Here is a 144,179-nt window from a genome sequence, read left to right on the forward strand (position 1 = left end):
CATAAGTAGCCAGTCCCAGAAGCATCTAAATGCCAATCTTGCATTTGCATTGTTGGTTTATATATGTATATAAATGCAACAAATAATGGTCCAGAGTAGTCACCATTATTATTTTAAGTTTTTACATACACTAGCAATCTTAATAATTGTCACTTTCATTATACAAATCAGATATTTTTGTGTCTTTTCATAGAAAGTTGTGCCTTTCATAGTTCCTACACCTGGGTTAGAAGAAAACCTGATTACAACGAGGAGGGAGGGGGGAAAGAGAAAAAAGACCCTTTTAAAAGGAAGGAACCTCCAGCAGGTCCAGGCTCAGGGAGGTCGGCCATCTGCCGCCACTGGTTGGGGGTGGTGAGGGGAGAGCAAAGAGAGCAAAGAAGAGAACAGACACACAACAGACAATAAAACACTGGGTAAACTGGTGGAGGACCAGTAACAACAGATCAGGAACCAGCTGGAGACACATGCAGAAAACAAAGGTAAGAGGGGGAAAAGATGCAAGCTTAAAAAGGTATAAATCCACAGAGAGTGAAGGATCATAGATAATCATCACCTTGGGTTTGTAGCAGCATAAAAGGAAAAGGTAAAAGACTGGACCAGTATGATGTAGCAGTCCTATTTCACAAGCACTTTATAGATGAAGCATAACACAATAACTATAAACTTTATCCAAAAAACACTTCCAAGCTGGTTTCACAGAAGAGTAGTCTGACAACTAAAGGCTATGCCTCCCATTCTGCTTTTAAAAGCTCTATGAAGCACAAGTAAACCTGCAGTCTAAGAGCACGGGGATAAAATGTTTTGGACACGAGGCTTGACTTTGCATCCAACCAGAAGGATTCTAAATTCAATTCTGGATTTAACAGGGAGCGAATGAAGGAGCTTTCATTCTTGTTCCTGTTAGTGCTCACAGTGCAGCATTCTGAATCAACTGAAGGCTTTTTCAATTCGTTTTTAGAACGACCTGTTAATAAAGGATTAAAGTAGTCCAGCCAAAAACTAACAAATGCATGAATTTGTTTTTTAGCACCACTCTGAGACATCTTGTTTCTAATGTTAGGCATTTTATCGATATTGTGCAGATGAATGAAAGCCGGCTTACTGATCTAACTATAATATGTCAAACCTGTTTATTTGTTTGTCAGCAAACTCCTCCTACAGCATCAGGAATTGAGCAATCTGCCTTGGTACAGTAGCATTGCTACTGTAGCATGTTGTAGCATGTTATAGGATTTATGCACCTATAAAACCTTTTGAATGCACTGTTTCATTTTGATTTCACAGTAGTAGCATCTAAAGCATGTGTTGAGTCACCATGTTTCTAAATACAGGAACCTCAATTTTGTCTAACATTAGGAGTAGAAAACTTAATGTCATTGGCCTTTGTGTCTCATATAACATCTGTAGTTAACTAAATTATTTGAGTCTGGGTATCATCTGAAAAGCAATGAAAATCTATGTTTTCTGATAATATTGCCAAAGGGAAGCATACCTAACATAAAAATTATAGGTCCCGGTACAAAACCCTGCAGAACTCCATGACTAACTTATATGTTTGAGGATATTTGCTTATTTACATGAATCAACTGGAATATATTGGATAATAATGGCTTAAACCAGCCTAATGTGTTTAATAAAGAGTTGTGATTTATTTGTTAAGGTTTGGGGATGTTTTCTGAGACTTTTGTCTCCACTCAAATATAGGAGGTGAATGGGTGTCATCACAGTGGGGTTTTTTCAGGGGACTTTTTAAAAAAGAAGTAAATAAAATAACTTTTCTGTCATCAAAATAATCAATGGCCAGTTAAATATTTATATTAAAAAAGTAAACAGAGCGATACCCTCTTACCTACATATTGAGAAATTAAAAATAAATAAATCAACCATGTCTGTATTTACATACAGACCACCCCTGTATTTACATACCAGGGTGGACCACTTTGTTTTGCATTCACTGTAAGACAACTGGACCCCGCCCTCATTATCATAAATTAGAATGAAAAAGCAGACCACACGTCCTGTGCATACTTAATGATGCATATTGATGAAAGAGTCACATTTTGACATTAAAACAAAAACAAACAGGTCACGTCCTCGTTTCAGTGTCAGATAGCCTGCTGGATGTTATTCTACACTAAAAACCAGGTTGTGACATCATTTAAAAATGACAGTTTTATCCAATCAAAACTTTATAAAGACACAGTTATGGTAAAGTGGTTTAAAAGCTACTTGATGTTACATAAAGTACCCATAACAGAAATAAGAAAAAAAAAAAGTATATATAAAAATAAAGGACATGTACATAACATTAGATGTAAATAAGCAAAATACATTAAAAATGACACAAAAATGCATACATTTACAAAAAGATTACAGAAATTGCTGGTATAAATGACAAAATAATTGAAACTAAAAAAATTAAGGTTTATTTCCTGTTTGCAAGAGCGAAATCTCAGAAGTGGAATTAACAGTTGATTTATTAATGCACTTATGTGCAGAAATACGCATCTTGCGCTTTATTTTGTTGTTTTGATTCTCTGCATTATTGTGAAGCCCTTTGGTGTGCCTTTGGCTTTTTCAATATGCTATATAAATAAAACTGTATTGTATTGTATTGATTTGTATTATATGGATAAAAAAAAGTAAGTAACAAATCATTAAATATGACATACATACTAGAAATGAGTATAACCCACAAATGTTATTAGAATACATGTATTATTAAAATGTCATCACACCAACATTATTAGCTCATCGACACATTTCTGACACATAGAATTAATTAATTTATGTCCCCAAGTGGAAGAATAAAGTTACTGTCCATTAAAATTCTGATTTTTTTCTAAATTATTACAAACTAGAAAGCTGAATAAAAGCGAAATATTTCACTTTGCAGTGCAGTGGAATTCGAGAGACGATTCAAACTGGAAGACAAAGGCTTTAAAATTAAGAACAATAGGTTACTTGAATATTTGGTTTCTTTCCACCGCCACTCTACCCCAACTTAAGTCTGCAGCTGCATCCCATTTCAGAAACTGCCTCCATGCTCGACCACATTTCAAGCCCAAACATGTCAGAACGGGTCGATGCAGCTGTCCCATTCCAAACATTCCTCCTAATGAGGCCATGAAATCCAGCCTTTCTTTGCTTCACATTTCTGCTCCAAAAGAATTCACCAAGCTGCACTTAAACTTCTGAACGATCAACTGAGACAGTGGTTCATAAAGCTCTCCATGTTTCCAGGTAAAATAATTCTGATGCTTCACCTAAAGACGACAGAAAATAGGCAAACATCTCTCTGGATTCATGAAATTTCTCTGTCTCTACATGTGTGAGTGTAAAACAACAGTAAGAGTATCAGTTTGTTCACAAACCCACGAGCAGAGAACAGAAGGTTGGTTTAACAGACCACATGCGGTGTTGAGCAACGTGTTCAGGCTGCTAACAGGAACAAACAGGGGAGTGTATGCCTGGCTTTTCTTTTCTTTCTTTCTTTTTTTTTTTTAAAATGGTGGCTTTTTCTGTGGAGCAGTTCATGTTTCAGTACAAAAGTCAGGCAGCTCAGTATTATTGCTATAAATCATTTTCAGTAAGGGCCATACTTTCTATGTCTGCCCCACTGGGAGAGGGCCAGGCACAGAGTTTATTAACATGCTTAAAACTCTGGGTTATACTGGCACGTATGACCTTTTTCACATAGACTGTATATAAAGGATGGTCAAAGCGACTGCATCATCAGCAGAGTCCAAAGTTGTTTCTGTAGCAGGCTGTAAAAATGGTTATTTCTCCTGTAAAGTTGGACTTTTTAATAAAATGTCAAAGGCCTCAGTCAGGAGAGGGCCCCAGTTTGTCACTTATGGGTGAGATTCTTGAGCTCTGAATCTTCACTGGGGTTTCCTGAATCACTCTTTATCTGTCGATTTTACATGTCGAAAGGAGCCAGTTGAGGTGGTTAGGATGCCTCCAGAGGTTTTCTGGGCACACCTAACTGAGATAGACCCTGAACCCAGTGGAGAGATTATATATCTCATCTCTGTCTGGAAATCCGTTGGGATCCTCCAGCAGAAATTGGAAAGTGTGGCTGGGGAGAAGGACATCTGGAACATCTTGCGTAGCTGGCTGCTACCACAACCCAACTTCGGATAAGTGGAAGACAATGTATGAATGCAATATAATACCTTTTTAATTTTCTGCTTGCACATATTTCTAAAGTCTTGAAGTTACAACTCAAAAGCTATATGAGAAGTTTAATTTAATATAATGCAGGAACCATCATGTAGTTTTACTGTAAAGTACAGGATGTAACGCATAAAATCCTACAAATCACAAATTACATTTCAGGTCATGTGACCAGCTTTATAGAGACTGTGGAGCATTTTCAAAAGTTTTTATCGTCATTTAGTTTTCATAGTTTGATCAATGGCCACTATGTTAGGTACACCTATTCGACTGATTGTTAGTGCAAATATCTAATCATCCAATCACATGACAGTAACCTAGGTTTATAGACATGGTGACGATGACCTGTTGAAGTTCAAACTGAGCATCCGAAAGGTGATTGAAGTGACGTTGAACATGGCACGGTTGTTGGTGCCAGACAGGCTGGTCTGAGTATTTCACAAAGTGCTGACCTGCTGAGATTTGCCCACATAAACATCTCTCGGGTTTATAGAGAACACTTCAGAAAGGAGAAAATATCCAGTTAGCAGCAGGTCTGAGTGAAAATGCCTTGCTGGTGTGTGAGGTCAGAGGAGAAAGGCTAGACTGCTTTAAGTTGATAAGAAGGCAGCAATAACTTAGATAACTTAGATAGATTGACTCACTCCGTGTTAATAGACCTCTCTGCATTGAATCATATCTGTTATTACCCTCCGTCTCTCTTCCACAGCATGTCTTTTATCCTGTCTTCCTTCTCTCACCCCAACCGGTCGCAGCAGATGCCGCCCCTCCCTGGGCCTGGTTCTACCGGAGGTTTCTTCCTGTTAAAAGGGAGTTTTTCCTTCCCACTGTCGCCAAAGTGCTTGCTCATAGGGGGTCATATGATTGTTGGGTCTTTCTCTGTATCTATGAAGCGCCTTGAGGCGACTTTTGTTGTGATTTGGCGCTATATAAATAAAATTGAATTGAATTGAATAACCAGTCATGACAACTAAGGCATGCAGAAGACCATCTCTCAATGTGCAATATGTCAAACCTTGTTCTGGCAGCAGAGGACCACACTGGTCCTTTAAAAACAGAAAACTGAGTCTATGATTCACAGAGGCTCACAAAACACTGGACAACAAAAGACTGAAAAAATGTTGTCTGGTCTGATGAGTAATGGTGTGGCATACTTTGGACTCCTCACTAATGACTGAGCATCATTGAAACCCTGCAGTCTGCCTGAGTATTGTTGCTGACCATGTCCATGACCACAGCGTACCATCTTCTGAAGCCTGACGAACCTAATAAAGTGTCAAGTGAACACTGATTTCTTCTCAAATCTTCAGTGTCCCACACAAACATCACTCTTTACCACACATTTATTTTTGGGGCTTTAGTTCTTAGCCCCACCAGGGAGGGACAAAATTTACTGAGAACCTGAAGAGACAGATGAAAGGGCAGATTTTCAAATACGAGTCTAATAAAGAAGAGCAAATAAAAACCAAACCAGGTTGTTGTTGTTGTTGTTGTTGTTGTACAACGGACTGTTTTTTTCTGAGAATGTAGGAAAACTTGGCACATTTCTTCCACCTCTTCACGTCATCCCAGGCCAGCTCGACGATGTTGCATCAGTTGCAGATGTTCTCCAAAAGTTCCGGGAACATTCAGCCCCTTTGTTGACTGTGTTTACACTCTGATCAGAGGCCTGTACTACGTAGCAAGATACTTCTATGTAGTGATCAACAAATATAAAAATAACCCTCACACCTCAGACTGCAGATACTTGAGAGTCTAAAGACAGAGGAATGCCCAAAGTCTTACTTCAATTGGAAATATACCCCTGCTGTATGCAGAGGTCGTAACGCTGGGGAGAAATCTGAGAAATGTTCAGAACTATAATCTCAAAAAGTCCTGAACCTTTCTCTAGCACCTAAAGTTCTCAAACTAAGTCAACACAAAGACCTGGGACTCGTGTGTTAGAGGGAGTTTATGACTGTGAGTCAGGGAGCAGGGCTCGTCATACTACACTGACTCATGTGTGGAGCTTTTAGCTTACGGCAGTTGAACAAATGTGAAAGGAGAGCTGCTTTTCTGGTTGAACAGCATTTAGTCTGAAGCCGCTGCTTCGCCTTTAGACTTGTCGTGTTTTACTCTCAGCTCTGCAGTCCTGGAAGTCAGGGGATTTCCAGGACTTTGCTTTTTTTCCCACTTTTCTCAAATAAAGGACCTTCACAGTTGTCAGAGCTCTCTTTTACTCCTGATAGCCACATCTGAAAACTAAAAATCTTCGCCTGCATGAAGGAGCAGTGTAAAGTAGACCGACTCATGCAATATTCAACACTTTCCCCCCTCGTTTCAGAATCCATCTGCCTCACTGCTCAGTTCATCTGTGGGTCACAAGCAGGACGTGTAAAACTCACACAGGAACCGCTCGCACCAGCAGACCGCGCCTTCGGTCACGTGAACGAGCGATTTAAGAGAATTTGTGACCTCTCACTCCTCCTGCTTTATGACTCGCACTGTACGAGAAGTCAATATCTGAGTCAGCGAGACTCGGCCTCTCTCCGCAGAGGGGAGAAACACTCGTTTGATTCAAATGTCTTGGAACAGAAAATAATCAAATGTAAAAGTACCACGGTGACTGATAACAGCCAAAACAAAGAATAAAAAGAGGTGTAAAATAACTACAAAAAAAAGTCCACAAAGATGTAAAATGTTCAAAAGCAGAGACATCAAAGAAGTGAAAGGACATGTAAAAAAAACTAAACTAAGACTAAAATTCACGAAAATGACTACAGAGAGATGTTAAATGACAACGCAGATGAGGAGTAAAACAATTCAGAGATACAAAAGAAAAAGAGCCAGAAGACAACCACGAAGAAAAAGAAAATAGCCAAAAAAATAGCCTTGGATGACTGAGGAGTGATGCGAAATAATCCACAAAGACAGCTGCAAAATGAGGGAAAACAACTGCAAAAGACAAAGAAAGTCTGAAAAGAGACAATAAACAAAAAACAACTATCAGAAATTAACTACAGTTTTTTTAAAAATTGAAGCGAGAAGGATAAAACAACCAGAAAGAAACAGAAAACTACAAAAATAAAACTACAAAATGACAAACACAGAGATGCAAAGAATGACTGACATGACATAAAGCTAAAAATACTGCAAAGACACATAAAAACCACTGGGAAGGAAAACAAGCACAGGCATAAAACAACTAAAATAAGATATGAAATGACATAAGAGAAAAAAATGATCTCAGTGAGATTTAAAATTACAAAAAAAGACATCGAACCACAAAAACACAGATGACAAACAGCTGGAGAAAAACATAAATGAACCAGAAGCAGACATAAAGAATCCACAGAGAGAAGTCAAATCACTGAGATGAGGTTTAAGAAGAATCTCAGAGACATAAAATAGCTGGAAATGAAAGAGACAATAATAAATCACTGCACAGAGAAGACAAAATGACTCTAAAGAGATATTAAATGACACTGAAGATGCTGAAATCACCACAAAAATGTAAGATAAACAATTTAGACATAAAATGATGACAAAAAAGATGTAAAAACACCCCAAAATTGACATATGATGGTCATAATGAGAGGTGTAGTGTCTGTGAAGATGTGCACTCTCCTGAAGAGACACAAATAAAAACAAGCAAAGAAAGGAGTGAAGTGGAGCAATAGATGACGAGATGTTTTAAGGGAAGTAAAACGACTACAAGGAGATGCAAAATGATGCGGCAGGGATAAAAGAATTAAAAGAGATATAAAACTACCAAAACAGACATGAACAGAGATTCAAATGAAAACATCCCAATCTGAAACAGTTGTAGACACATCAAATGGAGCAAACCAACTGCAAAGACGACAAAAAAAGACCCAAGCAGATGCAGAAATGACTAAAAAGAGATTAAAAGATCCACAAAGCTGTATGATGAGCAAATGACAGCAAACTGACATAAACTAATGAAGGGAGACACAAAACAATAAAAAATTAACATAAAATAATCACAAAAACATTTAAAATTACTGAGATGAAGGGTAAAATCATTCCAAACACACAAAAATGATTACAAAGATAAAATCAACAGCAAAAAGCCAGAAAACAAAATCTAAAAAAAGAGCAATAAATGACAAAAAGATGCAAAGTGACCACAGTGAAGCACCTGAAAGAAGACCTGAAACAAGAAGTTATAAAACTAGCTGGAAAAAGTTTTTTTTAGTCCCTCAAAACCCACCTGCTCAACATAGCCTACTCTATATAACTTCTCCATGCTCTTAAACTTTCTTCTATTATTGTGTTTATTTCCTGTTTTTATGCCTGGAGTATTTGCTCTGTACAGTGTCCTTGGGTGTTTTGAAAGCCACTTTTTAATAAAATTTATTATTGAAAACGTCAACTTCAACAACTAAATGAGGGGAAAGAAAAGAGATTAAAACGAGTGAAAGCAGACATAAAACTAAAAAACTAAAAAAAAGATGTAGTAATGAAAAAATGAAAAACATTTCTTGCTCCTGAGACGTACCTCTCAACATTTAGGTTCCAAAAGCACATGCATACATGTGTCTGTCGACCTCATCGTCTAATAACACGTCCCTTGAACTCACCGTACTCTATAAAAGGTGGGCGTATTTTTTCATCAACAAGGCGATTCCCAAAGAGCTAGTAGTAGAAAACTTGGTCTACTTTGACATGGAACGCATTCTGGAGCTTCAGTTGATCCATCTACCATTCACTGAACCCTCGTCAGAAATGGTCCCAGTGGAAGAATGGCCACCAAGAAGCCATTACTGAGAAAGGGAGACAGGGCTGAGATATGAGCCACATCACATAATAACTGGACTGAAAATCAGTGAAAACCGGTCTGATGGAGTGATGAATCCAAATTTCAGTTTTGGTTCAAATCACCGTCAGTATGCACTGAAGTACAACAGTGACTAACTACAGCCATCTGTAAAACACAGTGGAGGCTCTGTCATGGTTTGGACTGCATTTCAGCCAATGTTGTTGGAGAGCTTGTCAAAATTGATAGCAGACAAGTACAGTCAGATTTTGATACAAAATGTAATACCACCTGGAAAGCATCTGATTGGCCGCACCTTCGTTTGTCAGCATGACAGTGATCCCAAACACACTGCCAATGCAGCAAAAGCATACGCTGACAGAAAAACACAGTGGGAAATGATCAGTCATTGACTGATCTCCTCAGAGCACAGACCTTCGCAGAGGTAGGGCGGGATCATAGTCACAGAAAGTGTCAGCCAGCATCCCACAAAGACCTTGGAACGTCCTTGAAAAAGAACTATTTCTGAAGATTACCTAGTGCAATTATGGGCAGCTTGATTAAGAGAGTTAAGGGTGTTTGCACGTTTCAATAAAATGGTAAATGGCACGTTTCAATAAATGCATTTCATACTTTCCCCCCAGAAATTAAGAAATGAAGGGTGGCTGAAGACTTGTGCACAGGACTTTATATAGTGGCTTTAATGTTACACTAAAAATATGAAGACAAATCAAGTGCACAGAGAGGTGAAATGTATGAAATCAAGTTTTGGGGGTCACAAAAATAGCTTCTCTTTTATTAAATTAAAACGGCTTTAGAACACGTAAAATGTAAAGCAGGAGAGAGAAATCATAAATCTTTTGTTTGTGGTGAGTGTTTTCAGGAAAAAGCTGCACAGAACAACCACAGGAATTTATTCATGGTTTGTCAATTTACAGTATTTACTATTGGAGCTGATGTCAGATGAAATAAATGGATTCAGACTGGGCCGGGATTGGAAGAAGACACCGGTTTACACTACTGACGGTGACAGCGAGGGACAGAAAACTAATGAAAAAGAAAGCTTTCATGCAAAGACAGTCAAATCTAATCCGTTACTTTTCCCACAATACATTTCTTAAAGTATAAAATATAGAGTACATTTTTCATGTCAAATTATGAATGAGAAGTTTGGGCAAAATGGGAAATTTAATTATTGGTACATCTGCAAAAAAGAAAACAAATGCAAACATTTGGTTGAAAAAGCAGTAAAACCGAAGATGGAACTATGGCAGAAGATTATGAAGAAGTCATATTTTTATCCACTCCAGTGTCAAATTTAAATATAAAGCACCAATGAGCAAACCTGATAACAAAACAAAAGTCCCTCAAACTCTATCCATCACTTAAATAACATGACAAAAATGTGATGCTCCAGATTCACAAAGCTCTTCTTCCACCTTTGCATTAAAGTTATGGATATCTGCAAGCTTTCATGACCACACGCGTGCCCATGAGGGGATGAGGTGTCACACTACATGTGGTTGTCTTTTGCTACTGTCGGATTTGCACGTGAGGACGCCAGAGGAAGGGAAACTGCAGGTTCCAACGAGTTGGGATTTTGGTCTTTTCCATCGTGTTTCCTCGCATGAGAGTCAAGGCTTTGCCGGCTGGATGGACAGCAAGCTACCGAACTTGAAGTGCTGGATCACGGGGAACTTTTCCAAACACTGAAAACAAAGGGGAAACAGGCAGGAAAAAAGACTTAATATCTCAGTTTGCTTCAGAGAAGTAGCAAGCTAACTGTGATCTGAAATATAATATCAAAAGTATCTAAATTTGTCCATTTGAACATTTTTTGTGACAGCTGAAACAACAAAAGAACAAAAGTGTAGATGAATCGTATGGCAGACGTAAATGAAAACAAATAATCTAAAAGGGGATAATAAGGTCCAGGTGAACTCAAGATAATATCACAAGTGGAACTACTGTGGGAAGAAAATATACAAAATATATTTGAGAAACTAAGACAAAGATGTATATGACAGGTTAAGGGGAAGAGAAACACGAGTCAGCAAACAGATGTAAAAAAAGTAAAATGGCTAACTGTGATCTCAGGGTTACTCTGAAATACTGTCAGAATGTGTACTTTCTGTGTGACAGCGAACACACATTTGAAACTAATACACAAGTGCAGAGAAACTGGAGAACAAGTGTGAATGAAAAACATGATTTAAAGGGGACAATAAAGTACAGGCGAACTCAAGACGATGAGAAAGTGAGGAAAGAGTACGCATGTAAAGGAAATGTAAAGGAAATATGAACCACGCGAGGACCAAAAACTTGTAAAATTAATGTCAGCAGATATCAGAAATAGAGAACTACGTAATTAAGTGGCTGACTGCCATTTTTTAGCTAATTTGAAACAGTGTTTAGTAGGGCTGGGTATCGTCACTGATTTCTAGAATCAATTTGATTCCGATTCACAAGGTCCTGAATCGATTCGATCCACGATTCGATTCAATTCGATTTGAATCTGGGAAATTTTGCCTCAGACAGTCAGAAATATTATAATTCAGATCAGTACAATTACATATTTTTGTATCTATAAAAAGGAAGCTGACACACGCAAGACTTTATCAAAGGTGTGAGCATCACAGCAGATGCCTTTGTGTCAAAGTAGCTGAAGATAAAACACAGAAAAGCATGAAGGTGGTTTTCCTGGCCTGGGATTTTATAAAAATAATCTGCAGTACATCAAAAACGAAAGAAAACCATTAATCAACATATGAACGTTAACTCTGAAGTTACAGAGGTTTTATTAGAGACACAGCTGAGCGTTTTGCATTTTGTATAATTTTAAAAAGTTTAAATTTGTTCAGAAGCCTATTGAATGGCAGAAATTAGGTTTTCTTTTTGGAAGTGAGTAAAAGGAAAAAAAACATTGGCCAACAGCGCTGTAAACACCATAGGCTTGTGCGTAACAAGCAAGCGAATAATGCAGAAAACAGATTTCGGGGATAGACAGGAAACTGTTCTTGAAGTACACTGAGAAAGAGAGAGAGAGAGAGAGAGAGCTGTGCATGAAGTGTGATTTTATTGTGGTGGAAGCAAAACAGCAAAAGTCAGAGGGAGTCCATGACGATGTTTATGTGAAGCTTAGTTTGGATCTTCTTTTGCTGCTGGTTCGGTCAATATTGTTTGGAGAGAGATAAAACTAACAGCTTTAGAATCAGCGCAAAAAGGGCGTAAACACAAAGCGTGGACCCGCCGAAACATCAGAATCAGCAAGCTGTCGGCTTTCAGCCCCGACCGTGTCCGTGCTGTCGGGTGAGAAAGCCACATCTCACCGATTCTGATCCGCGGTCCGTGCTTTGTGTTTATGTCTTTGTGCAGAAGCCGTGTACCTGCTCTCATTTACTGTTTAAAATGTTTGGTGGTTCTCAAAATTTTGAGACGTTTCACCTGAGATTCTGGAATTTTGGGCAAAATACATTTATATAAAAAAATCGATTCAGGATTTTAATGAATCGATATCACGTTATCCAAGCCAGAATCGATTTTAATCGATGATTTGCCGTGTTGTGGCATTAACGTCGTTTCAGATTGTACCTTTACGCCGACATCATCCTAGTGCAAAGACAAGTGAAAGCAGACAAAAACAACAAGCACGCATGCTACAAACTACCCAAGTCATTTAGACAGCTGTTAGCACAGGATTCTCCTTATGGGGACCTGATATGTTTAATATGCTGCTGAGAATATAGCCCAGAAGAAGCGTATAGTATAGCTTTTATTTTGGAAAGAGACATTTCTCTGTAATAAACTCTCTTTTCCAAAGATGAGTGATTTCTCGATCAGACAGATTTATTATTTTATCCCTTTGTTGTTTCAGCAACAGTAAATTTAAAAACTGTGCTTTTGAGTTAAAATATATATTTATAATTTTAATAAATGACAAATTAAAAAGGCATGAACATTTTTTTTGTATTGAAAGAATATCGAACCGTGACACCAAAGTATTGAACTGAACCGAACCGTGAATTTTGTGTATCGTTGCACCCCTAAAATTTTTATTTATACATATATACATATATACATATATACACACACACACACACACACACACACACACACACACACACACACACACACACACACACACACACACACACACACACACACACACACACACAGCAAATGGCTCGCCCCGACCTGAACTCTTTCCACCGGTCTTTCATGCCGACTCTGTTCAGAACAGTTGTGGAGGAGCCCAGAGGAGGCTCTTTGTGTGCACACACGGACCTGTTTTTTGGGGGGGGAGCGGCGGTGGGGGGATGGGAGGAGCGTTCGGGCTGTCTGTGCCGTGACACTATCGGTCACGATCATGTGGGCAGAACTGGGGTGGAAAAACACGCCTCACAGACCTTTTGTCTAAACAGATATTCAATCAATGTTCAACTTGTAAAAGCATCAAACGGTCATTGATCACAGCCCAACTCTTCACACACAGCATTAAAAGCCTGTGTAGGTTATCTGTCACAGACCGTTAGCAGGACAATAACACACATGCAATTAACGCTACTGAGAAGTTACTTTGATAAACCATCACAGCAGTTAACCTACAGTGGTTCATTTTGTTCTCTAATTAACTGCTGACCATTTTATGTGGTGATAACTTCTATTTTTCCTGCTATCAAGGGCTGTTTACGTTTCTTTTCCCAATCTTCACAGAGCTCCGCTGTCCTCCAGGAACGATTAAAAACACATCAGCGAGCCGCACCGCTGCTCAAGAACACTCGCCAGAGTCGCTTACTCACCCACCCACCGTCTAATTTAATCAGAGAGCAATTTAACAGCACCCTGATCGCTTTATAATAACCCAGGCAGTAAACTCCAGACCTGAAACATCAAGTGCCAAAGGCTGCAGTTCCTCTAACATCCACCAGAGGCTGGCTTTACTGGTCACTCAGTCCTCATAGACTCCCATGTTAAAAGGGACAACTTTACAGCAGAAATAAAAGAGTTTTGGCCTCTATGGATAGTTTAACCTGTCATAAATGTACAGGGGGTGGATTTTTTAAAATAACTTACCTGTTTACATTTCATTAAGGCTTAAAGTTACGTATGTTTCAGGTCACAGCGGCTTTGACTAGCACGTGGGTGCTGTGTGAGCATTGCTGGAATTTCCATTGTTAGCATCACATACACCAATACAGCTATTTTTTTTATTGTGGACTCATTTTTGAACAGTGAGTGGTAGCATTTAGCCATTTTAGCTTTTTATTGGCTGGTCCTAGTAATCAGAAGGGCCTGGGTCTTTTGTGCTCAAGTTGCCCATATAAGGGTATATGGGCAACCTCCTCTCTCTGTGACAGCATAGAGGTCCACTGGGTGAAAACGAGTGTCTGAGTAGCCTATTTTAATATCAATGTGACAGCAAAGGTAGAATAGTTGCTCTTTAACATGTTTATTAATCACCTTCAGGAAACACTCCTCAGCAAATGCATGACCTTCCTTCAGTTTGACTTGAAAGTACCTCTTTTAGCAAATTACACACTCACTGTGATCTAACAAAAAGTATGGCCTGTGTTTTTTAAAGCGTTTTCTACCTTCCAGACTTAATTTTTTGCCTGATTTCAGAAGATTATGGGGAAAAATAAATATGTCACTTGTAAAAGGGCTAAAAATCACTGGCAACTAGGATCCTGGCAGTTTCTTTATTTAAACTATTACAATACACACTCCTCTAGTCCCTCTAGCATTGTTTTTCCTGTGTTTGTGTTTTATTTCACAAATTCAGATGCTTCAAAACAGCCAGCGAGGCCCCAGAATGAACTCCTCTCAGACTAAAAATGGTGAATTCGGCTCTTTCTAGGTCTACTCCGGCTCTCTGCTCGAAACCCTGTGTGGGGCCAGGAAAAGGGAGAGAGGAATGCAAGTCTGCTGATGGTTGCTCCAGGCTCGGAGGAAGGTCGGGACAGAGGGAGGGGAGGATTTAATGAAGGGAACGGCAGAGGAGGAGGAGGAGGAGGGGAAGGCAGACAGCTTGGCCCCTCAGCTCTTTGGGAAGACTCACAGGCTGCTCTGGAAAACACAGGATGTGGGCATGCAGGCGGGGAGAACGGGCTTAGACAACCCCCCCAACCGCCCACACACACACACACACACACACACACACACACACACACACACACACACACACACACGTAATTCCATTCTCTCTTAACCCTTTCCTGCCTCGCTCCTCCGCTCCCTAAAAGCACAGCCAGTCTGGGCATTTTCTGGTCTCAGTCGGCGTTAACTTGACTTTTTAAATGTCACATAAACAAGAAAACGCAGTTTCCTGAGTCCGGGTGAAGAATTACAAGAAATCCAGTTTACAGAAGAATGTTTTTTTTGTGTGCATTTCAGTTTTTTGACTGCATGTTGCCTAACTGGGTTCACGAAACCACAAAAGCTACAGCAGTGCAGCAGGAGAAAAGAAAAGAGCTTCAGACGTCACTTAAATCTTTCAAGAAATCAGCCGTGACTTTCAGTTTGGAAGACCACACATTCAAAAAGATCCCACTTGGGAAGAAACAAACATGGCGGCTGCAGTTCCTCTAAAATCCACTTGAGGCTCCCACAGCGAGTCCATACCCATAGACTCCCAATTTAAAATGTCCAACTGCACACCAGAAATAAACATTTTTACAGTCTGCTGCAAAAAACACTTTAGATCTTTATAACTTATTTCCATCTTTCCTAATAACTATACAGTTATATATTTTTTTTATAGTTCACTTATTTAAAAAGCATTATAAGGTCTATGCCCACTATTTTCACCAATAATATGGCTGCTGTGGGGTTAAATGTATTGACAGGCAACCTAAGATGTTTGAGAGCTAGTATTTGTGTATTATTGCTTTATTACAACCAAAATTACTGCAACTGCGTGTATGAATGTGTTACAATTAGGATTCAAAATGTGGAAAAAATTGAAACAGTAGATGTGATCTGTTAGCATGGCTGCAGATTTTCAGTTCAACACCACACAGCAGTTAATTCTGCTTCCACAGTGAAGACTTTAAACTGGAGGAATATACCCTGCAGTATACCTGTCACACCATCCATTTCACATAAACTGGTCCACCTGAGAGATACAGCTCCCTTTGCAGTATAAAAAAAGACAGGTATGAGTGGTACAAACACACTAGAATAAATGAAGTAAAGTGCTTTACATGGATTGACGAGTTTAGACCCTTTTGGCAGGGCTCGAGCAACCCTAACTTTGATAACATCACCCCTGAAAAAACAAAACAAAGCATTGCCCAACTTCTCTACTGGAGACAGGTTACAGGTTATAGCAACTCTAGTATTCGTTTGTATTTTGTCCAGATGTTTAATGTGGCATTATGAGCTTTTTTAATTGCTTGGAGTACAAGGGACTGAAAAAAAGCTATTATTCGCTTTCCTACAAATTGTTCTTTTACTTAGTTTGGAAAATTATGGTCAAAGTTATTGAGCTTTTGCTTCAGGTTCACAACTAAAATTCTCACGTTAAAACCAGTAAATTATATTAAGAACTGTGATTATTTATTCCCAGTCATTCTTAGACACTACATTTTAAGACAAACATTTAAATGTTTATCTAGTTCAATTTAGGTTTGCAAAGGTGAAAAGGACTGAATGTGTTTGCAAGAAGCATATTACATTAATATTAATTGCAAGGCACCACGTGCATGAAAATATGAGGTTTGATCCTAGAATTGCCCCTGTTTATCTGATCTGTAAACTTCTGATTTGAATTGTTCTCTCTGTGTTTTGGATTTGGATTCTACAGCAAGCTGTTTGTCAGACTGATGAATGGTCAGTGAGACTGGGGGGTGGGGGATGGGGGGGAGAGCAGGCGTACCTCAGCTTTGTACATTCTGATCAGGCCCTGGTTGACTTTGGACCAGGAGGGAACGGCACTGATGTTCCACAGCTGGTTGGAGTGTTCAGCAAACGGACCCGTCTTCATCTGCACACAAAGAGAGAGACAGTTTAAATTCTATATCTCCTTAATCCACTTCATCGCAATGCCTAAATACTTTTTTAAAAGATAGTATTTCAACCTTTTTACTCCAAAATCTGTCTTAGAGCTTCAAACAGCCCCCCTGTGGGTGGTAAAGGTAGCTTTTATAAGGCTAGAGTTTCTCCACTGATGGAGCTTTGGCCATTTTAAACTGAATCAGATGCAGAGGATTCCAAATATAACCCATTTACTTGGTAGGAAAGGTTTCCACGGCCATTACTTCTTTTCTTTTACACAGTGAAAACTCTAAATGTGTAAACTCCTGCAGACCTTAAAAGACTAAAAAGTCAACATTTGCCCAAAATTATTTATAGACCTGTAAAGGCGAGATAGGGACAACACATGATGTGTATGGTACAAACAGACTGGCGTAAGAGGCTTTGGTGAGTGTTCAATCACTTTGACCAGATGATGGCACATCTTTAAAACCACAGGGGTTGTTGGGGGCGTGGCCATTTTGAAGCAATGTCAAAAGAAAGGTGATTGGTCAGTTCCATTAACGATCTAGGAACAACACTCATTATGAAGTTGGAGGAACACTTTGCATATAGCTAAGGAGGTAGAGCAGGTCATCTATTAATCAGAAGGTTTGTGGTTCGATCCCTTGCGTACCAAAGTATCCTTGAGCAAAATACTGAAGTTTTCCAGAGTGTGAATGTTTGACAGAAAGTATTAAGGTGTAGAAAAGTGCTTGATGATGATATCATATCATGTGCTGGGAGTCACTAAACTGGACATACAGTCCTTTACTGACAATAAATATGTAAACAATGTGAAAAAGATCAAATAATTAAAGTTTAAAAGTCTTAAGTTAGCTAATATCTTAGCATGTCACCATCTCATCTAACTACAATCAGTTCTGGCTCTAAACACAAAGACGCAAACAACAAGGTTGCCAAAATGCTAACACCAAGGCTCCAAAACATGGATTCCAGAAACCAAAGGGTCATGTCCACCTTTTGCAGACAGTCTATGGTTGGCAGTCACGTGAAGCTACTGACAGCATTCCAAAGAGTGACAAGCTATGAACAAAGGATCGAGTTAGGGAGAAAAAGAAAAAGCTCAAATTAGCTGAACATCCGCCTTAAAGAAACTGATGCAATCTCTTGATGCCAAAAAGAAAATTCTACTTTCCATTTCTAATGAAGAACTGTTCTGATTGGATGTATAGAACCAACGACATGTGATTAACTGTTTAAGGTACGAAAGACTCCGATCAGATGAGTAAAAGCGCACACAACTTCAACAGGTGATAAGACATCAGTTAAATGTTTATTGGCTGAAAATCAGCAGCTGATAAAGCTGTAAAGACTACGCTGCAAACCTTACAACCAAAACAATGAGCTGAAAGACACAAACAACTGCAGGGTCTTCTTCCATGACACACAGTCATGTGATCCACTGCTAACACCAAAAGGTTAGTAATTAGAGTTTCAAATGTGACATTTCAGAGTTTGAAGAGAAACTGTTTTGCAATTATAAATAACTGATTAACCTCTAATCAGGGTTTCATGAGACTTTTTTTAAGCTGTCACCCTCCTTTCTTAATTCCATGCAGAGAAACATGAAGATAATGTTTGAATTCATAAAATGCTGATTTAAGATAGAAACTGTGGAGTCCAAAACATGACAACAAACTGTTTCATTATAAATGGTATCATCTTAACAAATATCAGCAGTCAAAGGCTGAATCTGTGAGTTTTTGTTTCTCTCGCTTTAGCTTCAATGGCAGCACCACTCGAGTTGTTTGGACTCCACGGAAGATCCTAAAGCTCCTGTGATATCAGTCTCGATTAGGGTCCAGTAGGGTCAAGGTCATGGGACTTGAGAGGAAGTGTGACAACCTCTCGGTCTTCTTTAGTCTTTGAGTCATTTTTGAGTCAAGTTGGGAGGTGTGGTTGAGCACGTTATCTTGCTGCATGTTGAATCGTTCTACACAGAGATGCAAACCAGAGCAGGCACCTAAGGAATGGAGTGATACCATTTGGTAGGTTTTCTGCCAGATCCAATTTACACAATTCGTTTAATCCTCATTTTCAAGTCTGTGCCAAAGCCTAATCTAGAACCAAGTCTAAGATTTGAGGCCTGTGAAAAAAGACTCCCAAAAAACTCCAAACGAGAGAGGGCTACTACAAGAAACTGACCAACGGCTGGCAGGCTGAGAGCCCACAGTTTCTATTTGCCATGATTTCCTGATTTCCAACATTTTGTTGACCAAAACACTGCAAACCCATGATTTGTAGCTACACTGTGAATTATTAAAAACTGAGCTTAAAAGATGTGCTGCACATGAATGGTGCTAAAAAGAAGCCAGAGACTGGGAATGAGCCGGAAACAGAGCTGATATGTCATCACTTAACAGGTGGATTGTTCCTTTTCAGCTATGATACCAAACATTACATGAGATATAAATCATAATATAATTAGTTTTCATTTCACAGTTAACTTTTATGTCTCTCTGTTACACGAATGAATAATGAGCTTTCAGTCACACTTTTAACAATAAAGACATGCAGAAAGCTTCTGATTACAAGCTTTTTTTTTAATAATAATAATAATTATTGCTACATTGATTATGGGGCTTTTAGTGATTTGATGAATGTTAAAAAGAACAAAAGGCTGATTGTTCATCCAGCAATCACCTCAAAATTAATACATTCTGCATAAGCTCAGAAACACACAAACAAAAACAAATGTATGAATTTCTAAATGCATAAATTAAAAAGTGAGGCGCATCAACGGCTTTCCCACCATTTTCTCCCAGGAGGGCCGAGGAACCCAAACCCAGACCCTGAGGGGAATCAATCTAACAACCCCCTCCTTTTTTTCTTTTTTTCCTTCTTTCCATCCCCCTCATCCAACCCCCGGCTCCTCACACAGCTCCAGACACTTTCCAGGGCCTCGCATGAGAACACATGGGGGGGGAAGGGCATGGAGGAGGGGGTGGAGACAGCCCGTATTCCCTGGAGGAAGGAGTGATTCACAAGAGCATGTGGGGAAGGAAGTGACTCATGTTTAGGACGCACACACACACACACTCTCACACACACGAGAGCCTTGTGTTTAAATGAAAAAAAAAAAAAAAAAAAAAAAAAAAAAAAGAGTCTGAAGTATCCACATGTGTGTGAATGGGAGGAAAATCCTCGGGTATGGAGTGGAGTGTATGCTTACAGGCAACAGTAAACAAATGAGGACAAACACGCCGGCAGTCGAGACTGAATTAGGCCAGTAACACATCCAAGAAAGGAAAGGGCGCTGAAGATGTGTGTTATCGTGTGTATCTCAGACTGTTTACAAAGAAAAACAAAGTGTGTTTAAAGTGTATTTATAGACACAAAGAGTAAGCTGGAAAGAAACCTTGCATTATTTTATGGACACACAGGCAATCCCAAGCTAATCCTGTCTTAAATCTAATGGAAAGTGTTTACTTTGAAGGGTTTTACTGAATATTTCCTTTCAAAATAAAAGTTTTTGACCCGCATAATGGTGCAACTTCAAAACAAAGGTGGATAAAGACACTGTGACTTCTCTCATTGGTTTTTGGGCATATTTTGAAGGTTCAACATTAACTTCCTGTTCTTGAGTATAACCGGTGGTTTGCTCTTTGTTGTAAACCTTGGGTTTACACTCCTTATTAGGGTGTCTCTCGAGTGTAGACGCCGACCTCTTCGATACCAATCTTGAGTTGGTAGATGCTGTGAAGTTGTTTTTACTAACAATGAAAACGATTCTGTGATCATCAGCTTTAAATCATCTTGTGACTTGGACTAAATGAAGACATGAATAGGCTCAATACAGCGGGAACTCAGCGTAATTGGCAATCCATAAATATAATCAAACTGTATATGAGCGACTTTGGTCTTTGCGATGCATGGCGCTCCCTTCACCCCACCAGTAAGGAATATACTTTTTTCTCACATGTCCATCACTCCTACTCTCGTCTGGATTATTTTTTGGTCAGCAGCTCACTGCTGAACCACATTTCAGACACTGAGATTCACCCTATAGCTGTCAGCGATCATGGTCCTGTATCTTTAACACTAATGCACAAGAATAATACTATGCCAAGAAAAAACTGGAGATTTAATATATCACTACTTAAAGATGAAGACTTTATTAAATATTTTAAAAAAGAGTGGACTTCATATTTGGACTATAATGACACTCCCGAAACATCAGCTTCTGTTCTATGGGAAGCAGGGAAAGCTGTGATGAGAGGTAAAATAAGTTCTTTCTCATCACATAAAAAGAAAAAAGAAAACAAAAATATTCAGGAATTAGAAAAAAAACATCAAATCACTAGAAGAAGCCTACGCGTCCCACCAAGATCAGGAAACATTGAACAAAATACGCAAAACAAAACTAGAATTAAATGAGATAATTGATAAAAAAACAAAATTCTTAGTACAAAGACTACGCCTACAAAATTATGAACAAGGTAATAAATCCGGTCAATTTCTAGCAAACCAGCTAAAAATAAATAAATAAATAAAAACAACTATATGTGCTGTTCAAGATTCATCTGGGAACACAATATATGATCCAATACAAATAAACAACATTTTCAGGGATTTCTATAAAACGTTGTATTCACCACAAATAAACCCATCTAAAAAAGAAATTGATCAGTTTTTGGACAACATAACTCTTCCAAAATTATTAGACACTCAAGCAATGGCACTGGATTCACCACTGACACCAGGTGAACTCCAGGAAGCCCTGATAAGTATGCCCAATAATAAGGCTCCAGGTCCAGATGGCTTCGCTGCAGAATTCTACAAAGAATTCTGGTCGATTCTAGCACCAGTTTTCTACAGAACGTTGTTGGAAATTAAAGAAAAGGGCAGACTTCCATCAAATATGAATTCTGCAAACATTAATCTCCTGCTAAAACCAGGCAAAGACCCTGTATATCCCTCAAGCTATCGTCCAATATCCCTTATAAATGTAGACCTTAAAATAATCTGCAAAGCTCTCTCAAAGAGACTGGAGAAAATAACCCCCCTCTTAATTCATCCTGACCAAACTGGTTTCATAAAAGGTAGGCACTCATCAACAAATACACGTAGATTACTTAATTTGATAGACTGCTCATACAGTAAAAACATCGAAAATACAATATTCTCTTTAGACGCAGAAAAAGCATTTGACAGAGTTAACTGGAAATTTCTATTTGCAACTTTACACAAATTTGGTTTTGGATCCTCTTTCATAAACTGGTTAAAAATATTATATAATTCCCCAACAGCTTGTGTTAGAACAAATGACCAGACATCCTCCAGCTTCTGTCTCTTGAGGGGCACCAGGCAGGGATGCCCACTCTCCCCTTCACTGTTTGCAATTTTTATTGAACCACTAGCAGCAGCAATTAGACAGAATTCAGTAATTAAGGGCATAAAATGCAAGAACGTGGAACATAAAATCAGCCTTTATGCGGATGATGTGTTACTCTTTCTCCAAAATTCACAAACCAATATCTCTGGGGTGATTGAATTGATAAACTCTTTTGCAAGAATATCAGATTACTCAATTAACTGGTCAAAATCTACAGTTCTACCGATTAATTGCTCCCTCCATAATTCCTCTTCTACACCACTGCAATCGGGAAATATAAAATATTTAGGTATTAATGTTTCTCCCAAGCTTGCAGATCTAACTAAATTAAACCATATCCCACTTTTAAAGAAGGTAGAAGATGATCTGGCTAGATGGAAATGTCTACCCATATCACTCATGGGAAGGGTTGCCGCTATAAAAATGATGGTCTTACCAAAAATAAATTATTTATTCTCAATGATCCCAACTAAACCGCCACAAGATTGGTTCAGATCTCTAGATTCATGTATGTCCAAATTCCTTTGGAAAAATAAACCCCCACGTATAAGCTTAAAAACACTACAAAAGACCAAGGATAAAGGAGGACTAGAACTGCCTAACTTTCAGCACTACTTCTTAGCCAACAGGCTTCAGTTTATCTCAGGATGGCTAAAACATACCCTCTTAGATGAACCTTGGCTAGATGTAGAACAAGCACTTTGCAATAATCTAGAGATTTTCAGATCTACCATTTATCAGCTCAAACATCCATGATGCTTTAAAAGCATCAACATCAGCTCTTCTCTGACAGCATGGTGGGAGTTTCTAAAATTGACGGCGTCTTCATTAATCCCATGCAAACGTACACCTATCTGGAACAACCCTGACATATTACAAAACAATAATATGATAAACTTTTCAGATTGGAGTGGTAAAGGAATCAAATATTTAGAACATATACTAGAAGGAACAGAATTTATTTAATTTGACGGACTAGTTACACAATATGGGATCAACAAGAAAAGATTTTTAGAATATCAACAAATTAAATCCATAGTAAAAAAGAAATTTAAACCGGGTCAAGTTGAACTACAAACACCACCAAGTGTGGTTCAATTTCTTACTCTTAAAACCCCCAAATTACTTTCCAAAATATACAGAATGCTTTCTAAAACAGATGAATCAATATCACTTCCTATTGCAAAATGGGAAGCGGATTTATCAGTTAACTTAGACCTAAACTTCTGTCTCAGATTTGCTTAAAAACCTTTCATCTAATTAGAAATCCCAGTCTTCAATTAATTCAATACAAAATATTACATAGAGTGCACTATACAGGTCATCGGATGTTCAAGATGGGCTTTACATCTACCAACAACTGCTCACACTGCCAAACCAATTTACCGGACAATTATATCTACGCTCTTTGGTTCTGTCCACCAGTTCAGAAGTTTTGGCGCGAGATATGTGAAGACTTATCGAAGTGTCTGAAATGCAACATTCCAACTTCCCCCCTAGTGTGTTTGTTGGGCAGCTTAGATAATGTCACTTCAGAAAAGAATATCGCCCATATGGTTTTCACTGCCCTATGCATAGCCAAGAAAACAGTCCTCATGAACTGGAAAAATAAAAATAATCTTAATTCTAACCAATATAGAAATTATCTATTAGATTACATTAGTCTTGATACAGCCTCTGCCACCACATCAGATCAATTGCTCTGGGCTCCTTTGATCAGCTCCATCACCTAGTGGGGGTGGGGGGTCATAGTTTGGTCCCGCCTTCACTGTTGTGATTGGTGTGGGGGTAGGGACAGGCTTAGGGCGTCGGGGGGTTCCCCGGAGGCATCTTCCTTGGGGGGCTCAACCCGGGGTAGCGGTCATGTCCGGTTAGGGGCTCTGTTGGCTCTCAGGTGACTTTTTCCGCGCGGCTGCGTGCAGCGGGGCTAGGGGAGGGTCTGTGCTGACGGACGTGGGTTACTGACCTGGTAGCCTGGCTGCCCCTGGGTGGGTCCGGGATGGGCGTGAGGTTCTGGGGGCGCTCCGTCTCTGGGCTGGGGCCCGGGCCGGGCCTCGGGGGCTTGGGTCCTGGTTGGTGTGTTGCCGGGGTTGTGGGCGGGTGGGCACTTGCCTCCCCATCTCCAGCTGCCTCCCTCTTCCCACTCCACCACAACCACCCACACATGCAGGACCTTGGAGTAGGGGTATGTCACCAGGGTGCAGAGGAGGCTATCCCCCCCCCGTCCCCTTCTGGCTGCCTCTGCCTCAATTTTATCCCACAACTTAGACATTCACATTACTCACACTCTCATTACACATACATATAGGATCTTGGGGGTGGGCACGATACACGGAATCCAAAGTACCATCAGGGTGTACACCCCACCCCTGGCGTCGTTGCCCACCTCTCAATGTTAAATACACGCAGACATTGAGGGCTAGCAGGAGGGACTATGCACTTACCTGCTGCTCTCTGGCAGGTAGCTCCATGCCCTCCTGGGTTTTAAATGCACCTTAGAACACACATGCATCAACACTACAATGAGTGGGTGGAGGGAGGTTTGGAGTCTTCTCTCACCCCCATTCTCTGCGGCCTGCTGGAGCGGGGGGGCTAGGAGGAGGAGTTGGCCGTCCGACTGCGGTCTGGAGTGTGGGGCCTCCCTGCTGCTGCGGAGTCGGGGCGGTCTGCCTCCCCCCACCGCAGGGAAAAGGGTAACACCACCTGGGTCTGGGTGCAGTTCCCCCCTCCAGGGGCAAGGGTACCTAGACCCGGTTTGTAGAGTACGCTTGGGGAGTGTGATCGTGTGTACAGCGTCTCTTTATGTCTGTCTCCACGTTGGTTGAGTGTGGAGTAAGTGTATATGAGAGCATGAGGGTGGGAATGGATGTTTGTATCTGTGTGTGCCTGTATGTCTGTGTCTATATGTCAGGTTGGGTATCAGACGCCACCTCTCTGGGGACATCTCAGGCCCTCCAAGGTTTGGAGGCCTTTCTCCCCCTACCACCACTTCCCCTGCCAGTGGCGGACTCTCTCAGACATCGGTGCGTTGGTGGTTCTTTGTGTCCGGGGATGGGCGTCCAGGTACACACCGGCTCACTCCTTGGCGGGCGCTTATCGGGGCCTGGGGCTCGCTCGGGCCACTTCGGAGGTGGGGTGCCCCCGGCCTCTCGGCCTAGGGCTCGGTCACTCAGGCACGGCTGGCTGCCGGCGGAGCTCACGGGCGCATCACTGCAACTCCCCCTGGCTTCTGCTCCGCGGCAGCTGAGTGAGCCCTCATCTGGGACTCTCCTCAGCTCTTTCTGGGACAGTGGCGCGGCTGCCCCTCTGTTGGTCTTCCTTGGTCTCTTGTGTTCTGGGGGCCTCTGGATGTCTGGAGTTTTGATCTCCTCCATACCTGCTTCATGCCCTGGAGGACGGGGCTGTTTCTTTTTCCCTCTTTCTTTCTCCCCTTCTTTCCCCCAGTCAAGTCTGTCCCGTATTCAGTAAGTGAAAATAAAATAAACAATAAAAGGTGAATCAAATGGACCATTACGGCAAGGCTGGGATGGTCAATTTGGTAAAGTAAATCCGTTGGGCATCTTTCTTTGCCTTTAGACAACAATTCTGATGGCAAAAGAGCCAAACGGGACAGGCAACAAAAAAAAAAAATCATCTTGTGATCTTTCAGGGTTTTAGATGTTGCTGAGCTGGTTGGTGCTTTCCTTATTTTTAAGTGTACCAGACTGTTGATATGGCCACAGCTAGAGTTTCTTCTTCCTCTCTGACAGGTTTGTTTTGGTTTCACAGCCCAATGATGGGCCTCCCTCACTTCCATCAACATCTTCTTGGACCTCATATTGAAAGTTCATGCGAAAAGCTACCAGTTCAGTTGAAATCAGCTTCAGATCTTTAATCTGCTTAATTCAATTATGACACTATTTCCTGGTGAACTGTCCAATTACTTTTCAAAAGGAAGAGTATCTGTATCAACTACCGTCTGGTGGCCTTCAGACTGAATGCAGGTTTTAAGTATTTCGGCAGGGACTTCCTTTTTCAGACAGCGAAGTTACGTCCATGTGCTGCCGATTCAACTCAATTTTATTTTATTTATATAGCACCAAACAGACAACAACAGTCACCTAAAGCTGCTTTATACTGTAAGGCAAAGAACCTACAATAATAAGGATGTAATACTTGTGTTAGAGCTCCTCAATTAAAGTCTACACTTCAATCACATTTGGACTGCTTGGTTTATAAACCACTGTGGTGGTGCACACAGGCAAAACTAGAAAAATTGCGCCATTGTCTAAAAACTTATGGATTGTCTCTTAGTCTGTTTCACTTCAGCTAACTGGAGCCCCTGAGTTGAATTTCTCGATCAGTTTGTGTTTGTGGTGTTGGCATCTTTGGAGATTCGCACTAACAGAATCTTCAAGAAGTCTGAGCTCCAGTTTTGGTGGGTGAAATTGTTTGATTTTTTTTATCTGTGCCTGTGTGATGCCATCATACAGAAGAAAACATTTATTCTTCCTTTGCAATGACATGCTATGGTGTTGCTGAGGTAAGTGTGGTGCGGCTGGAAAGACTTTCTTTTTTCCCCCTCAATCTCAAAACCTTTTTAACACTGAGACACAATACATATTTTAATGGGAATATTCTGGTAGTTTCCACAGAGGAAGATCTGTTGCTTTAATACAACTTTGACAAACAACCAAAGACAGCCACAAACATACAGAATCAGCCTCGTGCTTGTTGTGTAGGCTAGTATCTAATCAACACACTACCTGCTTTAAGTTTCACATAAAAACTAACCAAAGTTGAAGAAAAGTGATAAAGAAGAAAACAAAAGCTTGAAAAAACAAGCTGTGAGCCAGCTGACGAGCTCCGCGGACACAGTGGCAGCATCCTTCCATGACCGTGAGGAAGAGGAGGAGGAAGAGGAGGAGGGAGAGGTCAGGGAGGAGAGGGAAGGAGGAAAAGGATGTAGTCACTCCACCGACGCCCTCATCTACTTCCCTCCCCTCCTTTTCCTCCAAAAACCCCAAACAAAGCAAACGGTTCCTGCTCTGGCATGTTCCCAACAAAATCCATCTGCCTCCTTTCTCCCACCTCCTCCCTCTTCATCTTCCTTTTCCTGGACAAAACCACATTCATCTGTGGTCCAACTATTTACTTCTAACAGCTAAATCTACATGCAATGTCTCACGACACACACAGATTGTATACCAATCAGAAATGAGATTAAACCCCCTCTGATGAAGTGGTTTATAAAAATCTTAAATGCATTTACAGTGGTCATGCTGTCCATTAGATGGCAGCAGCGCACACGTGGACAAACCCACGTCCTATTGTGATGCAGAGCGAGGAGACTGTTGAGCCAAACAGTGAAGGTGAAGAAACAAAAATAAAAGCTGGGAGCTGACGTCCTGCTAACAAAGGTCATTTACAGGCTCGCTTAACCTCTACATCTACAAAAAGGCCAATTCTTGAAACACTAGTTTTCCAATGTTTCTTTCCCTCTTAAAAGGTTTTTGCTTATTTTTTAGCTTTTTATTGCTTTTGATCTGAAATAAATCACAATCACAAAAACAAAATAAACAATATGACTCTTCTGTTAAACCAGCTTAAATGTGATTAAAGGGTTTTTTCAGCTGCTCCTATTCATGAAAATAAAATCTGATTGAATGCAGACAAACTGCTTCAAAACACGTGTGTATCTACAGGACGGTGACAATACATCTACAAACATATGTTACATCTAAAATGCTTAGTTGTACACTGCTAACAGTATAGAATATGAATTCACTGGTCAATTTATTAGGCACACCTGCTCAGATGGTCGTTAACCGAATCAGCCAATCACATGGCACCAAGTCTGTGCATTTAAGCAGGCAGACATGCTGAAGACGACCTGCTGAAGTTCAAACCGAGCATCAGAATGAGCAGGAAAAGTGACTGGAAGGCAGCTAACTCAAATTACAACCAAGGTGTGCAGAAGATCATCTGAATGCATAACATGAAGCAGATGGGCTAAAGCAGCAGAAGGCCACACCACTCCTACGCCACTCATGGCAGGTAAGACCTGCACAGGCTCACCGAAACTGGACAACAGAAAATGAAAAATGGTGCCTGGTCAACACGAAATTGGAAATTTTGACCACCGTGTAGCCATCCTATGATACCCACTACCACAAGCATAACACACCATGAAACAAATGTTAAAGGACCTCAAACTGGTTTCTTGAACGTGACATTAAATTCTGTTTTCTCAAACAGCCTCCAGAATCGTTAGGATGTGGTTGATCAGGAGACTTACATCATGCAGCTATCATATTGACCACAATTTCTATCTTGCATGGCAAGATTATACACAAAGTTGATGCTATGAAATTAACTGACCTCAATTCAAAATTTTTTGTAAAAGTTAAAATATTTCCCATCAGGCAACAATCAGAAATGGAGGAGCTGGAGCTCAGAGTCGAGGCTTTTAGATTGAGAGAGAAAAGTGAACTAAACTGTTTGTAATGGTAAGTTCTGAAAACATGTTTCCGTAATTTGATACCAGCTGTTGGTTGGAGTCTTCCCCCTATTTGCTGTGGGAGGCAAATATTCAAACTTTGCTTTATTTCTGTTACAAGAGAAGAGTAGAAATTCCTGTGAAGTACCTCTAAATATAGTCAGGCAACCAGAAAAGAAAAGAAAAAGAAAATTATGATCTGTCATATAACCCTGTTTAAAAGTAATAACATTTAGTTTTAACAGGGGTGTAGGATGGGTCATAAAAATATGTCCCAATAAATAAACACATCCCAAAAACGTTGAACTGAAGCAGGTTAACAAAACAAGGTTGTACCAAATAGGGCTGCCACAAACGATTAGTTTGATAGTCGACTAATCAGATCATGCATCCACTGGGCGTAAAACGTACAGCTTATTGCACCAGCATGCGTCTCCTCTTATATAGCTATCATTAGCTTACAGCTTGAAGTGTTTAAGGTATGTGCTAACTGAAAATAAAGACAAGATGATAGTTTATTAAACTTTTAAATGAAATTTGCAGATTGTCTCGGTGGAGTTTAATAAACTCAGCCGTCTGTTCTTTCTATGTAAAATTTAACAGGACACTGGAGTAAATTCTCGACCATTTCACACTTCTGTTTAATCAGTTCTGTTTGACGTTTATTCAGCTGTGTAAAAACTATAACTTTAATCTCAGCCAAACCAATTTACTGAGGAACAAATAAAACACTGAAAAAAGCCAAACAATTACATTTTTAAATTATCTGAGTGACTTATATATCATGTTTAACCTGAGTAGGGGGTTTGAAAATAATGTGCCGGGAGATCACTGTTCTCGCCGGCTCTAGTGAGCCTTGAACCCTCTAGCTATTGAGCAGGTGGGTAAGAGACATCTCCGAAAACGTCGGAGCACTTTTGCAAATATGTGATGTCTTGATAAACTGAGCAGATATTTGAGATTTACACAGCTACATTCTCGCCTGAAAATATATTAAACGTTTATTTTGTGACCCAGAAAGAATAATAAGAGTAATATTAAAACTAAGTAGCTGCCGCCATTGTTGAAAACTGGAATTGGCTGGGCCGCTTTATGAACTCTAAGATAGGTTGGGCCACGAAGGATACACCCGACCCATTCTTCAAATCTGGGGAAATGAAGGACTCATTTTTCGGCCACGTTTGGGGGAGTCTTCGAAATTTGGACAGGCTTCATCGTGTCGCTGTAACGTAATTGGCCTACAAATGCGGCATCCAAAGGATGCGGCCGCTAAATTTGGACACAGCTATGAAACCGGACACTGCTTCTTCTTCTTCGGGGTTTAACAGCAGCTGGTATCCCAGGACATGTAGTGCTGCCATCTTCTGTTTCAGTCCGTTATTACACTCTTAAATACTACCACTTATTCCTGCGCCTTTCGGGATCTTACAAAGCGTCAACCGACGCGTCGACTATTAAATTAGTCGTCAACGATTTTAATAGTCGACGTAATCGTCACTAGTCGACTAATCGTGGCAGCCCTAGTACCAAATGAGGCAGAACAAACTGAAGTAAAAAAACCTAAAATTAAATTTTGTGGGGCACAACCTAGAGGACCTCAGGCTGTTAATATTTCCTCTAACCAGTGGGTCACCCAGGTGAGTAAAATGACACAGGTGGACGTTTGCTGGAGTTTGATTTCCCCACCTCATTGATGAACTTGATGCACTCTAGAAACATGTAGTCCTGATGGTGCTCGTTCACCACCCGCTCGTCGACAAAGTGCCGAGGCTCCAGTGTTGGGTGATCTGAGGAGGAGATTTGGACCGTAAGTGCACATGCTCAACAACGCGTGTCACTATGCACCTGAAGTACAGCAGTTTTAGTTCATTTTAAGTGTTTTTAAAGAAAAGAGGGGGAAAAAAGGCTACTTCCCTTCTTAATTTCATATTCATTTCAGGCACAGAAGGCCCACCCACTTATGTTTACGAGGGACAGCCAATCAGAATAAAGGTGGGCTTAAACTAGGAGGAGGTACCAATTTGTTATACAGACAAAGGGTGACTTGAAGGGCTGCTTCAAGGTCCAGGATAAGATAAAGAAGGATTATTTTAAACTGATGATCATGCAAAGCTACTATAAAAGAGTCCAAGTACAAAAATATGGAGCTGGAAAAGTTTAGTAGCGTCCTGCTGAAATATGGAAGGCCCTTCCTGAAAAAGATGTCTGGACGGTGCATATGATGCTCTAAAGCTTGTATATACCTTTCAGCACTGATGGTGCCTTTCCACTGATGATGAACCCACATACCATCAGAGGTGCAGGCTTTTGAACAGAGCGAGAGGAACATTTTTTTTAAATCTGTTTCAGTTAGTAGATGCAGTGTTTTGCATCATCTTCTGCCCACCTTTGCTTCTGATAAACCTTTGAGCCATGTTGCTAAAATCAAATTCCAAATAAGCTCCTATTTTTCTTAAAAATGTCAGTTTTCTCAAACACCTGAAGTGGTTTCTGTGTTCTAATTTGAATAAAATAGGGGTTTATACGATTTTTATTTACACTTAAAATCATTGCCTGCGTTTATAGAATCAGGCTTTGATATTAAAGTGAGCTTCAACCTTCACACGTTGAAGTAAATAATGCAAGTCTTGCAAGTGTTTGCATTATTTTTAAACTGGGTTATGAGTGGTGTTTTTTTGTTTTTTTTTGTTTTTTTCTTAAAGTTTAATGTAGTTGGGGGTTACGAGTTAAGTTATGAGAGCACAGTCGTGGTAAAATAATTTAAAAGTACCAAATTTCAACTTGCATATGTACACTTTGAAGGCATGTAACTGTGAGAATATTTAAAGTATGAGGGTAAAACTGCTTCATTAAATAAAGTTACTGTACATGAAAAAAATCAGCTGATTCATGTGGGAGTCACTGATTTTTCACGCACTGACCCAGATATAATATGTTTACTGTTAGCAGCTGCAGTTAGGCTGGTATGTCTGCCTCTGATCAATAATGGACTGAGGACCCCTAGTGTACAGGGACAGTCACTGCACAACATGTATGCAAACTTAAAAAGCCTTCACATTTTCAAAATGTAGAAAATAAAAATAAATAAACAAATAAGTGTGTGTGTGTGTGTGTGTGTGTGTGTGTGTGTGTGTGTGTGTGTGTGTGTGTGTGTGTATACACACACACCTATATGTATAGTTCAGCTTAGGTTTGAGAAATTTACTCATACTGTGTTGTCCTGAACTTCTTAAATCTTACAATCTGACAAATACTGCCATCGTCACCATAACAAGCAAAACTATCCATGAAACTTAAAAATGACACTAAAACATAATACTTTTATGCTAAAAGTGAACAGAAATGAGCAAACCCACATAAAGCAAATAAAAACGAATGAAAATACAAAGACCTTCTGACAACAGCTGCCCACTCAGCCAACCTCAATGAGACACTGTCTGACACCAAAATTGAGGATTATTTTCTTTTCTCTTTATCTAATTGACATAAACTAAAACTGCTAATTTACATCTGTCATCTCACATAAAAACATTACACCAATCAAATAAGACAAAAAACCATCAGATAGAAGTAAGATGGTCAAAGGTACAAGGTTTCAGCTGAGTCTTAAATGTGGGAATAGTAGACCGCTCCTTTATTGCCACTGGAAAACTGTTTGAGTATTTATTTCCTTTTACTGACACCGCAGTTTGTCCTAATCTAGAGCATCTATGAGGCACCTCACAGTTCCCTCTAGTGGTGGCCAATAAGTTATAATCTTTGAGGTTTGCATCATATGTTAAGTTCCACAGGAGAAAAGACACCTTTCCTGGAATAAGGTACATGGATCAGGTAGCTTCTTCCCTCGAAGCCACCAGTTATGTCATCCTTAGATGAAAAATTTCTTCTCACTTCTATCTCAGCTTGTAAATAATCATGAATGAGCTGAACAAATTGATTACTTTAAAGGATTTTTTTTTTTTTTGGAAATGGAGGAAATGAAGGAGTGCTCAGTTTAGACTTAACAAGCAGACTGGTCTAAAGATGTAGAGGAAATCTCATGTGCTTCCCTCCACAAAAACACCTGATGGCTCTTACCTATAAACTGGGAGCTGCCCCAGATGAAGGGGAGAAACTGGAAGTCATCCAGCCCCCAGACACCCTGACTCCCAGCCGGCTCCATTCTGTAGGTCTTCTGCAGTTTCCGCATCACTTCGAGATACCTGAAAACACAATCAGGACAATGTTCACGTGCATGTAGTAGGGATCAGTCTCAGCAGCGACTGTTTCATTCTGGCACAGGTCTGTAATAACGTCAGAAATAATGTTATTAGAAAGAGAAAGAGAGCAAAAACTATGGAGAGTGTAATAAAAGCAGGGAGAGTTTAAAAAAAAAGAAGAGAAGTGCGTGGGGAGTATAATAAACAGTGGTGCAACGGATCAAAAATCTCACGGTTCGGATCGGATCAATTTCGGATCAGCAAAAAAAGAAAAAAGACAAATTTAACATTTACTTATTGAAGTATTTTTTTTCCTGTTAAAAACATTCAACTCAAGACTCATTCCACGCAATTATTAAAAAAAATTAAAAATGATACAATATAGGGCAGTACAGTCTTTGTATCTACCACTCAATTCAATTCAATTTTATTTATAAAGCGCCAAATCACAACAACAGTCGCCTCAAGGTGCTTTATATTGTAAGGTAGACCCTACAATAATACATACCGCTCATTATGAGCGGTCACGGTCACGTAGCTGTCCGTTGCCCTGGAGGTCCACCCATTTGTAGTAGTTAGAGCAACAGAAGTTGCCTGGGACAGTTCAGCCATAACTTTAAACTTTTCCTGCTCATACATGCTTGGAACAATCTTGCCACTAAAGTTGACGCGCAACGACATATCATAGCGTGGCTCGAGCACGTTCATCATAGTTTAAACCCCTTGTTTTGGACAACTGAATACGGCCTCCCATCTGCAGCTAAACACCCAACAGCCTTTGTAATAGCTTTAGCCCGGTTGGACTGGGCAACAAAGGGCTGCTTAAATACCGCAAACTCCTCTGCTCCTCCACTTGGACCGCTAGCACTGACCATAACTATCGCTTGACAGACCCACCACGCGCACCATACGCATACTTTTTTTTCTTCTTTTTCAAATCTTCGGATCACGTGGGATCGGTTTGGATTATGGATCAACCGTGATCCGTTGCACCACTAATAAACAGGGAGCAGTGCTTTTTGGTAAATTAAAGTTTGTAACAAAATCAGATTTTTAAACCTGAACATTTACCATTGCATTAACAGCATACTGCAGTTTAGTGCGACAGCTCACCTGTTGAACACCTTAAAGACGATAGCGAGCTGATCATCCACCCTGAGCGCTCCAACCTTACAGAGACAGCAGAGGAACGCTGCGAAAGCTGCTTCATGACCTGAAGAGACAAACGAACATTAAACAGCTGCAGGATTAGTCTGCAAAGTGTGTGAGCTGCACTCAAACGCACCGCTGAGATCACTTTTCGGCATCTGACTACAGCACCAGGTCTGAGTTTTACTGCTGCTGTAGACCAGAGCAATGCTTTGGGCCAGCACTGATGAGACGATGCAAAACTACTAAAGAACAACAACAACAGCTGCAACAAGTTCAGGTGGAGCAACAACTTTTTTTTGATTTGTGGAGGAAATAAAGATCCGGTAGCAACATAACCAATCAAAGCTAACTGATAACTGGAGTGACATAGAGCACTGTTACCTGTGCCGTAGTCTATCCTGGTGGAGTTTCCCACAGACTCTTTGAGATAGACAGCAATCTCTGGAGCTGCTGCACGTTTATCAGCAGGGAGGACCACCGACACCAGTGCCTCTGCTTCCTACAAACAAAACATACAAATAAATTAACTGCTAGCCACAGCCCATGTGCATGGATGTGTGTTAGAACATGTGTGAGCGTACCGACCTGATCTAGTTTGGCGAACCAGGTTCTGTACGCCTTATTTCCGAAGCGTGACGGCTGGTCGACGGGAGGCGTCTCATTTATCCATCGGTCCAGAGTTCCCAGAAGATCCATGAGCTTCTCCACCGTCTGGGAAAAGTAACAAGGCAGTGACTGCAGCAGGACCATCGTGAGTCGGGGTAGATAACAAACCAGCTCAAGCCTGTTGGTTTCTCTAAAATCGAAATTCTTTATTTCAATGCTTTCTTCATTTTTGTTGCTCTTACTTGTAGTGTGGTTATATGTGACACATGCACGAGGCCACATTTTCTGGTTAACATCACCAAACTATCAGCTTGGCACTTTAAAATGCACCAAATATTCTCTACAGACAAAGTTTAACCTGACAGGCGTTAAATGACAGCTGATGCTCTGCTGCGTTTCTCTTGCTACGCAGCAGATCTGCTGGTTTAGTATACAAAAACCAGCAGATCACGTACCTCAGACACTTTATATTCACATGTGAGCTTCTTTCCCTTCACACCTTCGTTCAGCGTCAGAATAAAGCCTATGTAGTCAGCGTAGGCCTGAAAGCAGAGAGGCAAGTTAAAAACACACATCAGACCAGTGTTCCAGCAGTATGGCATACATGTGACTGCTAAACATTTGATGTTAACTTGTCCTCCATTTTGGCAATGTGACAAACAAGGTGACAACGTAAGGTCAGTCACACAAGCCTAGAGAACAGTCTGCAACCATCTGGCAACTAGGGCTGGGCTATATCATACCGTTCACGGTAATACCGGTGTAATTTTGGGCAACGATAGGAAAATGAAATATCGCGATAGAATATGGGTAAAACGCGCATGCGCAGTGCCTTTGTTTACATACGCATATGGCTGCGATGCAGAATGAGAAGAGCGAAAGCGGATCATTGAATGAAACAGATGAACCAGAATTAGTTTGTAAAAATGCTGCAACTTCAGTGGTGTGGAACTGGTTTAGCTTTCGCCCGTCAGATACGCAACAAAGCACTATTTTTGGTAGAGCATGCTAGCAGGCCGTCGTTATTACCGTGTTGTTTGGAAAATACGGCACACTTAAAATCAATCCTTTGATTTTTCTGAAAATCAACAGGTCCCCTTATAATCCCGTGTGCCTTATGTATGAATTCTGGTTTTGTTTACTGACCTCGAAACGGTTTTATGTACACGGCGCTCGAAAATCTGTCAAATGTTTTAGTACGACTTTGCTAAGCTACGAACTTGATGGATTGTCGGAGCATTACGGCTATCGTAGGCAGGAGCCTCGCGGAGTGATACGTACTGTGCTTCAACATAATATTACCGTATTGTGTGTGTATAACCTCTTTTTAAGTTTTGTGGATAGTATACAAGGTTATGCTGAGGATCTGTCGGCCAATTTCCACTGGAAATGTCTTTTATTTATTTATTTATTTATTGATTTATTTATTTTTTGTTTCACACATGGTACAGCAGTAATTCCTTTCCCATACGCAACCTTTTGGTTAAACTGTCAGCAAGGAATTTGCACAACTTTAATGCACATAAAAAAAAAAAAAACAGCAGCTTGTTTAAGTGAAAATACATTGATGGGGTTTTTGCACTAATAAAGTTGTGGAGTTGTAAAGTATTTTGTCTAGTGTCAATTATATCGTCAGTTATATCGTTATCACAAATTTTCAAATGTATATCGTGATAAATATTTTTGGTCATATCGCCCTGCTCTACTGGCAACCACTGGTGGTAACGAAAAATTAGTATCCTCTAACAGGTTTATTGAGTGTTTGCTGAAGTTTGGAGAATTGATTACTAAAGTCAGTCAGTAGGGCCCCCCACCAGCAACCATGTCATTGGGGAAAAAAACAATTTTATTAGGGAAACCACCTGGTGATGGATCTGGTTGCTAGCAGATTGCCACAGCTGCCGATATTTTTCATGAGGAGGACTTCTCTTCAAACACTCTGGGAAAAATCCTTTGCTTCCAATTTTGAGATCTTCTCCTCCTATATCAGAACTCATGTGAAGATTTTGTCTGAGTGGCGAGTGCTTGCGCCCTCAGTGCTGGCAAAGTAACCAAGGAGGCGACCAAAACTGGAAAATCACTGAATACTTGCTAACAAGTTTGTTGCAGATGACATCTTCCTCACAAATTACAGGCAACAGAGGCAACCTGGTAGCATCCAAAACAATCAGAAGGCGGTTTCTGGTGGAGTGCCCTCTACAGCACCATCTTTGTCACCAATTTCACCATGTGACAGCCGAAAGCCTCCAGAAACGACTCACAGCCACACTTTTCCTTCATAGTCGATGGTTATATCACGTTCAATATGACAGACAACTCTCGAAGAAGACGCGTGCACACGCCCACAGGGAGGAACCAACCTGAGAGCGCTTCCACTTTCCCATGTCAGGCACCATGCTGATTTCTTTCTTGGGCACCATAAAGGTGAAGCTGGCCCCCTCCTCGGGGGCTTCATCTTCAGGAGTGGATCCTAAAAAATAATTCAGAACAGAGAATTTTCATGACATCAGTGCATAAATAAGTAATCCCCATGAGCCAAAAGCTCCGGCTGCACACTGCTCTTAACTAAACTTCAACCACTCGAGCTGATAAGTGATGCACCAAAAGCTACAGTTCCTCTAATGTCCACTAGAGGCTCCATAAGCAAGCCAGTCCCCTAGAGTCAACATCTAATTTCACCCTCTTGTCCTAATATGGTCACGTTGGCCTCAAAAACCTAAAATGGGGGCGAATAACAATGAGGCTGAGTCAAAAACCAGTGGGTGTTTCCATCTTTTCTATACAGTCTGAGATGTAAACCTGCACTCTCTGTAATGTCCAGCAGGGGGTGGCTCCAGGTTGCAAAGATTAGACTGTATAGCCGTTTATGAGAAAATAAGCCTACTTCAGTCTTGATTTATGATCTGAGTAAACACTTTCCCGATGATGTTATGGACTCAGTTACCAAAACAAACATGAAGTTTATTTAGTAAATGTTATCGCCATTTAGAGTCAAAAATCAATCGCTTTCTCACTTATGTTTGGTGACAGCCAAAAAGTTAAACTCAAAGCATCAAAAACAGATTTTTGAACTAGTGGGTGACATCACAGTTACATTAATCTTTTATATACAGTCTATGGTTAATGCTCTTTCAGCTGCTCCCTTTAGGGATTGCCACAGCTGATCATCTGCCTCCATCGAATCCTCGTCTGTCACACCAACCCTCTGCACGTCCTCCTTCGTTTGATCCACGAATCTTCTCTGTGGTCTGCTTCTTTTCCTTCCATGTTTAACATCCTTTGTCTCCCACACGTTAAACCTGATCGGTCCCTCTGATGTTCTCCTTTCTGAACCTGTTCATTCTGGTCAACCCCAATCAAAATCTGAACATCTTCATCTCTGCCACCTCTACCTCAGCCTCCTGTTCTTTTTTGTCATCGTCACCATCTCCTAACCATACATCACAGCAGGTCTTACTACTATCTTGTTAATATTTACTTTCACTCTTTTTGCTACCCTTCTATCACAAATCTCCGACACCAGTCTCCAACCTCTCTTCAGTGTTGTCTGGTGCTTTGTATGGTTGACAACCAGGTATTTAAACTCATCCATCTTCACTACTTTTATTCCTTGCAGCATCATCGTTACACCTGCCCCTCCTATTCGCACACATGTATTCTTCCTCTTCTCTCCAGACCCTCCTGCACCTGTAAACATTATAGTCCACAGAGACCTGTGCATCAACATCAGGTCTTAAATAATCAGACCCCATCTTATCTTAATGACCTTGTAGTACCATATCACCCTATTAGAGCACTTGCTCTCGCACTGCAGGCCTACTTGTTGTTCCTAGAGTATTTAAAAGTAGAATGGGAGGCAGAGCCTTCAGTTTTCAGGCCCCTCTTCTGTGGAACCAGCTTCCAGTTTGGATTCGGGAGACAGACACTATCTCTACTTTTAAGATTAGGCTTAAAACTTTCCTTTTTGCTAAAGCACATAGTTAGGGCTGGACCAGGTGACCCTGAATCCTCCCTTAGTTATGCTGCAATAGACGTAGGCTGCCGGGGGATTCCCATGATGCATTGAGTTTTTCCTTTCCAGTCACCTTTCTCGCTCACTACGTGTTGATAGACCTCTCTGCATCGAATCATATCTGTTATTAACCTCTGTCTCTCTTCCACAGCATGTCTTTTATCCTGTCTTCCTTCTCTCACCCCAACCGGTCGCAGCAGATGGCCGCCCCTCCCTAAGCCTGGTTCTGCCGGAGGTTTCTTCCTGTTAAAAGGGAGTTTTTCCTTCCCACTGTCGCCAAAGTGCTTGCTCATAGGGGGTCATATGATTGTTGGGTCTTTCTCTGTATCTATGAAGCGCCTTGAGGCGACTTATGTTGTGATTTGGTGCTATATAAATAAAATTGAATTGCAAATAAGCTCAAAGACGACCGCTGATGTAAACCCACCTTCAACCCAGAAGTACCACGGTTCTTCTCTTAGCGCCCTATTATCATAAGCTTTCTCTAAATCCAAAGACACAGTGAAGCTCCTTCTGACCTTCTCCATCAATACTCTGAAAGCAAACACTGCATCTGCAGACCTTTTTCTCTGCTTGAAAGGATATGCCTGTTCACCGACATTCAATACCTAGTATTAGTAAAGTAATTTAATAATCTTTCCAGTGTGTTTTCAACAACTTTATTCAAGCACAGGAATCGAGGTCCCCTTTAAAGACGACACTAATCAATGTGCTGACTCCGGTTAGCAGCCAGAAAGTACTGAGTACTTTTTACTCACTGTGTGCAAGCTGACACCTCACACACAGCCAGGTAAGGAGACTGTGTCTCTGTCAGACTGTGCTAAAGTCTGCTAACATCACCGTATTTGCGCCACAGAGTTCAAATACAACCAGCCCAGGTGGAGAACCTACAGTCAGTGAGTGTGGACAACTCTTGGCTTCCAGGTTCATCTAACAGCCCTTAAATCAAACCCTAAAGCCTCGTTTCTAAAGGTCACTGCCTTGAAAGCGTCAAATAAACATCACACGACACACTGCTGACGCCGAGCACGAGCATCAAGCCGAGCTTTACCTGACTGCTGCTCTGTTTCCGCCATGGCGAGCCTGACAGTCTTCTTCGTGGTGTGTTTTCCCGGCAGACTCATTACTCATGGCTCAGTACTGCCCCCACATGTTCGCATACTGAGTGGCACCCCAAGATTTCTCAAATTGTTGAAAATCAAACTTTTATCTTAAAGTACATTTAATGCTTTCGTATAGTGGAGGTAAAACGAGAAACTAAGAGGTTACATCGAATTTGTACTTATAAGTGCGCATAACTGCTACTCTGCCACTTATTTATTGCATCTGGGGCAGCCGGCCACCCCGGCTCTTTTCCAGCTGAGTAACTTTAGCAGATAAAGCACTGAGCAGCTGCAGAGAGGCTGTGAAGTCAGGCTACAGCACCGCCCGCCTGACGGATAAAAAAAAAATAAAGCTGTGTAAGATCGTGGTGGCCGGACTCTGTGCTTCATTGGACTGCTCTCTGTGTTTTTGTGGGCGTTTCTACCTCCGACTGCAGAATGTGGGGCATTTGCAGCAGATCTGTGGTGAGTAACGGCAGCTTTAGCGGACTGACTGTTGGTTTGTTTGTGTGTCCCCCACCCCCCGAGTTCAGCTTTCACACTCTGACAGAATTAATGACATCCACGTTAATTAATTCACCCGAGACTCGATTTTTTTCTGAGCTAGAGTAAGTTAATTAGCTCGCTGCTGCTACTAGGCGGAAAATTCTGTTTGTTAGCTGTTAGCTGTGGCTAATATTTAACGCACCGGCAATTACAGAAGTGGGTGAAAGGTGAATTTAGCTCAAAGACAGTGGAACACCAGCGTGACTGCAGCTTTAAAGATACCTTTAATGTAGTCCAAGCCTGTGTAAGTTGGATTAAAAGCAGATGCTACAACATAAATACAATAAACCGATGAGATTAGCATGTGTGCACACCTTTTAAACACATTAAATACTCTTTGGTTGAATCATAATCTGGTTTTGTAGGTTTGCTGTTGACCCTCTGCTCATTATCCTGTGATGTTAGTTTTCCCCATGAAACTAATATGCAAAGCTGTAATAACTACAGAGGTATAAAGCTGGTGATCCATACCATGAAGTTATGGGAAAAGGTTGTTGAAGCTGGGTTAAGGAGAGAGTTGAGGATCAGCAAGCAGGAGGGTGACTTCATGCCAAGAAAAGAGCACTGTAGATGTGAGGTTTGCTTTGACAGTGTTTATGGAGAAGTGGCTATAGAGAAAGCATATGATAGGGTGCCAAGAGAGGAAATGTTATAGTGCATGAGGAAGTCAGGAGTGGCAGGGAAGTATGGGAGGATGGTGCAGGACATGAATGAGGACAGCGAGAGGTGGTGAGATGTGCTGTGGAAGTGGCTGATGATCCGCTGTGGCAGTCAAAGCTTTTGTCTTAATGTCATTTCTCTTATTTCTCTGTTAAAGGTGGGGATGATGAAGCCCTGCGGTTTTGTGAAGACCAGTTTCTTGGTCAAACCGGTATCAGCCACTCGAGCCGCTGGCCGATACTTCACCCACCAGAAGGGGCTGCCATGCCTGCCTGTCCCCACTTTGCAGCAGACCTGTGAGCGATACCTTGCCGCCCTAGAGCCCATTGTGGAGGCAGACGAGCTGAAGCACACCAAAGGGCTGCTGGAGGAGTTTCAGCGAGCTGGAGGGCTTGGAGAGAGGCTGCAAAGGGGTCTGGAGAAGAGGGCATCCAAAACTGAGAACTGGGTGAGCTCAAAAAGGGGACCTTGTTTTTGGCACTCTGGTCCTTTAAATATATTAAACTAGACTTATGGTGCTTATTTCCACCTCCATACTCTCATTTGTGGACTCTGCTAGAGTAGCTTTGTTTGAATTTCAGTTCAAAATAATACCCCTTTTTCTTACTTTGGGCTTTTAATTCTTCCTCTGTGTGAAATAAGTCAGATTTCACTTCCTCACACTCCTCACAGCCAACTTTCTTCTGATTGGCTGACCCCTCTCAAAGAACAGGAGGGTGTGACTTCTGTGCCTGATTTGACCATATTAATGATATTCCTGTATAACATCACACAGACCTAAGAGTAGAAAAAAACTGACTGTCTAGAGCAGTTTCTTCTCAACCTTTTTTATGCAGTGTTGATGTCAGACGTCCTGCCTCATCTTAGTTTTTGTTGTTGGTGAGGGAGAGGCTAAGGGGTCTTTCTGTAAGATCTAATATTTCTTCTTTAAAGGAAAATCTGATAACAAAGTTATTTTGTGTCCTTCTTCTTGGTGTGTGATCCACTCAGTGCCTATCTGTGTGTTTGTCTCACTTTAGCTGTCACAGTGGTGGGTTCAGGTGGCTTACCTCGACTATCGTTTGCCTGTGGTCGTCCATTCAAGTCCTGGGTTGGTTTTGCCTCGCATGAACTTCAGTGATAAGAAAGGACAAATAAGGTGATCACATGCAGCTTCTTCCAAATGTCAGAGTCTCTTTATTGCTCTGAATCCCAAACAGGTTTTCGGTGTCTCTTTCCCTGCAGTATAAAGTCATGCACCTTGATTTCCCTGATGATGACTGAATTGTTTGTTTTTACAGGATCTGGTTGGGCCAAATTAATTTTGTCCATTTTTTTTTTGGCTTTTTGAAAAAAAAAAAAAGATGCAACAAATAGATTTTGACTAAATGTCATGTTTTTAGACTAAAATGTGAACGCCACTGAACATGTGGTGTTTAGGGTTAGGTCTGAATCCATGTGTCCATCATAAACACATTCAGTTCAGTCATTGAAGTAAATAAAAGATGTGGATCTTTGAACCTTCCTTCCTTCCTTCCTTCATTCCTTCCTTCCTTCCTTCCACCCACTCATAAGCTTGCATCATCTTCCTCTTCTTCTTCTACTCTTTCGTCTACTTTTTCATCTACTTTTTTATCCTTCATTTCCTTTTTGTTCTCACTCTCACTTCCTCATTTCCTCTCCCTCCCTTTCCCCTATTTTTTCCTTCTTTTTATTTCATCTTTCCTTTCCTTTCCTTTACTCCTTTCCTTTTTTCTTTTCCCTTGTCAAAGTTTCATGTTTTTTCAGCATTTTCTTTGGCATACCCTGTGAATCTCTGGGCTCCTGTCACTGAAACTCAATAGATTATATTGATCTCTGTCTATCTGTCTTCAGGTTTGCAGCTAAACTGATAGCAGGCGTTTTGGACTTTAAGACAATGATTGATAAGTGAGTACGTATTTTAAAATGTGGTTTTTATTCAGTTATGTTCAGCAGGGATGAAATTTTATATTTTAATGAGATAACATGATCCTGAATACGTTTTAATCAGTCAAACCGAAGCATGCAGTAAATGATAGAATATTTTTCTTTCAGTGAAACTCTTCCGGTCGAGTACCTGGGAGGGAAGCCTCTCTGCATGAATCAGTACTACGAGGTGCTGTCATCATGCCGGATCCCTGGTCTGAAGAGAGACTTGGTGGTGAACCACGCCAAGAGCTCACGACCCCCCAAACACATCACCGTAGTGCACAACTTCCAGGTAAGCAGCTCGCCTTCTGCAGCCTGACGTTAGAGATCAGCAAACACGGTAAACTCGAGTTTTCCAGAGTACACTCGGCACTTTCATGGGTCTGAACGGAGCAGCCACGTGAAACCTGTGTGGTGTTCTGGCCACGGAAACAGGCCGGCAGGCTATGTTTGAAATAACAGATGTTCAGAAGTCCAACTTTTTGTGCGATGGTTAGCATCTTCCTCTGCCTTTTGTGTGCTACCAAAGGTGCCTTTGACGGTGCAAAATGTTTCGTCGACATTGTTGCGTTTGTTGGGGAGAAAACTTACAAACATACAGTGCAACACTTCAGAGTCAAAATTGCACACAAAAAATCAGTGAGGACACGAAAGGTGAACGGCGTTATACAAGGGGACCGCTGTAGTTATTAGTTTGAATTCTTTTTTTCTTTTTTTTAATATATATATAATTTTTACTTGCTCTTTTAAAAAAAGAAGGATTTCCCGGAGGAACCTACTTGAGGGATTAATAAAGTTTTATCTAATCTAAAACCACCGGGGCTGAAATATCAAAATGCATAGGCTATGTATTTTCTCTGCTTCAGATTTTAAGATTTTGAGTGAACACACTCATAGCTTGATTGAACAGTGATGTGTTATCTTTATCACCTATCCTGACTGGTGATAATAAATGAAACTAGATGAGTAAAGCGATCCTGGATATGTTAAACTTGCTTTGTAGTTGGCACATCTGAGCGAGCATGGCCTTTAGCAGTCCTGGCACTGCTTTACGCATTTTAGAAACAATAGAAAAGCACAGTCAGTCAGTCAGCCATCCTATTTATTAAGAGTCTAGCTGCTTGCTGTTGTTAGTAATTAATTTTAAGGCTGAGAGTTTTAAACACTGGGACCTTTTTGGGGGGTTTTTTCTTCACTGCATCCACCATTAGGGGGCGATATTCAGCTAATGCCATACAGTATTCCAGGGTTTGTTCCAGGCTATTAGCCTGCAGTTAGCATTACCCCCTAATACATTCTTCCAAAGTAGTAATATTTATATAGGTTTGCAGATCTATACCCACAGACATAAACCTTTTGTGATTCATATAAAAGGAGGAACTGAGCGCTCTTCTAGTTTCAGGATCATTTCCTTCATCTTTTGCATTTTTGATTCATAAAAAAAAAAACAACTTTGACTGGGCTTGTTTTTAAGAAACAAATTAGTATATTAATCACTTGTGATGGATGAATGTTTGTATGTCACCCTAGTAGAAAGATTAACAAATCCCCCAAAGTTACCACTCTAGCACTTTTGCTTCCTAATTTAAATCAGGAACTATTCAAAGAATGTGTTAGACACAGGTCTGGACACCAGCTTTTGTTGCATCTGCATCTGGCAGACTGATTTCTGACTTAACCTCTTTCTTCCACTTGGATCCAGTTCTTTGTGCTGGACGTGTACAACAGCGACGGAACTCCGCTGACTGCAGATCAGCTCTGCGTCCAGCTGGAGAGGATCTGCAGTGCCTCAGCAAACTCCAACTCGGAGCCTGTCGGCATCCTCACCACGCAGCACCGAGACTCGTGGGGCAAAGCCTACCTCAACCTCATCAAAGGTGAGCCAACAGGACGCTGACTGTGTTATGAGAGCTGCTAGTCTGTGGAGCAGTTTAGTCACTTTTTGTTTTGTGTGTGCAGATAAAACCAACAAAGAGTCGGTGCTGGCTATCCAGAGGAGCATCTTCACACTGTGTCTGGATGGAGCGATGCCTCGGGTGTCTAATGAGCTTTACCGCAGCTGTGCCGCCATCCAGATGCTGCACGGAGGAGGCAGCCAGTGGAACAGTGGCAACCGCTGGTTCGACAAGACGCTGCAGGTGACCTGCACATGCATACAACAGTGATCACAAAAGACAGCAACAACCTCATTAGACAGCCTGCACGCCAAGGTGTCTGTACATGCAGATGTTTCTCTCTCACTCAGCCTAAATTCAGCTTGAAGTGTTGTAAGAGAAACATCAGTATTACAGAAGAGCCTTTAAATCCCTCAAACTCTTAACAAACAACAAGTTTAACTGAAGGAAGGTGGCTGTATCTTAGACTGCAGGACAGTTTTAGCTGAAAAACATGAGTGGATGCATGTTTTCATGCATCAAGACATTTGATGTTTCTGAACCTGTCTCCTGCAGCAAGGCCTGGTTTCCTCACCCTGGTGGTTTGGTCTCTCTTCAGTGGGCTTTGATGTTTGATAAACTGGAACTGTGGTTACTGTAATAATAATATAATAAGGCCGTTAAATCCCTCAGCAATAGAGAAAACGTGCAGTGTTTTCCTTAAATGTTTTTTCTTCTGTCTTCCAGTTCATTGTTGGAGAGGATGGGGCGTGTGGAGCAAACTACGAGCACGCTCCGGCTGAAGGTCCACCCATCGTAGCCCTGATCGACCACGTTGTAGAGTACACGTAAGTAGGTCACAGATTATCTTCAGTTTATTTTCATAGAGGAACCCTTTAGAGCCTCTGGTATGGGAATGTTCACCACAGCGTGATTGGACATGTTTGAAAGCACTACATTTGTTTCAGTTGCTCTCTGCAGCTCAATTTCCATCTCATCCACTCATTCAGATTTCTTTTTCTGGTGTAAACACAGAGTCTGTGTATGTTTTATTTTCTCTTTGTGTTTACAGGAGGAAGCCTGAGATGGTGCGGTCTCCCATGGTGCCTTTACCCATGCCGCGGAAATTAGACTTCCACATCACGCCGGATATCAAGAAAGACATCGAGGAGGCCAAGAACAGCATGAACACGTGAGGGCAGCTTTTGGGATGAGTATCATGTTTGGGCAATATTTTATTTTTTCAGGACAATATTTGTGTTAACCCAGGTATAATTTGATATAGATTTGAGCAGTTGTGTGTAAAACAAACATAAAGAGATAACCTTGTTCAGTACTGACATGTGAATATGAAAAAGCTAACATATGGGTTGTGATTTTTTTCTTTTCTTTTCTTTTTTTTTTCTTGATTTTCTTAACTTGTGTTTTTTTTCTTGGGGACTAAAAATGAATCCAGTTAGAAGCTTTACCCTCTTTATCCAAAGTTTTCTTCAAGCTTAATCTGTGTGACCTAGCTTATCTGTATCGGTAGGACAAAGCTAAATATACTGCCGCTTTAATACGCTTTGTGGCCAGTTTCACATCTCGCTGAGCTCAGCAGATTGTTTACAAGTACATACTGCCCTCTGGTGGGGCTTTTGTGCAGCACACAACAAGGCAAATGGAAATATATCATCTCCTTATGAAAAGGAAAGAAGAACATCTTAATATGATGATACTGAAAATCATAGTCTAAATACTCTGGTACAACAATGTTGTCCAAACTTGCTGACTGCATACGTGTTAACAGTCAGTGTAAATGTGACATCTTTCCCTTACAGACTAGCCCAGGACCTGGACATGAGGGTGATGGTTTTCGGACACTTTGGAAAAAACTTCCCAAAAGCCCACAAGATGAGTCCCGATGCCTTCATCCAGATGGCGCTGCAGCTGGCCTACTACAGGTGAGGCGCTGGTTGGTGTTAGTGCCTGGCTTTCTAACTGTAGCACAGAGGTTGGACTAGGGGTGGGTTTTTATAATCGATTTATCGATTAAAATCGATTCTGACTTGGATAACGTGAAATCGATTCATTAAAATCCTGAATCGATTTTTTTAATATAAATTTATTTTTCCCGAAATGCCAGAATCTCAGGTGAAAGATCACAAAATTTCAACAACCACCAAACAGCTAAGACAGTAAATGAGAGCGGGTACACGGATTCTGCACAAAGACTTAAACACACAGCGCGGACCCGCCGACGGATCAGAATCAGTGAGATGTCGCCTTTCTCAGCTGACGGTCGGGGTTGAAAGCCGACAGCTTGCTGATTCTGATCTGTTGGCGCTTTGTGTCCACGCCCTTTTTGCGCTGATCATAAAGCTGTTAGTTTTATCTCTCTCCAAACAATATTGACCGAACCAGCAGCAAAAGAAGATCCAAACTACAAATGTAAACTTTTTAAAATTATGCAGCCGTGTCTCTAACAAAACCGCTGTAACTTCAGAGTTAACGTTCATGTGTTGATTAATGGTTTTCTTTCATTTTTGATGTACTGCAGAATATTTTTATAAATTCCCAGGTCAGGAAAATCACCTTCATGTTTTTCTGTGTTTTATCTTCAGCTACTTTGACACAAAGGCATCTGCTGTGATGCTCACACCTTTGATAAAGTCTTGCGTGTGTCAGCTTCCTTTTTATAGATACAAAAATATGTAAATGTACTGATCTGAATTATAATATTTCTGACTGTCAAAATTTCCCAGATTCAAATCAAATTGAATTGAATCGAATTGTGGATTCGGGACCTTGTGAATCGGAAACGAATCGATTCTAGAAATCAGTGACGATACCCAGCCCTAGGTTGGACATCATATGAGCCATTGCTCTGTCTGTGTAGGGGCTTTTAATTTAAAAATTTACAAGATTTTCCCTGTTATTCCTCTGTGTGTCTTCTAGCCTTCTTTATCATCTCAGTGCAGCTAAACCCAGGTTATGTAAAAAAATTATTATTTTTTTAAAAAGGTTCTGCAAGATCCTCTTAAGCATCTCTCAGCAGAGAGATGATTTTGGGATGCTTCTGTAAACTGCTGTAATCGGTAGGATTACAAGTGTCATCTTTATTTAGTTTCGTTCTTATATGAATTTAATATAAATATAAATTCTTCTGTAAATCTTAAATCTTAATTAAATTAACTATGTCTTCTGAAGTGGAGCTGTGACTGAACATCAGAGCAGTTTAATTCCTCATTTTTGTTCCTGGAGGTAAAATATCCTCTCCTCTCTCCTTGCAGGATGTACCAGCAGTGCTGTGCCACATATGAAAGCGCCTCCCTGCGGATGTTCAGACTCGGTCGTACTGATACGATACGATCAGCTTCACGTGCCTCAGCCGCCTTCGTCAGAGCCTTTGACGATCCCAGCAAACAGGTCGGCCACCAAACTGATCATACAGCGGCCAGGAATGAATGTTTTTATTTGATTTAATGGCTTGTTTAAATTCAGGTTTTATTAAACTAGACTCGTTAAATGAATGTGAGTCAAGTTTAATGCAAGTTTGATTTTTCCATCTTCTTCCTGTTTACACAGAACTCTGAGAAAGTGGATCTCATGGAGAAGGCTGTAAAGGCTCACAAGTCATACACTAACATGGTGAGTGCTCACAGCACTGGGACTGTAAAAGGTCCAGCAATGAGCACATCTCTGCAGTGACAGTAGAGGTGACTCTCGCCTCACATCTACAGTATGGGTGCAGAAAGTGAAGGGACCTGAATATTTAGTGAATCCACTGGAAAAAAAAAAAAATCATTGCTTTTGCTCTGTCTCTCCTTCATAGGCAATCAGTGGTCAGGCCATCGACAGACACCTGCTGGGTCTGAAGATGCAGGCCATCGAAGAGAACCTCTCCGTCCCTGATGTCTTGAAAGACGCCGCCTACACTAAAGCCTTACACTATCGACTGTCTACCAGTCAGGTATACAACAATATTCTGAAGCAACACATGCAAGTAGAAAATGTGACCCTGCGACCTTGGCGGTTTCATGTATATGTAATTCTTTTTATGTAACTTGAGCAACACAAACTCCAGATGAGTTGAAACATCTAAACGTCCTGCAAGCTAACCTCTACTTCTTATATCTTCAAAAAGGTCCCATCCCAGACCGACTGCGTCATGTGCTTTGGCCCTGTTGTCCCCAACGGGTACGGTGTGTGCTACAACCCCATGAACGACCACATCAACTTTGCAGTGTCTGCTTTCAATAGCTGCAAAGAAACAGCCGCAGCACAGCTGGCTCAGGCAGTGGTGGACGCGCTGCTGGACATGAGGACACTGCTGGAGCAAGCGCCGAGAGCCAAACTGTGAGGCTCCAATCGAACGTTTCCGGAGATGAAACAAATGCTGCAGTGAGACAGTCGATTTGTTTGATTTATGATGCACTTTAAATGAGACTGAATCAGTGAGAACTGCTGTCCTCCACATTTCTAATGATTTTATGATGTTACTAAAAAATAAATAAAATAAAATAAAAAATCACAGAATGAGTGAAGCACATGTTTACAGCATGAAAATTTAACTGTTTGGTGGTTTTGACTGGATATTTCACCATCACATGATCACCTGATCAGACCGAAAACCAACAAGTCAAAACTCTTTGAATCTTTAAAAAAATAAAATTAAATTAAAGCTGCAAGCAGCATTATGAGGGCCCTCACACCGCGGCACGTCGAGCCACGACCAACACCTAAAACCAGCACGTCCGATCTGATGTCACATTGATGGAATTCATGCATTTAACCACCAGCTTACTTTTCATCTCGGTCAATCATGATTATTATAGTCATCCTACTAGGTGGCGCTCTAACCAATACTGACAAGTGGCATAGCAAACATTTCCGAGCTCAAGTCTCATCATGCCTGCGACCTTCGGGAGAGATTGGACATTGTGTTTTTGAGTGACAGCAGATTACTTCTTTTTGGCGAGTGACTGAAACTCTACGTGCCGCCATGACCACCCCGTTTCCCTGAACGTAAAAAGCTTCGCAATTTAACATCACAAAGGTCTTTAGATTCCACACACTGGAGATTGGTTCAATATGATGAAATCACTTGGAGTTTGTCAAAGTACGGTGCCTGAAAAGAGGGGAAAATGTCACCGAAATTACACATTAAATTTAAAATGGCTGACTTCCTGTTGGATTTGGGATATTGCTCCAAGAGACTTTTTTTGTACATCTTGATATCTTGTATAAGTTTACCAGGTTTCAGACATAAAACACAGAGCAGGGGCTGATGTTTTGAAATTTTGTAGGGGGCGCTGCAGAGCCATTTTGCGCTATTCAAAGGAAAATGATCACATAACAACAAAGCCTTCATCACGTTGGAGGTGTGGCCCAAATTTCAAGACTTTTTAAACTTTCCAAGCCCCTCAAAAGCCACTTCATTGTTCATGGTGAACCGCGTTGCCACCAGGATGCGCCGTTCAGTTTAAAGTCACAATTTTTGCACTGAAGCATCACGAGGGACTGATGGTGATATTCACCGCTTTTGAGGTGGCCACGATCAACCTGTGAAAATCAGTACAACAAAATTAAAGCCATGACATTTCCTGTTGCCACTAGGTGGCGCTGTCCGTATTTCCGACAATGGGCACATCAATCTGTTCAGGGCGGGTCTGACATCATGCCTGTAAAGTCTGGTACTGATCAGACTGGATTTCATTGAGTTATACTAATTTGTTTCTTCATGGCGAGACATCAAAGTTCGCCATGCTGCTGGGGTCACACCCTTTCGCGAAAAGTCACAGTTTTCACTGTAACCCAAGACCAACTCCTTAAGGCTTTCCTGGAGAAATTTGAGGCTGCAGATGTCACCCATCACTATACTGTACCCCAAAGTGTAAAACATGACATTTCCTGTTCCCACTAGGTGGCGCTGTCCCTGATGTCAAATATGGCAGTTGAAATATGTTCAGGGGTGGAGCCTTATCATATGTGTGCTCTTTGGTCCAGATCGGACAATGTATGACAAAATGAGAGGCTATAAGATTTTCATGGCGAGTCATCGAAATTCGCCGTGGCGCCACGGGCTCACCGTATCGCGAAAAGTCAAAAGCTCCACAATTTAACATGGCCCAGGTGTGTAGTTGGCACTGACCAAAGATGAAGCTTATACGACCAAATCCCAAGGAGTTCAAAAAAGTTCGAGGCATGGAAATGGCAAAATTAGAGCCAAAATGTCACCTTCACTTCTAAATTGCGGACTTCCTGTTTGGTTTGCGTCAATGGGCCCACAGACTTTTTTGTTTGTCTCGGCATGATACACATGTGTGCCAGATTTCATACATGTAGCTCAAACGATGTGGTCGTAGGGCTGCATTTAACAAGGCATAGGTAGCGCTCTAGAGCCATTTCCCAGTGCTCATATGTAAAACCATTAAAATACAAAATTTTTCACCAGACCTGGCATGTGTGCAAAATTTCATGAGTTTTTGAGCATGTTTAGGCCCTGAAAAACGCCCTTGTTTTTCCTGAATAATAATAATAATAACAAGAAGAAGAAGAACAAACGGAGCAGATACAATAGGGCCTTCGCACTCTCAGTGCTCGGGCCCTAAAAACTTGATCACACAGATTATTTTCTGTACTTTGAAAAAAAAAATCATTAATGAAGACTGCTCGTTGTCTGATAAGAATATTTATCTGTTATCTCTAGTTATCTGTAGCTAGCAGTCTGGTTTGTACTTGTGTGCCTTAGACTTCCATCATTGTGTAATGCACAAAGCTGCGCAGGGTGAAAATGTTTTTATTACTTTTTTTAGTCTTGAACTTGTAAAAATAGGAGAAAGTTTTAGAAAATAACATGTTTGGACTATTCCATAGTTTAAAACATAACCAGAGAAGTTTAGATCAAGCCCACCAGAGACCACATTGTTGGAAATCAGTAACAGCTGCAAGCCATTTTGCAACCCTGCTCTACTCTGCCTTCTCTTCTTGATGACTTTTCCCACACTGTGTGAACTTGACTTTTGACTAGAGTCTAAAAGTTCACCACAATCATAGATCGCAAATGGCCTTAACTGGGTTTAAGGCCATATGTTATGTTGCTTTGTTCTGCAGCACTTAAAGATTAGGCTTTAAGATTACACTAAAACATGTTTACTGGAGTCTAAATGAGGTTGTGTGTTCACATTTGACTAACAGAATTTTGTTGGCCAGTTTAAACGATGGGAACGATATAATTATTGTGAATGTAAAAAATACAAAGTTAAAAGAATGATTAAATGAATATTGTTCAAAGCACTTGTTTCTTGTATGTTTTTCTTTATTTTATTCTTATGGTAACATGTGGGGTTTTTTTGTTTGTTTTTTCTCTTAGCACCATGGTTCATGGACACTCACAGCCACTTCATTAGGTATACCAGTTAAGTTGTTTAACACAAATCAGCCAATCACGTGGCAGCAACTTGGTCCTGTGAAGGTGATAATATTTACTGAATTTAAATGGGCTCCACAGTCGGAAGGTAGACTCATAATCTGCTAAAACAGGGGTGGGGAACTCCAGGCCTCAAGGGCCGGTGTCCTGCAGGTTTTAGATATCACCCTGGGTTAACCCACGTGAATTAAATAATTAGTTCATTACCAGGCCTCTGGAGAACTTCAAGACATGTCCTGCAGGACACCGGCCCTCGAGGCCTGGAGTTCCCCTGTGCTAAAATTGCTGTTGGAAAATATATAACAAGCCCTTTTTATGATGTGACGGTGATGGTGAATAATTTGTTTAGCACTAGGGGAAAAAAACACTTTAACCAAAGCTACATAAGCATGAAAGCATGAACAGTCTGATGTGTTACACCAAATGCGAAGCAAAGCTTGGCCTCGTGTTGCCCATGTGAATACAGTCACACTGGAAAGCCCCAAATATTTGCCACTAACAACAAATAGGATGAGAAAGAGTCCAATGTTATTCCAACTGGACATTTAGTATGACATGAACATTTAATATGTGACCTATGATTATTCTTTCAAATCATGCTGACCAAAAAGCACCGGCCACCCACAAACAGAATCAAACAACTGCTCCTGATGGGTTTCCAGGACACGGCGTGAAGCAAATTTTTGGCCAAAGATGAAGCATAAAATGAGCACGAATTTGGCTCCTCTGGAGTCAATAAACTCAGTTTAACTCAACCACAACTACAATAAGTACCTTTAAGGTTCTTAAATGCAGAAATCATAGGAGCCTCATGCCGTGTGTGACTGGTGGGAACTGTGCAGGACACTTGTGTTTTTATATTGCTGTAGTCAGAAGGTGACATTTCCCAGCAGACGAAACATTACAGTGAATTAAACATGAAAAGACTTTGAGTAAACCAATGACTCAGTGCGGCTCATGCTGGAGCTGAAGTTCAGTTCCGGTTCATTCAGACCCTGTTCTTTGTCTACCTTGCCCCCATCCCTAAAACCAAACACTCACAGGGAAACTGCAAACTCACATTTTGACTGTCGTGCTTGAATTTCTCTGAAATTTCTAAACCGTCACTTGCTGCCAAAACACAGTGGAAAGCGGGAAGTGGAAGGAATTCTTCTGTTAGTCATGACTGAAGACCCTCTTTGTAATCTGTGTAAAGATAATTAATCTTTTTAAATGACTGGAAAAGTAGAGATTAGGTTATGAGAAATACATCATCATGCAACACATCATTTTCCACAGATTTCGCCCTCACAGTCACTCAGACCTTAGAAGGGCTCTTTGTATGGACTGAGAAGTGTGCGTGTCTGTGTGTGTGTACACTGGGTGAAATAATTATTTGATCCTCTGCTTAATTTGTAAGTTTGCTCACACACAAAGAAATTAGCTGCCTCCAATTTTAAAGGAGAGAAACAGAATATCAACAAAAATCCAGAAAAACACACATAACATAAAAGTTTCATCTCCTACAAATGACCATCAATCACACTCAGTCTTGGACTCCAAGCAAGATCTTGTCTCGTGGTGGATAACAGAAGAAGTGACAGACCTCAAAGCTATCTACAGCAGGTGACCAGAATCTGAAAGTCATGTCCTTAAGAACTAGGGGAAAAAAATCCAGCAAACACCTGAGAGGTGCAGCTGCCCCTTCAGCTGATTCATCTGCTGTTCACTGAAGACTCATCAGAAATGGTTTCAGTGGAAGGGTGGCTGTCAAGAAGCCATTCTTTATGAAGGAAATGGGTAAAAGAGGATGAGGTATGCCACACTGCACAAGAACTGTACTGAACACTAGTTCCAGCAGGTGTAATGGAGGGATGAATCCGATGAGGAAGTTTGGATTGATTCTGTTTGTTGGCTCTGATTCACTCCCTCTGACTGATGTTTTTCTAAAAGGTCAGTTCCCAGTAAAAGCAGCAGAGTGGGTGAGGCGTGTCCCAACTGGCAGCTGAGTCCTAGTTATGAGAACACACAGCTTCCTGTGTGTGGTCCACCTGGCTCTCACAGTCATTACTATATAAATGGATCTGCAGAGTGAGTGTGTGAATGGAGCACAGCTCCACAGAGTAACCTGACACTAACTTTCTTCTTCTCTCTGATATTTTGCGCACTGATTCTTCAAAAAAAACCTGAACCTTGCTTCATATGCTTTTCAGCCACCTGTTAGCTGATGCTCATTGCCTCAAAGGAAGAAGATCATGATCACATGGTTGCTACTGTTTTCACTCTTCAGACAAAGCACGCAAGATGGACAAGGAGAGGGTAAGTATGTCGTCCTCTGTAATAGTCTTCAGGTATGAAAAGGATTGGATATTTTTAGTAAAGAAGATTTCAGATTTCAGCTCTTAGTTGTGTATACACCTGAGTTTGCACAAAGAATCTTTACTATGTATGCTAAAAGCCAAAGACATGCAGTGGAGCTCCAGGTTATGTTGACTTTGCACTCACCAGAGTTTTCAGGAAGCATTAGCCACTGAGATGCAGAATCAAGGCATAAGTAGTGTCTGTAATTTCCCCTTTGTAACAACTGCACAGGGGGTGATTTTTTAATTGATAATTCGTTTTTTATAACCAACCCATTTAAATGTTTTATAAAGGTTTAAAGTTTGCATTTTCAACATCGTTTTGACTAGCAGATGGGCACAGACCTCATTGCGAGCTATCTGTTGGTCTTTAGCTTCGATAATTGTGGACCTCTTGTTGGTGGGTTTGGGGTTTTTTTGTAACTCAAATATCTGACAAAAAATATAAAATGCTGTGTGGCTAATTTTACTAACAGGCCCCATGAAGTCTGCTTCAGCTTTTTTGAGCAAAATTCTAGGATATTATTATTATTATTACTATTGTGGACACAAATGGTCACATCTTCAGTTCACCTCACAACTTTACAGTGGGATTCCCAAAAAGTTGATCCTGTTCATCTGGATGTATCGTTTCATTACTCATCCAAGTGACTTCTTCGGGCTTCAATCCAGATAAACAAAATCAACTTTTTGGGATTTCCTTACCTGGAAGAGTAAGCTTGCATCAAGACTTGCTTGATGGATTTTTCTTCTTTGCTTTTTTGCTTTTAATCTTTAGATATCTTCATGGGAGTCTTTTCTGTATGAGAAGGACAGTGTTCTCGAGCTGTAACCTCCTTCTTCTTTCTCCAAACATAAGCAGCATTTCTTTTGCGCAACATCTCTAAAATGAGAAATATCCTGTCTCAGAGTGATGCTGAAAAACTAGTTCATGCATGTATTACTTCCAGGCTGGACTACTGTAATTCATTATTAACAGGAAGTCCTAAAAACTCCCTGAAAAGCCTTCAGCTAATTCAAAATGCTGCAGCAAGAGTACTGACAGGGACTAGAAAGAGAGAGCATATTTCTCCTGTATTGGCTTCCCCTTTTTGGCTCCCTGTTAAATCCAGAATTGAATTCAAAATCCTGCTCCTCACAGACAAGGTCTTAAATAATCAGGCCCTTCGCTCTCACACTGCAGGCTTGTTGTTCCTAGAGTATTTAAAAGTAGAATGGGAGGCAGAGCCTTCAGTTTTCAGGCTCCTCTTCTGTGGAACCAGCTTTCAATTTGGATTCAGGAGACAGACACTATCTCTACTTTTAAGATCAGGCTTAAAACTTTCCTTTTTGCTAAAGCATATAGTTAGGGCTGGACCAGGTGACCCTGAATCCTCCCTTAGTTATGCTGCAATAGACGAAGGCTGATGGGGGATTCCCATGATACATTGCATATTTCTTCTTCAGTCACCTTGCTTACTCAATATGTATTAACAGACCTCTCTGCATTGAATCAGACTTGTTATTAATCTCTGGCTCTCTTCCACAGCATGTCTTTATCCTGTCTTCCTTCTCTCACCCCAAACAGTCTGGGTTTTTCTCTGTATGTACTATTGTAGGGTCTACCTTACAATATAAAGCACCTTGAGGCAACTGTTGTTGTGATTTGGCGTTGTATAAATAAAACTGAATATAATTGAATTGAATTTAGCCAAAGAGATCTCATTTTGTCATATCTACTAATGGACATACTTCTATTATGCGTAATTTTCTCCACGTGTCCTTAGCATACTTATGTCTGGCTTGAAGGCCTCTCTGCAGAAGAGAAGCTTTTCTTGGTCTTTCTCTGAGTCTTTGAAATCTTTTACCTCCTGCCTCTGGCAGACTTGTGCTGCAGTGTCTCTCTCTCCTCTATTTTTCAATGATACATCTCATTCCAGTTTTGACCTTTGGACATGCTGTGATAACTTTGTACACCAGTGCCTGCTTTGTAAACTTTAACAATGTATTTTTTTCTCAAATGTAAACTGATTTTATTTTGTTTATTACAGGGGTTTACAGAGGCCAAAACTCTTTTGTATCAGGTTGTGAACATGTTTATTTCTGCTCTAAAGTTGGATATTTTACCATGGGAGTTGATGGGTATAACTACATTACAGGACATTGCACATGACGGGATCACCACAATTTTCTGCCTCATAGCTTGATGCTCAACACTGGCTAACACAACATGCACTTCAAATACGATATCCAATTTTTTGTTGGTGGCTCATTGTTTGAATTCGAGAACTGAAGTAGTGTTTGAACCTGAAAATGTCTAATGACATCAGCTCTAAGAAGTGGATTGCTATAGTAGGTTCATTCATCCACCAGCACAGATAGATATGACAGTCTTTAATAAAACATCAGTATTTGATGCCCGGGCAGTGACGACACTATTGGCACCACTGGCTGTGTCCTCACTGACTGCTGTTCAAATAGCCCAACGATGACTGTGAAGAATTGTTCAGGTCACTTTAACCATAAAATGTCCTGTGGTCACTTCCTTTAGGTGTTTTGCGTTGTGGACCTCAGAATGTGACTCTTGACTACGACAGTTTCCTGTTAAAGTGGGAAGATGACCCTTCTTGCTCTGTGATACGAGATGGGCTCGTGTACGAGCTGCAGCTTCTCATTGCAGACAAACCTGAACACAATGTAAGAGATTATTATGGGTAACTATAATCCTCACTTCTGTAGCCTCCAAACAAAAAGCTGTTCCTCTAATGTGTTTATGATAATGTTGTAGGGTGAAGTTGTTGTGGCACCTGCAGAGATAGGATCTACTCATTCCTGGAAATGGACTTCCCATTTACCATCGCAGTGTGCTCGCCATTCAGTCCGGCTCAGGTCCCAATACAACAACCAATCAAGCCCATGGATGCAGAAGACACTACCTGGTTAATATTAAGTTCAAATCATTTGATCTTTTTTGATTCTTAAACACTTTACAGTCTCGTTTATTCTTATCACTGTGCTTCTTCAGACCAGGGTGAAATACTGGTTCTCCCAAGAGACCAAATATTGGAGGTGGGCAGCACAGCCACATTCTGCTGCATGGTGCCAGATGGGGAAAGTATTAAAACAATGTTTCTATATGACTACAAAGGCACTAATGTAACAACTACAAAGATCAGTGAACATGTGCACTCCCTGACTGTTCACCTGGACCAAGAATCAGAAAACTATAGTGATGTAATATGTGACACAACCAAAGGAAACATCAACGGAGCCAGTTTTCACGCCAGCTGTAAGTATGATGTAGCATTTGAGATTGTGGTTTCTCAAATTGATCTTGTAAATAAATGGTTCTCTTTTAAATGTGCTTCTGTTTTTCCTGGTATTTGCCACAAACTTAGATCCTCCTGATGACAGTGATCTTAAGTGTGAAACCCGGGATCTGGAATCAATCGATTGTTTTTGGAACGTAGGAAGGGCAGCAAACGAACATCCTGCAATGGAAAGAACATATCAGCTCCAAGGAAGGTATAATAAGACCCAACCACCCCTAATATATCTACAGTCTCCTGTATGGAAGCATCTGAGGGTGTGAATCTTAAAATAAGACACCTCACTGGACACCTTGTTAAAAACCACTGCAGACCGTTTCAGATTCAGAAGAACAAAAAGTTGATGAACAGTACTTTTAGATGATCTCGATGATCTGTAGTCAGAAGTTACAAAAATGAGCACTTGCTATACAACTTCAGTTGCAGGATGATTTATTGGGGAAAAAAAAACCTGAAAAAATAATAGTCAGAAAGCAAAGTGCTCTACTGCGAGAGCATGCAGACTCCAGTGCTATCACAGACAGACAGGCTGCCCTGTTTACTACTTTTAGTTAGAGTGAAAATCTACAACATATCAGGCCTTGTCAAAACATTCCCTTTTAAAGTGCGCCACTCTCCTTTGTAAAATCCATGCATATCCAAGTATAAGCCACACACACACGCAGAGATGGTTAACACATTATTTGAAAACTAAAATAAAGTGCCCAGAATAAACATAGTCCAAAAAACAAATTGATTAATTATGGGATAAACAGTAGTTATGCTTCTCACAGTATGTAATGCCATATAGGTCAAAAGTCAAAGTGAGTTTACAAAGAGAACGTCCTTGATGAAATCACAGTGGAGTTGTTTTCAGGGCTATTCTTCTTTAATTTCACTTTATATGATTTGCAGTGAAAACTGCACACATTACACCTCGTCACCAGAGTTCTTAAAAAACCCAAAAACCTGAATATTTATAAAAGTAGTTTCAAGCAGTTGAGAGAAATGCTCTGATTTAAAAGACCATCAAAGCAAAAACATTTTGGGATCTATAGACTAAACTTTAAAGCACCAAACATTATTGATTAAGCAATAAGGAGTTCAGTCAATGACAAATTTAAAACGTACTCTTACTTTGCTTCCTAGTGAATGTGCAGTCCTGCTAGCCTCTGTATTTATTTAGTTGTAAATATTTAGTAATAGCGGTGTATATTTTTTACATTTTAGCTCATGCATCAATGGACGTTCAGGTAAATGCTCGCAAAAAGTAAAGCTGGATGCAGCTGAGAGGAACTGGACCTTAACAGCAACTAATCGGCTGGGAAAGCTCGAGATCCATGACAACGCGGACCTGACCAAAAGAGGTAAAGCTTTGAATAAAATTTCGTTAAAATGATTATTTTTAATCTTTAAGATCAGCTGATTGTTGTGATCTCTTGTTTTAGTGCACCTGGTTGCTCCAGACAAAGTGGCAGCTTCAACTGTGAACCCCAGAAACATCAGTCTGAAATGGAGCTGGACTGTGCAGAAGTACAGTAATCTCAACATCACATGCCAAGTACATGTCAGTGATGGAAACTCTAATACCAAAGTGAGTAGATTAAAAAGGAGGCTAAGGTATTGGCTTTTCAAAGTAAAAGTCTTCACTGAAGTCAGCTAACATAATTTTTGTCCTTGTAGACTGAAAACATTGGAGTTGGCCTCACAGCTGCAGTCATCAAGGACTTGATACCACACTGGGACTATGTTGTGAGGGTCCGATGTGGAACAGCACAGCATTTCTGGAAATGGGGTGACTGGAGCAAAAGTGTCAAAATCTGCACGAAGGGTGATGGTAAGTATTTTCTTTAAAAATCATAGGGTTTTAAATAAAACTGTATGATGAGATACAGATGAGTCAAATCTTTTATACAGTCTGAGTAAAGTCAGGTCATATGAAAGTAAGAAAAAGTTGCTGCTTCTCAACTGATGTGACTTCAGTAAACATTTACCTGATGAGCTTTTGGTCTCAGTTGATTGATTAAAGTCTCTTACTGAAGTAAATGTGGTGCTCATTTTGTAAATCATGGTCCCACTGGAGTCATAAAAACACAGCAATCTATCTTTTGATTGATTATGAACATTTCTAGAAGAAAAATATTTAATCTGCAAGGTTTGACTCCTGATTTTGTTTCTCTACACAGAAAGATTAGCTGGTTGCCTGAAGATCATAAAGATGTGTTTATGTTTTAATATTGGTGGTCACTCTGTCTTGATACAGTTGCTCTTGGAGCTACCAGCCTGATTGAAAAGAACCTGAACATCAGTTCGTACACCTTCATGATAAACGCACAAACAGCAGTTTCATCCAACACCGTTACTTTGAATCCATCGAGTAGGTTACTTTTTTCATCTTGAAGACTGTTTTCTTTAATTAGACTGTCAACTGTATCATTTTCTTTGATTTACTCGATGCGTTTCATTATTTTCACCAGCTTACTTGACAGTGCTGACCTTGATAGCCCTGGGAGCAGTTTTTATTATTCTGTCCATCTGCACAATCCTCTGCTACAGACACCGGGTGTGGTAAGCAGTGCACATTTGCCTCTTTTGTCTCCAAATCTTTGTTTGGCATTTATTTTCATGCATTCTATCACCCAACAGCATCAAGCACAAAGAGAGCATTCGGCTAAACATGTCAGTTGTGGTCCGATTTGGGAGGGAACCACAAACTACAGAATCCAGCATTGTTTAGGCAACGTCACGCACCGATTCAATATTAATTTTAGTGACCCCATATTGACATATCTGTAAGAGAATCAGGATATCTGTCGGGGAACTGTTGTTTCTTTTGTTAGCTGATATTTCTTGTGTGTTTCAGGTCAGTTTATGGATGCAACGAGGAGTGCAATAAATTACTTTCTGTCTGGCTGCTTAATGCTACCTCTATACTCCACACAACTGTACTACTCAGTTCTTTATTAGTTTCCCTGTATATTGCATTATCATGAGGTCATTTTCTCTGTTTTTCAGAATGAACATGTGTTTGATCATCATCACTTTGGTCAGAGTCACTACAGCGAGGTCATGGATGTTCCTGAACTGCATGATAATTTCTGACCACTAGAGCCTGTTGGTAGCCAGGACCTGATGTGTTGTACCTTCTCTCCATCTTCCAAAGATGACTACAATAGGCTTCTGCAGAAACCCCGCCATGCCCCACTTTACCCACAGAGGAGTAACCACACAGTCCCATTTCCTGTGTGTCCACATACATTTTATTACTACCAAGACATCTGCATAGCTGCTAGATGTGTGAACACATTTAAACTTTACACAGGAACTTTAGACATCATTAACTACAACAGGGGTGGGCAACTCCAGGCCTCGAGGGCCGGTGTCCCTGCAGGTTTTAGATGTGTCCTTGGACCAACACAGCTGATTTAAATGGCTAAATTAGCTCCTGCAGTTCTCCAGAGGCCTGGTAACAAACTAATCATGTGATTCAGGTGTGTTGACCCAAGGTGAGATCTAAAACCTGCAGGACACTGGCCCTCGGGGCCTGGAATTGCCCACCCCTGAACTACAACATAGTTAATCAACTTCATTATCGTCTTCGGCTAGGGTTAGGGCTGGGTTTTGCTTCAGTCACATGAGCCAGTCACTGGCTCTCTTTTACAGCATGTCTTTGAGCTGTCTTCCTATCCTCACCCCAACAGATTGTGACAGATGATTGCCCCTCCTTGAGCCTGGTTCTGCTGGAGGTTTCTTCCTGTTAAAAGGGAGTTTTTTATTTCCATTGTTGCTCAAAGGGGGTTGTCTGATTGTTGGGGTTCTCTTATTACTGTAGGGTCTTTACCTTACAATGTACTGGGCCTTGAGGCAGCTGTTCTGATTTGGCTCCATATAAATAAAATTGAATTTATTGATTAGATAGTTTGTATTCTTTAAATTTGTTTTTATTGTTACCTATTTATTGGTTTTATTGTTATGTATTATAAATGCTGCTACCAAGAGCTGCTTCTAACAGCTGATGCTCAATGACAATAAAGGTTTCTGATTCTGAACTGAATTGATTTGTACCTTCTGAGGACCAAAGAGGCACATACTTGTTCAAAACCTGTAAAAGGTATACATTAGCACCCGTTCTTTTATTTGTTTAGGTGCAAAATCAAAAGGTTGTACGTGGTTAAACAGACTGTTGCGACCAGCTGTTGCTCCCGATCCTTTGATTCTGACCTGGTAAGACACGAGACAGAATACTTCACTTCCCATGTTCCTCCTTATTTACACATGCGCATGTGGAGATGTGCACAGTGCTCCTGCAGATCTGAAGGACGCTCCTTCAGTCTGTTACATTTATACTCTAAGCCCACAATAAATTTAGAACACCTTTGACCTGACCCCCACATGTGACTATATCACTGAATCCATACACACTATCCTATGACCGTTGGTATGTGCAGCTGTCTTGTCTCTTACCTACATATATCCTGGCTCCACATTCCTCCTGCTATTCTCAGAAATGAAAAATGTCACATTGCCCTGTTTATTTCCCTGTTTCCTGCTTAAGGCCAGGTCAGAAAGCGGTCACAGTGCAGATACATATGGACACATTCTGGCGCCTCTCTTCCTATGTTGTCTATCCCCACAGTTTCACATGAGCCATAGTTTCACATGATTTTCCCCCTTGCTCAAACTATTCATACTTTATTATTCAACTGCATCTCTGCAGACAGAGGCCTCTCTTTTTAAAAAAAAATCATGCAAGCCCTACGTATTATCCACACAGAAAAGGAAAAATTTGGCAAAATATTATTTTTTCTATGAGATTTGAATCCCTTCATATTTGAAAACCACTCCTCTAAGGCACTGTTGTACCTTTGTGGTCTGTTCATTACACAGACTACTGGCCAGTCATTCCTGCTTCTCTTTAGGACACAAAGAGGAAAGGTTACTGCTCCTATGACAAAACGTATCCCTCAAGTTACCTTATTTTCTAACACCTCAGTCGCCCAACCCTAGAGACTCGTCAGAGATCATCTGGCGACCACTGGTTGCCATGTAAAAATGTGTGTTTCCTGACTGGCTTCAAATGGGCTCCGGAAGTCGTTTGTTTGAAACTGATGTAGTGCTTTGGTTACTAGCAGGTCTCTAAAAAACACTTGATAACTCCTCTTTGAGCAGTTGTGAAATTGTGAAGAGTGTGACAGAAACCAGAAACTGGTAGTGTTCACCTTCACAGTAAAAACTTTGCCTTACCATTGCAACCAATACATTTAAACGATGCAGCTTTTACTCTGAAAGGAATCTTCTGTGTTTACGGTTTTAGTGCCCTTACTCGGAAACTAAATGGAAAGTGTTTACAGAGAATTTTCCATGGAAACTACAGTCAACCGTAGCGATGGGAATTGGATCCAGTACTAACGATTCCTTGGAATCACTAGTCTGCCTGCCTATCGATCCTGTTTATTGGTTCTTGCACTGTCACTATGATCAGCTGATTTCAGTTCATGTGTCAGACTGGCTCTGCCATCACTACAGAAACTAAACTGGTCATGTTGGAGCTTCCACAGCATGTCTTATCCTGTCTTCCTTCTCTCACCCCACCTGGTCGCAACAGATGCCCACCCTCCCTGAGCCTGGTTCTGCCGGAAGTTTCTTCCTGTTGAAAGGGAGTTTTTCCTTCCCACTGTCGCCAAAGTGCTTACTCATAGGGGGTCATATGATTGTTGGGCTTTTCTCTGTATTATTATAGGGTCTGCCTTACATTAATAAGAGCATTGAGGCGACTGTTGTTGTGATTTGGTGCTGAGTAAATAAAACTGAATTGAATTGAACAAGTATTGCACACCAGAGTGACCTTAGAACCGACTGACTGATCATTAATGTTTAGCCCATGTTAGTGAAAAATTTGATGAGAGATATTTTCCTTTGATCTGTGTTTATAAGAACCAAGAACTTACCTTTGATTCAATGCTGTAAACCAGTAAAACAATAAGCTTCCAAAGTGCTTTATGTGATGCTTTGATTGTGTCTGGTTACTGCCAGAAACTTGGTTGTTGGTTTCCAGAGAAACAGTAAAGCACCATGAAGACTGTGTGACCTGCGGTGTTGATTTTGGCATGAGTAATGAACACTAGAGGGAGCCAGCTCTGCATTAATGATGAGCTGTCACACGTTGCATGCCAGGAGTGTAAAGTGCATTTACACAGCTATCATAGCTGGACTGGCCATCGGGCATACCGGGCATCTGCCCGGTGGGTCGCTGGCGATTTTTTGTTTTTATGGGCCGATGGATTTTTATTTTTATTTTAGGAAGGGTATATATAATGAAAGGTGTTGGATTGGCCAATTGGAAATGATCGACTCTGGGCTGGACCAATTACAGCCGAGGAGGCCAGATGCACCCTCCCCCTTGTTTAGCAATCACGTGATTTTCACGCATTGCATGCCGGGAACTCGTGGCAAAACAATCCAAGTACCTGTGAAGGTTCTGTCATCCAGGTCATCGTAGTCAAAGGAGCTTGCAAAGAAAAGCATCTGGACTTCTTTAAGTTACTTGAAGACGTTTCACCTCTCATCTGAGAAGCTTCTTCAGTTCTAAGGTCAAATGGTGGAGAGTCCCAGATATAAACCTAGTGGGAGTTTCCCCCCACAGAGGGACAAAAGGACCCCCTGATGATCCTCTAATCGCCTGAGCCAAGGTGTGAAACTGGGTGTGGGTCCCAATCAGCCAGAGTTTCGGGTGTGTTCATTGTGAAACCTGGCCCCACCTTATCATGCGAATTCCTGAGGTCAGATGGCCCAGGATGTGAGTGGGCGTTAAGGTGTCTGGGAAGGGATCTCAAAACTGGATTATAGATGGCAGAGAGTTGGTGTCGTAAACCCCCGCCTCTGTTCAAAGATGGTCGCTCACAGTGGACATAGATGGCTTCTTTCACTCCTCTTTCAAACCATCTGTCCTCTCTGTCCAAAATGTGAACATTGGCATCCTCGAAAGAGTGACCTTTATCCTTAAGATGCAGATGGACTGCTGAGTCTTGTCCTGTGGAGGTGGCTCTTCTATGTTGTGCCATGCGCCTGTGAAGTGTCTGTGAAGTGGCAAGCTCCTTTGAATCCAAGTACCGCATCAAATGCAAACATTTGAGGCACCGCAAAATGTTCATTCTCCGGTTCCAATACCTTCTTGTTTTTTCTTTGCCGCACAAAAAAATAATGTACAAAACAAAAGGAGAACAATGCCGGTCCGTACAAAGACAGACTCAACGAAAAGACAAAGAAAAGATACAAGGAAAAAATCAAAGGAGTGAAAGGTTTAGACCCTTACGAGCACACAGAGTGGACAAAAGACGTTAGCGTGCTGCCCAACTTTCACCACGCTCATATTTATAATCATACGGTTCTTGGAGTGAGTGCATACACTCGTGAAGTTTAGTAACTTCAGGTCACTGCAACAAGCCCAGGTACAGTTTACCGACGGACAGGTGCAGGACCTTGAAATGCACCGTGTAGAACGAAAGACCATCGTACGAACAAAGGTAAGTTTACCAGTCTCACAAATCGTCGTCATAAATACACATTCGTTAACCGTTTATTAATATAACCTTTGAGCTTAACGGTAATTAATTAGCAGTGGAAATAATATCTGGTAGCATAACAGAAATGTAGCAGTGACAATAATATTGTATGTTGTAATCGCACTGGACAATTGGTGATACAAAGCAACTGTTTTATCCTGTGAATAAAAGTATATGTTTTTGTCAATGTACCATGGTAATAACAGAAGCGAAACGCAATATTGTGTCAGGACAATTCACTATTTATGCACAATAAACAAAGGAGCGACAAGGTAAGAGGACGGAAGGGAGAGGTAAGTGACGGACAAGGTAAGCGACTCATGTTGTAACTGACGTCAGACGCCGGAGATTTTGGCGGAAAATTAAAGCAAATGGTAGTTTAGATTTGAACAAATTCATTTAAGCTTCAGTATTACCAAATACACTTATCAACTGTCTTATAACTAACAATATTTGTGTAAATAATCTCCAACACCCTGGAGAACAACGGGGAGAGTTTAGAGACTCTCCAAGATTATATTGATCAGTGCTTTCAGGATCTCGTGATGAAGAAGACCCAGTGTGCAGCTTCCCCGGCCAAACCTGAGACGCCGTCGTCGAAAAGACAACGCCCGGCAGATTCCCCCGGCTCAACATCGCCAGCCGGCAAAGATATTGCCGACATACTGGAGTCAATCGACAAGTGATTGTCCAGTTTCGACGCAAGGCTGTCCTTGGTGGAGATTCTTCACCGAGAATTTAAATGCTTGCGAGAATCCCTGGAGTACAGCCAGCAGCAGGTGGAAACGCTTGCTGCTGAAAATGCCACGCTAAGGGAGTCGGTGAAATGTCTCACAGATAATGTTACCCAGCTCAATAACGAAAATAAAAAAATAAAAGAAACAGTTATCGATCTACAAGCTCGTAGCATGCATGATAATCTGGTATTTTCTGGTATTCCAGAAGCCGCTGGAGAGGACGCGGAGACCACGGTAAAAAGCTTCATCAAAACCCACCTGAAGCTGCCGGAGGACACTGTGAAGAACATCGTCTTTGATTGGGTACATCGCCTCGGCCCCATTCGGGCTACGGCCGGGAGGCCACGTCCTATCGTGGCCAAATTCGGCCACTTCAAACAAAAGCAACATGTGAAAAGCCGCGGCAGGGAATTAAAAGGAACGGACTTCAGTGTGAACGACCAGTTCCCCAAAGAGATCTTGGAACGACGCAGGGTCCTCTTCCCAATCCGACGCGGCTTCATCCAGAAGGGCTCCCGCGCTGTCATCGCTGTGGACCGGCTGTACGCGGACGGACAGCTCCACTGCGACCCCAACATCACTCCGTGGCTGTATTAACCTCACACCAGATAAGAATCAGCTACACCATTTCCCTATCCACTCACACTAACTTGCATTAACATCTGTTTAACTTACCAGTATCAAATCGCATCTTAAAGTGTGATTTCATAGCAGAATTAACACCGTCACTCTCCGTCAGTGATTTAATTGGAATGTTTACGTTTTGTTTCTGTTTTTTTTTTTTCTTCTCATTTTTTTTTCTCTCTTTTCCCCCTCTTGGCGTCTATTGTCTTATGTAGTCTGGAAGATAAGTGGATGGTGGGGTGGGTGCAGTTTTCTCTGTGGTGGGGTTGGGTGGACTGTCCCGGGCTCTGTGGGGCTGGGAGGCACTGCTGCACTGGGCCCCGGTCTGGATGGGCCTGGGCCCCCTTTCCCTGGCGGGTCGCAGAGTATGGGGGTGCCTACTGGGGTCAGCGGGGGAGCTGGCCCCAGGGAGGGGTCACTTGCCCCTCCCTTCCTTTCCTCCCCATCTCCAGCTGCCTCCCTCTTCCCGCTCCACCACAACCACCCACACATGCAGGACCTTGGAGTAAGGGTATGTCACCAGGGTGCAGAGGAGGCTACCCCCCCCTCTGTCCCCTTCTGGCTGCCTCTGCCTCAATTTTATCCCACAACTTAGACATTCACATTACTCACACTCTCATTACGCATACATATAGGATCTTGGGGGTGGGCACGATACACGGAGTCCAAAGTACCATCAGGGTGTACGCCCCACCCCTGGCGTCGTTGCCCACCTCTCAATGTTAAATACACGTAGACATTGAGGGCTAGCAGGAGGGACCATGCGCTTACCGGCTGCTTTCTGGCAGGTAGCAGGGAAAAGGGTAACACCACCTGGGTCTGGGTGCAGTTCCCCCCTCCAGGGGCAAGGGTACCTAGACCCGGTTTGTAGAGTACGCTTGGGGAGTGTGATCGTGTGTACAGCGTCTCTTTATGTCTGTCTCCTCGTTGGTTGAGTGTGGAGTAAGTGCATATGAGAGCATGAGGGTGGGAATGGATGTTTGTGTCTGTGTGTGCCTGTATGTCTGTGTCTATATGTCAGGCTGGGTATCAGACGCCACCTCTCTGGGGACATCTCAGGCCCTCCAAGGTTTGGAGGCCTATCTCCCCCCACCACCACTTGCCCTGCCAGTGGCGGACTCCCTCAGACATCGGTGCGTTGGTGGTTCTTTGTGTCTGGGGATGGGCGTCCAGGTACACACCGGCTCACTCCTTGGCGGCCGCTTATCGGGGCCTGGAGCCTGGGGCTCCCTCGGGCCACTTCGGAGGTGGGGTGCCCCCGGCCTCTCGGCCTGGGGCTCAGTCACTCAGGCACGGCTGGCTGCCGGCGGAGCTCACGGGCGTGTCACTGCAACTCCCCCTGGCTTCTGCTCCGCGGCTGCTGAGTGAGCCCTCATCTGGGACTCTCCTCAGCTCTTACTGGGACAGTGGCGCGGCTGCTCCTCTGTTAGTCTTCCTTGGTCTCTTGTGTTCTGGGGGCCTCTGGATGTCTGGAGTCTTGATCTCCTCCATACCTGCTTCATGCCCTGAAGGACGGGGCTGTGGCCCCCCCACACCCTCTAGCAGATCATTACATGAAGGAACCTTTTAAAAAAACAAGCGCGTCCATGCTCACAGGTGTACACACGGGTGATCACACCCACAAACTACACCCTTTTGGCTGCTACCTCAAAGCACACTGTGTTCTGTTGATCTTATGTGCTGCACAATAATGTTTAATATTTAGTATTTACTGTCATATTCCCATATATCATTGTGATGTTGTTTATTCTATTACTCTTGTTCTCTTCTGCTTGTTTTCTTTTTTCTTTCTCAGCAGGTGATCCAGGTGATTGATATATGCATTTTTTCCCCCTGCCCATTCTGTTGGTTCTTGTTTTTTGCCCTTCTCCCCCGTCCCTCTTCTCAGCTGTTTCTCTTTCCCTCTTTCTTTCTCCCCTTCTTTCCTCCAGTCAAGTCTGTCCCGTATTCAGCAAGTGAAAATAAAACATTTTCTGCTTAAGCGTCTCTGATTTGCAAAAATAATTTATGATCCAAAATTTAGACATATATAATGATTCCTAATTTTTTTTTAGCTCCATATATCAAACGCTTTTCTAAATATTTGTGTTTCAAAAAAGTCCAGTCTAACAGACTTTTGAGCCCTTAATTTTTTGCATAAATCTAACCACACTAACTGCATGGACTATGGGAGGAAACTCCAGCAAACTCCACACAGAAAGGCCCTGCCCAGATGGAGGAGTCAAACTCAGGACCTTCTTGCTGTAAGGCAACAGTGCTAACCACTGCGTCACTGTGCTGTCCAGAATAAATATTCATATTTTGAGCCCACAGTATGCCTCAAGGTCATGAAACTCTGTCACACCCAGTGGTTGTCCACTCAATCCTCTGGCCAAACTTTATTGTTTCTCTGAAACACCAAGTAAAATATCCTGGAAACATCCCCCCCCCAAAAGAGCTATAAATGAGCAGCAAAGGCACCATTTAAAGTCACTTCTGGTAAATTATTCTGTTAAGAATTAAAAAAAAAACATCTGTTTATCAACTGAATTGTATTAATTTGTACCACATGATGGTGGAGTAAGTATATGTGATAAAAAAATAAATGTAATAATTTAAAAGGACATGCCCGACAATATCTGTGTACACAGTCTCACAGAATGATGACTACAAAAAGCAACTTAATGTTCTTATATGCTGAAATCTGAGAAAACTGTTTGAAGCTGTGTGTCATTGGTGAGAACACCTTAGAATAGGATCGTTGTGTTTTCATAATTCTGTGGACAGGAGATAACAAGAAAGAAAAAATTCCCAACAGCTGACATCACACATGAAGACGTGGCTAAATACACGTCTAGTAAAACCAGTGACTCAGTGCGGCTCTCAGTGCAGCTGCAGATCAGCTAGTAGCTCAGTTTAAAGTCAACACTGCAATTATAAACTCACATACTCACTTGCCTTCTCTGGAATTTCTGGAGTGCTGTGTGGTTCCGAAATGAAAATTCAGTGGAAACAGGGAGTGGAGGGAATTCTTTAGATGTTTAGTGGGAAAAGGAAAGACTGAACCTTTTCTTTGTTGTCTTTGTATGAAAACAAAACTAAGCCTGTCATTACGATCTGGTTCAAATGACTGATAAAGGAGGAATTTCATTAGATAACTGACTCGGGTAATTTTCCTTCTCACAGTCACTCATGACAACTAAAAAGTGGCTTTGTGCATGAAAGTGTGTGTATGTGTGTAAACAGCAGTTTTTGTTGTGTTATTATCTTATTATTACCATATTAGAGACAAAAAAACATCACAAAATTAAATTTTATTTAATGATTTATGGTTTTATTTCCCCCCCTTATTTAATTAAATGCTTTATGTATTCATAGTGTCTTCTTCCAGTCATTTTCTGTATACGGAACATTAAAGCCACGACCCTGAATTGGATAAGCAGGAAAGGATGGATGAATGGAAGAAATTAAGTGCCTGACCACCCGAAGGAGTTGCTTGACCGTGGAAACTCATGCCATGAAGCCCCTGGCTCCGGGTTTCTGTGCTGATGTTAATGTCAGCAAGTTTTGCAGCTCTGCAGTCACTGAGTAAGTAGAGCATTGGTGATTTTTAGGCACTTCAGCAACTTCCTGTGGTTCATAAATGCTTCTGCTTTGCAGTAACACCACATACTCCTTAGTATTCAACAGGGAGGAAACTGACATGTTGCAACAGTAGCATCCTATATTAGACCAGTTCAATGAGCTCTTTCACAAATGTCTGTGAAGTCAAACTACGTGGCTAGGTGATTTGATTTCATACACATGTGACAATAAGACAGAAAAAAACCTGAAGCACCATTTATGCAGTCTATGTGAGTCCTACTGTACTGTTAAGAGCTCATCCCAGGCACATCGCAACACTTTTATTTACTGTCCATATTTACTGGCTCCAAATGACATGTTCAACCAATGTCCACACTCCAGGAAGCAGAGGGCAGGGTGAGGCAGAAAGGATTTTACTCAGAATTGGGGGAGGGGAGTCAGTTTTACTGCTGTCAGGGGATGAGTTGGAGGAAAGCCAAACAAAAGGAGTACATAAAAGCTTGTAACAGCCTCTTAATAAGAAGTATTGTTTAATGTAGCACTTATTGAGCTTCCTTATCTTCAATTTTCCTTGTATTCCTTTCTTCCTGTTCCTCCCTTTCATTACTGGAAAAACTGCAGCATACTGACTGATAGGTGAACTGACAGAAATCTCATCCTTAACCAAGATCTGAGAAGCCTCTGTTTAAGAGATTTAATCTGGGCGTGTTGTTTTTGTTTACCTGGAAAAAAAACCCTCCCTGCTTCTGTTCTGAACCACTGATAACAAGTGTTTTCCTTAGTCTGATGACCGATTCTCTCTCTCTGACTAGTGTTTTTCTAAAAGGTTTCAAGTCTGAAAACAATCTTAGAGCAAGTGAGGAATGTCTGGCCTCGCTGCTGTGAGTCACAGTTACGAGAACGCGACTGCTCTGTTTCCTGTACTGGAGCTCACATGGATTTCACAATCATGAACTGAAATGATTTCCCAAAGCTTACATGAGAAGGGAGAGCGACTCCAGGGAGTTATCTGACACTGACATGGTGACTTTTCTCTTCAGAGTCTTCAAATAAAACTCACAAAAGTGTTTTGTGTGTGAAAGTTTTTTGTTTCTATAAAGGAAGCCTCAGGAACCTGCTTTACAACCATTTGTAAATGTTTATCACCAGAGCTATGGCAACCATTTGACTCAATCCATGAAGTTTTTTTTCTACAAAGAAATAAACACGGGAGGATTATCATGATCGCATGGTTGTTACTGCTGTCACTCTCCACAACGAGCACACAAGATGGACAAGAAAACAGTGAGTATTTCATCGTCTTGATTGAAGATGTCGTGTTTCAGCTGCTCCAATGAGTAAATGCTCTCAGGTGTGCATGCAGGATATTTTTATGTGCAGTTTTTCCTGTTCATATAACAAACACAAGGCGTTTCAGGGGATCATGCTTTCCACACACTACAGATTTCAGTGAGCATTAGCTGCTAATTGCTAACCACCTGTTTAAATTTGATTACACTTTGCCGTATTAGAAGTATGGCTATTTTGACTGTGAGCTCCCTGCTAGGCTTTACTGCCGCTGATTTGTGTGGATTTCTTGACCCAGTTTGTTTTTAATGCAAATATCTGACAAATTATACATTTTTCTGTGGGTGTAATTGAACAGTACCTAAATTCTAGACGTCCATGTGTGCCCAAATATGGTCACTTTGAAAGACCAAGAGGTTGATGACTAGATGAACTGTCTTTGAAGCAAGACTTCACAAACCAGCATCATGGCAGTGGTTATGATGTTTGCCCCTGAAGCTCTGCTGCTATGATGGCTGAAACCCAACAGTTAGCTCTATGTCTTCAACATCTACAATAATGCATGATTGATTTCCTTTTTGTCTTGCTTTATGTCCACATACTTTATGCAGACAGTCAGCTTCTAACTTCCCATCTTCCCTTGCAAAACTTCTTAAATGCTTCCTTCCAACTTTCTCAACAGTCATTGTGTAAAAAGAGAAGAGCTCTCAAGTGGCCAGTTAGTGAACTGGCTTTTAAACTATTTGTGCCCTCTGAGGTTCCCCCAGAAAACTTGTGATTTTTTTTAAAAAAAAGAGCGATGGGTGGGTGACAGAACATAAAATTGATCACTGACAGAAGAGTGGCTTTTACAGGTGAAATGTAAATGTTGTTTACAGGCAAATTATAATAGAACAATACAGAAGAAAGGAAACAAAAATATATAAAAAATTACAAAGATGTATAATAAAATATTACAGAATAATAGAAATGTATTAAAGGTATGTGGAATGTATTAAACAGTATTATTAGACAGGGTAGGCTGCAATATTTGATCTAAGTATTTATGAAGGGAGCTTAAAGGAAATGAAACATGTAGTTTGTGGCTGGACCAATGGTGACCCCCCCCCCAAAAAAAAAAAAAAAAAGGAAATATCTTGGAATCAGAAAGGTTTGGGGAAATTCCAGGAGACAGGTAGGACAGCTGGACAGGGCCCAGCAGCAGGACCTGTATCTGTTTCTTTCTGCAAGGATGAGCTCTGCCAGAGCTCCACAAAATGACCTCCACCATGCCACTGCTGTAATAATAATAATAATAATGATAATACATTTAATTTTTAAAGCGCCTTTCAAGACACCCAAGGACACTGTACAATAGATAAAAACACATAATATAACAATGACACTATGAAGAACAATAAAACAAAAGCACAGGATATAATTAACAAACAGTGAATATACAGATTTGAACTGATGGGTTTTGAGTTGAGATTTAAACTGGGGGAGAGAACCAATGTTTCTTATATCTGGTGGTAGAGCGCCACAGCCTGGGAGCAGAGCAGCTAAAAGCTCTGCTTCCTGTGGTGGTGAGGCCAAAATAAGGCACAACAAGCTGGACAGAAGAAGATCGAAGTGAGCGGGCAGGAAAGGTAGTGCTTAACAGGTCAGAAACGTAAGGAGGTGCGAGGTTATGAATGGCCTTGAAGGTGAGCAGAAGAAGTGAAGTTCCTGAAGAACTTCCAGGAGAAGAACTTCCAGGCGATTAGAGGATCATCAGGGGGTCCTTTTGTCCCTCTGTGGGGGGTCACTCCCACTAGGTTTATATCTGGGACTCTCCACCATTTGACCTTAGAACTGAAGAAGCTTCTCGGATGAGAGGTGAAACGTCTTCAAGCAACTTAAAGAAGTCCAGACGCTTTTCTTTGCAAGCTCCTTTGACTACGATGACCTGGATGACTGAGAACCTTCACAGACATATTCCTGAAGAACAGGGGTGATGTGCTGGTAGGACGGGGTTCTGGTGATAATCCGAGCAGCAGAGTTGTGAACCAGTTGAAGCTTATGGAGGGATTTTTGGGGGAGACCATGCAAAAGACAATTGCAGTAGCCAATACGGGAGGTAACAAGACCGTGGACAAGAATGGACGTGGACTGTGTGTAAAGAGAAGGACGTAATCTGTTAATGTTGCGTAGATGGAAATAGGCAGAACGGGTGAGATTCCTGATGTGAGACTTGTAGGAAAGTGAACTGTCTAATGTGACACCAAGGCTCTTAACCTGAGAAGAAGGCAAAACTGTGGAGTTATCGATGGTGAGTGAGAAATGTTTCGCCTTCAAAAGGTTGGATTTGGTGCCAATAAGGAGGATTTCAGTTTTATCCTCATTGAGCTTTAGAAAATTAGAGCTAAACCAGAATTTTAATTCGGATAGACATTCTGTAAGGGAAGCAGGTGGGAGGGAGGAATCAGGTCTGCAGGAGAGATGTAACTGGGTGTCATCAGCAAAACAGTGAAAGTGAAGATCAAATTTGTGGAAAATGGTACCTAGAGGGAGGATGTATATTATGAAGAGAAGAGGGTCTAAGACTGAACCTTAGGGTACACCAGAAGTGACCGGGAATAGACGAGAGTGGAATGATTTCAGTTGAATAAACTGGGAGCGGTCGAGGAGATATGATTGAAACCAGGGGTTCAATCATATCTGTGTGTCAGAGACAGAGATGGGCAGTAACGCGTTACTTGTAACGCGTTACTTGTAACGCGTTACTGTAATCTGATTACTTTTTTCAAGTAACGAGTAAAGTAAGGGATTACTATTGCAAAATCGGTAATTAGATTACCGTTACTTTCCCGTAGGAACGCTGCGTTACTGCGTTACTAAAACCGTGATTTTTTGCGAGAATGTCTCACGACAGTGACGTAAGCGAGTGCGCCGTTAGTGACAACAGCTGTGTGCAGATCAACAATGGATCACATATCGATTGTGGGAGAGAGTATGAGCGTGCAGCGTTTAAAGCGTGGAAGTACTGACCTTACTTTGAGTTTGATTCCATAAAAAGTGACAAAAACATTAGCGTCCATCGTGCGTGGGAAGAAAACTTCTTTTTACAGCGAAAAAAACCCTAAACTTCCAAGCAAGCACCGAGTGCGCCATGACGTAATGGGAAACTCACAGAGAAAGTCGCGGATTCTTCAACTGACCGCGGCACACCTGCACCAGGGTAAACCTCCGCCTACCTCAGTCCTGCTTTACAGGTGAAAATAGAGCAACAGGACCGCTGAGTCTTTGACTTTATTTATTTTCTGCTGTGTTTTACTTGCATCTATTTGAAAGAGTGAGTGTAAACACAAAAAATATTTTATTTTATGTGCTGGAATGTGCAGAAAATAGGTTTAAATGTTAAACTAATTTCTTCAAGTCAAAGAATGTTGCATATAATTAAATTTTTGCTTGATCCATAAAGTTAAAAGATTAAAACCGATAAAACAAGTTAAAAAAAAAAGAGACTTTTCCATTTGATTACATTTTGTATGATGGATTATGCAGAAAAAGTAGAATTGGGCTGAAAGATCTATCGCTTTATCACCTCTTCAGGTTGTAAATCGTGTTTTTAAAAAGTAACTAAGTAACTAAGTAATTAATTACTTTTGAAAAGAAGTAATCAGTAAAGTAACGGGATTACTTTTTGGGGGAAGTAATCAGTAATTAGTTACTGATTACTTTTTTCAAGTAACTTCACCAACACTGGTCAGAGATGCCAAGAGAGGAGAGTCTGCTTATAAGGACAGAGTGAAAGATGGTGTCGAAGGCTGAGCTCAGATCTAAAAGGATGAGAATGAGCAGAGTCGGCTCCGATTAGAAGATCATTAGTGACTTCAAGTAAAGCAGTTTCTTTACTGTGACATGAACGAAAACCAGATTAAAATCTCTTGTAGATGTTTTATATTAACCAAGTGTGAATGAAGTTGAACTGCAACTACTTATTAGATATCGGACGAAGGTTGTTCAAGTTGTTAGGGTCTAAAGAAGGTTTTTTCAGTATGGGAGTGACTGAAGCAATCTTGAATAAGGAGGATAGCAGAGATGAGTGGGAGTAAGGAAGAGAGGCAGGGAATCTTTCTGACCAAACAATCAGAAACTGACTTCATTAGGGTGGTTATCCATCGTCACGTCCGAGTGGCATCTGCCATAGATTGCAGTGATGGACATTCTGACAACCTGTTCTTTTCACAGATGAAAGCAGGTTGACCCTCAGCACGGAGAACAGATAAATCTACTTGAATTAGCTGAGGCAAGAGAGAACTAGTGCCCTATTTGGACCCATTTGCTAGTCAAAATCTGCCTGAAATGTATAATGAGGAGTCTTAATACAACTTAAACAGTTGCTGCATGAGTGAAATTTGTTACCAAGTGCAAAAAAAAAAAAAAAAAAAAAATTGTATGAGGCTGTAAACATGTTTTGCTGTAAAGCTGGGCATTTTGAACAGGGTGACACATCTATGGGAATTGACACACCTTTTAAGGATATCTCAAATGAAGAATAGATGAACTCCATTTTAGGCAACAGTTTTTAACAAAATCTTTAACAAAACATCAGTATTTGATGCCCGGGCAGTGACGACACTATTGGCACCACTGGCTGTGTCCTCACTGACTGCTGTTCAAATAGCCCAACGATGACTGTGAAGAATTGTTCAGGTCACTTTAACCATAAAATGTCCTGTGGTCACTTCCTTTAGGTGTTTTGCGTTGTGGACCTCAGAATGTGACTCTTGACTACGACAGTTTCCTGTTAAAGTGGGAAGATGACCCTTCTTGCTCTGTGATACGAGATGGGCTCGTGTACGAGCTGCAGCTTCTCATTGCAGACAAACCTGAACACAATGTAAGAGATTATTATGGGTAACTATAATCCTCACTTCTGTAGCCTCCAAACAAAAAGCTGTTCCTCTAATGTGTTTATGATAATGTTGTAGGGTGAAGTTGTTGTGGCACCTGCACAGATAGGATCTACTCATTCCTGGAAATGGACTTCCCATTTACCATCGCAGTGTGCTCGCCATTCAGTCCGGCTCAGGTCCCAATACAACAACCAATCAAGCCCATGGATGCAGAAGACGCTACCTGGTTAATATTAAGTTCAAATCATTTGATCTTTTTTGATTCTTAAACACTTTACAGTCTCGTTTATTCTTATCACTGTGCTTCTTCAGACCAGGGTGAAATACTGGTTCTCCCAAGAGACCAAATATTGGAGGTGGGCAGCACAGCCACATTCTGCTGCATGGTGCCAGATGGGGAAAGTATTAAAACAATGTTTCTATATGACTACAAAGGCACTAATGTAACAACTACAAAGATCAGTGAACATGTGCACTCCCTGACTGTTCACCTGGACCAAGAATCAGAAAACTATAGTGATGTACGATGTGAAACAACCAAAGGAAACATCAACGGAGCCAGTTTTCACGCCAGCTGTAAGTATGATGTAGCATTTGAGATTGTGGTTTCTCAAATTGATCTTGTAAATAAATGGTTCTCTTTTAAATGTGCTTCTGTTTTTCCTGGTATTTGCCACAAACTTAGATCCTCCTGATGACAGTGATCTTAAGTGTGAAACCCGGGATCTGGAATCAATCGATTGTTTTTGGAACGTAGGAAGGGCAGCAAACGAACATCCTGCAATGGAAAGAACATATCAGCTCCAAGGAAGGTATAATAAGACCCAACCACCCCTAATATATCTACAGTCTCCTGTATGGAAGCATCTGAGGGTGTGAATCTTAAAATAAGACACCTCACTGGACACCTTGTTAAAAACCACTGCAGACCGTTTCAGATTCAGAAGAACAAAAAGTTGATGAACAGTACTTTTAGATGATCTCGATGATCTGTAGTCAGAAGTTACAAAAATGAGCACTTGCTATACAACTTCAGTTGCAGGATGATTTATTGGGGAAAAAAAAACCTGAAAAAATAATAGTCAGAAAGCAAAGTGCTCTACTGCGAGAGCATGCAGACTCCAGTGCTATCACAGACAGACAGGCTGCCCTGTTTACTACTTTTAGTTAGAGTGAAAATCTACAACATATCAGGCCTTGTCAAAACATTCCCTTTTAAAGTGCGCCACTCTCCTTTGTAAAATCCATGCATATCCAAGTATAAGCCACACACACACGCAGAGATGGTTAACACATTATTTGAAAACTAAAATAAAGTGCCCAGAATAAACATAGTCCAAAAAACAAATTGATTAATTATGGGATAAACAGTAGTTATGCTTCTCACAGTATGTAATGCCATATAGGTCAAAAGTCAAAGTGAGTTTACAAAGAGAACGTCCTTGATGAAATCACAGTGGAGTTGTTTTCAGGGCTATTCTTCTTTAATTTCACTTTATATGATTTGCAGTGAAAACTGCACACATTACACCTCGTCACCAGAGCTCTTAAAAAACCCAAAAACCTGAATATTTATAAAAGTAGTTTCAAGCAGTTGAGAGAAATGCTCTGATTTAAAAGACCATCAAAGCAAAAACATTTTGGGATCTATAGACTAAACTTTAAAGCACCAAACATTATTGATTAAGCAATAAGGAGTTCAGTCAATGACAAATTTAAAACGTACTCTTACTTTGCTTCCTAGTGAATGTGCAGTCCTGCTAGCCTCTGTATTTATTTAGTTGTAAATATTTAGTAATAGCGGTGTATATCTTTTACATTTTAGCTCATGCATCAATGGACGTTCAGGTAAATGCTCGCAAAAAGTAAAGCTGGATGCAGCTGAGAGGAACTGGACCTTAACAGCAACTAATCGGCTGGGAAAGCTCGAGATCCATGACAACGCGGACCTGACCAAAAGAGGTAAAGCTTTGAATAAAATTTGGTTAAATGATTATTTTTAATCCTTAAGATCGGCTGATTGTTGTGATCTCTTGTTTTAGTGCACATGGTCGTGCCAGACAAAGTGGCAGCTTCAACTGTGAACCCCAGAAACATCAGTCTGAAATGGAGCTGGACTGTGCAGAAGTACAGTAATCTCAACATCACATGCCAAGTAGATGTCAGTGATGGAAACTCTAATACCAAAGTGAGTAGATTAAAAAGGAGGCTAAGGTATTGGCTTTTCAAAGTAAAAGTCTTCACTGAAGTCAGCTAACATAATTTTTGTCCTTGTAGACTGAAAACATTGAAGTTGGCCTCACAGCTGCAGTCATCAAGGACTTGATACCACACTGGGACTATGTTGTGAGGGTCCGATGTGGAACAGCACAGCATTTCTGGAAATGGGGTGACTGGAGCAATAGTGTCAAAATCCGCACAAAGGGTGATGGTAAGTAGTTTTTATTTTAAGACTTTATTTTAATCTTAAAATAAAAAATATTTTAAGATAAAGACCTAAAAGGTTTGTGAATGTAACAGATGTCGTTTGTCTGGTTGCACCACAGTTCCAGATGCTCTTGACGTGTGGATGAAGGTGAAGGCAGACCAGGCTGTAATCTCCTGGAAGGTGAGTCCAAGTTGGCTTTTACAAGGCTTTTATGAGGCCTCTTGGTAAGGTCTAAATCTGGAAACTGACTTTTGGAGACAGCCTCAAGTGGTCTTTAGAAGAACTAGAGCTTTTGGTACTTGCATGTTGGATTCATTTTTTTCCTCACAACTTGATGCAATAAAAAATATCTTTATTAAACCTATTTGACAAAATAGCAGTGCAACATCTTATACAGTCAGAAAGTGATGTTTCAGAGGACACTGTTACCATTTCAGGTCTTGATGTTACGTCTCCACAGGTGCCACTGACCAATCAGAGCCATGGAGAAATCTTTGACTACAAAGTGTCCTGGGCAAAGACCAAAGACAAAAATCAGTCAAACCAAACCAACGTGTCCAGAAGCAATCACAGTCTTACACTCACGCTGGACCCCAGTGAGGAGTACATGGTCACTGTCACGGCTAGAAACATAAACGGCAGCTCATCACCATCGACCATCATCATCCCCCGCAGCAATCTAGGTATGAAGCTAACAGAGCACCACACATTACAGATAAGCTCACTTTGATTTCCATTTGAGGAAGAGGTTTGATTTTATCTAATCTGTGCAGAAGGCTGTAAGCAAAAGGTTTTCCAAACTAATGCAGAAAAGGAATAGCAGTTTTCATGATCACATGATTGAGATTATATCTATTATAAGTATACAAATTTGTAATTGTTGTGTTTATATTCTATATATCCAAGTCATGATGAGTATGTACATTTTTGCACATTTTATTGGTCTGCAAAGGGAAGCTAAATGCCTTAAAAGTGCATGAAACTGTTTTTAAAACCCATGAAAAATTCTCAAGGTTTAACTATATATACTGATTTAACCTCTTCCTTTTTTAAGTGGAGTATGTTGTAAAATCTAATTTTAAAGAGTCTTTTTCAGATACATCCGAGGTGAAGACCTCCTGGATCAGTGGCAGCAATGGTAGCTTCTTCCTGTCCTGGCCTGATAGTCCTAACGCCAGCTGTGGCTACATAGTGGACTGGTGTCCAGTCTTCGGTAATTGCACCTTCGAGTGGATGAAAGTGCCTCCCAACAGAACTCATACCACAGTTTTTTCAAGTACGTCCTCATCTTTGCCTACAAAACTGTTGCAGATCATATTTGCATCTGTTTCAGCACAGCTCCTTTTGTTGTTCCAGAGAACTTTGAAGATGGTCGGAGATACCTGCTGTCCATATACGCCTGCACTGAGGGAGCTGCGGTGCTACTACAGAGAAGAAAGGGCTACATCAGAGAGACCAGTAAGACTGATTCAGTGATTTCTCACAAAATGCGATGGTTCAATCAGCAGTGTATTTTATGCATGTCACATCTTTCCAGAAATAGGAGTCGAGCTGTTTAAACTCAAATACAAACAGGAAGACTCGGCTGTTGAGGTATCCTGGGAGCCCATACCTCTGGAAAAGCAGACTGCTTCCATCCATGGATATATTCTCTACTACCAGGACAAGAGCGGGAACGTTTTTAACGTGAGCACAGGTACAGTATGAAGGCATACTCACTCAGGCCAGCTAAGATTTCAGTCTGGACATTAAGTATAGGATCAGCACTTTTTTTTTTGTGATCAACATTTTATTGATTTAAAACGGGGTTGGGGGAGGGGGGGGGGTACAGACATATACAGCACATTTGTAAACTGCAGTAGCAAAGCAAACATTGGTCACAAGGCATAGGGACAGCAAAGAAAAAACACAAAAACACAGTCAAAAACAGTTAGTGCCTGTTCCAGGAGATAACTTTGGATGAGAAGATTTTCCAAACTTCAACAGTCGTGGGTCGAGCTTTATTTAATTTTGCTGTGGTATGTTCAAAATTAATAACACGGATAAGACATCGTATCCAGAATGATTCCATACAAATGTCAGGACTGAACCATTGCTTTGTAATAGTCTTCTTTGCGGATGTGAATCCAGCGAACAACATTTTGCATTGTATTTGTTTTAAGGAGATTTCAGAGGTATCATTAAGGAGACAAAGACCAGGATTGGGAATATAAAAAACGTCCAGCACCTCAGATAACACAGAGTTCACAAAGACCCAAAAATTGGATACAACAGGACAGTCCCAAAACATGTGCAAAAACGTGCCTGGTGACGAATCATTGCAGATGTGACAGTGATACGTAGCCTGTAGTTTCATCTGGAACCTCCTATAGGGTGTAATGTTTGTTCTGTGTATGGTTTTGAAATGAATCAATTGATGCGCCAGGTTCTTAGAAGTCAAAGGATCAGCACTTTTCCATAGGTGCTCTGTTAGCTGATTTTAATCCATCGTTAGTGTTTACCTCCTGGCATATGATGATTTTATTGGGTTAATTTGACCATGATGCCACTTTTTTCCATTATCTTGGACTTAGAAACTGTTAATAATGCCAGATCTAACAAATGGAAATAACAACCCCTTGTGGCACAAACGTAAAACAAACCATGCCTGTTTTATGGTTGTAATTGGATGAAATATTAAGGGCTATAACTCTTCAAATTGGTGGCAGAAAATATCAGATTCGTTTGAAAGTCTTTTATACTAAAAAATGTCAAAAATTATGTCTTCAACTGATTTGCTGTACATCAAGTTTTTTCTTGCATCTTTTGTAGTATTAAGGTGTTAACTGAAACATGTTGCCGACGTGTCGTTTACAAATTGATTGTCACTCGGACGATGACACACTTAATCACACTATTAAGTTTCTCTACTGATAACAAAGTCCTGGTTTTGTTTCTCCACACACAAAGATTAGCTTGGGACTGAGATAAATAAAGTAAGTCTCCAGTGTTGCCCGATGATCGTAAACATGTATCTATGTTGTAATAATGGCGGTCACTCTGTGTTGATTTAGATGATCCTGAAGCCACCAGCCTCACTGCAAAGAACCTGAACATCAGTATGTACACCTTCACGGTGACAGCATCAACAGCATTTGGACTTTGTGGTAATTCATCCATCAATGTCACCTTGAATCCCCCGGGTAGGTTAATTATTTCCCCATATGGACTATTTTCTTTAGTAAGACTGTCAACATTTGTCATTTTCTTTGATTTACTCGATGCGGTTCATTGTTTTCACCAGCTGATCAACTGATAATGCTGATCTTGATATCCCTGGGAGCAGTTTTTCTTATTCTGTCTGTCAGCACAATTATCTGCTACAGACAATGGGCATGGTAAGCAATGCACATTTATTTTCTGTGAAATTTGTCACTTTTGCTTCCAATAATTGGTTTTGTTTAAATTTTGATGCATTCTTTGACCCAACAGCATCAAACACAAAGTCTATCCTCCAATCCCAAAGCCAGTGCTGACCGACCAGTGGCTGACATTACCAGTAAGTTGAGATGGCCAGTACTATATCATGTAGCATTGGCCAGCTAATGATGCATCTATATATCAGGATATTCTACTATTCAGTTATTTGTTGATTTCCTTGTATAGTCCATTATCCTAATCTCTAAGCACCAAGATATCTTTCCTGTGAATGTGAGGTCATTTTCTCTGTTTTTCAGGATGAACATACGAGTCATCATCTTCATTTTGATCAGAGTTACTACAGAGAGGTCTTGGATATTCCTAAGCTACATGATCAATTCAGACCACCACAGCCTGAGGTTGACCAGGACTACAAGCCTTTTACCTTCTCTCAGACTCCCAAAGGTTACTACAATAAGCCTCTGAAGAAATCCCAGCCATGTCTCACTTTACCCACTACAGGCCTCACATCTCAGCCAGGCTTGCCATCTTCTCCAATCAATGGCGTATTTCCTAATCCGTTGTACAACCCATCGTACAACCTGGTATTGCAAAGTGTGGACCGTGAAGTCAAATCAGGGCCCGAGGTCCATGAGGGAATACCTTTCATCAGAAGCTTTAGTGGATACCAGCCTCAGAGTCCTGATGAGACCTTTACCACAACTGAGTTAGAGGAGTACCCAAACAGTCCCATATCCTGTGTGTCCACATACATTTTGCTACCACAGAAGACATCTAACTAGCTGCTGCATATGTGAACACATTTAAGCCTTATTCAGGCACTTTATGCATCGTTAACTACTGCATAGTTGGTTAGCTTCATCCACCAGGTCATCAGCAACTCAGCTAAAGTTAGGTGTGAGTTTAGTTTCATTCACACAAACAGGACATTTTCAGAAAATAGAAGATGTTTCCTTTCAAATGAGATCCTAGGAGTACATTTTGGCATTAAAGCTTTTCTGTTTAGATGCTCACACACTCACACCTGAATTATAATCCTAGTTGTTTGTTGTTAGCCAATTATGTTAGTGGACCAGAGCATTAGTGGTTTTCAAAGATTTTGTGCCCTGCAAATTTATTTTGTTTGTCACCACATCAGTGACACATACAGTATGAATGGCGGGTTTGAAAAACACTGCTCTAAGATGCTGCTGTTGAACCTTTGGGGTCTGTTCGTTTCAGACACTACTGTACAGTCATTCCTGTGGCTGGCTCACATCAAGGTCTCTTTAAGACATGAAAAGGACAGGTTTCTCTTGTTGGTGTCCAAGTGGCACCAAATGGGCATTATTTAAATTTACTCTGGAAACACTGCTCTCATGACGGGACATTGTATCCCTCAAGGTACTTAATTTTTAAGGGCTCTGTCCCACAATACTAGGGACACATCAGAGAGTACAACCACTGGTCGCTGTGGAAAAATGTGTGCTCCCTGACTGTCAGTTGACAAGAAATTGGTCACAAACGGGTATACAGTGCTGCACTGATAACTGCTTTGGTTACTAGCAGGTTGCCAGAAGTTTGAACTTGTCTAGAAATAACTTGTTAACGGCTCTCTGAACTGTAATGAAACTGTGAAAAAAGTGTGCCACAAACTGGAAATGGAGATTCTTCACCTTCTAAGTAAAGGCTTTGTCTTACTAATGTTATCATCACATTTAAAGTTTTACTTTATAAGGGAACATTTTCTGTTTCTGTTGCACTTACTCAGAGAGTAAATGGTGAGTGTTTGCAGCCAGCTCAGCATCTTCCATGCAAATTATGAGAGACTGCAAAAACCTCAGTGACCTTTGTCAGTGAATACATAGTTTATCCTAGATGTTCCTAGGGCATTGCTAACCGATCTCTAAGAAATTCTAAAAGTTTCTTTAAATGTATCTAGACGTTCCACTGAGTCAGACATTTGAGAGAAGCCCCTCTAAAGCTTGAATTATTTTTCTGTTTTGAATCTCTGCAAACCTGACTGCAAAGTCTGTACAAGTTACAGCTGTTTGCATTTTTACTTTAATGACGTGTCTGAATCTCTGTGCCATCACCACAGAAACTCAACTCATCATATTGAAGCAAATAAATAATGAACAATGAAGAGAGGACTTCAGTACCGACCGATTGATTATGTGTGTCCTACCTTATTAAAAAATGTGAATATTTCATGTAGCTGCTGAGAGGTCTTTGCTGTTGATCTCTGTCTGTAAGAACCAAGAAATCACCTTTGAATCAATGCTGTAAACCAATAAAACAAGAAGCTTCAAACAAGAAGTGTTTTTTTAATGCTTTGATTGTGTCTGGTTTCCTTCAAAGTCTGTTCATATGGAGAGAAACAGTACAGCACCAGGAAGGCTGTGTGACCTGCTGTGTTGATGATTGCATTGTTACGTCCCTCTGCAGCCGCTAATCTCCTCAATGTGTTCAGCTGGTGCTAATTGGCCACACCTAGTCAGGTGTGGATAAAAGCATACCTGAGGCAAGCTTCCAGGGAGCTCACTTGTCTTTGCCTTGGTGGCACCAGCCATTTTAGCCAACCTGGTATTCCATTTTAAGAAAAAAAAACCTCTTCTGACAAACGGTATTTGTCTCCTTTTTTATGTTGCGGCTTTTGAGCTGGGTCGTAACATGCATGTGTATCAAACACTATATAAGGATATAATTAAGCGTATTTCTGAGGTACCTCTACTCTTAGTGCATGTCTCCAGCGAGTAGTGCGGTGCTCTGAACGGATAATTGGAGGTGAGCTTCCCTCCCTCCAAGACATCTACAGGAAGCGCTGCCTGAGGAAAGCGGGGAGGATCATCAAGGACTCCAGTCACCCCAGCCATAAACTGTTCAGACTGCTTCCATCAGGAAGGAGGTTCTGCAGCATCCGGTCCCGTACCAGCAGACTGAGAGACAGCTTCTTCCATCAGGCCATCAGACTGCTGAACACGTCATAGACACCTCAGCTTCACTACTGGAACTTCAACATTATGCACTCCACACTGTATATAAATGCCACTTGTTTTGCACATATTCAACTCTGTATATTTTATTATTATTATTATTATCATTATTGTTATTATTATTTTATTATTTTTTTATTTTTTATTTTTTACTATTTAATTTGTAAAAATGTGTATACACACACACACACACACACACACACACACACACACACACACACACACACACACACACACACGTAGGAAAATATTTAGTATACACATCCAGAAATGCATACACTATTATATATTGTACATATATTTATTAGTTTCAGGTTGGCCATTCTTGTATTTTGCTCGTTTGTGTTGTTGTGTTTGCACATCTCTGTTGCTTGTGGGGCTCGCACACAAGAATTTCACTCGCATGTGCTGTGCCAGTGTGCCTGCACATGTGATGTGACAATAAAAGTGATTTGATTTGATTTGATGTCCTGATTCTTTCCACTTTTATTTTCACTTATTTTATCACCAATAGCTAAAGGCACAAATTGCTTTAATTACAGCAGAGTAGTTAAGGCACCCAACGCTTGTTAGCTGTTGTCAGGGGGTATATAAAAAGGCTAACAAAGAAAAACAATCTCTATAAAATTAGTTGCCCTTCATGTGCCTTCTGGAAATGTTGGAATGTGTCATTTACCGGTACCGTATACAATTACATTTACCACTTATTGGGTGATGTACCACATGTCATGGTCCCTGTGTCTGCCCGGCCGGCCCCATGACGATACATTTGTTATGGTTGTTTTATTTTAGCCCATTCAGTTGAGGCCACTAAAGGGAAACTGTCATCTGAAATTTAAATTGTTCTGGGGTTTCTATTCATGACCATTAGAGATAAATATCATTAAATGACTTTCAGCCACAAACTTCTTATTAATCATTCTTACAACTGAGCCAGATATATTGTTAATGAACATACTAAATATTCATTTTTTGAGCCCCTACTATTCCTCAAGATCATAAAAGGCTGGCATGCCCATTAAGTGTCCTCTGGCCACACTTCATTGTTGTTGTTCAACATCTTTTAGAAAATCCTGGAAACACACCAATAAAAAAGTTGTAAGCAAAATACCCCTTTAAAGGCACTTTTAGTGTTAACAGAAAACAAAGTTTAAAACCATCCCAAAGTAACTGAAGTCTACAGCTAAGTCAAGCTGTCACACCACTTTGATGTTGCAGCAAATAAATGTCAGCTAAAAATAAATGTTTAAAGTTCAGCAACACATATCTGAAAACATCTGTGTACAGCCATACGTCCTATTCTGCTTATCGAAGTCATAGGGGGGCATGAGCCTATCCTAGTTGCTATAGGGCGGGAGGCGGCACACACACTGGACAGGTTGCCAGTCTGTCAAAGGGCTAAGACAGAAAGAGAGACAACCATAAACACTCACATTCACACCTGCGGGTCATTTAGAATAACCACTAAACCCGACCTGATCCACCCTTTGAACTGTAGAAGGAAGCTGGCGTACGCGAGAGTACCCACTGTGATCCATCAGTGCTAGCCACATGCCACTATGCCCCCATGTGTGTGCAGGTAAACAGCTGCTCCCTGGCCATGAAACTTCAGCTAAAACTGACAGGAAAAAAAGCAACTTCAATGGTCTGAAATGCTGAAATCTGAGGAGGCTCGTACTGTGTGTGTTTCTGTGGTGTATTTCCAGTACTGTTTGTATATGCACAATATTTTAACATATCTGAATAATATCAGCACTAAATAATAAACTGGATCTTTGTCAATTAAATATTTGTCAGTATTATACACTCTTATCCCAGAGTTACCCCCAAAACTGGCCAGTGTTCATCTGTAGTTAGTGAATTCAAACAGCAAAATTGCTCCCGACCTGATCCACCCTTAAGCTCTTTGTTGGACCAGGTAGGCTGTCATTCCACCGTTTACTGGATGGGCTGATGAGTCAGTGAGACTCACTTCTGACAGATGATATTAATACTGAGGTTAGTTGTTGAGAATATCCTGAACTTTTCTGTCAGAAAGAACTGCTGTTTTTATCTGTTAGCTGCTGTTAGCCAACAACAGAGAAATAATCTATGGATCTTTGTTACACTCTTGTGAATAAACTCTCATGCAATGTAAGTATGTAATCAAACCAAAAAAAAAGTTACTTCACTGTTAAGGCAGTGATTTTGAAGGACAAAAGTGATGGCCTACAAGAGCTGCTCAGGCATAGAAACCCACACCGTGAAGTTTCCGCTCAGTTTTATTGAAACGTAGCATGAACATTCTGTGTAGTTTTCTTAAAGATAAACAGGTTAGCTTGCATTAATGTGGTGAGCTCACAGTAAAGCTCTGTGTTGGACTGGTGCACAGTGGCTGTGGTACTCATGGTCAGATTTAGGTTACGTCAAGTGTAGAAGAGAATTTGCTTAATTCTAACTTAATTATTAACTTCTCAATATGTTCCCTTTGCTGAGCCACTACAGAGATCATAGCACCTGCACCTGCTGAATCCTACTGTAATCCCTGACTGTTCTCATTTGACTGTTTTGGTATGCAGGCAAAGTCACCCTCTACCATGTAGGCAACAGAAAGGAGGTATTTTTTAAATGATTTGTTTCCTTGTGTCCTACATACCAGATTTGAATTAGAATTTAGATTAGAAGATTTTTTCATTCTAGATATGTTAAAATATCATTTTACTGTTACATTACTATATAAGGTTCAGTTGTACACAAATGGTTAGTAGAATTGTCCTTTAAGGAGCTACTTTTTACTTTCTTTGAGTACATTTCAGAGTAGGCACTTTTTCACTTTTACTTAAGTAAAGAAATTTCTTCAATAATTCAGTTTTTACTGGAGTGTTTTTAACACAGTTTATTTCTACTTAAGTAAGGAAAGTCTGTACTTTTGCCACCTCTGCATATTACCTACCATAAAATTTTGACAAATGGGATTAAAATTGTTTTTAAGATGAGTTTGGAGGTCAGGGATTTAGTGTCGCTAATTTCTGTGCAATTTAATGTAAAAGAGACAAAGTGCATGTACATACATGTTAATGAGATTTATTTTTCCCTAGAACTGTATTGTTAATGCTGGTCTTCATGGCCTCAGCTTCCTTTGCTGACGGTCTTCCGTTTTTATGCAGATAAATAATTCTTTGTTTCACTTATTGGAGTAAACTAATGGAAATCTCATACTTGTACATGTTGAGCTTCAACAGGAATAACAGGAATTTTCTTTGATAGGCACCTACTTATTTATGGATACATGAAATGTTTTGGCTGCAGGGTTAGCAAGGGTGCAGACATTTAATTATCTAATCATAAAAATGTGCATACATAATTTTGACTGTATGCAAACAATAGAGCTACCATTTTGGACTCCACATTTTAAAGCATCAGCAGCAACTTTTTGTCTGCCATGTTGTTGTTGTTGTTGTTGTTGTTGTTGTTGTTAAGTGGTTTTTGGTGCTTATTTACTTTGTGCAAGAACTCAGAGAAGTATTTGGATTTGATGCTGGAGTGCCGAGTTATTAACTTCATAAAAAGCAGTGTGCCCTAAAAGTGATGTCACAACTGCAGCACCAGTATAAAGGGTCAAGTGAGCTTAACCATTAGTTCTTCAGACTTTTTCATGGTCTTCTAGCATTTTCCTTTGGACATTGTCTGCTTTTGCTCTCACTTTCAGTCCAGTCATCGTACCTGGCTGTTTTCAGAGAAATGTTTTACCACTTAACACTGAACTATGAATCATTCATGCATAAAAAAACCCACTTAACTAGAAGGATGAACCAGTGTAGTGTCTACACAGAGAACTTAGCAAAGAATCAATTTTAAATTAAAGCTTTACAATAACTGGTCTGAAAATCAGAGCCGGCAGGTCCTGTCATTATGCCAAGTTTGGAATCATCATGTTTTTCAGAATCTAAGGCTCGATTCTCCCTGACCGATGTTTTTCTGGAGCATCAGAGCATGTCTGAGCTCGCTGCTGTGAGTCACATTTACGAGAACATAATGCTCCATTTCCTGTGGTGGGGTCCACATGGATTTCACAATCAAATGGATTTCCATATTGTATATGTGAAGGGAGGGAGGCTACAGGGAGTAACCTGACACCAACACTGTGACTCTTCCCTGTTCGAGTCTTTGTTCTCGGATTCTTCAAATAAAACCCAAACTTCCCCGTGAACATGCTTTTGTTTCTATGAAAGAAGCCTCAGGAATCTGCTTTTCAACCACTCTGACGAGCTGATGTTTATCACCGCAACTACCCGGCTGAATTCTTGAAGGTTTTTTCTATCTAAATAAACAAACAGCTCTAAACGAGGATTATCAGGATTATTATTATCATGATCACGTGGTTGTTATTGCTCTCACTCTTCAGAGAAAGCACACAAGATGGACAAGAAGACGGTGAGTATGTCATCCTCTAACCTCTGTGACAATCTGTAGGTACAGAAAGTATCTGATATTTTTAGTAAAGAAGTCTCCATTTTCAGCAAAGGCTGTAATTGTGTATACAGGATATTTTTTTATGTGCAGATTCTTACTGGTCATAAAACAAACAAATACAGTGCGTGTCAGCAAGATAAAGTTACAGCATGCGAGGGTGGAGGTGTGGTCATAGGTGGCCCAAGAACTCATTTTTGTGGATGTGAAAGAATATGTGCATAATTTCTTTTTAAACATTTTGTGTGTGTAGAAATAGTTTTTTTCTTAATTCCTATTCTGAATCAAATTGATAATTCAAATTTGTTTCACATAAATGTTCAAAGTTTGCAATTTTTCAGAACCAAGGTCATTGTAACTGGCAGACTGGTGCAGACAAGTCTGCAAGCTATCTTCTTTACCTTCACTAATTTGTGTGGATTTCTTGTTCCTGTCTGTCAGTTTTTGAGCATTTTAAATGCAAATATCTGACAAATAATATCACTTCCTGTGTGGTTAATTCTCTTGACAGAACCCCAAAAACTCTGTTTCAGCTTTGTAGAGAAAAATATTATTGTATTATTAAGAAATATATAGCAGACATCCATGTGTGGACACATATGTTCAATGACTTGATGAAGTGGTTTGAAAAAAGACTTTACAAACCAGCAGCGCATCGTCTTTGCCCTTAAATCACACATCAGTTAGCTGTACAACATCACATGACTGCACAGTGGCTTTTCTTTTTCATCTTGCTTTTTTTTTAAAAACATAATCGGTACAGAAAATCACCTGTTATTCCCCGAAACTAAAGTGTTCCCTTGCTATTCCTCATCAGTCAAGTCTAAAAATAGAGCAGAGCTTTCAAATGTCTGCTTAGTAAGTTGTTTTTATATTTACTCTCAGCTCCTCCCAAAAAATGATACAGGCAGCACGATTTAACCACTGATTTTGGACTCTGCATTTTTAAGCCTCAGTGTTTTAGTGTCCTAGTCACCCCATCTGGCAGACATAATGGACGTGCCTATAATACTATACTTGTTCATGACACTGTTTGTGTCTGCTAGATACCAGAGGCCATTAACAAAATATCAGTATGAGTCTGTGTGCTCACTGACAGCCTAACTATGTCTTTTTTATCTCAAGAATTGCTCAGTGTTCCACTTTAACCATAAAATGTCCTGTGGTCACTTCCTTTAGGTGTTTTGCGTTGTGGACCTCAGAATGTGACTCTTGACTACGACAGTTTCCTGTTAAAGTGGGAAGATGACCCTTCTTGCTCTGTGATACGAGATGGGCTCGTGTACGAGCTGCAGCTTCTCATTGCAGACAAACCTGAACACAATGTAAGAGATTATTATGGGTAACTATAATCCTCACTTCTGTAGCCTCCAAACAAAAAGCTGTTCCTCTAATGTGTTTATGATAATGTTGTAGGGTGAAGTTGTTGTGGCACCTGCACAGATAGGATCTACTCATTCCTGGAAATGGACTTCCCATTTACCATCGCAGTGTGCTCGCCATTCAGTCCGGCTCAGGTCCCAATACAACAACCAATCAAGCCCATGGATGCAGAAGACGCTACCTGGTTAATATTAAGTTCAAATCATTTGATCTTTTTTGATTCTTAAACACTTTACAGTCTCGTTTATTCTTATCACTGTGCTTCTTCAGACCAGGGTGAAATACTGGTTCTCCCAAGAGACCAAATATTGGAGGTGGGCAGCACAGCCACATTCTGCTGCATGGTGCCAGACGGGGAAAGTATTAAAACAATGTTTCTACTCAACTATAAAGGCACTAATGTAACAACTACAAAGATCAGTGAACATGTGCACTCCCTGACTGTTCACCTGGACCAACAATCAGAAAATTGGAGGGATGTAATATGTGAAACAAACAAAGGAGACATCAGCGGAGCCAGTTTTCATGCTGGATGTAAGTATGACACAAAGTACTGAGAAAAAGGAATTACTGTACACACAACACAGGCCAGGGAGCTTTTGATAGCATTTTGTCTTAATGAAAAAAACCATCACTTAAAAACTGTATTTTGTACTTACTCTTTTTTTTTTGTCTATTGTTAACATTTGTTTGATGATTTGAAACATTTAAATTTGGCACAATGAGGCCAAATACTTTTTCACTGCACTGTAGCATTTGAGGGCGGTTTGTGGTTTTGTCAAATGTACCTTGTAATTAAATGCTGGTTCTTCTTTTTTGTTTTCTTGACATTTCCCTTAAATTTAGACCCCCCTAGTGACAGTAGTCTTCAGTGTGAAACCCAGGATCTGGAATCCATCGATTGTTTTTGGAATATAACAAGGAAAATAGAGGATGTTGAAGAAGTGAGAAGAAAATACCTGCTCCAGGAAAGGTAAAAGGAAATACACAACACCTCTGTTGTAACAATGAGCTCCAGTATGGGACTAAAGAAAGGCTAGTCAGAATAAGTAAATAAAATGTAATCTGACTACTGATTTCAGAAAAATATTATACAGTCACTCCCTGCTTTACATATAAATGTCTTTGTTGTACTAGATTTCATTTCATTTTCTCTTTCTGAATAATTGATGAAGCAACCTCTGTTGGATTAGTGAGGTAGACGGGAATATGTGAATGGCCGCAGTTGGGACCACTGAAAATCTCTTATGTTTATATGTTTGTTATATACAGTCCAAAATGCACAAACATCGGTTAGTTTGTCTTTTTCTTTTTCTCTCACTATGAAAGCTAATGGGCTAAATGGATACCACACTCAGGCACAGTAGTATCGAGTACTGCATCATACTTTGTGGTAAACAGAGAAGCCAACAGAAGCCTTTGTGGTAAAGATTTAAGCTACTTATGCTTTTGCACTACAGCATTGGGAAAATGCTCACAAAATCTGCCGGTGGAGGCTGGTGAGAGAAAGGGCCTTTATTTGCTTCCATAAAACATTAGCAGTCCTGCTGGGTTCTTCGATTTTTTGTTGTTGTTAATATTTAAGCAGTGTATATTTTTACATTTTAGCCCATGCAACATTGGACCAATGCATCAATTGGGTAAATGCTCGCAAAAAGTGGAGCTGGATGCTGCTGAGAGGAACTGGACCTTAACAGTCACTAATCCTCTGGGAAAGCTCGAGCTCCATGACAGGGTGGACCTGACCAAAAGAGGTAAAACTTTGGAAAAAACGAGGGGAAAAAGGCTATTCTTAATCTTTAAGATCAGCTGATTGTTGTGATCTCTTGTTTTAGTGCACATGGTTGCTCCAGACAAAGTGGCAGCTTCAACTGTGAACCCCAGAAACATCAGTCTGAAATGGAGCTGGACTGTGAAGAAGTACAGTAATCTCAACATCACATGCCAAGTACATGTCAGTGATGGAAACTCTAATACCAAAGTGAGTAGATTAAAAAGGAGGCTAAGGTATTGGCTTTTCAAAGTAAAAGTCTTCACTGAAGTCAGCTAACATAATTTTTGTCCTTGTAGACTGAAAACATTGGAGTTGGCCTCACAGCTGCAGTCATCAAGGACTTGATACCACACTGGGACTATGACGTGAGGGTCCGATGTGGAACATCACAGCATTTCTGGAAATGGGGTGACTGGAGCAATAGTGTCAAAATCCGCACGAAGGGTGATGGTAAGTTGTTTTTGTTTTTTGTTTTTTTTAAGAGAAAAGACTTTAAAAAGTTTGTGAATGTAACAGATGTCGTTTGTCTGGTTGCACCACAGTTCCAGATGCTCTTGACGTGTGGATGAAGGTGAAGGCAGACCAGGCTGTAATCTCCTGGAAGGTGAGTCCAAGTTGGCTTTTACAAGGCTTTTATGAGGCCTCTTGGTAAGGTCTAAATCTGGAAACTGACTTACTTTTGGAGACAGCCTCAAGTGGTCTTTAGAAAAACTAGAGCTTTTGGTACTTGCATGTTGGATTCATTTTTTTCCTCACAACTTGATGCAATAAAAAATATCTTTATTAAATCTATTTGACAAAATATCAGTGCAACATCTTATACAGTCAGAAAGTGATGTTTCAGAGGACACAGTTACCATTTCAGGTCTTGATGTTACGTCTCCACAGGTGCCACTGACCAATCAGAGCCATGGAGAAATCTTTGACTACAAAGTGTCCTGGGCAAAGACCAAAGACAAAAATCAGTCAAACCAAACCAACGTGTCCAGAAGCAATCACAGCCTTACACTCACGCTGGACCCCAGTGAGGAGTACATGGTCACTGTCACGGCTAGAAACATAAACGGCAGCTCATCACCATCGACCATCATCATCCCCCGCAGCAATCTAGGTATGAAGCTAACAGAGCACCACACATTACAGATAAGCTCACTTTGATTTCCATTTGAGGAAGAGGTTTGATTTTATCTAATCTGTGCAGAAGGCTGTAAGCAAAAGGTTTTCCAAACTAATGCAGAAAAGGAATAGCAGTTTTCATGATCACATGATTGAGATTATATCTATTATAAGTATACAAATTTGTAATTGTTGTGTTTATATTCTATATATCCAAGTCATGATGAGTATGTACATTTTTGCACATTTTATTGGCCTGCAAAGGGAAGCTAAATGCCTTAAAAGTGCATGAAACTGCTTTTAAAACCCATGAAAAATTCTCAAGGTTTAACTATATATACTGATTTAACCTCTTCCTTTTTTAAGTGGAGTATGTTGTAAAATCTAATTTTAAAGAGTCTTTTTCAGATACATCCGAGGTGAAGACCTCCTGGATCAGTGGCAGCAATGGTAGCTTCTTCCTGTCCTGGCCTGATAGTCCTAACGCCAGCTGTGGCTACATAGTGGACTGGTGTCCAGTCTTCGGTAATTGCACCTTCGAGTGGATGAAAGTGCCTCCCAACAGAACTCATACCACAGTTTTTTCAAGTACGTCCTCATCTTTGCCTACAAAACTGTTGCAGATCATATTTGCATCTGTTTCAGCACAGCTCCTTTTGTTGTTCCAGAGAACTTTGAAGATGGTCGGAGATACCTGCTGTCCATATACGCCTGCACTGAGGGAGCTGCGGTGCTACTACAGAGAAGAAAGGGCTACATCAGAGAGACCAGTAAGACTGATTCAGTGATTTCTCACAAAATGCGATGGTTCAATCAGCAGTGTATTTTATGCATGTCACATCTTTCCAGAAATAGGAGTCGAGCTGTTTAAACTCAAATACAAACAGGAAGACTCGGCTGTTGAGGTATCCTGGGAGCCCATACCTCTGGAAAAGCAGACTGCTTCCATCCATGGATATATTCTCTACTACCAGGACAAGAGCGGGAACGTTTTTAACGTGAGCACAGGTACAGTATGAAGGCATACTCACTCAGGCCAGCTAAGATTTCAGTCTGGACATTAAGTATAGGATCAGCTTCCTGTTTACATCCTGCCATACGATGAGCTTTCTCTCCACCTACGAGGATCCTCAGCATGAACATTCTTCCCAGCATCTGTTTAACTGTCAGCAGTGCCTCAAAATGTGTTTGAGTTTGGGAAATGAAAGCGTATTTGGATGGAACATAGACTTATATAATGCCCGCTTGTGGTGCAAGTTTAACAGAAACCAAGTCCCCCTTTTTAGTGGTGTCAGTCTGTCGATTTAAGCAAAGTATGACTGCAATTGGATAAATTAACTAAGAATTATAACAGTTTAACTTGGTTGCAGAAAAGATCAGATTGGGGGGGAAGTGTCTGACACAAAAACGTTTTAATAATTATGTTCTTAGCCAAATCCATTTGTTCTTTATTGCACACTTAACTGCAATATTTTGCTGAGTTTGTTTATAAATGTATTGCTGGCACTAGTAGGACAGCACACTTAAAGCCTTTACACACTGGACGCGCAAAGGTTGTGCAAATATTTTGTGTGTTAGAAATATTTTTCAGGTTTTGTTAATACAGTTGTTCACACCAACAATGTAATTTTGCTCAATGAAGTTATGGCTTTTCTTTTTTTGAACCATGAACCATTTTTCTGATTCTATGGATGCAAAGACACAGATCTGACCAATTAGACCACTGCATTTAGTGCGCTGTAGCTCAAAACAAATATCACACTGTGATCCTTAAGTATGTTCAAATGCGGCTGTGATACAACCTCCTGGTTTAAACCAGAATCTTTTCTTCTTTTTCTGGTTCAAAGTTTTAGGACCAGCTGTCATCACTTCATGTTTTGATTGAAGTGTGATTTTTTTTTTTTTTTTTAAGGACATATTTTTCAGAAAAACACAAAGCTTTCTGTGTGTATGTACACAATACGAATTCCCATCTGAAATATTTAGAATTTTGTGCCGTTTTCTTGCAAAGCACTTGTTGGGTAATGACCTTTAATCACACTATTAAGTTTCTCTACTGATAACAAAGTCCTGGTTTTGTTTCTCCACACACAAAGATTAGCTTGTAACTGAGATAAATAAAGTAAGTCTCCAGTGTTGCCCGATGATCGTAAACATGTATCTATGTTGTAATAATGGCGGTCACTCTGTGTTGATTTAGATGATCCTGAAGCCACCAGCCTCACTGCAAAGAACCTGAACATCAGTATGTACACCTTCACGGTGACAGCATCAACAGCATTTGGACTTTGTGGTAATTCATCCATCAATGTCACCTTGAATCCCCCGGGTAGGTTAATTATTTCCCCATATGGACTATTTTCTTTAGTAAGACTGTCAACATTTGTCATTTTCTTTGATTTACTCGATGCGGTTCATTGTTTTCACCAGCTGATCAACTGATAATGCTGATCTTGATATCCCTGGGAGCAGTTTTTCTTATTCTGTCTGTCAGCACAATTATCTGCTACAGACAATGGGCATGGTAAGCAATGCATATACATTTTCTGTGAAATATTGTCCACTTTTGCTTCCAATCATTGTCCGACATTTATTTTAATGCATTTTCTCCCAACAGCATCAAGCACAAAGTCTATCCTCCAATCCCAAAACCAGTGCTGACTGAAAAGTGGCTGGCATCACCGGTAAGTTTTTTTTTTTTTTGTGTTCCTAAATCTAACCAATTCGTTTCTGGTGCCAAACTTAAGTTCAACTTAACTCTCAGATATATTTCAGATGTAGAGTTGGGCGCATTAACAGGGTATTCAAATGTTTGCACACTGACTCACTTTTTGCTGATTCACTTTTAGAGCCATTTGAAGTGTTTTGGACATTATAGCATTAGCTAGCTAATGCTAAATCTCTCCACTACACATTTGTACTACTCTGTTATTTATTGGTTTCCTTGTATAGTGCATCATCATAATCGATATGGATCCAGATGTCTTTCCTGTGAATGTGATGTCATTTTCTCTATTTTTCAGGATGAACATACAGTTCGTCATCTTCCCTTTGATCAGAGTTACTACAGTGAGGTCTTGGATGTTCCTGAACTACATGATAAATTCAGACCACCACAGCCTGTTGTTGGCCAGGACTACATGCCTTTTACCTTCTCTCAGACTCCCAAAGGTTACTACAATAAGCCTCTGAAGAAACTCCAGCCATGCCTTACTTTACCCACTACAGGCCTCACATCTCAGCCAGGCTTGCCATCTTTTCCAATTAATGATGTGTTTCCTAACCCTTCATATAACCTGATAGTACAGGACCAGGAGTCACAATCACATCCCGAGATCCAGGAGGGGATGCCTATAATTGATAGTGAATGCCAGCCACAGAGTCCTGAAGAGACCTTTACCACAACTGAGTTAGAGGAGGAACCAGACAGTCCCATTTCCTGTGCGTCCACATACATTTTGTTACCACAGAAAACTTCCAAATAGCGGCTGCATGTGTGAACACGTTTAAGCCTTGCACACGTACTTGAAGAGACCTTAACTACTGCATGGAACACAAGCTGCCCTCATCCACACAGTGACCCGCTAGATATTCAAAGGAGCTCTACTGTTTTCATGTTTTGCTTCAATTAAAAGCATGCAATACATTTTAGTTCAGTTCTGTACATTGGTGGTGTTGTGGTGCTAGTTAGCACTGTCACCTTGTTGCAGGAAGGTTGTGCGTTCAAATCACCTGTCAACCATTTCTCACGAGAGGAAAATATGTGATTCCTTACTGGTTACAGCTGTGTCACTTTGGCCAGCGGTCAGTTGTGGATTTAAAGAGACGACAGCAGGCTCGAATAAAACGTAACACCAACACACTAACCAACACCTACAACTGCAGCTGGCTTCCTTTTATACTCGCTTCACGTGAGACCACCCAGATCTGGGGTAAGAAACAAATGAAGAAAATACACATCCACATTCAATTCAATTTTATTTATATAGCACCAAATCACAACAAAAGTCGAATCCAGTCTGGAAGCTGGTTCCACAGAAGAGGGGCCTGCAAACTGAAGGCTCTGCCTCCCATTCTACTTTTAAATACTCTAGGAACAACAAGTAGGCCTGCAGTGCGAGAGCGAAGTGCTCTAATAGGGTGATATGGTACTACAAGGTCATTAAGATAAGATGAGGCCTGATTATTTAAGACCTTGTATGTGAGAAGCAGGATTTGTAATTCAATTCTCGATTTAACAGGAAGCCAATGAAGGGAAGCCAATACAGGAGAAATATGCTCTCTCTTTCTAGTCCCTGTCAGCACTCTTGCTGCAGCATTTTGGATTAGCTGAAGGCTTTTCAGCAAGTTTTTAGGACATCCTGATAATAATGAATTACAGTCGTCCAGCCTGGAAGTAATAAATGCATGAACTAGTTTTTCAGCGTCACTAAGAGACAGGATATTTCTAATTTTAGAGATGTTGCGTAAATGGAAGAAAGCAGTCTTACATATTTGTTTAATATATGCGTCGAAGGACATACACAAATATCAAACCAAAATATAATACAAAGAAGACATATTTACACATATACAAACTCCAATAACAGCTTGAACAACATTTGTGCTTTATTCAGTGATGTATATTGGAAACACCCTAACCTAAACTCCCCACATTGAGACATTGGTTTACCCCAGAGGAAGCAACTAGGAAAAGTTGAGGACTGCTAACACACATCAACCCCCTAAATAGCAATCACTCACACACTGATAAAAATACAGGTAATGGAATCCCTGTTCTGCATTACAGGCTGGTTGGAGTGACTAATGGAGGTTACTAGGGTGAAATTGGTCACGATAAGCTATACAGTGCTGCATCGAAAATCTTGCAATTGCAGGTTGCCAGCAGTTTGCATGGAAGATACTGGCTTGCCTGCAGACACTCAATAACTACCCTCTGAGCTCGAGTTACACTGTGAGAAGTGTGACGCTAAAAACTGGCTTTACAGAAACCTGTCAGTGAATACGCATTTCTCCCTGTCATCCAGAGATTTCCATGAGGTCCCCACTTGGCCTCTAGAACAGTCTAAAATTTGCTTTTTGTTCATTTTGTTTGTTGGACAATTAAAAGCCAACGGTGTAAATAAAGAAAATGTATCTAGAAATTCCACTCAGACATTTGAGAAAAGCCTTTCTAAAGCCTGATTTATTTTCATGTGAATCCTGTGAATTCTGTACAAATGTCAGCTGTTTGCATTTTCAATTTAGTGCTGTTGTCTGAATCAGACTGCCATCATCACAGAAACTGAGCTGATCATGTTGGAGCGAAGAGAAAATGAACAATAGAGGATCTCAGAACTGACAAACTGATTTATGTGTATTTTATGTATTTATGAGTGCCCTACCTTATTGAAAAAATGTGAATAGTTCCATGTAGCTTTGAGAGGTCTTTGCTGTTGATTTGTTTATAAGAACCAAGAAATTACGATTGATTCAATGCTGTAAACCAATAAAACAAGAAGCTTCAAGTGTTTTAATGTCATTTGATTTTGCCTGGTTACCTTCAAAGAGTTTTGGTTTAGAGAGAAACATTACGGCACCATGATGATCTGCTGTGGTGATGTTTGCATGAATAGTGAACACTAGATGGAGCCAGCACTGCAGTACTGATGATAATGAGCTGTCACACATTACATGTCTGGGGTGCAAAGTATACGAGTGCATTTACACAGCAGTTGTACTTTGGTGTATTTCTGCAGTTCCTCTACTCCTCCTGCATTTCCTGATTGACTTTTATTTCAGTAGATTTATCATCAGGAGCTGCAAGCACAAACTACTCTAACTACAACTGAGTAGTTGAGGCACCTTTTCACATTTCGATGACTCATTAGCTGATCTCAGAGTGCAAATCTTAAATAACAAGGCAAAAAAGAAAAACAACCTAAAGTCAAAATTTAATTGGCTATACTTGATGTGCATCATAAAAAGAAAAACTTGTTTCTACCCTTCCTGAAATTACACATATTAGTGTCTCCACAAAACCCACATAGGTGGTAAAAGATGTACAACCTAAACAAGCAGAAAACCACCACTGAAGTGCCAACAGCTCCTACAGTGCTCACTCGAGAGTGGCCCCAAAAATGAGTCTGGACTTTAAGAGATCGTCCCAATTTTAAACAAATCCCTTTCAAAACTACTAGCTGTAGTCTATCATGATCACTAATGAGAACTTAATAGACCTTGGTCTTGCCATGTAAAAAGGCATTGTATACCCTTCAGTACCACAAGAGGGAGCTGTCAGCAGAATGTTTGTTTTTCATATTATTATACATGACCATTCAAGGTAAATTTAATAAAATGTGTCTGTTGGTACAAATTTTCTACTCACGTCAGTGAATGTGCAGTTTCTGACTGGAATTTTGGTGGTTTTCAGCACACAGACTTTTTGTTCTTTTTTCTTAAAACTTTCTTGTTGAATATTCACTGTTTAAGCCCCTAAGTATACCTCAATACCTCAAGTCTGTCACATTGGTTTTGAAATCAGGGCAACTTTAATTTTTTTTGCGTAACAACATTTAGATAATCTTGTGTTATGAATGAGCAGCTAATGATCCCTTTATGGGCACTTTAGATAAATAATCTTGTTTAAAACCTCCCCAGTGTAACTGAAGCGATCAGAATGTAAAGAAATTGTCATGGCTGTGTGCTGCGCAGGCAGGCAGGATTGAACCCAAAGGCAGGACTCGCGGAGGCAGAGGTGAACTGAAGATACCCGGATTACTACAGGAAAATAAGAAGAACAGAAAACTAACTAAACTGGGAAAACAAGTAAACTAACAGGCAAGCAAGCAAACCGAACACAAAGCAAGAATAAGGGTGAGCAGACATTAACTAAACAACAGAGAGCAAAGGAAAACACAGGGCTTATATACACTGGAGAGTAATCAGGGAATGGGAAACAGGAGGCAGACACAGCTGGGAGAAATTATTCTAACGAGACAGGGGAGAAGTAAAACTGAACACACTGACATCAGACTGGGACTATCAAAATAAAACAGAAAACATGAAACAAATCACAAAGACGCAGACTTGACACTGAGAGGCAGACTATAGAATATAACACATGGAACCCAGAGATGACCGAGACTTAAAGAAGAATTAACATCAAACTAAACTCATGACCAGAACCAAACTGAAACATCGATTTATAACACTCATCAAAACAGGAAAGCTAAAGAATCAGACATAAATCATAATACAGAGAAACTCCAAAACATAAGAAACAGAAAATGCTAGGTCAAAATGACCCAGAACCGTGACAGAAATGACCACAATCTGCATATGAACTGAAGTCAACTGAACTTGAGTTTTCATAAAGTCAAAAAAATGAGCTAAATCCTAAAGAGTAACTCCAAAAACCAACTTAAAGGGTCTTAAATGCTGAAATCTGAGGAGACTGTTGTGATCACTGAGAACTCTACAGGATATTCTTCAGGAAATAAGAAAAGCAAAACATTTCCCAACAGCTGACATATCTTCAAAGTGTGTGGGGTTCACCACCACAACCATAACTGTAATCTCACATCCTGACCGACAGCATTTTTCCCTGATTGGGAATTTCTAGAAAGTGTGTGTGAGTGTGTGAACAGGAAAGGCTGAACTTTCTCTTTGTGGTCTGTGTAAGCAACAAAGCCCTCAACCATGCTCTGGTTTAAATGACTGACACAGGAAGAATTTATTGAAATAATGTGAAATAAATCACATGACTCGGGTGTTTTTCCACAGAATCCCCCCTCGTTGCAAGTCATGCCAAGCTAAAAATATCATTTGCAAGGATCATTTGTGTGTGTCGTTCCCAATCACTCCCACTTTGTTATAATCTCACGAAGAGCAGACAGTGGAAAATTTAATAGTGAGGAAATTTTAACAACTGGACTTGTTGCACAGGTTGCATCCGATCATGGTACCACCCTGGAATTCACTGAACTCTTGAGAGTGACCCATTCTTTGACAAATGTTTGTAGAAGCAGTCTACATGCTTGATTTCATACACCTGTACGTATGGAAGTGATTGGAACACCTGAATTCCCTGAACTGGATAGAGATGGGAAACAGAGACCGTCTCTACTTTTAAGATTAGGCTTGACACTTCCCTTTTTTTTTATAAAGCTTATATGGCTTAGGGCTGGATCAGGTGACCCTGAACCCTCCATTAATTGCGCTGCAATAGATCTATGCTGCTGTGGGATTCTCATGATGCACTGAGTGTTTCCTCTTCAGTCACCTTTATTACTCACTGTGTTTGTACACCTCTCTGTATTAAATCATTAGTTATTATTAATCTCTGGCTCTCTTCCACAGCACGTCCTTTTCCTGTCCTCCCCCTCACTGAGCCTTGTTCTGCTGGAGGTTTCTGTTTCTGTTAAAAGGGAGTATTTCTTTCCCGCTGCCACCGTAGCATTTGCTCAAAGGGGGTCACATGATAGTTGAGGCTGAGGCAGCTGTTGTTGTGATTTGGCACTATAAAAAATGAAACTGAGTGAGTGACTTTTTGCAATACAGTGCATAAACAAGTGATCAAATAAATTAGATAGATAGATAGATAGATAGATAGATAGATAGATAGATAGATAGATAGATAGATAGATAGATAGATAGATAGATAGATAGATAGATAGATAGATAGATACTGGCTTTATCATCATTTTACAGTGAAGTGTTTTTGTTTGTTTGTTTTTCACTTGCAGTACTTCTTCAAATTCTTCATTGTGTATTTAGTGGTGATTGAACACACTTCCAAATTTTAAAGCTTGAATTTATGATACCTTCCTTAATGTGTTGATTCTCTCTCTGGATGATGTTTTTATAGTAATTGACTTCCAGGTATGTAAACAGCCTCAGAGCATGTCTGAGCTCGCTGCTGTGAGTCACAGTTACGAGAACACAACTGCTCCATTTCCTGTGGTGGGATCCACATGGATTTCACAATCATTACTACATTGTTAGAAAAAGCATCTTGAAAAAACGGTAATATTCCGGCAGCTGGGGCGCCAAAATACGACCGTAAAATAACAAAAAATAACTGTCCCATAAAAATACGGTTATTTCCAGTAATGAAAATACAATTAGTTGCGCTAATTTGACATGGGATCTCGCCTTTTTCAAGTGCCGCTAAACATTGAATTAGGAACATGTTAATGTCATTAAACAATGAAATCATCTATAAATAGGGGGAAAAAACATCTTTAAAAAACGGTAATATTCCAGCAGCTGGGGCGCCAAAATACGACCGTAAAATAACAAAAAATAACTGTCCCATAAAAATACGGTTATTTTCAGTAATGAAAATAGAGTTTGTTGCGCTAATTTGACATGGGATTCTGCCTTTTCCAAGTGCTTTTAGACATTAAATTAGGAACATTTTTACGTGATCAAACAATGAAATTACCTATAAACAACAATCATAATACGTAAATGTATAGAAATATACAGTTAACAGTTGGTTTAAATAATAACTGATTGCATGCCCTGGGACAGACTGACAGAGGCGAGGCTGCCATATCGCACCATCGGCCTCTTTGGCCATAGGCGGTAGGTGAAGAGTCTTGACCACGGACACAACGACGGAGAGCGTCCGAGCCGGTGCGCAAACCGGCAACCTTCTGATCACAAGGCGAACTGCCAACTCTTGAGCCACGAACGCCCTAACTAGCAATGATAATAATACTTATGTGATGTAACACAAGCTTATAGGGCTCATGTTATATACTTTTCCATAGCATTAAATTTGAATTCAACAGTTCAATCTTTCAAATAACAGACATACATTTGTGAAATCATGATACATTTGTGAATGTATTTTAACAATCTAAATATGCATATGTACAACAAAATATATTTACAAAACAAGTAAACTGTGTTTTATTACATTTACAGTGATGTTATGTTATTTTACATTTACATAAGTAGACTGTGTCAGATCACAGTCTACTTATGTAAATGTAATGATATTCTAGAAAAACACACAACTGTAAAATACACAGTAAAATAATTTGACATTACTATTTTTTAGAACAGTGTAACTCAAATGCACTTCCAAACTGTGTTTATGGAGGAAGGCAGGCTACAGGAAGTAACCTGACACAGACAGTGACATTTGCCTGCTGTCTGCGTCAGTCATCAAACAGAAATCTGCTTTTCAACCACCTTCGAGCGGATGTTAATTGCCATAGCTATCACAACAACTCGACTTGATTCATGACAGTTTTTTCTGTCAAGAAATAAACAGTTCTACACAAGAGGATCATCACGATTATTATGATAATGATTGCATGGTTGTTATTGCTCTCACTCTTCGGAAAAAGTACACAAGATGGACAAGAAAACGGTGAGTATGTCGTCATCTTACCTTTGATAATCTACAGGTATGAAAGGTATCTGATATGTTTAATAAAGCCAAGAAATATTGATTTCAGATGCTGTGTTTCAGCTGCCTGTGCATACAAGATCATTTTTATGTGGAGTCTTTTTTTACTGGTCAAGCTTAATTTACATCAGCATGCAACAGTGGAGGTGCAACTCATTTTCAGGGACTTTGGAGTGTGTCTACATCATCTCGTTGATTGAGTGATTTGAGATTATTTGATTATAAGTGGGTGTTATAAATGTTGTCTTTAACTATTTTTATATGTGTGTGTAAATTATATTATTTTCCTCATCATCATTTTCCTCAGGAATTCCAAAGAAAATTGGTTGGCTTTGAGTAATAGTGTTATCGATATCATGCACAGTTTGCATTGAACTAGCATCACTGAGCTGAAGAACAAAGCCGAGGTATCATTTAGTAATTACTTTCACTAGTTTGTGTGAACTTGTTGACCTTGTTTGTGCTGTGGCTGGATTTTAGAGAATTATTCATGAAAATGTTTTATAAATAATATGACTTGCTCTGTGTCCAGTTACACATCATCCTAACACTGTGCTGCTATCATGAGTATCAGTTAGCTGTATTGATTGTACAACATCACATGATTGCATCATGGCTTTTCTTTTTATCTTGCTTTTTATCCTCACACTTAATGCAGGCAATCACATGCTAATTCCCCATCTTCTCTTGCATAACATCTTAAGTGCAGAAGTAGAGCAGAGCTGTCATTGCCCAGTTTTACACTTCCTGTGCCCTCTGAGTTCCTCCCACAAAGAATTTAAAAACAAAAAGATGCACAGGAATGGATGTTTAACACAGAACCAGAAAGCTCTACATTGCTATGTCAGATTGCTTAGCATATTAAGATTTAAGAGATGTTTATATTTACTTAAGATCAATCTACTTCAGTGAGCACATAACAAGCTGACACAGATACAAGTTTGATGGAGCCACCATGTAATCTATAAGAGCAAGTTTTGTACTCCGGCATTTTGGCCATCACCATGTTATCAGTGTGTATGGATGATCCACAAAGACTCATATTCAGTTCAATCCAATTCCCTCATGAATAAGCACTTGGTGACACTGGAAAGAAAAAACTCTTTTGGTCAGGACGAAACCTCTGACAGAACAAGGCAAATGACCCCAACCTTTGGGGGTTAGGGCAGAAAGACAGGACAAACATATTCTATGGAAGAGAGCTACACAATAATAAGTACTGCATTTAATGTACCGTGGTGTATAAACACATAGTGTCTAAAGAAGAAACACTTAGTGCATCATGGGAAGTCCCGCAGCTTGCAGCATAACTGGGTGATAAATTCAGGGTCACCTGATCCAGCCCTAACTATAGGCTTTAGTAAAAAATAAAGTTTTAAGCCTAATCTTAAAAGTAGAGATTATATTTGTCTCCTGAATCCAAACTGGAAGCTGGTTCCATAGAAGAGGGGCCTGAAAACTGAAGGCCCTTCCTCCCATCCTATATTCTAGGAACCACAAGTAAGCCTGAAGTGCTTTAATGGGGTGATGTCTGTGAAGGTTCTCAGTCATCCAGGTCATCGTAGTCAAAGGGGTGATATGGTACTATAAGCTCATTAAGATAAGATGGGGTTTGATTATTCAAGACCTTGTTTGTGAGGAGCAGGATTTTGAACTCAATTCTGGATTTAACAGGAAGCCAATGAAGGGAAGTCAGTATAGGAGAAATATGCTCTCTCATTCTAGTCCCCGTCAGTCTGTCAGACATCCTGATAATAATGAATTACAGTAGTCCAGCCTGGAAGTAATTAATGCATAAACTAGTTTTTCAGCGTCACTCTGAGACAGGATATTTCTATTTTTAGGGATATCGCCTAAATTGAATAAAGCAGTCCTACAAATTAGTTATATTTGTGTTATAATATGCACATTGCAAAACATACGGTATCCTGGTTAAAAACAACTCCAAGGTTCCTCACAGTGTTACTGGAGGCCAAAGTAATGCCATCCTGATCAAGCATCTGGTTAGCTACCATATTTTCAGGGCCAAGTACAATAACCTCAGCTTTATCTGAATTTAGAAGCAAAAAGTTAGAGGCCATCCAGGTCTTTATGTATTTAAAACATTCATGCAGTTTAACTAATTTGCGTATGTTATCTGGCTTCATGGACAGATAAAGTTGCAGTGAAAATGTATGCTATGCCTTCTGATGATAAGGGAAGCATGTATAATGTAAACAGAATTTGTCCTAGCACTGAACCCTGTGGAACTCCATAATTATTAGTGTGTGAAGAGGACTCTCCATTTACGCGAACAGACTGCAGTCTGTTAAACAGATATGATTCAAACTAGTGATGTGAGATACCACTGATTTCCTTTTTGATCCGATACCAAGTAAAAGTCAGGGTGGTATCGACGATACTGATCCGATACCGATACTCTGTACAAAAACGTAATGTTTCATTGTATTTCATAATACAATATATAATTGTATTATGTAATTGTAATAATATAACTTCATAATTATTGCAGGACATCAGACTACTTTTTTTATTGCTTAATAATGTAGAATTATCATGTAGAAATAAAAAACCTGAAGTTGTGCCCTATTTGAACATGTTGAGAGACAGACGTCTCTCAGGGAGTCCTGAGAGACGTCTGTCTCACCCTAGCAGCACCTGTCCCTCTCCTCCTCTTCAGTCCGCCTCAACATAAGCTCGTCATATTCTGTGATGTGATTTACTCTCAGGTGTTTGACGAGGTTAGTGGTGTTGCCACAACACGTCACTGTCTTGCCACATGTATCGCAAACCGCGCCTCGGCCGTTTGTGGAGGTAAAATACGTGCACACATGACTCCATTTATGCTCAGCCATTGTTGTGAGTGCGCACGCCAGGGGCTGGACACATTTATACAGCTGTGTTTTGCACATGACTATGAAAGGCGTAAGAGGAAATAGTTCCTTCCAATTTAGACAATCCGAATGATATAGTTTCTTTCCACTTTGTTCCTGTTAATGAAAAACTACAAATTTACCCCAAAGTACTAAAATATCGATATTTTAATATGAAAATTGATTCTAGAGCATACAGGGAGTGCAGAATTATTAGGCAAGTTGTATTTTTGAGGAATCATTTTATTATTGAACAACAACCATGTTCTCAATGAACCCAAAAAACTCATTAATATCAAAGCTGAGTGTTTTTGGAAGTAGTTTTTAGTTTGTTTTTAGTTTTAGCTATTTTAGGGGGATATCTGTGTGTGCAGGTGACTATTACTGTGCATAATTATTAGGCAACTTAACAAAAAACAAATATATACCCCTTTCAATTATTTATTTTTACCAGTGAAACCAATATAACATCTCCACATTCACAATTATACATTTCTGACATTCAAAAACAAAACAAAAACAAATCAGCGACCAATATAGCCACCTTTCTTTGCAAGGACACTCAAAAGCCTGCCATCCATGGATTCTGTCAGTGTTTTGATCTGTTCACCATCAACATTGCGTGCAGCAGCAACCACAGCCTCCCAGACACTGTTCAGAGAGGTGTACTGTTTTCCCTCCTTGTAAATCTCACATTTGATGATGGACCACAGGTTCTCAATGGGGTTCAGATCAGGTGAACAAGGTGGCCATGTCATTAGTTTTTCTTCTTTTATACCCTTTCTTGCCAGCCACGCTGTGGAGTACTTGGACGCGTGTGATGGAGCATTGTCCTGCATGAAAATCATGTTTTTCTTGAAGGATGCAGACTTCTTCCTGTACCACTGCTTGAAGAAGGTGTCTTCCAGAAACTGGCAGTAGGACTGGGAGTTGAGCTTGACTCCATCCTCAACCCGAAAAGGCCCCACAAGCTCATCTTTGATGATACCAGCCCAAACCAGTACTCCACCTCCACCTTGCTGGCGTCTGAGTCGGACTGGAGCTCTCTGCCCTTTACCAATCCAGCCACGGGCCCATCCATCTGGCCCATCAAGACTCACTCTCATTTCATCAGTCCATAAAACCTTAGAAAAACCAGTCTTGAGATATTTCTTGGCCCAGTCTTGACGTTTCAGCTTGTGTGTCTTGTTCAGTGGTGGTCGTCTTTCAGCCTTTCTTACCTTGGCCATGTCTCTGAGTATTGCACACCTTGTGCTTTTGGGCACTCCAGTGATGTTGCAGCTCTGAAATATGGCCAAACTGGTGGCAAGTGGCATCTTGGCAGCTGCACGCTTGACTTTTCTCAGTTCATGGGCAGTTATTTTGCGCCTTGGTTTTTCCACACGCTTCTTGCGACCCTGTTGACTATTTTGAATGAAACGCTTGATTGTTCGATGATCACGCTGCAGAAGCTTTGCAATTTTGAGACTGCTGCATCCCTCTGCAAGATATCTCACTATTTTTGACTTTTCTGAGCCTGTCAAGTCCTTCTTTTGACCCATTTTGCCAAAGGAAAGGACGTTGCCTAATAATTATGCGCACCTGATATAGGGTGTTGATGTCATTAGACCACACCCCTTCTCATTACAGAGATGCACATCACCTAATATGCTTAATTGGTAGTAGGCTTTCGATCCTATACAGCTTGGAGTAAGACAACATGCATGAAGAGGATGATGTGGACAAAATACTCATTTGCCTAATAATTCTGCACTCCCTGTAAATTACTGGTATCGGAAGAATCGATATTTCAATATCGATCCGCACACCACTAATTCAAACCACTGCAGTGCAGTACCTGTAATACCTACAGCGTGCTCTAATCCCTGTGATAAAATGTTACGGTCAGCAGTAGCCTAGCAGCTTCTGCACTGTGATGAATTCTAAATCCTACCTGAAACTCTTCATATAAATTGTTCCTTTGCAGATAAATTATTAGCTGTTTAACAACCTTTTTCAAGAATTTCTGAAAAAGAAAATGGCCTATAATAATTAGCTGGGTCAAGTGACTGCTTTTTAAGTAGTAGTTTAATTACCCTGCCATAAAGGTCTGTGGTATCATCCTTTAATAGATATAAAATGTCTTTGAGCAGTCTTGTCAAGAAGATTGTAAATCAGAAGATTGATCTGAGAGAAAAAGTGTAAAAAAAAAAAAAAGTAGCTGCAGATTCAAATATTAGATCCAGTTCTAGGTTCGCAGAAGAGCAAATATTGTTTCACGGAATATAAGGACCGTATACAGTACAGTAATTTTTTAAGGGTGTTAAACTTTATTGTAGCACCCAGGAGAAAAGCCACACTGGTTTTTAACTCGCAGTGGTGGCTCAGTGTTTGTTTTATTTTATGAGTTTAAGGAGTGTTTTGATTTGGAAATGACTAGTAGTATCAGATCCAAGAAGTGGATTGCCACTGATAAAGGTAACAGCACTAAAGGTGACATTACTAGAAACCAGAGGCTTTAACAGAGCATCGGTACTGAGAAAAGTGTAACGCTATTGGCACCACTATCCTGTGTCTTTACTGACTGCTGTTCAAATAGCCCAACAATTATGTTTTTAAGCTTAAGACTCGTTCAGTGTTCCACTTTAAACATGGAATTTCTCCTTTAGGTGTGTTGTGTTGTGGACCTCAGAATGTAACTCTTGCCCACAACGATCAGACACTCCTGTTAAAGTGGGAAGATGACCCTTCTTGCTCTGTGATACGAGATGGGCTCGTGTACGAGCTGCAGCTTCTCATTGCAGACAAACCTGAACACAATGTAAGAGATTATTATGGGTAACTATAATCCTCACTTCTGTAGCCTCCAAACAAAAAGCTGTTCCTCTAATGTGTTTATGATAATGTTGTAGGGTGAAGTTGTTGTGGCACCTGCACAGATAGGATCTACTCATTCCTGGAAATGGACTTCCCATTTACCATCGCAGTGTGCTCGCCATTCAGTCCGGCTCAGGTCCCAATACAACAACCAATCAAGCCCATGGATGCAGAAGACACTACCTGGTTATTGTTGAATTCAAATCATTTAGATTTTCATAATTCTTACACATTTTACAGTTGTGCTTATTATGCCTCATTGTTGTTGTTTGGCAGGGATGCAAAGCCCAGCAGAAATATCAGTTTTCCCAAAGGATAAAATACTTGAAGTAGGCAGCAGAGCCACATTCTGCTGCATTGTGCCAGAAGGAAAAGGTTTCAGGAGAATGTATGTAAATGGGTATAAAGGCATGGAAAAAAAGATCAGTGAACATGTGCATGCCCTGAATGTCCACCTGGAACAACAATCAGAAAACTGGAGTGATGTAATATGTGAAACAACCAAAGGAGACATCAGTGGAGCCAGTTTTCACGCTGGCTGTAAGTATGAAGCAGCAGGTTGAGATGATGGTTTTGTTTTGTTTTTTTTTAATTTATCTTCTAAATACAGATTGCTGGTTCTTATGGTCTTATAAATTTAGACCCCCCTGGTGACAGTGATCTTCAGTGTGAAACCCGGGATCTGGAATCTGTCGATTGTTTTTGGAATATAGGAAGGAAAATGGAGGAACTTGCCATAGTCAGAAGAAAATACCAGCTTCATGGAAGGTATAATACAACCACAGGGTTCACTATGGAAGCAATTTACTTGTTTACTTATAAACAAGTAAATAAAATGTAATCTGACAACTTCAAAGGATTCACTGATTCACTCGGCACTTTATTAGGAACCCCTGTTCAAATGTAGCAGAGGTCGGAAGATCATGGCTCACTGCCAAATTTAAACCTTGAAAGCACTGAAATATAAACTGGGAAAAAAAACCTACCCGTAGTTCATACTGGGAAAGTTCACTGTGTGGGAGAATGGTCTTTCTAAAACTGACCAGACTTCAGTGTGTGTGTGTGTGTGTGTGTGTGTGTGTGTGTGTGTGTGTGTGTGTGTGTGTGTGTGTGTGTGTGTGTGTGTGTGTGTGTGTGTGTTTAAAGCATTTCTTCCTTATTCTCACTGTGATTAATAGTCACAAAGAGAATCAAACATCTATCAGGATTCTTTAAAATAAAAATTAATAATTTAATAACTGCACGCTGCTATAACCTTGCTCCTGAAACATTTTTGCAGCTTGTTAGTAACATACATACAGAAGAGTAGAAACAGTAAAAATGATAAATCTCGAGGTGCCAACCTCTTTTGTGTTAATCTTATCTGTAGATCTGAATGGTACCTACCTGCCTTTAGTGGTTTTTCATTTTTCATGTTTGACTTTGTTTAATTTCTATGATTTGTTTCAAATTATCTGACAAGCCTGTTACGCAGTTAAGCAACAAATGTCATTACATGACTGTAATATTTAACTTCATCTATTAAAATGTTTTATGTTGTTGTAGCAGAGTCCCCAAACTTACAGTACGCAGTTGGTGTTTAGATTGAAGATGAATCAATAATAAAACAGATAATTTGACTTATTTTGGAAATGGCTTGATATCAGGCTTAGTCAACATGATGGTCAGATGCACCCAAAAGGCTTTTATTTTCTTCTCTGGATAAAATCATTTTTAATGTGAGTTGTAATTTAAAAATGATAATAAACTGAAACAGCAATAATGAATTTATGCATCAACAAATAAAGACAAGCCAAAGATTCAGTTCCACAGGTCATTTTTGAAAACTTTAGGCCAATTTTTTTTAAATAGTATAAAGGCCACTGGTTTGATTTCAGGAAGAGATACAAATTTCCTCTTCAGTTGCAGTATGAAAGGCATCCAGTATAAAAGTCTTCCAAATCAAAACACAGGGGTACCTGCTCTGGTAACCCCTTGTGAAAAGGGAATAGCTGACAGTAGCTTTAACTTGATGTGTTAACTTGATGTGTTAAAAATGGCCAAAGTGCAATTTTTGGCACTTTAACTTGATAGCAATGGTCTACAACAGCACTGCTTTCAGCTAAGTAGACTTGTGAAAAACTGTTTTCCCCCATTCCTGATTTTATATTGTTTTGTATGTTTGTGCCTCTGTGTTGTTGTTAATATTTAAGCAGTGTATATTTTTACATTTTAGCCCATGCAACATTGGACCAATGCATCAATTGGGTAAATGCTCGCAAAAAGTGGAGCTGGATGCTGCTGAGAGGAACTGGACCTTAACAGTCACTAATCCTCTGGGAAAGCTCGAGCTCCATGACAGGGTGGACCTGACCAAAAGAGGTAAAACTTTGGAAAAAACGAGGGGAAAAAGGCTATTCTTAATCTTTAAGATCAGCTGATTGTTGTGATCTCTTGTTTTAGTGCACATGGTTGCTCCAGACAAAGTGGCAGCTTCAACTGTGAACCCCAGAAACATCAGTCTGAAATGGAGCTGGACTGTGAAGAAGTACAGTAATCTCAACATCACATGCCAAGTAGATGTCAGTGATGGAAACTCTAATACCAAAGTGAGTAGATTAAAAAGGAGGCTAAGGTATTGGCTTTTCAAAGTAAAAGTCTTCACTGAAGTCAGCTAACATAATTCTTGTCCTTGTAGGTTTACCAGACTGAAAACATTGGAGTTGGCCTCACAGCTGCAGTCATCAAGGACTTGATACCACACTGGGACTATGACGTGAGGGTCCGATGTGGAACATCACAGCATTTCTGGAAATGGGGTGACTGGAGCAATAGTGTCAAAATCTGCACGAAGGGTGATGGTAAGTTGTTTTTGTTTTTTGTTTTTTAAGAGAAAAGACTTTAAAAATGTGTGAATGTAACAGATGTCGTTTGTCTGGTTGCACCACAGTTCCAGATGCTCTTGACGTGTGGATGAAGGTGAAGGCAGACCAGGCTGTAATCTCCTGGAAGGTGAGTCCAAGTCACTAAGTCTGGAAACTGACTCAGTTTCAAGTGGTCACCAGTGGAATTAAAAAATACACTTTTACTTACAGCTAGTCTGTAAAGCAATACTAAATATTAATAAACTTATGTGGGAAAAAAAAATATTTTAATAAACGTATTTAAAAATATCAGTGCAACATCTTATACAGTTAGAAAGTGATGTTTCAGAGGACACAGTTACCATTTCAGGTCTTGATGTTACGTCTCCACAGGTGCCACTGACCAATCAGAGCCATGGAGAAATCTTTGACTACAAAGTGTCCTGGGCAAAGACCAAAGACAAAAATCAGTCAAACCAAACCAACGTGTCCAGAAGCAATCACAGCCTTACACTCACGCTGGACCCCAGTGAGGAGTACATGGTCACTGTCACGGCTAGAAACATAAACGGCAGCTCATCACCATCGACCATCATCATCCCCCGCAGCAATCTAGGTATGAAGCTAACAGAGCACCACACATTACAGATAAGCTCACTTTGATTTCCATTTGGGGAAGAGGTTTGATTTTATCTAATCTGTGCAGAAGGCTGTAAGCAAAAGGTTTTCCAAACTAATGCAGAAAAGGAATAGCAGTTTTCATGATCACATGATTGAGATTATATCTATTATAAGTATACAAATTTGTAATTGTTGTGTTTATATTCTATATATCCAAGTCATGATGAGTATGTACATTTTTGCACATTTTATTGGCCTGCAAAGGGAAGCTAAATGCCTTAAAAGTGCATGAAACTGTTTTTAAAACCCATGAAAAATTCTCAAGGTTTAACTATATATACTGATTTAACCTCTTCCTTTTTTAAGTGGAGTATGTTGTAAAATCTAATTTTAAAGAGTCTTTTTCAGATACATCCGAGGTGAAGACCTCCTGGATCAGTGGCAGCAATGGTAGCTTCTTCCTGTCCTGGCCTGATAGTCCTAACGCCAGCTGTGGCTACATAGTGGACTGGTGTCCAGTCTTCGGTAATTGCACCTTCGAGTGGATGAAAGTGCCTCCCAACAGAACTCATACCACAGTTTTTTCAAGTACGTCCTCATCTTTGCCTACAAAACTGTTGCAGATCATATTTGCATCTGTTTCAGCACAGCTCCTTTTGTTGTTCCAGAGAACTTTGAAGATGGTCGGAGATACCTGCTGTCCATATACGCCTGCACTGAGGGAGCTGCGGTGCTACTACAGAGAAGAAAGGGCTACATCAGAGAGACCAGTAAGACTGATTCAGTGATTTCTCACAAAATGCGATGGTTCAATCAGCAGTGTATTTTATGCATGTCACATCTTTCCAGAAATAGGAGTCGAGCTGTTTAAACTCAAATACAAACAGGAAGACTCGGCTGTTGAGGTATCCTGGGAGCCCATACCTCTGGAAAAGCAGACTGCTTCCATCCATGGATATATTCTCTACTACCAGGACAAGAGCGGGAACGTTTTTAACGTGAGCACAGGTACAGTATGAAGGCATACTCACTCAGGCCAGCTATGATTTCAGTCTGGACATTAAGCACAGGATCAGCACTTTTTCATAGGTGCTCTGTTAGCTGAAGTTTAATTCATTGTTAGTATTTACCTCCTGGCATATGATGACCTTCCTCTTCCAGTATTTGCATCAGGAAATGGCTAATAACACAAGTTTTAACAAATGGACACAATGCCCCCTTGTGGTAGTCTAAAAACAAAACAAGCCTCCTTTTGAGGTCTCAGCCTGTAGATTTAGGCTAAACATGATTGTGAATGCAATAATTCATTAAAAATAATTTTTGAATTGATTGCAGACACACACTAATCACCCCAAAAATGTCCAAATTCTTAGACACCATTTTTTTTGCACCCTTTACAGTAACCTGAACATGTTGCCGACGAGTTGTTTACAAATTGATTGGCACTTGGACGATGACACACTTAATCACACTATTAAGTTTCTCTACTGATAACAAAGTCCTGGTTTTGTTTCTCCACACACAAAGATTAGCTTGTAACTGAGATAAATAAAGTAAGTCTCCAGTGTTGCCCGATGATCGTAAACATGTATTTATGTTGTAATAATGGCGGTCACTCTGTGTTGATTTAGATGATCCTGAAGCCACCAGCCTCACTGCAAAGAACCTGAACATCAGTATGTACACCTTCACGGTGACAGCATCAACAGCATTTGGACTTTGTGGTAATTCATCCATCAATGTCACCTTGAATCCCCCGAGTAGGTTAATTATTTCCCCATATGGACTATTTTATTTAGTAAGACTGTCAACATTTGTCATTTTCTTTGAATTACTTGATGTGATTCATTGTTTTCACCAGCTGATCAACTGATAATGCTGATCTTGATATCCCTGGGAGCAGTTTTTCTTATTCTGTCTGTCAGCACAATTATCTGCTATAGACACTGGGCATGGTAAGCAATGCACATTTATTTTCATTGTAATCTCTCTCTTTTTCTCATTCTCATTTCCCCCCCATTTATTTATATTCATTTTTTAACCCAACAGCATCAAGCACAAAGTCTGTCCTCCAATCCCAAAGCCAGTGCTGACTGAGTGGCTAACAGTAAGTTGTCACATTAAAGCAGACCTTCCCAAAGTGTGGGGCCCGCCCCTAGGAGGGGCGCAGAGCCATTGCGTTGGGGGGGGGGGAGACAAAACGCTTGGACACTGCTAGCATGCGTGGCTAGCGTCCACAGAAACGCAAAGCAGGAGATGAAGCACAGCTGAATATGTTTCCAAACCAACTTCATTCTAAGCCAAAGACTAGAGAATATGGTGAAGCATGTCTGCTCTTTGGTTTCACCTGCACGAGGTAGGTCTCCCCTGCAGAATTGGTTTCCCCTTCGTCAGGAGCACCACTGGGCTCTTCAAATCACGGACAAACAGCATCCCACAGTTGTTTATGTTTTTAAACCCATTGTGCACAGAGAGGCATTTTTTGAAAAATGTATTGATTGCAATGTTGAATATTACACATTAAAAAAACAACTACACGTAAAATAATCACACCCCGACACCTCAGCCTTTCTAAATAGAAGGACAGTAACTGCGTGTTTATATGTAAGCGTGTAAAACCTGCAGATAGTCAGATTAACAGTAACAGCAGGGGAGACCGGGGATAGTTATAACGTGGGTCAGTTGTAACACTTCCAGTTTCTCCAATCAGGGCTAAGTTTCAAATGATGTGACTCATCCTGTGCATGCCCAATTCAGTTCTGCTATCACATGTGAAAAATCAGCACATTTCGTCAAACACAGACAATTTAACATGAAAAAAAGTAATTTGTATGCCAAAAAGTAAGTTTTTCTACTTTATTTCAATGTTTAATAGCATTATCTGCTTTGCAGTTAAACTCATCAAACTTACATTGTGTTATTTGTATGTCTATGGGGATATATTCTGTGTAGGTCTTTAGTGCTAATGTTTTAGCCGTTGGCTGTAATGTTAGCTAGTTCATGGCTATAGGAGTCTGGGTCAGTTGTAACAATAATGCAGATGTTACAACTTACCACACTATTACTTTAACTTATATTAAACAAGTTGGGGCAACGACATCAGCAGAGAGAGGTTCACTGGTCGCTTTTGTATATGCGGTTAATGCCATTGGCAACACAATTCCTCCACTGTTTATGTTCCAACACATACATTATGCAGACCACTGTGTCAGAGATGGACCAGTAGGAAGTACTGGTAGTGGGAATAAGTCAGGATGGGTGCAAGAAACAGATTTCCTCATCTTTCTGAAGCACTCTGCAAACCACACCAAGGTAAGCCATGATAAAAAGTAATGGAATTGCGATGCTGGTGAACATCTACATTTTTTTTTTAGCTTCATTGTTATGTTCAAAATTGGTGCAAGAGTTGTAGGTTATAATGCCCACTGAGCCAATGAGGCCAAACTCAAGGAAGACCAACCAAAATTAATGAAATATTCAGTTGCAGAAAATTCCATAATTTGTCTTTTTTGGGGGGTTGGAATATGTTCAAAAGCTAGATTTCTGCATTCTGTCACACACACACACAGAGCTACATAAATGGCTCTAAGTGCATTCATGTGTTGAATAAACAAAGATTACATGTTAATGTTTTGTTAGTACCCTTATTTCATTGTGTTACATTTTACCCCAGGATATGTTACATACGGAGCCCCCCAGGGGACATGGGAGAAAAAAAAAATTAGGGAGGAAAAAAAAAATTAAGACGGACTTTTTGCGAGCGCTCGCAAAAGTATTGCGAGATCTCGCAATAAGTATTGCGAGCGCTTGCAAAAGTATTGCGAGATCTCGCAAAAGTTTTAGCCGCATTCTTCGGAGGCCGCCAGCTCGAAGCCGACCGGGAGGTCGAGGCACGATGTGCCGGGAAAGCGGTGTTCCTCCCGGCTGTAGTAGGTCTCGACTTCCCGTTAGCTTCGAGCTAGTGGCCGCCAGCTCGAAGCCGACCGGGAGGTCGAGGCACGATGTGCCGGGAAAGCGGTGTTCCTCCCGGCTGTAGTAGGTCTCGACCACCCGTTAGCTTCGAGCTAGTGGGTGTCAGATCTCCAAAAACGTCGGAGCTCTTTTGCAAATATGTGATGTCTTGTAAACCGAGCAGGTATCTGACGTTTACACAACTACATTCACGCCTCAAAATATCTTAAAAGTGTATTTTGTGACCCAGAAATAGTAATATTACAACTAAGTAGCTGCCGCCATTGTTGGAGTTTTGCGAGATCTCGCAATACTTTTGCGAGCGCTCGCAATACTTTTGCGAGCGCTCGCAATACTTATTGCGAGATCTCGCAATACTTTTGCGAGCGCTCGCAATACTTATTGCGAGATCTCGCAATACTTTTGCGAGCGCTCGCAATACTTTTGCGAGATCTCGCAAAAGTCCGTCTTAATTTTTTTTTTTCTCCCTAATTTTTTTTTTTTCCTCCGTAATTTTTTTTTCTCCCATGTCCCCTGGGGGGCTCCGTAGTTACAACTAACCCAGACTATGGGGTTAATTGTAACATTTCACTCTTCGTGTTTGAGACCATATCATGCAATGAGTAATTGTGCTGCAGAGAAAATAGCTGCACTATTTAATAGCAGAGACATGTAAATACTTTGCATTACATTTTGAATCCACTACCTTAAAAGAGCTTCAATTTACAGACAAATGTCAGAAATGTTACAACTATCCCCGGTCTCCCCTATTTTGTCTCTATCTGTGTGATGAACTCTGTATTCCTCGTCCACATGTAAACGGAAAAATTGAGTTTTAAAAAATCTCCGTTTTCGGTGATTCGAAACGCTGTTTACGTGTGGACGAAACAGCTGCGTTTTCAAAAATACCCGTGTAGGTGCAGACGTAACGTAAAAGAGTTAGTAGTTTATTTCATTACTACCTGTGATTTATTGGAGATTACTTGCATTTGCTTAATTGTTTACTAAATGTTTGAAGTGTGAAATAAACCGCAATGGAGCAAAATATGGGTGTTTGTGGTTGGAGGATGTGTGCGTGTGCACGTGCACGTGCGAGAAGGGGGGCGAACATTTTTCTTGTAAAACAAAAAAAAGTTTGGGAACCACTGCATTAAAGGATAACTTTGACGGGGCACTTAACAATACCTAACCAATTAGTTTCCGGTACCAAACACAACTTTAACTCAAGTTAAAATGTTTGCATCAGTAAAATGTCTTTTTTTCTCCTTTTAATACCACAAAATTCATTTCTTTTCGTGTAAACAAGCAAATTAAAATGCTTTGTACTGACTCACATCTGGAGCCATTCAAGGAGTGTTTGGCTGACTAATATGCTACATCTATACATCCTTCTATTGTACTAATCAATTATTTATTGGTTTCACTATCATAATCCAGATGTCTTTCCTGTGAATGTGAGGTCATTTTCTTTATTTTTCAGGATGAACATACCGTTCGTCATCTTCACTTTGATCAGAGACACTACAGGGAGGTCTGGGATGTTCCGGAGCTGCATGATTATTTTAGTGCACCACAGCCTGTTGTTGGCCAGGACTACATGCCTTCTTTTTCCTTCTCTCAGACTCCCAAAGGTTACTACAATAAGCTTCTGAAGAAACTCCAGCCACCCCTTACTTTACCCACTACAGGCCTCACATCTCAGCCAGGCGTTCTGTCTTTTCCAGGAAATGATGTATTTCCTAACCCTTCATATAACCTGAGAGTGCAGGGTGAGGACCAGCAGTCACAATCACATCTTCAGATCCAGCAGGGCATATGTATAATTGATAGCTTTCATGAATACCAGCCTCAGAGCCCTGAAGAGACCTTTACCGCAACTCATCCTGAGGACGTACCAGACAGTCCTCTTTCATATTCGTTCACGTACATTTTGTTGCCACAGAAGACATCCAAGCAGCTGCTGCATGTGTGAACACATTTAAAACTTATGTGAGTACTTCAGGCATCGTTAACTGCTGTATAGTTCATCCATCATCCACCAGTTCATCATTGAGTCAACTAGGGTTAGGGTTGGGTTTTGCTTTAGTCACACACTAAACAGGCATAATTTTAAGTGTAAAAGATGTTTCCTTTCAATAAAGTCTCAGACTCACTGCCCAGCCCTAACCTGGTGGATGCTGGGTATGATTACTATATATCATACATGTATGAATCTCTATAGAAGTGATAATTATAGTCATAAACAAGCTTTCTAATAGTGAGTTTGGCTTCATGCTTTCCGGTAATTGTGAGCCACCTTTACCACATATTTTAAGAACGCAAAAGAAAGAAAGAAACGAATGTTCTCAGAAACAGCAGAACAGTAAAACTCCTACAAGTTCTCCCTAAGGTTAATTAGTGGACTTCATGGTAAGCATGTGTACCTCTTTGAAGGCCAAATCAGCACATATATGTTGCCAAGCGGTACAAGGTCCATATTAACAACAATTCTTCAACTTGTTTATGTGCAAAATCAGAAGTAAAACGTCGCTTCAGAGAACATTTCTACCAGTTGGAGGTTTTTTTTGTTTGGTTTTGTTGTCAAGTTTACTGAACCTTGTGTCATTTTAATACTGTATAACAATAAAAACATATTAATAAAAGGAAATGCAAACTTTATTTAAACTTATTCTAATGCATGTAGTAAACTCAAGCAAATGATTTTTTTTTAAATGGTAACTTTCCCTCACACCTAAAAGAGAAGTGATCACATTCAGGGGTAACATGAGATTCAGTAGGTGTATTGACTCAAAGACTCAAAAAAGAACCAAAATAATCTACATCACAAGCTCCAATAGATTTTATGTACAGAGTTACAGAGTGGGATTAGCTGAGCTGTGCTGCTGCTCGTTGTGTTTCTATCAGACTGATTTCAACAAGATAAACAGCTGATTGTGAAAGATTTTACACTCCTTACACCTTGCCTTAAAATGCATGTTTAGATATTCTTCTGTTCTCCTCCCCCACATGTAGGGTTGTGGGGAAGGTTATAGCTAAAGAGTTTAACTGCAGGCACATTCCATCTGAAGGTTCTGGTTTTCTTATCTAGTAAGGGATGTTCACTCCCTGCCGTTTAGGAGCTCGCCTGTATATGGTGGACCGTTAAAGGGGTTAAACCGTATACAGGGGTGGCGGGAGATGACCCTTTTTATGACCAGGGATGTTGTTAAAACGGTTGTAACCAGGAAGTCACACACAGAGACACACGTGCTCGCACGTGTCGCACACGCAGTGTTTTAACCTTTTATGGCCATATGGGTGGTGCTTGTGTGTTCACTGAATAAAGGCTGCAGGGAATACTGGTTCTTTGGGGTTGGCTGGGAACAGGTGGAGGAACTTTCAGCTCCAAGGGCCTGATTCCAACCAGGCTTCCCTTGCGTGCAAGTTAAAAACCGGTTGAACTCTGTTTGTCTTGCTTTGTTCACGGGTGATAAGTCTCTGAACCAGCGGGGCCTGCAAGCTCAGACCTAACACTTACACTTACCATGAATATCACCATCTTTCGCCATCTCTGACTGAGGCTACGTCCACACTAATGTGTTTTTGTTTGAAAATGCATCGTTTGTTCTCCATTTTGGCCTCCCGTCCACACTGACACGGTGTTTTCCCCAAAGGAAAACACAGTATTTTCATAACGCTCTCGAAAACGCATCGCAGTGTGGACAGCGAAGTCATGTCATGTGATGCAGTCATGTGACCAAACACATAAACACTCCCATCACTAGTGATGACTGAGAGCTTTGCTCTCCACTAAGCATCTTTCTTTCATGTAGCTGCTGACAGGTCTCTTCTGTTGATTTGTTTTCATAAAAACCCTGAAATAACCTTTGATTCAATGCTGTAAACCAATGAAACTTGAAAAGTTGTAAAGAAACAGCTCAAACTGACAGTGAAGCGCCATGAAAAACATGTGACCTCCTGCACTGATGTTGTCTTAATGAGTAATGAACACTAGAGGGAGCCAGTGCAGCATTAGTGATGAGGGTGCGCTCTCACTTGGGGGGCTAAGTGTCCCTCTTCATGTGAGAAAGCGCTACATTTTTGTTCCATTTTATTCCTTGTTCCACAGTTTGAAGTATTTTTGCACATTTTGACTAGTTCTGCAGGACACCTACATTTCCGACTGTTTATGAAGGGAAGGAATTATATTACATTCAGACGAAAAGCATACACCAATCTATGGGTACAAGACAATGTGGGAGTATATCAAGACTATTGCATGAGACCAAGAGAACAAACTTAAGCTTCTTTTTTTTGTACCTTACTTACCAAGAGATTTCAGAATATATGTATCATATACACTCTAAATGTATTTTATTTTTATTGTAATTTGTTTCAACCAGAACTGTCGCACATTAGGAGTGCAATGCAGAAACGGCCCTAACCAATCTGGCGCCCTAGGCAAGATTTTAGGTGGCACCCCCTACATCAGCAGTGTAGTGTAATGTTGTAACAAATAATATTTCTATTAAATAAGCTTTACTTTGCATTTTAATTAACGTGGGATTATTTTTTGTATTTAGAAATAATAGTACTAACTTTTTTTTTTTTTCTTTTCAACATTTGTGGCACTGGCGTGGCGCCCCCTGATGGACGGCGCCCTTAGCATTTGCCTATACGGCCTATGCCACGGGCCGGCCCTGGTGCAATGTATACATTTACACAGCAATTGCACTTAGCTGTATTTCTGAGGTACTTCTACTCTTTCTGCATGTACAGATTCTTTTGTTTAAATGAGCTACATGCTTTAGTAACAGCCAGAGGCATGAATCGCTTTAAGTTCAGCAGTTTAGTCAGGCACTCTTTCACATTTCAGATGACTTGTTAGTTGAAAAAAAAAAAAAAACTCACTGAAATCTCAAATTGCTTGGCTGTACTTACTGTGCATAACAAAAGGATTTGATGGATAAAAACAGAAAAACAGTTCAACCTTCTTTTTGTGCTCCTACATGTCCTCAGCCCTCCTGGAATGACAGAAAAAAAAACCTAACAAAAACAAGTCAGCGAGGATACATGTGATTTCTGACCAAGATGAGAAATCAAACACTGGAGAAACACATGCAGTTCCTGTATCGTCCACATGAGGTTGACTCTAGAACAGAATCAGTCCCCACAGTCTGTTCTTAGGGTGAGCTTCACAAACAGGTTTCTTTGATTTACTGCAGCAACATTTTTTATATGGTAGAAAAACTCAGCAGTGTTTGATGTGTTCTTAAACTGCTTTATGTACTTTAACTGGGCGTGTGTTTTTCATAAATCTTTAAGCAGCAGTTTTAGTGGTTTGCCACATGAAGAGGAAACAGGTCTGTATGTGGCCCAGGATGTAAAATGATTTTCACACCCCTGGTTTAGATGAAAAGATTATGGTTTTTTCAAAAATAAAAAAACAACAAAAACTGAAACATTTTTAAATTGAGAGCAATTCATTTTATTTATGATTTGACAAAACAGCAGTATTTTATCTCCAGGAATTAGAACACGCGAAATAGCTAGCAGCTAAGTCCACATTTTAATTTTTCAAACAACTATGTTAAGTAAAAATTCCCCACATGTAGTTATGAAGGATCAAACTGTCTGTAGATAGCCAAACCTTTCTCTGTAAACGTGTTTATTTTGGCTATGAAATTGACCCTGTGCACGAGAAAACGCTAACTTCCTGGTTTGAGACCGGATGTGGGGTTGTACATTTCCGGTAGCTTTACTTTGCGGTCAATCGCTACTGCGAACATATACTCCAAAATCATGTCCAAAACTCGAAAACGGAAAGATCGCGTTAAGTTACAAAGAGCAGAAGGTGGGAACACTCGCCACTGTTGTGTCATAAAAAATCTAATGATCAATTTTGACGTTTAAAGAGTTTAGATCAATCAGTTGTTTACATCACTCAACACAAGCAGAACTGCATTACTGCAGCAGAAGACACATCGTCCACATTCAGAAGCACATCTCTGTATAGTGACTGGTCTTATGATCTAAACAGGCAAATGTTCAGCATTCAAACTACAGGTGAAGAATAGTCAAACCAGATGTTTCCCCCATTATGTCGAGATCAGCTAGTCAAGTACACACCTACACAGCATGTTAACAAACCGTGAAAAAAGCCACACAAAAAATGAATGATTGCTGGTAAGGGTTTCTATACATTAGTATGTATGAAGGGTATGTTGTGACTTACCTTAAAAATTACAGCGGTCCCTCGCTATAACGCGGTTCACCTTTCACCTCGCTGTTTCACGGATTTTTTAGTGCAAGTTTGCATGCTTTTTTTTTTTTACGTCACATTGTGTCCTGCGTCCTGATCGCTGCAGACGATCTCCTCCGTGACGTCTCTCCTGTACAGTACAGAATCGCTGCATCGATCGCTAGCAGTGTGACTCTGAAGTGCAGTACTGTATGTCCACGATGTCCACGAAACGTTTTGCACCGTCAAAAAATAAAATTGGCTACTTGATTTCACCTATCGCTGGTTATTTTTAAAACATAACACCCGCGATAAACGAGGGACAGCTGAGAAATATAACATTTGAATCCATTTTCTCTTTTGCTCTGAGGCGCGGGGAAAAAATATCGACAAGTCGATGAACATCATTTACAGATATATTGGGTAAATGCCCAAGACATCTATAGAAATGTAAATCGCCGCTTGATTCATTCATTTGCTTAACTTGTTTTGGACCATAAACCAGGCGCCGGAAACAAAGCTCCCCACAGGAGTTTCCGCACCGGAAGTAGCATATGCTAACGTGCACACAGTCAATTAGAATTTTAAATGGGACTGACTCACTTTTAGAGCCTGCCTCTAGTGGACGTTGGAGGAACAGCAGTTTTTTCCACACTGCCTTCATTTGTCATTCCTGGTGGCTGCAGCTTACACTAACACACGTTACTGTTTGTATTGTGTGTTTGAGGCTCATTATCATCACTTGTGCTGTCACCTCCATCTCAGTCCAAGTCTCTCAGTCATGTGTAATCCACCAGTGAGCTCAGCTCTTTTCTCCACTGGATCATGTCCAGTTACTTTTGAACCCATAAACTTTTGGCCACCATGGTTAGTGCTGAAAGGTCCCCCACGCAGATCTTTCCACTCATTGTTCCATACAGTAATGAAGCCTGGAGCTTTTATGTACTTGTTATGCTTTTGTATTTGAAACATGTGCGGATTAAACGGACTCTCTGTTTTGGATGTTTCACAGTCAACGTCATTTCAAATATGAGGAGTTAACCCTTCCAGCCTCCTCTTTTCCCCCCTCGTCTCCTGCAGTCTCCTCTCCGATCTCCTGCACTGTATGATGTCATCACGCCTGTTTGCTCAGATGATGTCATGTTCGCTGATCGCTTTCAGATGTTTCAGAGTTTTTTTTTCTCCCCCTCGTTGCATTCCAGTGAACTCGACCTGAACAGCCAACTGTCCTCTGAGGGAAATCTGTTTCACTCTGCGGACAATTTTTCCTGTTTTTAGTGTAACAGCTCGACTTTGGTGAGGGTTTTGATCACTACGTGACCAGCAGATGCTCCAGGGAGTAACTGCAACATCTTTTAAATACCCCATAGGCAAGTCAAATGATCTGCATCCTTCTAGATTTACTGCACGTTCAGTCGTGCCTCAGTCTGCCATGTGTAGAGTTAGAGAGCCTGTCATATATAGAAACCACAGCTCATCTTGGAGGTAAAAGTTTAGATCCCTTCTCTGCTTGTTAAGTTGTGAAAATTTTCCTAAATCACTCTGAAGCTGGGAGGCCTTGCTAGATGTTTTTAAAAAAAGTAAAACGATAATGTTGGCATAAAAATAAACAAGGAGTGTCTTTAGCTTTAGTCTCTGTCACTGCAGTCAAATCTATCAAGCAGACAAGCAAGCAAGCAATTTATTTATATAGCGCTTTCAGGTCAGCCACCAGCTGAACACAAAGTGCTGTACACTTGACATGCCAAACATGATACATTGAGCATGTTAAAAAAATGAGAAAAATAGTAATAATAATATAAGATAGGTAAAATATATATATATATAAAAAAACAAAACAAAAAAACAAAACATTTAAAACAATAAAATCAGCACATTAGATTAAAACAATAAAATCAGGGTCAGACTGTGTCATAAGCCAAAGAGTAAAAATGGGTTTTAAGACGTGTTTTAAAAGTGGACAGTGAAGGGGCCTCTCTAATGTGCTAGGAAAGATTGTCGTTGACAATCTTTCAGTCGTTCAGCTTTCGTCTCGTCAGACCACAGAGTATTTTCCCAGAAGTTTTGGGGATCATCAAGATGCAAACGTGAGACGAGCCTCTGTGTTCTTTCTGGACAGCAGTGCAGTGGCTTTCTCTTTAAACTCTCCCATGGAGGCCATTTTTGCCCGGTCTTATTGGTGACTCATGAACTTATCTGAGACAGGTGAGGTCAGTAGTTCTTTCGATGCTGTTGTGCGTTCTCCTGTGGCCTCCTGGATGAGTCACTGGTGCTCTCTTGTATTATGTTGGTAGGCTCCTAGAAGGGAAGGCTCATCACTGTTCCAGGTTTTCTCCATGTGTAGATGATGGCTCTCACCATGGTTCAATGGAGTCCCAAACCTGAGAAACTGCTTCGTAACACTTTCCAGACTGACCAGAGTGGCTTTGATGTTTCTAGACAGTAGAATGAAACTGTCATGTTACTTTTTGATATCTTTTAACCTGCTTCACTTTGTCAGACAGGTTCTGTTTAAGTGATTCCTTGGCTCAACAGGTCTCGCAGTAATAGGTGTGGCTAATGAACTTGAACTCAGCTTTCTAAAAAGTGATTTTACAAAGAGGGTAAAGACTTTCGCACAGGGCCAGGTTAAATGGTAAATGGCCTGTATTTGTATAGCGCTTTACTTAGTCCCTAAGGACTCCAAAGCGCTTTACACTACATTCAGTCATTCACACACACATTCACACACTGGTGATGGTAAGCTACATTGTAGCCACAGCTGCCCTATGGTGCACTGGAAGAGGTTGGTTAAAATAACAAGAAAACTAAGAAATCAGGCTGGGGGCAAATACTTTTTTCACAATTATTTTTTACAGATATCTAAATATGCTTGTGTTGTGGTCTCCAGCACGCTTCTCTGAGCTGAAGGAAGACTCAGTTCATCATCTTCTGAACAGGCATTGAACATTTTGTATGTGTGTGTTGGCTGCTCCACCTACGGTAAGAACAGTAATTACTTTGGTTGCCAAGTAAAACACACTGATCTGTCCTCACACACACACACACACACACACACACACACACACACACACGCACACACACACACACACTGTGGTTATTTGTCAGCTTGTCTTTAGGCTGTTGGCTGAATACAGCGAGGCTCAATCATGTTTACTTATCAACAGAAACAGTTTCAAATCACAACATGATCAGATCTCATATCATTACTCATCTATCATCTATTATTTAATAGTATTTTTAATTAAATCTGTCTGTTGATTAATGCATCTGTTCCCACTGATGTCAGAGAGGTCTGATCCACTGTACTGTAACCTCGCTCGACTTCAAGGTAATTTGGTGCTTTTACATCAGACTGATGTTTCCGGCAGTGTGGAGAATTCTTTAAAATTATATTTAAACCTTCATGGAAGAAGATACAGCAGCATAAAAGTATTAAAAATAAATTAAAGAGGATATGAACACCTCAAAGCACTCTCACTCTTTAAAACGGTGTTTGCAGACTTGCTTACTTTCTTCAGTTAAATTAACTTTTAGTTGAATGACAGAAAGGTGAAAGATGTTATAGAGGCATAAGAAGAAAAGTTAAGTAAACACAGATAAACACATAGCTTAACTGATATACACAAAAGTTATAATTATGTACGTCCTCCAAAGTCTGCAGAACGGAAACTGAATCACCTGTGAAGAGGTAACATAAACTGGCTAAAACTGAGGCTACAACAGGCCCAACGAAGAGTCAGAAAATTACAGAAAAACCAAACACAATAAGTTTTTTTTTACTTATTAGATTCACTGAAAGTGGAACAACAAATTGTCAAACATGGAGACATACTGTAAAATGGCACTTGATTTTCTTAAAACGCAAAATGAGAATATTCTTGTATGTCTTTATATGCTGTCTAAACATATATAGTTTTTGTTTTGTTTTGTTTTTTTACAAGCTTTATGCTCTGGTTTTATTGGTCTGGGCCACTTTTGTATTGCTCTGTATTTGGCATATTTTTTTCAACCTGACCACAATCATGTATGCACTTGTTTATAGCCACATACACAAAATAAATATTTTCCTCTTTTAACTGGTGAAAAACGCTTATTTGGAGGTTGGAATCATTTTGCTGCTCACACCACAGACCCAGTTTTGGTTCTAAAATTTGACAGATTTTCACAAATCATTTGAATTCTTCTTTACTAAGTTATTAATTTAAAATCAGTTACTTTGTAGACACTAAAAACAACTTTCTTATGTAACTGTAAAATGTAACTGTTCCCAGTTCCCTTAAGAATCTGTTTTCACGGCTGCCGTTACGACACATTCCCTGCAGGGATATATATAAATATAGGATGGACCGGGGTTGGCTGTCACACTTTTTACTGTTGCATGAACTACTGATCATTGAAACATCTTTCAGTAACTGTTAAAATAAAGCTTAAGGTTTTTCACTTTTCCACTTAACTGTAAGAAAAATAAATTAACCATCAACGACACTCTGACACTTTGTGACACGCTTTAAAATATACAACTTTCTGAATGAGTCAGTCCCGTTGACTTACACTGAAACCTGACAATTTAAATCCATAAACACAAACCAATAGTTTACTTTTCATGACTTTTTTTGTGAATATTTGCTTTTTAGTTGTGGGACTGGTCCGGTCGATCAGTGGGTGTGATATATCTAAGCCTGAGTTATGAGTAACAGATAAAAAAAGACTCTTTGCACAGTTGTTAGAAGGATGTGTAATTACAGTCCAGTCTTACAGTCCACAAAAAAGTAAAGTTTTGTTTTTCACAGAAACTAATTATACAGATTCTTCAGGACAGTGAGCACAAATTTGTTGTGTATTATTTGTGTAGTTTTATGTCATACGTGCAAATTGTGTGTAGGAAAAGCAAGAAGGCATCAATTTACTGAATCAGAATAACCAAGTCCTCAATGCCTAAAGTTAACCAAGCGACGTAATTTTTATTAATAAAAGCGACTTTTAGCTGCTTCCATGTTCAGTTTGTTTGATTTCCTCCCGGGATCAGGCGTACCTGTAAGCCACCACACTGTGGATCATTAATCATCAAACTGAATTCATGAATCAAATAAAGCACAAACATCTGTGACTTGTACAATTTGGGTCTCTTATGTACCAAAAAGGTCAAATAATTTACTCCACTACCAACCCCTCCAGCCTCCACAGCTGAGCCTCTTTTGTATTTCAAAAGTAGAAAATATCAAATTTTGTATAAGTGAACATGTACACCTATATATGTGAGATGACAGATTAAAAGTGACAAGTGTGAGATAATGTCGGGGATAAAAAAAAAAAAAGCTAAATTACGTCCAGGAAAGGTCATGCGTGAGGTCAGAGTGGAGTCCAAACCCCTCTCAGAATCAGGTTGTAAGGGAGTGTAAGGGACTGATTCAGGGGGAGTCATCCTCAAGCGGACGTTAGAGGAAGAGTCGGTGTGGGGGGTTCTTTTTCGGGGGTCCATCAATTTACCAACCTGTGAGGCACGGCTTTCAACCTTTCACGGCTCATATATATCACATATATATGTTCCCCGTGTGAAGTATGTCAGTGTATAAATAAAGGCGCTCATTAGAGGCGCGTTGGAGAGATAAGGAGCAGAAAGCGTCAGAGTGAGTCACTTTGTGATGGAGAGAGACTTCAGCCGCTCTTCCTCGCTCTCTCTCTGAGTCAGTCTCTCTGCTCTCGGATGGTTCAGCAGCTCTCCCTGTCTCTCTGTGAGTATCAGCCTTTATCAGACATTATTCCCGCTCTCATCGCCTCCCAGCCTCGTCATGCTGGACTTTTTTAGATGAGACACCGAGCCGCGGTCGGTTAGGACGGTGATGAGGAGGGGGAGGATGATGATGGTAGTGTTAATGATGCCTCGCGCTGGTTTCACCCGGTCTGAAGTTGACGGAACTTCACCTGATGAAGTCCTGAGAGGAGAGGACTGATCAGAGTGTCGGTACTGAAAACTACCTGTTATTATAAATTATAGCTTACACAGCATTGAGGAGGATGAAGGTGTTTGACCTTCCTATTAACGAGCTTCGGTGTGATATGACGACTGTTTCACTGCTTACTGGGATTTATATTCATCACTGTCACATCTACTGTAACATGTAAGCAGGGTTTGAATGCTGCAGCTGGTTTAATGAACTGTTGCGCACTTCATATTTCTTTATTCTATGTTTAAAAAAAATCAGCTTTTTGACTAACACGCCGCACAGTGCTGGGATTAGAAGCGGGGAGGCAGCTGTGACAAGCGGTAGAAAATTAAAATAGTTAAGTAGTTATGAAGTTTGAGTAGTTACGTTACCATCGGATTTGGGAGAGTTTGTGGAAAATGTGAACATGTTGGATGATAAATAAGGAAGAACACTGCACTGGAGGTCGTTTAGGAAGTCGTGTGTCCAGCAGAGGGCAGTGATTTTCATTGGCCACAAATAACATTAATAATAATAATTATAATAACATTATTAATAATAATAATAATAATAATAATAATAATAATAATAATAATAATAATAAACTGCTGTGTTGGGTGTGATTGGGAGTTTCCAGCTGTGACTGTGCTTTTGATCTGAGATGCAAAGAGAGGTCCGGGGTCCAGACACCCTTTTTTGAGCAAATTTACGGTATAGACCCATTTTATTTTATTATACTCTTATACTTTTTTTTTTTAATTTGCAAAGTTTTTTATTTTTTATCTTTTGAGCTCCTTTTTTTTTCTTTTTTTTTTTTGCTGTTTTACAGCTCCTCTGTTTTTTTCTTTTTTACCTCATGGAGCTATTTTGTTTTGTCATAGTGTTTTTGTTTTGTTTTGTTTTGTTTTGTTTTTTAACTACTCTACTTGCTGCAGGCTGTGTTTAATGTTTCGGCTGCTGTAACACAGGGATCTTCTGACCTTTGGGAATAATGACCTGTATCTTGTCTTAACAGCATGACTACACATGCATGGAAATGTCTGTAAAGTGAAAACATATTGGGTCTTGTACCTCTTTGTGCCACTGTGTTGGTTAATCACATGTAATAAGACACATTGTTAAAGCTGGACTTACTTATTCTCAGTGTGGTTCATTAAATTGTGACATTAAGCAGGTCTACTGTTTCTGCTGGTTTCTGCAGCTAAAGTGGCGTAACTAATGTTTTCGAGCTGACGTTCACTTCCAGCTCAAGTGTTGTGTTGTTTTTGGACTAAAGACAGTCAGAGTTGTGTTTGTGTTGTGTTGTTGAAAGCTTCCCTGCCAGTTTTGAGAAACATTCGAATGTTAGCTGGAGTTCTGTGGAGGAAGTTAACTTGCAGTAGTAAGAACTTTACCGTTTGACCAACACATTTCTGACCTCATCAGTCAGCTATAAAACAGATTACAGCCAACATTTTAAATAGGACATGTACAGAAAACAACTAATCACATCGAGGATTACTGGTGCATATGCACATGAATGTGTAAGGTTGGCTGATTTCTATACCTTTTTAGAATAATGCTCTTCTTTATGCACCTTGGAAGTAGGTGACGTTGCTCTAGAAACATCTGCTTTGTCTGTAAAAGAAAGTGGGATGTCCAGATTTCTAAACGCTGCTCACTAACTAACAATGACAGTGGGGAAGGCGCCTTGCTTTGTTTAGGAGCATTGAGGCGAGGGCTGGAAGAAGGAGTTAAATGTCTGTAGGTGGGAGGAAGCATGGAAATGCTGATGTATTCCAGTGCTTTCCCAGCTCGTACAGTGGAATAAGTGGTGGGTTCATACTGGAGCTGGAGATGCAAAACTCGAAAAACGATGCCCACTTACTCAAAAGTGAAACAAAATAAGTTCACATGGCATACGAGCTGTGAACATATTTTCTCAGGGTGGGATTTATAATGTTATCAGTCAGATCCATCCCCACCCATTTATGCTGTGAATGGTTGCCAGACTCTCTTTGAAGCCCAGAGCTAGATGTGAAGGGCAGTGCAATCTTAACAGTTTGGGGCATAAATGTAGAAGATGGCCGTCGCACTCTCGTGCCACCTCTTCATGTTTAGACAGTTTCAGACTAATCTAGCATGACCTCTCAAGCCCTGTCCACACATATATGGGCATTTTGTATAACCTTTCTTGTGTATTTTTTCCTTTTGTCCAAATGTAAACAGGATTTAAAGGAACTGAAAATAGAGCTTTTGAAAAACAAAAGGCTTATGACTAGCTAACATTTCTATCTGGGTAGGGTTACAATGGCATGTGTTGCTTTGGCGAGCTCTTGACAATGTTTTAGTGTTTTTGTGTGGATTGAAAATGTTTAAAAAAGGGAAAAGTATTTGTGGGCGTAGCACTCAAATGTTACATGACATGTGACAGGACTAGGCTGTCATCGTTTCAAACTACGTGCTGTGCAATGAAAACCAAAATGAGTTTGTGAAAACTGTCACATCTTATAATCTGTAGTTTTCTGGCTCCTCTGTGGTTTTTTGTGTTCCTGAATATGGTTTTTCATCTGTCTGGTCTCATATGTCTTCCCCTCATCCACAACCAATCACAGCAGTTGGCTGTTCCTCCCTGAGCCTGGGTCTCCCAGAGGTTTCTTCCTGTTAAAAATTAGTTTATCTTTCCCACTGTCACCAACTGCTTGCTTTTTACTTTTTAATATATTTTTTTTAATTTTTATTCTAATTTTCATTTTAATTCTGTGAGTTAACGTAGTCTTTACCTTATGATATAAAGCACCTTCAGGCTACTGTTGTGGTCATTTGGAAGTTCCTTTTTAATAAAGGACAAAAACTCCACCTATGCAGGTTGAAGGTAAAGGAAGCTAAAACTGATCTAAAAACTAACTAATTTCACTCTTGTTGATGGAAATAAAGATAAAAAGGAGATTTGGAAAAATATTTTTGCTGAGATGATTTTGGATAACTGAAATAAAATAAAACATATCTGTAGTTCTCGCTTTTGTGAATTTGGTAAAATGTGGATTCACAAGCTGCCCGATGATGCTTTCAAGCATTTTTTTTTTTAAAGATTTGACTCTCAACTGCCATCACAAAGCTGTTTTACTGTAATTACCCAACAGCTTGTGAAATAATCAAAGTCTCGAATCTACTGATTTGTTTCTGGTCATGAATTTTCTCGTCTTTCTGTTTGCTTTGTTTTTCCCTGAACACCAGTTCTCATCACGTGGACTGACTGACATGAAAACACGTGACCGTTTGTGTCCATGAACACAAATAAACAGGTTGCTTTTTTGTCGCCATTTCATGTTTTGTTGCCGTGAGATCGGGCTGTAATGTCTATTCTGACTTTGCTAAAACCTTGAGAGAAACCCTGCATAAAATAAATAATTTAAGACAAATTAAGAATTAAAAAGACTAAAACTGAGACTGATTAAATAAATTAAAATAAATAAAATAAATTTTAAAAAGTAAACTTTTACAGTAAAAACTAAACTGAAATGAGCAAACCCAAGTTCAAATCATACACATAATCTTCACATGTTTTCTACCAGTATTAATAATGAACGTAAAATTTGTTTTATATGATCATTATTCAGCAAGATTGAGAAATAGATTATAGGCTGGGTTAAATAAAACAGTTACCACTTATTTTAAAACTTTGTTTTAGGTGTTGCCTCCAGACTGAAAAGTCTGGAGACAATGATGCTACAGACACTAAATAATCATAACAATATGCATCCATGTGAGCCTACCAGATCGCTCTTACTGGTTCAACATCTCAGACCAGACATACTTTAAAAGCTGATAGAATAGAATATAAAAATTCAAAGTCTTAGAAGTTCCAGTATGTTCAGAGCCATGATGTTTAAGCTGTTTTTGCATTAGCTTAAGCATCAAGTGATGCCTGTTGTCCCTTGTTTTAACTTTAAGAGTTGCATCAATGTCACATTAGCCTGTTTGTCTTTGTAAGCTTCAGACTCATCGTGCTGGGCTGCTGTTAGTCACCTGAGCTCAGATAATCACCTGTGTGCAGCCCGTGATTATCACACTAACTTCTATCTGACGTTTTCACTCCTCTCCTGTGGGGAGATCTTCCTCACGCATGACCTTGACTGCTGTTTCTTACTCTGAGGGTTTTTTCTCTTATTTCTCAATATGCTGCTCTGATTAAATTATAAGGAAGCAAAGAGTCGAGGTGACGGTGGACCTGAGCTGAATCAGTTCCTCAAGCGTCTCGCCTCGTGGTCAGTTTCATCACCACATGACACACACTGCATCTGAATTGTTGAGGTTAAAGGATAGAGGGGATGTTTTTGTAATTTCTTTTTTTTTATTCATGAAAAGGATTCAGGAATTACAGTGACGCTTGTCACTGTGTTGGTTATTTGTCTCTCCGTGTAACTCAAACTCGACCACTGTGTTTCCTTTTCAGCAAAAAATATTTTCAGACCCATGTGTTGCCCTTTTGTGGAAACAGACTAGAGGTTTCTGTCTTTCTGGACTAGGAGAAGAGGTTAAGAACTGAAAGGGGTAAAGCTCCAACAACACTTGTTATATATAGAATACACACTGTTGTTTTACCCACACAGTAAAGCCAGATAAACAGAGAGAAGAAATGAAGCATTAAAATACAAAGACTTCAATCCATTCAGACAGGTGCAACACTTATCTCTAATATTTAATATAAAATATTCTAAAAACGCTCTCAAACTGCTGTCAACAAAATAAATAAATAAATCCATGGTCCTCTGCTTACACGTGCTTTGATATTATCTCTGGAGGGTTTATCCATGCCCACCAGCACTCTCATATTCCCCAGCTTTCTCTCCTATTTCAAAACCATCTCCAAGAAATCTATATATCTAACCCATCTGTCAACCCAACCTGGCAACCCTAAACACAGTTCATGAAATAGCCTCAAACTCTAATCTAATGAAATTAAATCTTATCTGTCCAGTTTCATCGTGTCCACATACATATTTGACAAATTTGACTTTTAAATTTGCTGCTCTTGCTGGTCAGTGCCAGAAATGCCAGCTGGTTAAGTGAATTATTTTGATAAAAGCCGACCTTCGCTGACAGACGGAGGGCCCTCCTTTTTCTGACAAGAGGATGTAATTGTGCGAAGTTTGGCATCCGCACCAACCAGATCGGGTTTGCAGGACATCAGTGGTGTCAGAGTAAGCTGACATAAGAACTGAAGCAAAATGAAAACCACATTAACCACAAGGCACGTGGAAGCATGCAAGGACGGAGAGCCACATGTGCTAGCCATACTGACATTAGCAACGCTCGGCAAATTAATTTAGCATTGCGTGTGAGCAGCGTAACACATTAGACAAAGTTTCCCACTCTTCAGTGACATTTAAAACAGTAATTATTGGGGGAGGTGAATAATGATTTCAAATGGTTCGTAAATTCCCACGCAGTATTTGTACGACCGATGTTTAACCGCATTCTGTTGGAATGTGCCCAGTTTTCATTGTTTTCCTAGTGTTAGTTTCCCTCCTGATACAAAACACAAATTAAATGTCAGGAACAGCCCTAATTTCAGTCGAATGAATCATTTCACTGCTCACACCAGAGACCACAAGTCGGGTCATTCCATGACTGATTTTTACACTCAGTTTAGGTGATCGTTAATGTATCATTAATTACTGATAAGAAGTCACTTGTTATCAAAGCTAATGAGTTAGGTTTAGAAAATGTTGTGGTTTGGGAAAAAATGGTTGTGCAATGTTTTCTTCAAATCTATGACATTTATATCCTAGAACACAAATGGTTATTTTCCAAGCTTTGGTATGACTGGGTGTATCATCCAAAGACGATTCAAGGAGTGAGTGCAGCTGATCTTGTTGCAGGCATTCAGACCGGTCAGATTCTGAGTAAATTAGCTCACTGTCGTGTAGTCGCTTCAGCTCCTCTTGCTGCAGAGATAGAAACTTTAAAAATACACGACCATACACATGCTGGTAAAGTTTGAACTGACCTGAATTGACTCTCTGAGTCAGTAACTCATAGGATATGAGACATGCTTTATTTTTCCCAAAAGTTGATAAAATACTGTAGCAGCAGCCAAAATGTCAAACAAAACCTATAACAGCAAGTAGAATAGCTCACACAAAGCATCTACAAAAAATACTGCATACTACAAAAGTATTCAATCAATTCAAAAGTGAAGTTTCACTAAAATCACTTCACACAATCAGACATTATAGTTTGGAAAAAATTGCCCAAGAAATCCCAGGATTTTCAAACTTGAGCGCATGTACGGTCATTTTTTTCACCCACGTCTGCAAATCTGCTGAAAGAGAACGAGGCGACAGCTTGTCCATTTAATGAGACTTCAATAAATACCTGAAACAGACTCCTCTGTAATGTTTACAGCATGATGGATTCCTGCAGTGAGCAACGGTCATGTTAACGTTGAGCTTTCTTCTCAGGAGTACATCTGCTCCTTTCTATCAGACCATCAGTGCTCGTCATATAAAGGTTTCACTAGTGGAGCAGCCCAGTGAACAAGTTTAAACAAGCTGTAAATCTCACCTTTGGAGGGAAATCTCGACATAATCAGGGATGTGTAAGACACTCTGTAATAACTGTTTTTTGACAGGATCCTGTATCGTTTACTTAGCCAGCTCTAGTTTTTACACCGTAACAGCCTTACTGAAGACCCATGCAAGGATCATGGTGGATTTGCTTTAGGATCATCCTCCAAGTGTAGACGTTTGTTGCCTTTTAAAAGTGGAAATGTTTGTCATAGTTACATTAGTTGCTCATCCTGTCCACTCATATTCCCCCGTCTCCCAGGAGAGATGACCCACTGCACCAACTGCCTTTATTAAGACTCACAAATATTTGCTGTTCTCAGAAAGCGACAACTTGCAAGGAAACAGATTTTATTACAGCAGCATATTGAATTTAGGTCTAAGTGTAACAGCCTGTCGTTGGAGGTCAGAAACATATCAGCAGCTTGTAAGTATAAAGTGTAGAACACTGTGTGTTGTGAATTGTGGGGCTCCTTTCTTTTCATAAAGAATCCACCAGTGTAGCCTCTTGTAAAGGAGAACTTTTTCTTGGTTTTTAGAGAATTTTAGCAGCTCATATTATTGCTATAGGGTTAGCTGACCAGTTAGAGATGTTACTATGAAGAACTCACATTAGTGGGAAACACTGGTTGGGTTGCTGATATGACAGTTTTTCATTTCTTTCAGTTTCTCATCCCATGTTTAGATGGACTCCAACTCCACCCTCCTGGACTGCAGCTGGCAATGGCTTCTTTGTTCTGCTCTGCTGGGACTTCAAGCATCACCCTAACCAGAACCTGCAACAGGTGGAGAGCTGGTTCATGTGCTGAGCTCACAGAGACTGCAGAGTAGAACAAGGACGACTGGCTACAGTGCAGGAGGGTGTAGTTGGAAATAATCAGCAGGACTAAAATAAGAAGAACATATTTCTCATTATTCATACAATTAGAAAACCCGTGTGCCTTTAATTTGCTTGTAAATTAAACCTCTTGGTTTTTTGATAGCACAGACAACTGAAAAGAAGCTTTAATCCAATTTTTTTGTAAACGAAATATTTACAAGCAATAATCTGTCAAGTTTAGAGGCCATACAACTGAGCATATTTTCAGAACAAGGTGTAGTTAAGTTTGGAGCTGGATATGCAAGTGCTATTAAAACGTTTTTGTTTCTGATGAACATCACTGAGTCATAATGCAGTGAGGCATGTTGTCTGTAAAATCAGGAACAAACAAGGATACAAACAGTATGAAGACGTGAATGCAGACACATATTTGATGTCATGAAAATACATTTCTGAAATAGAAAAGATGGTGAGCATGATTGTCAAATTAGAGGTGGCTGTGTTCCTTCAGCCTTAGCTCAGGGTGAAATGAACCCACAAACAGAGCAGGAGAATGAGAGGTGAGGGGTAGTGATTGTCCTGTTGTTTTGGTCCTCCTCTTCCTCTCACAGACATGTTTCTTCCTCCTGCAGGAACTCTTTTTCTTCTCTTCGTCTTGCCTTCATCCTCCAGACGCAGACGTCAGTGGAACGTTTCAATCAGCTCTCATATTCAGGTTAATCTGATTATGAAGATTTCTTCTGAGACGCCTCTCTGTCAATGACGGCCAAGATGGAGACTCCTTTCTACCACGATGACTCCCCCGCTGTGCCCGGCTTCAGCCAGATCGCCGAATACGAGCGCTACTCGGGAAACAAGATGCTGATGAGTAAGAAAGCCATGTCAATGGCAGGAAGTCACCACTTCCCCAGTGGTGGTGGAGCAGGAGGGAGGGGTGGGAACCCCAACATCCTGGGGCTGGCTAGCAACAGCTCCTTGATGACATCAGCAGCGTCCTCTGCAGCATCCTCAGCAGACATGAACCTGCTAAAGCTGGCGTCCCCAGATCTGGAGCACCTGATCATTCAGTCCAACCAGGGGCTGGTCACCACCAGCCCGGTGCCAAACTCCACCAATCCCTTCATGTACCGCAACCAGGCCACCAACGAGCAAGAAGGATTTGCTGATGGCTTTGTCAAGGCGCTGGCAGACCTTCACAAGCAGAACCAGCTGGTTGGAGGTGGGCCCATGTCTCCGCCTTCATCCTCTAGTGTCTCCCTGCAGGCGTCCTACCAGAGGAATCTGATGTCAGGCGGAGATATGCCCATCTACACCAACCTGAGCAGCTACAACCCGGGCCAGATGCCATACTCTGGAGGGCAGATGGCATATGGTGGAGGCTCAGGCCACGGTGGAGGTGGAGCACCTCAGCCACACCCTCGAGGCCTGGATGCCCCGCAGACTGTCCCTGAGGTCCCTCATCCTGCAGGGGACCCCACCTCGCCACCGTCGCTCTCGCCAATCGACCTGGAGACACAGGAGCGAATCAAAGCAGAACGCAAGAAACTTCGCAACCGGATTGCCGCATCTAAATGTCGCAAGCGGAAGCTGGAGCGCATCTCACGGCTGGAGGAGAAGGTGAAAGTCCTGAAGAGCCAGAACTCGGACCTGGCCTCCACCGCCGCTATGCTACGGGAACAGGTCGCTCAGCTGAAACAGAAGGTCATGAGTCACGTCACAAATGGCTGCCAGATTTCGGTAAGCTCATCAGCTGCCAGCAAGGCCGGAGGAGGAGGCACCGGCAGCGAGGACTCCAGCTGCTGAGGAGGCGGGACATCGCGAGAATATGCCAAGAGGCCATTTACTTTTAAGATTTTGCTTGTGCTTTCAGTTGGAGCGAGCAGAGAGTAAGCGGCTCGTGTCATCAACGCCTCCAGAAGGATAGGTGGATGTTAACGGCATTCAGAGTCCCGGAAACTCTCTGTCACCTAGCCAAAGGGGGCGGAGCTTTACAGAGGAGACTGGAAAGGAAGCAAATGGAAGAATGCAAGCAAGGTTTGGATTACGGACGACAACTTCTTAAAGAACACCTGGCAACATTTGAGACTTAAAGTGTTCAGATTCCACACAATGCATTTGTTTAACAAGTGGAACAAACTGTCAGATTTCCACATTTATTATGAACCGCTCACAACATTTTTCACACATCACACCTTCCACCTCTGTTTTTTTTATTCACACTAAAAACATATTTAAGATGTTACAGATGAAGTAAATTATCTAAAAAATATTGTTTTTACAGTGCGAGCTGAGAAGATTTATCATAGCATCAAAATACCGAAATGAAATGAAAAACTCTTTCATGTAATCAGATTACTTTTATTTACAGAGTAGGAAATGTAACTGTGGTTTCTTGTCATAATTTACAAACATCTGTTTTCAAGGTCAGAAGAAACTTTCTTTAATCATTTTCATTTAACATGATCTGTGCTGCATTATTTAGTTTTTTTTTTGCTTTGTAATCTGATTATCAGTTTAATCTCTTTAATTTCATAACAGTGTGTTAATGCAACTAAAGACCGGCTTCTTTACAAACAATATCTTTCAACTTCAACAGCTCTGTTTTTAAAGCAAAGGTATGTAGTCTGATTATGTTAATCACTCTTTAAGCTCCAGTCTGGCCTACAAAGTCACATTTGTTGATGGAGGTTTTTCAAAGTGTTTTGAGAAAGAAATTACATTAAAGTTATGTTTTTCCCAGAGAAGTACTTCATCAGTACCAAAATGTTCACAGGTAATCATTAGCCTTTTGAAAATTCATGATGGCCACCAAATGTGGCAAAAAAACAAAAAGATACACATTTGACCAAATATAAGTCCACTTTAAAATTACACTCTTAAATTACACCTCAGTTTTGTTTGTATCATAGCTCAACTTTGTTTTCCAAAAATTTTTGTGAACAGGGGATAAATTGTTGAGGTACTTTTGTTTCAACTAGATTTCTTGGATTGACCCCTACCTGCCTACCATTTGCAGTATGCATATCAAGGTTATAGAAGGATAATCTCTCAACCTGCACAGCACGTGCAGCTTATGTGACGCCTGTAGGTCTGACACATTTAACTCTCTCTTTCTTTGGATCATATTCAGCAGTCTCTTCAGTGTTAGCTACATTGTCCTAATGAAAGTTCAATTGCAGTTTAACCTGTGTTTTATGTTTGAAACTGTAAAAAATTTTGTAAATGTGAAACAAAGTAGCTCTTAAGAAGCTTTAAAGGCGTAAATTTGACTTCCCCAAAGGCAAGTATGTGGAATTCAAAAGATAAAAGGTGTATGTATTCATCTTTTACCATCTACTGGTTTGTGAGGTCCTGTTTTCAGTCCTCTAGAGGAAGATTTCACATCTAGATTTCACTGCCGCCTTCAATGTTTTGAAACTAGATGTGACGGACGATGGGGTGGGTCTGACTATGAAACCACACATAAACCGGTATGTGCACATGCACACCCTGGCTAAAGACTTACAGATTGTTATTCAATAATCCTCCTTTAAGACCAGTTTAGACAGTTTAGACAATTAACTTATGTTTGGATTTATTCAAAGTGATGATAAACCCGCGACTGAGCTCATATATTCAGCAAGGGTTAGGGTTAGGGTCTAGAGAGGTCAAGTTCAAACATCCTTTTTCCTCAGACTTCTGCCAGACTGGATATGTTTTTGCATCCAGAGCAGATGCTTCCTGGTAGATGTTAAAAAGGATGAATTTCGAACGTCTTTCCACATTGGATTCATTCTTCAGACGTGAACGCTATGTCCACCTTTTATACTCTCGACACATAAAGATTGCTTTTTTCTACGCTGGAATTAATAGCAATTTTGGAAAATGGTGGCAGTTTTGAAAATTCAAGAGGCTAATGGTTCCAGATGCAAATGAATGGCTCCAGAGGGACAAACATAAACATGCAAGTTTTGGTGTTCATGAATACTTTTGAAAGATTGTCAGAGTAATCTGCTGGGATTTTTCTTGAGTTACAAACAAAGGAAGTGCACAGTAAGATCTGCACTTGTTTTAAGTTTAAATGTGTATAACTTTGCAAAGGGAATCCAAATCATTTAAATCTTTTTGTTTTCACATTTAACTTTGTGTGACCGCGTGCAAAACAATCCCGTGTTGGAAGAATTTAATTATTTTTTTTAAAAGTTAAGGTATTTGACTCTTTGTTTACTTTTCTGCAGATGATGAACTGTTATTATGGAAAAGGAATTGTTTCATATCTGTTTTATATTCATACTATTGTGAAACAAGAAAATTAGTGTTGACTAATATTCATTATTCTGATGTTGTTACTGATTTACTTTTTATCTTATAAAAAAAAATAATGGTTCATGTAAGTGAGTTTATTTGGTGCATTTGTTAGCAGGTTATATAGAAGCCCATTGATGCTGGAAAAATAGATGGAAATAAAAAATATTCATAGATTTGTGCCACAAAATTAGACTGAAAACATGTTCTGTTGACTCTTAAATTTTTGTCATAGAAAGAATTTAATCTCTTTTATCACCTGGCTGTAATGGGCCTCCAAGGTTTTTTGACAAAGAGAACGATACATCTGAGGATGCTGGAATAAAGCATTCGTGAATACATTTCAGATTCAATTCAAGGTCAAACGGACATTTCTAAATGTAATTAAAACATACAGGGAGGAAAATTCACTCAGATATATTCAGGTATGAAAAATAATGCTCTTCATATGTATATTTATCTAAAGATTGAGGTTTCTGCAGAAATGAGGTCCTTAAGGAGGGATAGGAAAACCTCTGCAGATGGTGCAGATCCCGAGGTCCATATTGGTCTCCCTTCTGGGCTTCCAGAGATACTTGGGTGAGCTTAGCTTTACCTAGAAATCCTACAAACACTGGAACTTGAAAAGTTTTGAGATGTCCTTAATGACCTTGTAGGTTTCTTAAGTACACTGTAAAAGTCTGTAGTGGTAGAAGTCTGAGGATAATAATTGTCCTTGGTCAGACAGCTCTGAGGTCCTGAAGTCAATGTCATTAATGGGATTTCTGAGGGCCTTGACAAAACTGATAATGCCTTTGGGAGAACTCTGAGGTGCTGGAGGGGTGAGATCATTATAAGGGTTGTACAGGTACTAGAATGAATTCTGGTGGACTTAGATATAGGTTGTAGTTCCCCAAGGTATTTGCCTCTACCAGGGCCTTCATAAGTTCCTAGAACAGGTATCCTGAGAGCCCTAATGGGATTTTGCAAGGTACTAGACTGTAGACTTTGAGGGAAGGCTCTTAATGACAGGCAGATTTCCTTAAAATTGTATAAATATTCTTGAGAATATTGCACAGGTACGTGAGAATCACTGATGATTTTGCCAAGTTTCCCTGAGTATATATTCAAATTCTGGTCTCTGATGGGGTCCGTGAGGTCCATAAAGAGGTTAATTCAGTCCTTGTGAAACTTCCTGAGGTCTTTAATAGCTTTCCAGAGGACCCTAGGGGGTTTGGAGGGGTCTTGAGGATGATTAGTGGGCATTAGTGGGCCCAAAGGTCCAAACTTTGCCTGACTGAATTTGTATGATTTTAAAAGCTGATTTATGACAGACATTTAAAAGATCACAACTGGTTCCAAGATACAAAGAATACAGCCCACAGTTTGTGTTACATGTGAGGGTACCTTGTTGATTGATAACTGTACACGTTGTTGTGGATTTTCTAAGTTTTGGATGTGGGTGCACCTCAGATTTATATTGTGAAAAGTTAACAGACTGGGCTTTTAATCTAGTCGTACAGTTGTTTACTCACCTAACAATCCTGTTGTTGTTTATGCAGTGTGCTGGTTGATATTTTATCACATTTGCAGCCATGAGGCTAATTGACCCTTTCTATTTCAGACTCTGTTTTGCACTGGCTTTACTGTCCAATCAGCATCTGTATCACGTTTGCAGATTGCAGCTGTCAGACAGAAAAACATGTAACTGCAAAGACAGACAGAAATATTTACTGCTCACAGATGTTTCTTTTAGAGTTCGTGTTTTGTGTTTGACAAATCAGAGACTCTCAAATATACTGTTGGCAAGTGTCAAGCAGATATTTATTTTTTTGAACTTGAGAGAGGCTTTTGATGTCTCTAATGATTCTATTTTTGTACAAATGTATAAAAGTTGTTGTTATTAATATACTGAAATGTGTGTATGTACAATCTGATTTGTTCAACCTCTTCGTGTCTATTTATTATAAATTGGTTTGTGTTAATTACGCTTCACTTTGTTCTGCTGTGTTCAGATGTTTGTGTCAATATACCAGTGATGAAACATTCAACCGCTGCTTCTCTCTCTCTCTCTCTCTCTTTTTTTAGACACTTGCAGCTGGGATTTTGGAGATTGCCTTATGACAGAGATAAAGCACATCACACTCATTTTACAATAGTGTCCTTGGGTGTTCTGTTCACATAATGAAAGTACCAAATCCATTGAAATGTAAAGGGAGTGTTGTCTCTGTTGTGGCCTTTAGGGACATTTTTTCAGTTTCATGTTGAGAAATTTGGGGAAATTTGCACATCAGATGGTTCCCTATTACGTTTCCCAGTTTTGATTTACTGTATATTGAGATATTCAAGAGAAGCAGAAGACTGAGACATGCTGAAATCCTCAAACCTGCAGAACTCCTTCGTAACAAGCAAAAATGTTATAAAAGAAAGTGTAACAAGATTCAATTTTATATAAATACAGTGAGGTAAATGTGTTGAGTTGACCAACATCTGTGAATCTTTCATAAACATTTTTGCAGTCCAAAATCTATCTACTACTAGTGGCTCCATCATAACTCATATAATCTATGGTTGCTTTTAGGAAACACAGGACTCAGTCAAAGTTTAGAAAAAATGTTTTGTGGTCTCAGCAAACAGGAAAAGTCCACAGTCACCAAAATCCACCCTTAGGACCCCTACAGCACTGTTAAGGATCTAAGAAAAGATCCTTGTCAAAGAGCAGCCAATCCGTTAGAGGTTGT

The 144,179-nt window shown here is 40.3% G+C and overlaps 7 protein-coding genes across 9 annotated transcripts; 6 read left to right on the plus strand and 1 right to left on the minus strand.

Annotated features, from left to right (window-relative positions):
• Positions 1-9,838: 9,838 nt before the first annotated feature.
• On the minus strand, positions 9,839-40,014 carry ptpa (protein phosphatase 2 phosphatase activator). The gene is made up of 10 exons (XM_004561905.5): positions 39,812-40,014; positions 37,109-37,218; positions 35,204-35,290; positions 34,728-34,853; positions 34,524-34,641; positions 34,104-34,203; positions 32,869-32,993; positions 30,478-30,578; positions 16,818-16,925; positions 9,839-10,650 (listed from the first exon to the last, which is right to left on the minus strand). Exons 1-10 carry the CDS (start codon positions 39,882-39,884, stop codon positions 10,576-10,578), a joined length of 1,023 nt encoding a protein of 340 aa, XP_004561962.1. The 5' UTR covers positions 39,885-40,014; the 3' UTR covers positions 9,839-10,575.
• A 136-nt stretch (positions 40,015-40,150) lies between these two features.
• crata (carnitine O-acetyltransferase a) lies at positions 40,151-49,390 on the plus strand. Its single transcript, XM_004561904.5, has 14 exons — positions 40,151-40,328; positions 41,227-41,517; positions 42,089-42,207; positions 42,924-42,977; positions 43,125-43,290; positions 44,701-44,875; positions 44,958-45,136; positions 45,620-45,720; positions 45,945-46,064; positions 46,693-46,815; positions 48,145-48,280; positions 48,440-48,502; positions 48,687-48,824; positions 48,999-49,390. Exons 1-14 carry the CDS (start codon positions 40,302-40,304, stop codon positions 49,212-49,214), a joined length of 1,908 nt encoding a protein of 635 aa, XP_004561961.1. The 5' UTR covers positions 40,151-40,301; the 3' UTR covers positions 49,215-49,390.
• A 5,006-nt stretch (positions 49,391-54,396) lies between these two features.
• Positions 54,397-61,931, plus strand: LOC106676201 (leukemia inhibitory factor receptor). Its single transcript, XM_023154679.3, has 11 exons — positions 54,397-54,581; positions 57,153-57,298; positions 57,390-57,540; positions 57,627-57,890; positions 58,000-58,126; positions 59,140-59,276; positions 59,358-59,503; positions 59,593-59,746; positions 60,173-60,286; positions 60,387-60,477; positions 60,925-61,931. Coding segments are annotated over exons 1-11 (1,395 nt in total). The 5' UTR covers positions 54,397-54,517; the 3' UTR covers positions 60,926-61,931.
• Positions 61,932-71,254: 9,323 nt separating this feature from the next.
• Positions 71,255-84,719, plus strand: LOC106676203 (leukemia inhibitory factor receptor). Its single transcript, XM_024803186.2, has 18 exons — positions 71,255-71,419; positions 71,546-71,680; positions 76,402-76,547; positions 76,639-76,789; positions 76,876-77,139; positions 77,249-77,375; positions 78,389-78,525; positions 78,606-78,751; positions 78,841-78,994; positions 79,110-79,171; positions 79,452-79,674; positions 80,088-80,267; positions 80,348-80,449; positions 80,529-80,687; positions 82,045-82,173; positions 82,275-82,368; positions 82,463-82,529; positions 82,708-84,719. The coding sequence occupies exons 2-18, from the start codon at positions 71,617-71,619 to the stop codon at positions 83,191-83,193; spliced, it is 2,691 nt and encodes an 896-aa protein (XP_024658954.1). The 5' UTR covers positions 71,255-71,419; positions 71,546-71,616; the 3' UTR covers positions 83,194-84,719.
• A 4,757-nt stretch (positions 84,720-89,476) lies between these two features.
• Positions 89,477-99,615, plus strand: LOC101476172 (leukemia inhibitory factor receptor). Its single transcript, XM_014412358.3, has 17 exons — positions 89,477-89,799; positions 91,015-91,160; positions 91,252-91,402; positions 91,489-91,752; positions 92,065-92,191; positions 92,827-92,972; positions 93,054-93,199; positions 93,289-93,442; positions 93,535-93,596; positions 93,881-94,103; positions 94,517-94,696; positions 94,777-94,878; positions 94,958-95,116; positions 96,309-96,437; positions 96,539-96,632; positions 96,726-96,792; positions 97,132-99,615. The coding sequence occupies exons 1-17, from the start codon at positions 89,736-89,738 to the stop codon at positions 97,591-97,593; spliced, it is 2,676 nt and encodes an 891-aa protein (XP_014267844.1). The 5' UTR covers positions 89,477-89,735; the 3' UTR covers positions 97,594-99,615.
• A 12,845-nt stretch (positions 99,616-112,460) lies between these two features.
• On the plus strand, positions 112,461-120,202 carry LOC101476470 (leukemia inhibitory factor receptor). The gene is made up of 12 exons (XM_076887066.1): positions 112,461-112,603; positions 112,685-112,830; positions 112,929-113,082; positions 113,172-113,233; positions 113,479-113,701; positions 114,115-114,294; positions 114,375-114,476; positions 114,556-114,714; positions 115,338-115,466; positions 115,568-115,661; positions 115,756-115,813; positions 119,138-120,202. The coding sequence occupies exons 1-12, from the start codon at positions 112,477-112,479 to the stop codon at positions 119,627-119,629; spliced, it is 1,926 nt and encodes a 641-aa protein (XP_076743181.1). The 5' UTR covers positions 112,461-112,476; the 3' UTR covers positions 119,630-120,202.
• A 9,168-nt stretch (positions 120,203-129,370) lies between these two features.
• Positions 129,371-143,494, plus strand: june (JunE proto-oncogene, AP-1 transcription factor subunit). 3 transcript variants are annotated; one of them, XM_076886254.1, is made up of 3 exons: positions 129,371-129,612; positions 137,041-137,140; positions 137,808-143,494. In XM_076886254.1, exon 3 carries the CDS (start codon positions 137,935-137,937, stop codon positions 138,976-138,978), a length of 1,044 nt encoding a protein of 347 aa, XP_076742369.1. In that variant the 5' UTR covers positions 129,371-129,612; positions 137,041-137,140; positions 137,808-137,934; the 3' UTR covers positions 138,979-143,494. The 3 variants fall into 3 exon arrangements, with proteins under 3 accessions (XP_076742369.1, XP_004561963.1, XP_004561964.1); XM_004561906.3 differs by lacking the exon at positions 137,041-137,140; XM_004561907.3 differs by lacking the exons at positions 129,371-129,612; positions 137,041-137,140 and adding an exon at positions 129,632-129,842.
• Positions 143,495-144,179: the final 685 nt, after the last annotated feature.

Source organism: Maylandia zebra, linkage group LG7 (genome assembly GCF_041146795.1).
Source record: "Maylandia zebra isolate NMK-2024a linkage group LG7, Mzebra_GT3a, whole genome shotgun sequence".
Classification (NCBI taxonomy): domain Eukaryota; kingdom Metazoa; phylum Chordata; class Actinopteri; order Cichliformes; family Cichlidae; genus Maylandia; species Maylandia zebra.

Bases quoted from the DNA above. Each gene is read 5' to 3' on its own strand.
- ptpa (XM_004561905.5), bottom strand. From the start codon at position 39,884: ATGAGTCTGCCGGGAAAACACACCACGAAGAAGACTGTCAGGCTCGCC. The intron at 30,579-32,868 runs GTAAGAGCCATC...TCTCCTCCTCAG, and splicing joins GGGCAGCTCCCAGTTTATAG to ATCACCCAACACTGGAGCCT. The intron at 10,651-16,817 runs GTACGCCTGCTC...CTTTGTTTTCAG, and splicing joins TCAGAATGTACAAAGCTGAG to TGTTTGGAAAAGTTCCCCGT.
- crata (XM_004561904.5), top strand. From the start codon at position 40,302: ATGTGGGGCATTTGCAGCAGATCTGTG. The intron at 45,137-45,619 runs GTGACCTGCACA...TCTGTCTTCCAG, and splicing joins GGTTCGACAAGACGCTGCAG to TTCATTGTTGGAGAGGATGG. The intron at 46,816-48,144 runs GTGAGGCGCTGG...CTCTCCTTGCAG, and splicing joins CTGCAGCTGGCCTACTACAG to GATGTACCAGCAGTGCTGTG.
- LOC106676201 (XM_023154679.3), top strand. From the start codon at position 54,518: ATGATCACATGGTTGCTACTGTTTTCACTCTTCAGACAAAGCACGCAA. The intron at 54,582-57,152 runs GTAAGTATGTCG...CACTTCCTTTAG, and splicing joins GCAAGATGGACAAGGAGAGG to GTGTTTTGCGTTGTGGACCT. The intron at 58,127-59,139 runs GTATAATAAGAC...TTTACATTTTAG, and splicing joins ACATATCAGCTCCAAGGAAG to CTCATGCATCAATGGACGTT.
- LOC106676203 (XM_024803186.2), top strand. From the start codon at position 71,617: ATGATCGCATGGTTGTTACTGCTGTCACTCTCCACAACGAGCACACAA. The intron at 78,752-78,840 runs GTGAGTAGATTA...TTGTCCTTGTAG, and splicing joins ATGGAAACTCTAATACCAAA to ACTGAAAACATTGAAGTTGG. The intron at 80,268-80,347 runs GTACGTCCTCAT...TTGTTGTTCCAG, and splicing joins TCATACCACAGTTTTTTCAA to AGAACTTTGAAGATGGTCGG.
- LOC101476172 (XM_014412358.3), top strand. From the start codon at position 89,736: ATGATCACGTGGTTGTTATTGCTCTCACTCTTCAGAGAAAGCACACAA. The intron at 91,161-91,251 runs GTAAGAGATTAT...ATAATGTTGTAG, and splicing joins CAGACAAACCTGAACACAAT to GGTGAAGTTGTTGTGGCACC. The intron at 91,753-92,064 runs GTAAGTATGACA...CCTTAAATTTAG, and splicing joins AGCCAGTTTTCATGCTGGAT to ACCCCCCTAGTGACAGTAGT.
- LOC101476470 (XM_076887066.1), top strand. From the start codon at position 112,477: ATGCATCAATTGGGTAAATGCTCGCAAAAAGTGGAGCTGGATGCTGCT. The intron at 112,831-112,928 runs GTGAGTAGATTA...TAGGTTTACCAG, and splicing joins ATGGAAACTCTAATACCAAA to ACTGAAAACATTGGAGTTGG. The intron at 115,814-119,137 runs GTAAGTTGTCAC...TTTATTTTTCAG, and splicing joins TGCTGACTGAGTGGCTAACA to GATGAACATACCGTTCGTCA.
- june (XM_076886254.1), top strand. From the start codon at position 137,935: ATGACGGCCAAGATGGAGACTCCTTTCTACCACGATGACTCCCCCGCT.